Source organism: Erithacus rubecula, assembly GCF_903797595.1.
Source record: "Erithacus rubecula genome assembly, chromosome: 6".
In the NCBI taxonomy this organism is placed as follows: domain Eukaryota; kingdom Metazoa; phylum Chordata; class Aves; order Passeriformes; family Muscicapidae; genus Erithacus; species Erithacus rubecula.
Window position 1 is genome coordinate 37,546,147 of NC_136688.1, and position 144,179 is coordinate 37,690,325.

The following is a 144,179-nucleotide window of genomic DNA, read 5'->3' on the forward strand; positions in this document are numbered from 1 at the left end:
TCATAATTGATGCACAGAAAAGGAGAGAGCACAATGCCCAAGGGTTAGCATAAATATGATCTGTATGCGTTGACTCTCTGGACACAGTGATGGTTTAGAATGCCCAGAAATTTATAACAAAAACCAGCAACATTCAGTCATGGGGAAGATACTTTGCATTCAAAAAAAGCTTGAGGTAGCACATAACATGGCTTCATTTACCCAATACTGTATTACTGAGCTTCTTGACCTTTTCTCCTTCATGTTTTAACCTTGTCTCCATCTGCAATTTCAGCAAGAGGGAGAGCCCATGTTTCATGGCAGAATAGAAAATAAGATGAAATGTAGATAATCATAAAGCTATTTCTCTTTGTCCCTTTTCACCCCCTGTGGTTTTAAACCAGACATATTCCACAAATGCTTTAAATATGTTTAAGTAAAATTGTCTGTATCAGACTGCTTACCAACTGAGTGTGCACTTACCTTATGCATTCATCAAACATAGTTTAGCAGCTACTCTTTAATAACACTTACTTGCCAGACATAAGGTACTAAATGGAGGAAAAAGATTTCTCTGAGGACAGAGTCCGATTTGCAATTATTAAAACTAAACTCAGGTTAAACCTGTTAAACACACAACTATTACAACAGAGATCACTGAAACTTTCTAACAATGCTGTGTGTTTATGTTGTGGAGCTACCTGAATCCTTTGCTTGTACTTTTCTATATGCTGAGCTCACACAGCACTCATCCTTCCCATTGTCAGTGCTTTATTTCATAACCCAGCACCCTGTATTCTACCTGTTTTCCTCTGTATCATCTCCTCTACAGCCTTTATCACCACACTATTTGAGTACCATTCACCAGTGCATTAAGCATTGTACCTGCCATCTGTCATGTGTTTGTCCTCTGATCCTCTCTGTAGGGAGTGTAATGTGCTCAGTAAGGTGCCCTGTTTTGATAGGATTTTTGTCAGAATAGATTTTTTACAAGTGTGTAAAAATAGATGAAAGCCTGCCTTCACCTTGGAGTAGATAAGGAAGTCAGTGATGTACTCAGTTCCCAGTTCATGGGGAAAACTATGCCACAGAATGGACCAGCTACTGAGACAGCAGTGTTTTCCTGAGAGGCAAAACCTTGCACATGTGGAAGGTGCTGTTGGACTTTTCCACATTTCAGTAGCTATTTTATATAACCCGGGTTCAAACAAAAAGGCATTTCAAATAAAAGATTCAAGATCTTGAATTTCTTTTGGATGGTTTTGAAATCCTCCAGCAGAGCTTTGCAGTGCTCCTGGTAACTTTTGTTCCTGAAGAGACAGTTCTTATTCTTGGCCCTTTCATCAGTTCCAGATTGGTGCTACAGCTGGGTTTGCCAATCTGTCAGGACACATTTTAAGGCTGCCTCAACAGCAAAAGCATTGCTTTTGTCTGCAGGCTATCAGCCAGGCCTTCTGGGGAAAACATCACATACTGCTTTCATTCCTTTTTGGAAACCTCCTCCAACTTTTTAAAAACTTGTCTCAGGTCTTGCCCATCTTCCTCTTGGCCATCTTTGTTTCCTGAAAATGTTTTTGTTACTCATTTCATTTTGGTTTGAGAGGAGAAATTAAGAGAGTCTTGAAATTCAGAAGAAGCTGCATTGAGAGGCTCTGTGGTACAATTCCATTTGTGAAATCTTTGTGTTTCTGTGTGTGCTGGGTTTTCTTTCATAGTATTTTTGTTGCTTTTTGTAGCCTAGACAGATATGCAGAGAGTTCAAATCCTACATTTATCATAGAAAAACTCTGTGACCCAGAAAGACTAGCTAGTGCATGAACTTACACAAGTTAGTAATTTAACAGTGTTTCTTCATGTTTTTGTCACTAAACCAAGGATTTTACTCTCTCCTTCAGCAGACTGACACTAAAGCACCTTCCACAGCAAATACCCTTAAAGTGGCACAATTGATTTTAGTCTGCAGAAGTACTGGGTGAATGAATCTGGTAATAAAATAAAAGCATATGTCCAGAGGTGAAGTGTGGATTTAAAAACCTTCAAGTTGCAAGGCTTGCTGAAAGATTCATGATGCTAGATGGAAGACAAGTGCAACATATTTTGTTATTGTTCAAAAGTGCAGAAGAATCTTGAAGAATTCATACCAGGGCTTCTTGTTACACCTAGAAGTAATTTGCACTCTCTGTTGGATTACCACTAATGGTAGCAATTACTGCTGTCCTTATCTCTCCTCAGTTACACAAACTCTTAATATTCTCCAATAAAACCATGGTGATTTTGGCCAAGGTTTTTAATTAAACTTTAAAATCTTGGAGTATAACTAAAGACTATTATTATTTGATTAGTATGTGAAAAATAATTTTACAAAATAATAAAAAGTATAAAACAGAGATCAATAGTACATAATTTCTATATCCAAGCTGATACTCACTCCACAACAGGACCATTGCTAAGGTCAGTTGTTCTGGTCATTGTTCTCCTTACCTAAGCTAGGAGAGCAAGGCTGTAAAGCCATGTCAGAGCTGTAATGCACAGCAATCTAACATGAAGCTTTTTGGGTTTTATCTCATACTGATTTTTTTTACACTTTAGTTTTATTCTAGCTTATGCACCAATGTATTACTATGTGAAAATCATATTTTTTTAGCAAAAGAGGTCTAAAATGAAATCCTTACAGGTAAAGAAGATTTTTCCAAACTCCTATCAAGAGGTCATATTAATGTCCTCAGGGCACAAGGGCTAATAGGAAGAGCTGTTGATCTTCAAACCTGCTTCTGTAAACTGCCTCTGGTCAGTGGCCTGCAGGAATCATGCAAAGCAGCAGGAGGTATAAAAGCTTTTTTCTGAGTGTTGTTTGTCTGGGCGGCTTCAACAGCACCACACATCACTTAGAGTTGTTTAGTTTCACAGTGTTCTGCAGGATAGGATAAAGATTGACAAGGCCCATTGATCCAAATGTTTTGGAGAAGTGCTTTAAAACATTATTGTGAATAATGTTTGTCTGACACTGCTTTGCAGGTCTCAATCAATCAGGTTCTGGATCCATACTAATTTCTCATAAATGTTCATCATTAGTATTTACATTACACAGGGCCTGTGCTGATAGGGAAAAGGTGCTGAGGAGCTGTTTGCTTAATATGATTGATAAAGAAACCCTTACTGTGACTTGTCTTTGCAGTTTTATACCACTCTGTTGAAAGGCTGGGGAAATTTATGATGCACAAAGTGCAAATTGATGGCTGTTCTGGAGGATAGGATATGTGACCTGGAAATGCCAAGCTCAGCATAGTGCAGAGTTTAAGAGCTGCTTTTCTGGCCAGCAGATTTGGAGCTCACTGCCACAGTGGCAAGGGAACTGATGAGGCTACAAACTGATGGACCACTGATCTGCAGATAAGAGATGCTTAATCTGTCTAATAGCATTGTCTTAATACGAGACACTTATTGAGTTACCTGCTGAGAAAAAAGAGGGGTTTCTCCAACGAATATTGTCACTATTGAAAACAGGAAGACAGAACTTTTTAAGGTGTCTTAAAAGGAAAGACATGCAGACCATAATCTAAATAAAAATAAATGCATAAATATTCAAGAAGAAAGAAGAGACAACAAATTTCCTTTTTTCCAAGTGCAAAAATGTAGAAATGTAACAGTAACATTGGATGGAATGATCAGCTAGGCAGGTCTTGCTCTGCTGAAAATACACACAGAAACAAAAAAATATTATAGAACAGCATAAATAATAAAGGTGTGGGTGGTGCAGGAGACTAGAAAAGCAGACACAAGTTCAAGTTTGGGTTTTATGAAAAGCAGAAAAGATAACATCTTGGAGGAGAGGGATTGGACAGCTGACTGGTGAAAACAGAAGGTTTTGGCTTTGTGGACCACTGAAATTTGTCACAGGTCCTCTTCTCCTCTTCTCTTCTCTCTTCTCTTCTCTTCTCTTCTCTTCTCTTCTCTTCTCTTCTCTTCTCTTCTCTTCTCTTCTCTTCTCTTCTCTTCTCTTCTCTCTCTTCTCTTCTCTTCTCTCTCCTTCTCTCTCTCTTTCTCTCTCTCTTCTCTTCTCTTCTCTTCTCTTCTCTTCTCTTCTCTTGACATATGTTAGCAGAGGGGAAAGCATTAATGACTTGATAGCTTTTTGAGAGCAGAACCTTTTTATTTTCAGAAAAACACAACATCCCCATTAAAAAATTCTACCATCTTTCTTCCTTTTGTCTATGGAGTCATGGCCAGAATTTAAGGCGGGTGCCTTTTAATGCTTGTAGGAAGGAAGCACAGTGGAACCTGTAAATCTCCTGTCCCCCATCAGAGGTCACTATCAACCCAGGGCATTTGGCCTCCTCCAGGATCAGGCCCCCTATGAATTGCATCAGTTTTTCTGAAGCAGTGTTAATTTCTTCTCTCAGACCTGAACAAACAACTTCCTGTTGTTTGGTCACAGAATGATCAAAGTGACAGGAATAGATGATTTATGTCAGCAGTAGTACTGGCTGGATTTTTGCACATTATCCCAAACACAGTAGGGCTAAGCAAATTAAAGAACCAATAACTGCAGGCAAAATCTTTGCTTTCAGCAACTGCTGACAAAGCTACACAATTTTAGTGCTACTGGCACCTTATTCTCAAGCTTGAAAATAAACCTAGGATTAAAGAGTTCTTGTATAAAAAATTTGTCTGTCCAGTGGGCCTCATCAAAATGTTTTCATCTGAATTGTTTCCCATCAGAAAATAGTGACTGGGTGAAATCCAAGTACTCCACAAATCTGGTGTTGGTGGTGCTAGGGAACACAGGGACACTGCCAGGCTCCTGTCTGTCTCTCAAATCCAATTCCCCAGGGAGATATGCAGCCTGTTTCAGTGCCAGGGAGGCCATCTCCCCAGAGAAGAATTTGAAAAAATCCATATTATTTATTACAAAATATGGCTCTTTTAATATGTCTACCCCTAATGCTGCAGAGTAAAAGAGCTGTTTTGTCTCTGTCATCCTGTAAGTACTATACAAAATGATGGAATCATCTGGGTTAGTCAATTTGTGTTCCCATCAAAGGTGGCCTTTAAAGAAGGAAGGCAGAACATGCTGCCCTTTCTTTCATGAGCACATCACTTGTGCTCATTCTTGGGTGTGCTTTTCTCTGGGAGCACAATAAGTTTAATGATGGAGAGACTGCAGTAAAAGCACAGTTCTGGCATTTCAGTCCCCACATCTGCAAGAGTAGGAGTTAGGCTACTTTGGTTCACTAAGCTGACATAAGTAATATTATTTTTTCCTTCTATATTTCATTGTTAATAATAGTAATAATTCTCTGTCCCACAACCTTTACATGCTGGCTGTAACAGATCTCTTGAGGAAAATAAAACACAAATGAAAGCAGAAAGACCATCAGTACCAATCTGATGGGAAGCATGCCATAAGCATGAGGTGAATTACAGGTGTGCTTAGAAAATTGTATATTGCTACTTCATCTCAACTGCAATACTGCTCACTGGCTTCTTCAGGGTTACATCCAGGATAACATTCTTTTTAATGTTTCTATTTATTGCAAGTTAGACTTAGACATCATCTATAATGCTCAGAAGATAATTTATAATGCTGAGAAGCCACTGAAGCACTGAGGATGTTCTGACACTCCCATGACTTACAAATACCCTTCTTCCATCTGCAGTTCCCCAAAATCTGTTTAACTGGGTGAAAGAATGTGGTTTGGGAGAGAAGAATTCTAAAGATTTTTTAATTCTCATTTAAGACTGAAGCAGAGGTAAAAAATATTATCATGTATTTAAGGTTCCATTGCTAGAAGAACCAGTTGTTTGGTTTTAAAACATTTGGTTTAGCTTTGCTCCAAATAACATAAGGTTTTCATGTTTTCCTACCGAGCTCAAGAGTGCATCTTGAATGTTCTGTCAAATACATAATTTTTCTTAACTTTTACATCTTACTGAAACAGCAGACTTAAAACTAACCTGCTCAGGTTTCACTGTTTTATGACATTTCATGTCTATTTCTCTCCCTTTACTTGATCATGGAATGAGGATTCCTTCCAGTCCTAGCTTCACAGGAGCTTCACCTTTCAAAAGTACCTGATTCCCATCATCATGGATGCAAATGAAAGAGAAGAGTGGGGAGCTACATTGGGAAAGATGACAAGAGTATCCTGAAAGAAAGAGAGAGAGATGCAGGAAAAGCAAACATGGTAAGGGCAATTGTGCAGTGTAGCTGCCACCACTTTGCTGATGCATTTCAGGAGTGAAGAACAGTCCACAAAAGGAACAGAAAACACCCCAGAGAGAATAACTCATGAAGATGATGTCTCTTAGGCTTTGAAGTATGTGTAGGTTATGGAGGTCTGCTGCATCAAATCCATACAGATCTTGAACATTTGTAACTCCCTTTGCTATTTAGATATTTGAAAACTGAAAATTGATGAGTATTTTAAACACATCTAACCCTGAAAATACTGAAATTTTTTCAGACACTGCTCACTGGTTTCCTAGAATTAAAAAAACAAAAAAGATTGTTTGAATCTAACTCTTCCCCTTAGTGCTGTTCTAATTCCATCTTTTGAATTTTTTCTCCATGAAACTGACTGCAAGAGCCTTCTAAAAAATTATTTTTAAAAGACTGGTAATTCTGAGTTACTTTATCTGTTTTACTTTAACAGAAATAATCTTGAATAAAATTGTTCTATGAATACCATGGTGCTCACATGCACAGACACACAGCACATATTACAGTGGGTACAGTTTAATCCAAACTGACTATGGAAATAGTTCCTCAGTTACAGGACTAGTCCTTATTTTCCTGTGGTGTATCTCCTATCTCAGTGTTAACACATTGCACATGTTACCAAATCACTTTCTCATAATTATTTTTATAATAAAAAAGATTGTATTGTCCTCATGGGTTACCAGAAACTTTGCCTTTCATGTAGCATTTCATGTTCTTGGATACATTGTGTCCAAGCACTAATTTTACTGAGTTATTGAAGACAGTGAAAAAACATGGAAGCTATTAACAGCAGCCTTCATCAATAACCTGTCTGAACACAAAACATACAGAAATGATGCTCCAGAATTTGTGTCTGTAAGACAGTGCTTAAGCTCATAGCATACAAGTTTAATGAACGTGAAGAATGTGAGCTGAGATTTCTTTGCAGTTATTTCACCTCCATGATTGTAGTGTGGTCAATCAAAAAACAGAGATAATAGAGAGAGTAGAATAAAATAAGATTATATTAATTAATAAAATTTAGTCTCATGCTTATTAAAACTAATAAAGTTAACTCTAAATAAAAAGTTCTTGATGTCCAGCTTCATTTGTTTTATGTATTTTCTTTGGTTCCCTTATTTCTCTGGTGCTTTTGCAGAGCAGCTAGTGAGGACTGAGAAGCATTAAAAGGCTTTGCTCTTTAGGATGAGAAAGGCATGGGGTTAGGTCAATGTACACAATAATTTACTGGCAACCTGAGTGATCCTTAGTACTATATGGAGACAAGCTTTTTTTTTTTTTTTTATCCACTATATATTTAATTGTTTCATAGAAGTCAATAAGACCTTTCCAAACCTTTCTCCTGGAGGTTCTTGTAAAAATGCCATGTGATCTCCAATGTGTGCAAAATGGAAATGGATCAAGCCTGAGGAAATGATCCTTTCCCTCCAGAATGCTCCTTCATCCCTAGGGAAAACACCTAAAGCAAGAAGTTTTTGTTGGGACAAACTACTCAAAGATGACCCCAAATCCAAAGGGAGAAAAGTTAAGTGTGTTTAAATTGTGGCTGTCTCAAGTGTGTTTCTGACTCACACTGTTTGTCCTGTTCTCCCCTCCTGCCTCCCAGACACAGTAGTTATTTGGAATGCAGACCAATAACACATCCAGCCACAATGCCTACAGCCACTTCTGGGTAGCTGTCTGGAAAGCAACGTTAATTTTTTTCTGTTCAAGACAAATTGGCAATTTAAGGCCCTCTTTGAAAGCAGAAACAGTGTTAGGCAGGGTTTGTATGTTTCCACCTGGATATTTTTCAAAATTGATGCTGGGCTGCTTGTGTCATTAAGGATGATTTATTTTTTATTTAGTTACTGAGGCTGCAATTAAATTCTGTGCATAGTGCTTTCCAGGACAAAGACAAGAATAAAAGCTTTGATCCCCAGACCATCTAAATCACAGATCTCAGATACATTCTTTCTCAAACAGGAGTTTGTGCATCAGTCCTGTGACAGGAGGAGGCTGCATCTGGGAGTGACTCTTTTAAATGTGGAGATGTGCTAAGATCATTCCTCAACACTCTCTGGTAGGTTGCAAATCAGACCAGCCAAGTGCAATTGGGACATGGGACCCTAGGGAAAATGACACTGTACTGTAATGAGTGATGGATGGAACCAGCTTCAGGGATAGTCAAAAGATTGAAAGCAATTCACACAATCACAGAATGGGCAAAGTCATCCAGCCTCCCTGCTCAACAGGGTCATCCTGAGAGCATGCTGTACAAGACTGCATCTACATGGTTCTTGAATATCTTCAGTGAGGGAGGCCCTGCAAATGCTTTTGCCAACCTGTTCCAGAGTGGGTCACCACAGTAAAGCTCTTTCTCACATTCTGCTGGAATTTCCTGTGCATCAGTTTCTGCCCATTGCCTCTTGTCCCATTGCTTGGCACCATCAAGAGAATCTGGATTCTTCCTCTATCACCCTCCCTTCAGATACTTGTGTACATTGATGAGGTCTCCTCTCAGCTGTCTCTTCTCAAGGCTGAACAGGCTCAGCTCCTTCAGCCTTTCTTTGTGAGAGAGATGCTCCACTCCCTTGGCATCTTCATTGCCCTCCACTGGACTTGTTCCAGGAGTTCAAGTCTCTCTTGTCCTGAGGAGCCCACAACTGGACACAGCACCCCAGCTGTGACCTCACCAGGGCTGAGTACAGGGGCAGGATCACCTCCCTCAACCTGCTGGCAATGCTCTTCCTAATGCACCCCAGCATCCCACTGCCCTTCTTGGCCCCCAGGGCATTGCTGGCTCATGGACAGCTTATTGTCCACGAGGATCCCAAGTCCTTCCTCTCAGAGCTGCTTTCCAGCAAGCTGGTTCCTATCCTGTGCAAAGGGTTACTCTTTCCTAGAACCCTGCATTTGGCTTTGCTGAATTTCAGAAGGTTCCTCTCTGCCCATCCTGTCGAGGTCCTTCTGCAGGGCTGCACAGCACTGGGGGATACTGGCCACTTCTTCCAGCTCCCTGACATCAGTGAAGTGGCTGAGGAGCCATCTCCTCTTCATCCAAGTCATTCCTGGATAACTTAAACAATAGTGGGACTAGTATAGAAACTCAGGAGACACCAGTAGACACAGGCCTGCGACTGGACTCCATTGCAAGGGTCTAAACCACTGTGTTCAGACTCATCAGACCTGAGTGAACAGCATTAGGACACCACATGGTTCCAGGGACCTGTTCATTCACCTCTTTCTTGAACTGATTCTTCTATTTTTATATAAAGAAGGATTGTTCTGAGGGACAGCAGGAGTGGGATGGGATGTAAGGACTAAAGGTCAGGGGTAGAAAAATAACAGTGCTAACTTGCTTTGCAGATGTCTTGTGATCTGGCACTTCAAAACAGGTTTGGGTTTTTTTGGTTTTTTGGTTTTTTTTCTGCACAGCAGGGGGAAGAGCAGTAGGGAAAAGGAAAGAGAGGTACAGATAGCCTTATTAGATTTATTACCTGGAAAAGAGTAAACAGGATAAAGAATCCATTTTAGCACTAGCAAGACAGAAAAGAGCCTTCAAAGGGTTACACTGAAAGACCCATAATTATTCTGCTTACTGTCTTGTGTAGCACTGCTGTAACTAATGCTTTGGGAACTATTTTCAGAGTGGATGGAGGAGGAGCAAGGACATAAAGACATACATGCTTTGAACATCCTTTGGTATCATGGCTGTTTGGGATGAAGCAAGCCTTGAACGTTTGGTCATTTCTGGTCATCTCTGTGCTCTATGGCCTACATTCACTAGGGAATGGAATTCATAGGAGCCACCAAACTGAGCAGGATACTGTCCAGCCTGCACAATACCAAGTGCTGCAGGGAAGAGCACAGAATTCATGAGATATCTCTGTGCTCAATTTAAACACCTGCTTTACCTGAAACTCAGGTCTCCCCCTCAGACTGGGTAAGGTTGGCAGCTTTGTACTTGTCAGATAACATTAATGTGCAAATAAAAGATAGATTCAAGGACTTCCTTTCTATGAATTATAAACAATCTCCTGACAATCTTCACTGGAAGAAATGCTGCAATCCATGACAATTGTGTAGCAGGTAATTCTCAGCCAAGCTGCTGAATTGTCATCAAATATTACATAAACTATTCAGTCCCTCAGTATTCATTAAGCTGTAGAAAGAATAGACATGACCTTGTAAATGAGAAACGACTCATCTGTCTGATAATAGAGGACTAGAGTTACTGTTCTTTCATTCAGCATGAACCTGTTTCACAGAAGACAAAATAGCTTCAACAAGAGATCCTGATAACTGTGTCACAAACAGCTTGGAGTGCCAATCTTCTTTGTCAGAAGGAAGGTCTGTCCCTGGGTGCCCACTCTGGCCCAGGCTTCTGAGGACAGGCTGCTAGCTGGACATGCTGTCTGCTGCTGAGGTGCATGGCTGTGCTCTGACTGTGCCTTCCACAGCCTCTCCAGCTGGGAACAACATGGAGGCAGAATAGTTACAGCCTCTGACACCTGAAATCCTGATAAACAACCATTTAGTATGTGATATTGTGTTTCATACACCTAACTTTAATTTAGTTCCTAATATTTTAATCTTCAAAATTAGTTATAGTTTTTGATATATAGCCCTTCTGTCTGTTGAGTCGATTTTGTAGCAACCAAGAAACTTTATATATTCAGTGTTTTATATCAGTGTCTTTACAGAAAGTGTTAAAGAAACTCAGTGCCTCCATCTACCCTTGAGGAACATCAAAATTAACCCCACTTTAGCCCATGTGCTCTCTCTGTGATGCTTTGCTCATTTTGCCAGGAGTAGAGTCAATTTTCTTCCCAGCAGCTAGCACAGGACTGTGGTTTTGATTTGTGCTGAAAACAGTGTTGATGATACAGAAATATTTTTGCTACTGCTGAGCAGTGCCTGCATAGAGTCAGGCAGCTCCTTGTGCCTCCCCACCAGTGAGGGGCTGGGATGGACATGGGGTTCAGAGGAGACACAGCTGGGACTGACTGATCAGAAAGATGACCCACACCATAGGGTGTCATGCTCACATATAGAGCTGGGCTTTTTAGGAGAAAAGAGGAGAAAATGGAGATGTTTGGAGAGAGCATTTGTGTCCTCAAGCTATAGTTACATGTGCTGGAGCCCTGCTTTCCTGGAGGAAAGGAACACCTGCCTGCCCATGGGATGTGGTATGTGAATCCTCTGTTTTGCTTCACTCATGTGTGTGGATTTTGTTTTTCCTAATAAATTATCTTTATCTCAGCCTGCAAGTTTACTCATTTCTACTCTTCAGATTTTCTCCCCCATCCCACCTGGAGTAAGTGGTTTTGGGGCTAAGCTCCTGGCTGGGCTTGAGCCAGAACAGATCCCTCTCATTATTTCCAAGTAAGGTCTTGCCTTGCTTTACAGACTTTGCACTAATCTTTCCAGCCCAAGTTTTGCTAAATTAATAACCAGCTTTGCTTTACTTAGCTTAAGGCTACTATACATCCCCAATCCAGAAGATCATGTGTTAGCAAAAAAAGCTAAAGGTAGTCTGCTTCCTTAGTATCCTTTTGAATCACTTTTCCATGATTGATGAGCTGAGATGATGGTGTAAAGATTATTTATAGCATGGCTCTTAATTTGTTCACTGATCAATGTACTCTGTAGTAGTGACACTAAGTATATACTGCCTGCTAGCTTTACTGGCCTCAGACTTAATACTACACATTTATTTTCATTAAATTGTGTTTTTCATTTCTATGCCAAATGATATAGAAGATCAAAATCTAGCCACAATATTCCTTAACAGTAGTTGCACCTTCAAATTATTTTTGCTGAATTTGATATATGCTTTAGATAGCTGCATTAAAATAGTTAAACATTTTTCATATAAGACAGGTTCTCAAAATGACCTCAAAAAGCTACAGTTAATAACAATGAAAAACTCCCACACCTTTCCAGCACAGTAAGTTAGTCACTGTTATTATACAAGTCCTTTCTTTCAGGTATTTTAACCCTCAGGCAATTTTACAGTGTTATCATTAGAGCTGAGCAGTTTTTCTTTCAGCTAAAACTAAACTTGTGGCAAAATTTAAGCTTTGATATTTAGTTACCATAATATCATGATCCAAAGTGGCATTTGCTATGTGACTTGGAATATATTTTCTGGGTTAGAATTACAAAAATGGTGGAGAAGTTATCATCTTCCTTTTGTCCAGCAGAAAATGCAATTCATGATTCAGGGCAAGATTGAAACCTTACCTGTCCTTCAGCTAACAACAGCTGAGCCACAAGTATTCTGATGTTATTACCAGATGAAATATGTGGTTTCACACTTTTGCTTATTTGAGCTGTTTTATTTAGTAAATACAATTGAACGTTCTCTAGATTATTTGATTTTCCTCCTTGTTGAGTGGCTGATCTTTCAGACTTTTGATGTATCTTAGAGACCAAGTCAGTATTTTGTACCAATCAGAAAATATGTAGCAGTTGAGGTTGTCTGGCTGCTATCCTTCTGCCCAGATGCCCAGCAGTTAGGGCAATCATTTAGGCAGTAAGAATTGCATCTGGCTCTCCTCAGCTCAAAATTTCTCCTCTCTGGTTAACCTTGCTTGATCCTGAATGATTGTTAACTGCAAAATATTGTGTTTCCTTCAACAGGTTTGTGAATGTTATGCATAATTTAATTGGCTTATTTTTCTCTGAGCATACACCTGAAGTGATTCTTGGACAAAGTGTCTATGAAATGAAATATCTTTGGCTTGTTTTTCTCAAGAAGCAAAATAAGGTTTGGAATGAACCTTTCCAGTTTTTTTGTTCATTTGAAGAATTGTGAAATTATGTATGAGTACACTGTTTATTATTTTTTGATATAGTTCTCTGCAGTGGTGATGCTCATACCATTTACCATGTGACTAGTGGAATACTTCCCCGTCCTTTTACAGGTTAGGTATATTTCTCTTTGCATAACATAATTGAATTTCCAGAACTAGATGCCACAGCAGAATGAAGACAAAGCCAAGTCTTTCCACTGCTTCCATGAATTCAAGGAGGCTCTCAGAAAAGGAACTCACCCTCATGGATCTATTTGACCCCCTCTCTAGGATGACTAAAGGCTGGGTGGAAGTGGGCTATGGAAAAGCAGAGTGAAAATTACAGCAGAGCCAGTGTTTTACCCACTCTGTAGCTTCCCTAGAGAAATTGAAAATGCAAGGCCATACTGGAATAAAGACATTTTCTGTTTGCACACCACTGTCCCTGAGCTCTTGAATTTGATCATGGGGCTGGCACTAAACAGTTAGAATATATTTTTTTCCATCAATGAATTATCATCTTGCAACACCCTAAATTTTGCATTTATCTAACCAAGGACAAAACTGTTTAACTGTTCCACAGAATCATCAGAGGTTTGTGATTTTGTCATGTTGTATGTGTTGAAATGTCATATTGTTGTGTAAAATAGGTGTCAGAGAAAAAAGGAAATCGTTTTAGAAGCACAATGCTTTCCATTTTAACAGCCAACCATAACCTCAACAGAATATGCTAGAAAACAGGGAAAAAAGCATTGTAGATGATCTTAGTTTCAGAAGACTAAATCACCATTCATCATGAATAAAGGAGGAACAATGCACTAGACAATGAGTTTTTCTAATTTTGTGATGCTTTAGAGACTCTTTGGGGGGACTTATAGATAGTAAAGTATATTAACTGCAATAAGCCTTTCAGTGGCTGAGCTCTTACATACTAAATCGAAAGCTGAAATTTTCTTCACAAAGGGTTTGGCTAATGGCCCATTGTACTACAGATGCTTCCAAAAGGTGAGCAGGTAGCTGTCCACTTTTACTCTCAGCCAGGGAGTGGAAAATCCTCCTTGGCTACTCTTTCTTGTCTGCTCTTTGAAAAGATAAGCAGTTTTAAAAAATGTTTCACATAAAATTGCTCTTTGAATGCCACACAACCCAGGGAATCCACACCATGCAGGTCTGAAAAAAAGTCCAAGTGAAATCTTTTACCACCAACGAGCAAGAAAATTGCTTACAATCTCAGCCAGGCTCTCTGAGACTTTTTTCATTCATTCATTTTCCTGCTGTAGTCCAGTGTCTAGTAAGGCATAGGAAGTGATTTTTCTTTGGCTCCTACAGGAATGCTTTCCTCAGGAAAGTGCAAAGTAAAAAAGGGGGTAACAGATTTGCTGCCTTCCCCTGCTTGATGAATCCTGGCCTCTCTTCTCCTTTGGGGTCTTTTTCCATCCCTTTCTCTTATGCAGACTGAGTTGAGGGGTAGCTGCCCCTCTCCTATCCACCCTCCCCTGTGCTCAGGTCTCAGAGAAGGGAATGGAAGGGAAAAGGGCTGTGACAGAGGTCTGAGGGGGAGCCAAGAGTGGCACAGCCAGATGTGATATGAGATGTGATATGACATTAGCAAGAGTGATCAGCCAAGGTTGGAGCAGGACGAGCACTTTGGTGGCAGACACAGATAAAACTGAGACATTCTTCTCTCTTGTACGTGACCCACATACTTCCTCCTACATTGTTGGGTCTCCTCAGTGTTGGGGTAGAATGCTCACAAATCAAAGTTCACCCAAATCTCCAGCTGCAGCTCAAAGGGTGTGGTTCTATGACCCATCCTCACCTGGAATTCTGGTTCACAGAGTTCCCTCCCCTCTCTTCCCTGTCTGCCAGCTGGAACTTTTTTGTTCTCTTTTCCTAGACTGCTTTTCACTACTGCATTATTTGGATCAATACAGCTATAAACTAGCCTGGGAAAATAAACCAAGACAAAAAAAGATAAAACTCACTGTTTGAGCAAGCAATAAAAAAGGCTTTGCTTCCTTCATGCTGGCCGAGGCCTGTGACCATGCAGCTGAAAAATGTTACACTTGTTTTAAGAGTTATTAAAGGTTTCTCTCCCTTTCCATGCAACTGTTTCATTGGCTTGCTGTAATCATTCAAAGACTTATTAAAGTAACTAACAGCTAGTTCACAGTTAACCAGAAAAGCTATTTTAAATTACTTTCCTTTTGGAGTCTCAGCCTGCCATTGTATCAAGTGGCTGATGGGTAACATGTAAATTATATAGATGATTCTGAAATACAATGTGTGACCATACCCAACATTTTAAAGAGGTAGATGGTAAGGAAATGGAGATCCTTGATTTATCTGTTCTGAATGTAATAGGAAATTCACTTGCTCCCATCCATACTGCCATTTCACAAAGCTTTGACAAAGATTACCAGGCAAACCTATAAAGAAATACATCAAAACACGGAAAGCAGTGGTTTTTTGAGCATTGTGAATTTTTAGTCCAAGAAGCATAAGCTTCTCTAAATTCAAAGGTCAACCAACCTAAGCACATATGCCAGAGTCTTTTGAAATAATTAGCTGAAGTTGGATGTTGCTTCTCTGAGTTATGACTGCAACCCAGGCAAACAAAGGCTTTTATTTTAATTGCAGTCCATTGTATTTTCAAGATTCTTAGTTTTTATTAATGATTATACCCAGATGGTATTTGCACATTATACAGGCTCCAATATTAACATTTATTTCATTATTCAGGTTTGGAATATACGCATCATAACTTTGGTTTCATACATTTCAGTGGCATGATTAGAGAAAATACTTTTAGTATTACCATGAAAATAAATTATAAATCAAAACTCATTATGGTTTCCAAAGGGAAACCCTTCTTAAAGAACTTGATTTGACACTACCTCCCAATGCAGGAGCAACATGGTCATTCCCATCCTCTTAACCATGTGCATATATTTAACCTAATGAACACGAATTGGTCCATTGGGACTACTCTATTACTTGAAAATGTTTGCAGTGCAAGTACTTTTATTGAGGTTAATACATCATGTAAAGAAAAATGAAAAACCTGTGACTAATCCACTGAACTAGGAGACAGGCTTTCCTCCTGCTCTTTGATTAGGGTATAGAACTAATTCATGCTAGTTTTATTTTTGGAGCATTCAGCGAGGCTACATTACTGCAGCAGTAATTCTCATCTGTGCAGAGTACATGCTAAATAAGATTGTTCTGTGCAGGTAGAGCCTTTATATACTTTGCATCTAGTGTAGATAATGATCCAAAGAGAGCACGGAGTCACAGCTTCTGAGTAGAGCTGACCTTGGCAGTGTTTTGGAGCATGCAAAATCGATATTGTTGAAGTCCTCCAAGAGCCTTGGTACAAAACCCTGGCACTCTGAATGATGATCATACTGATTATTTCTCTTAATGCCTATTTTCTTGACACCTCACCTAGAAGTACTCTCTGATGTGTTTGCAACCCAAATAAAATCCAATTTCTTTATTCAACAGAACTTATTCAACTGAGCATAATTATGCATTTTATCCTTACCATTACCTGTCCAAAAGAATTCTATTCTTTCAGTAGTTGGAAGAGATGGACAGTCAGCTTGTTATAATCTTCAATGGTACTATATTCTTTGATGCTAATGAAAGTGCAGCCAAGCACTCAGCATATTCTAAAGGACCATTTGAAGTCTATGTGTTCTTTCTTAGCTAGTGGGTTTGTGTTTTTTGTTTGGTTTGGGTGGGCTTTTTTTTTCTGGGTTTTGTTACCACTGAATATATCTGGATAGATTGCTAATGCACAGAAACCTGCATGGAGATGGAGGCTAGAGTAGCTTTTAAAGAAAGTTGTGTTTCTCAGCACTCCAGAAGCTCTTCTTTGAGATAAATGGGGAATTGAAGCCCCAAATTAAATTTCCACACAAATTGATTAAATTTGCATGGGAATGCATTAAATATGTGATCACAGTCTGAACTGTTACCACATATTTAATACATTCCCATACAAACCACTTTATTGAGAACTCCTAATATCCTCCTTGATTCGTCTATCACTTTGAAGTCTCTTCTGTTACGTTCACGTAATATCTTCTGCATAATTCCAGCATCAGTCACATCAATGTTTTCTTAGCACTAGTTAGCTGGTTTTCTTCCCTTTTTAGTCAAATAGAATCCATATCACCTACCTATGGATATCTGCTATGAAGGCATGTACTTCTAGGCTAATCCTCTCAACCTCTTTTACACTCACTGAAACGAGATACAGAGAAGCTCAATTGCTGGAGTTTTCTTTTAGCATCACATTTAATCTAAATCTGAGTCACATGAATTTTCATCCCTTCTGGACTTGCACAAAATTGGAAATGTCCTACTCTTCCCAGGTCAGAGAAAAGCACATTGTCTGAAGCCTAGGAAATGTGTGGAAAAACCACAAAGATGTTTTTGCCATATGAATAGCACACGGTTCACTAAATGATTGGAGAATTGACTGCATGACTGCCAGACTTATAGGATAGTAATTGCAGGCTGAATTGTCAAGTTTTGCCTGGCTTGATTGAAAGCACTCATCTCCAAGTACAGATTCTGTATACCTAATTGACTCATCATGAACTTTAAGTAAAAGCCTGAAAATTCAGTGAAAACTTTATTGGTATCTCCTTTGTATTTAGTGCTTTGAGAGCTCATTATGGTTGAAAAAAACCCCAAATCTATGATTAAAAAACTTAAAGCATCATCCTTTCAGATCCAAAATGCTTACCATACTTATGGAAAATTATCTCAGGTACTTACTTAATAAAAGAAACTTGCAAATGGTAGCAATACCCTGGAATTAAGTTTCAGTCTTTAAAGTTCATTTTCAGGCAAGATGCAATTACAAGAAATGATGCAACTTGAAATGTGTGTTTCAAAGCACAGGATTGTTAAAACAGAAAGCTGTCAGGCAATCACATCTTTTGAGTCACAACAAGAATAAAAGAATAGTTATCATGAAGAACTCTCACAGTTATTTGAATGCATTAAATGGTTCAGAATAAATGAGAATATTTCATATTGCATGCTGGAACACCACAGTATGCTTTATCAATCTGTCTTTTCACACACAAGGGGTTAAACCCTGGTGTACCAGAAGAGCTTCCTGCTGTGAATGTGTTTGCTGTGATATAATGCAGGAGATATAAAGCTGCTCAAGTGCCAGCAGCTAGTCTAGGTAAGATGTTATGATCAAAGGTGCTTCACAAAGCTGAGGTGTCATTCAGGCTTTTAAAGACACTGTTAGCAGCTGGAGGATTACACTAGAAGAATACTCTGAAAAAAATATGCTGCACTGAGTACTGCTACAATTCACCTAGATTTCTTTACCTGTAGCCAAAGGCAGGGAAAAAAAATCAAACCATGCTTTATGTATATTTTTCACTTTAAGGCAGAAATTACGTGCACATTCTGTATTTAGAAAATTGCACAAGTTAAAAACCCATGTAGTTTCATGGCTTCAATGTGGCTTTGATATTTGTAGCAAAAATTCCAAGAGGGTTTTAAATATTGCCAGTAGGATATATATTTTAATATGTAGTATTTGACATTGCTGCATGCTCTGTGCTAAATTCAGTAAGGTCTACACTATGAATAAGATATAAATAAAAATAAATAAATTTGCTGCATCATTATTCCTGATTCTGTGTAGATAGTGCTACTATCTACATCTACTAGAGAATTTCAGTCTTCCATTTTCATCTGAAATTAAGTGGGGATTTTTTGTTGTTTTGATTTTTTTAATCCATTAGAAAACCCTGATTAAGTAATGGGTCTGCAGTTCAGGAAGACTTCTCGGTATTCAGTTGCTCTGCTCATATTGTGATTAAATAATATACAGACAGATGGAATCTGTGCCATTTTATTATTTTTCAGATTAGTGGAGTCCAAGCATGGGTATCACAAAAACCAGATCTTACTTGCTTCTCTTAATTTAATGTAAATGTGAAGAAGTTTGAAGATTTTAATTAAAATGAGATGATAAATTTTCAGCTGTAATTCCTGGTTTAATTTTTTGCTGGTTTTTTTTGTTCTTCTACACTGTCTATTAATAGCCACTCTATGATTAACTTGCAGTAGGACCTAGAGCATGATATACAAAACCAGGGCAGTAAGGAAATTAAAGTTATGTGAACTGTAGAACCAGAATTTCTGCTCTCTGTAGTCATATTGTTATTTTCCTTTGATCTGAGGACTTCTGGCTATGTTGAATATTTATGCACTAGTGTTTCCTAGCAAAACTATCAGAGGTGATGTGAGGTCATTTTACAGAATTGTTCTCAAGATCAACATTTGGAGCAGAGAATGGGACTGCACCAGTTGTCAGTGTGGTAATATGCTGGGAGCAACCAGATTCCTCTGAAATTAGAGTGACTGTCAGAGCTAATTAGCAGAGGTGTGAAATAATGATGTCTTTTTAATCAAGAGGCCTCTCTAGGAGCCAAGCTTATGCACATCTTTTATAGTATTTACATTGTGTTTAATTGGGACACCTCTAAGGCTTCTCACTGGGTAACTGGGACGGTTGGAGTTGGCTCTGGTGGGTGATTAATTCCCAGTTAGAGGTAATTATGAGAGTAAAGCCCAAGTGTTCAGATGAGCAGTGCACCACACTGTGATGCACTTTGCCACCTCTCACTGTGCCCTTGTAACACATTGCATGCTCCTCAACAGAGTTGAACTGAAAGCTGAGGGATCTTCACTGCCCTGCCTGCAGCTGCCAGCACTCATGATGCCTCAAGGGGAGTGGAAAAGGGTGAAAGTATTTCACTTTCTTAACACATCATACCCCTTCAGAAAGATATTTTGTTTGTGTTAAGCCTTTATTTTGCCCTCGGAGTCTTAACTGGTGCTGTGTTAAAAGCTGGTCATGGGCTTTTAGCTATCTAGGGGAAGCTTTGCTGATCAAGGAAAACCAGGACCAGAGGAGGCAGGCTGGCAACTGGCAGTGAGAGATGGCAGAAGATACAAGCAGTAACAGAAAATGTGAGTCTGTTTGTAAAATCTGAAATCTGCAACCACATATAGGCAAAGCAGCAGGTGGAGAGGGAGCAGTACAGCAGATGTGTTCACACTAAGCTGGGAGATGGCCACAAAATGTACCTGGGAGTGGTGGCCAGTGGAGAAAATCAGTGGTCAAGAGACCCAGGGCAGGTTGTTCTAAAGACTGGGGCTATTCCATCATAAAAGTCTGAAATAAGAAAGGACTTGGGGAATAGATGAAAGAGGTCTTAGTGAGAAGGGTGGACTGCTCCTGGTAGACCCAGAAATTGGATTTGGGAGGGTTGAGGTGCTTTTGGGAAGTCTGAGGAGCAGCTTTGGGGAGTCTGGGTGAGCTGGGAGGCACTGAAGATATTTGTAGCTGTAAAATAACTTGGTAAGAAGGTAAGAGAGAGATATTTGTGGCTGTGGGATAGCTTGGTAAGAAGGCAAAAGAGTCCAGAGATAAATCAGTGGGAAAAGGGAAACTCAAACATCTGGAGTTAGGAGTCACACAGGTACCTGAAGAATCACCATAGGACACCCACCCAGCAAGGTATCTGTGAGTGAAATCCCTCTCCTCATAAAGAGCTGGAACTTGTCTCTTTACTGCTTTCATTTAATACACCCCTGAGTTTCTATGAACACATGGTAGGGAGAAAGAAGATTAAGGTGGGCAGAAGATGAAGGTTATAACTGTGCCATGCCAACAAGAAAATAGTCACTTAGAAGAGTTTTTAACAGGAGATTTAAAAGTGTTTTTAATTGGCTAAAATAATTCAGAGAAGTAGAGTTTGAGCAGCCAAACAATGCAGGAAAAACAAGGAATGTGAGTGATAGAAAGTCCCTGTCTCTATTTCAGTGGCAAAAATACTCCTACACAGTTCACTGGCATATCTGGTAGAAATGGAAAATATTAGACAAAGTATGTGTGCCAAAAATGCAGGAGGCAAGATGAACATCTGCAATTAGCAGAACAGAGGACTGCTCTTACTACCCCAAAACCTGGTACTTACCCCAAAATAGAAAGTCTCCCTGGAACCTGACATGAAGAAGTCCTGTTATACCACTGCACTGCTGTCTTAATAAAAAGCAACAAGAATGGTAACATTTTACCTCACAAAAATGGGATGAGAAGGAGATTTCCTGCTGGGTAAGGCTTTTTATTTGTGCTATGTACAGAGTAAATGTAAGAAATGACAGCGAATTACCTTTGGCATCATCTATAGATGATACATAAAACCCATGCTTTTCATTTATGTATATAAATTTCTATCTTTGCAAAATATGGGTGTCTCAATTCCTCAAAGTTTTGGTTTATAGATGAGTCAGTTCTCAACTTGTAACCAGTCTTTTTTTGTTGTTGTTGTTTCCTTTGTCTATTTTTCAAGGTTTACTGTGTTTTGTATATTTTGATGCTAATTAGATGTTGATATTCCAAAGAAATGTGTAACCATTGACTCTGGAGAGTAGTGATAATGTTAGTTACTGCCAGTCTTGTAAGTCAGATTCCTCTGCCATGGATCTAGCCATGATCCCTATTCTTTCATAAAATTTGAAATATTTTATATTGAAATAACACTGAATTCCTTGAGACTTAATCTGTTTCTGTATATCTCTTCATTCTTACAATTGTGTAGAGTGTTGTGCAGAGAATATTTCTGAACAGTTTTTAAAGGATGTGCTCTCCTGACCCCCAGTCATCTCAGATGACAGGAAGGTTAACTGCTGAGCTGCTGGCCTGACAGGGAGGCTGAAACACAAACCCTCACTTAGGTATTACAGATATGGACTAAGTATATAAACAGTACAAATGGCCAGGAACACAATGTTTTTGCTTTGTTGGTTTTTTTTGGTTTTTTTTGGTTTTTTTTTATTTCTTGAAAGACTGTTGAAAAGCTGATCTACTTATCCCCAGTCTGTTGTTGATCGTCATTGTATGTGGTTTAATGTTCTGTACCCTGTTTAACTGACAAGTGAACAATAGATGATGCAGAAACCAAAGCAGTAAATACACATCTAAATTTCTGAGGCTTTAGCAAGGTGTCCCAGACTGCAACAGTAGCCCTAAATAAAGAAGGACAGTGGAATAGTGATGCTGGAAAAGATAAAAAGGAAAATGGAACCAAACCTCAGTTCAGTTTTGTATTCTGCTATTCAGCCAGTGCTGTTTGCAGTTAAAACATAACAACAGAAAACTGTTACTGGAACCTGCTAAATAACCCATCTTAGGTCTGTTTCCAAAGAACAAGATGGAGAGGCCTGTCATGCTGTTCACATCTCCATTGTTCCACAAAATGGCTCTTGAGGACTGCCCTGGAATAGGCATTCCAACCCAAAGCTCTCTGCAGGCATGCTATAGACCCATAGAACACCTCTGGAGAGCAGGTCCATCAGACTGTGCACAGCAGACAAATCTCTCTTTCCTCTCCTCCCTGACTCAGTCCTGTTGAAACCGTGACCCCACCTCACTGCTCTGTACCAGGGATTCTACTGAATGCTTGGTGCTGTACGGCAGTGTTTTCAAAACAGATCAGTGGGGGCTGGAGCCAGATCTCTCAGGCTTTCATGACTCCTCTGAAAATTCTCTGTATGAGCCTTACAACCCATATACAAGGGACAAAGTGCATCTATTCCTAAAACACAAAGCTAATACTCAAAGAACTTTCTCTCAATCACTCTTCACCATGTTTTCCACAGAAAGGGAGCTGATATACTATAGCTGGACATCAAGGGGATAGCAGTGCTATTTCCTCTCCTCTCCTCTCCTCTCCTCTCCTCTCCTCTCCTCTCCTCTCCTCTCCTCTCCTCTCCTCTCCTCTCCTCTCCTCTCCTCTCCTCTCCTCTCCTCTCCTCTCCTCTCCTATCCTCTCCTCTCCTCTCCTCTCCTCTCCTCTCCTCTCCTCCCTCTCCTCTCCCTCTCCTCTCCTCTCTCCTCTCCTCTCCTCTCCTCTCCTCTCCTCTCCTCTCCTCCTCTCCTCTCCTCTCCTCTCCTCTCCTCTCCTCTCCTCTCCTCTCCTCTCCTCTCCTCTCTCAGGTTTGCCTTGGCTGTTCACTCTGTTTTTAAACAGGTCCCACTTCAGCCCATTGTTGATCTGCAAACAAATGTTTGTTGGGGTAAAAATAAGAAAGGGACTTGTTACTGTGTTATGTGTCTCCCTTTCTTTTTCAATCCTGTTTTTGGTCAAACTGAGCACTAAACAAAAGCCTGTTTTGAATTCTCTGGCTGTATTTTAGCCTGTATCTGTAGCATGGTGAAGCATTGCTGACCCAGATTTTCATAAGTATTTAGCCAACTTGGAGTTTGTGATGGCACCACTGCCTTGCCTGTGGGTAATAAACAAATTCAGACACCCTGAGTTACACAGAGCTGTTTGACAGACTCACCTTTGCTTTCTGAAAAGCACTTCTCAGAGGGAATAACTGACTTTAAAAACATATTTTAGGTTTAATTTTAAAGACCTGCTGTCTTTATGCATTTAATATTTAATATTGCTAAGCAGAATTTTAGCCTTCTTTTTACTGTATTTATTTAGTAATGCCTATGAGATTAGTATCTCAACAGAAAAAATCAATAGCACTTCACTATAGACATGTAAAGACAATATAATGCCTCACAGCCTTTTCACACTAAAGCAAAACATCTCTGAAATACATCTTTGCTTTTTTTTAATAACCATACTTTCTATACTGGGAATATTGTGGCAAACATTTTTGGATCAATTTAGTAGATGAAAAAATAATAACAACAATTTTTCTATGTCAAAACATTTTGAAAAATGTGAAGAACTCAGAGTAAGTGCTGTTTTATGTCTAACCAAGCCCAAGTTTTACCCCCCCCAGGCCTTTCTGTTGTATTGACATTTAAAATGGGCTAGAAATAGAACTGAGGGGAGAAAAAAAAACAAAGCACACAGCAAAAACCACTTCCATAATGCAAGCCCAATCAAAAGGATACTGCACTGCAATTTGTGATGAAGGCTGTTTGGTTTAAGGATTCATTGAGGTACTTGAACCAGTTGGAAAAGTTTTTCTTTATTTTGAGCATTCTGAACATTTTTTAAAGTCTGGCCTGAAGTTAGTATTTCATGCCAAAAACTCTCAAGTGATTATTTAGAAGGCAAAACTTCCCAAAGCAGAAAAAAAAATACACCTTAAGGACAATATATCAAATGAAAGAAATACATTAAAATCTTCACAAAACAAAACAACACTTAGTACAGTGACCCCCTGCAGAGGCTTTAATGATCATTTGCACAATTAAATGTGATCTTTATCTCTCTTGCAGTCTCCTTTCATTACTGTCTTTGCTCATAGAACTATGCTGTCTGAAAATTTTTCAGATTTCTGACAAAGTGGTCACTGCAGTTTTATTTCCAGTGCCGTTTCCTTTCTGCTGTGCCTTGTGGTAGGTGCAACAATAGGACAGTGCAGCCTGCAATGGCTTGGATCTGAGAGCCAGCCACCCATGCAGTCTCTGTAGCTGTGCACAGCCCCATTGCTCAGTACTCTTCACTTCCACAATCTGATTTAATTTGTAAATTTGAACACAGCAAAAACTTGTTCATTTATTGTACTTGAAATTGTACATATCAATTATCTGAAGGGATGTATTGCTTGAATTACCATCATCTTGAGCTATTGAGAAGGTCCAAGATACAGACAGATTTTCCTGAGAGAGATGAAAAACACATATCTGATATAAAAGCAACCCACTGCTAAATTGCACATCTCTGCTTCAACATGCAGGATAAGCAGAGTGCTTCAAAGGAAAAAGTAGACAGAATTTGGAGTGTTGAGCACTTTATTTTCATTATCCTTAGGCCCAAAAATAGTATAATAAGGGAAAGATTCTAACACCTCATTTTCCTTTTCCAGTCCCTGGTATGTAATTTTCTTGTTGGTAATTTTTTCTTTCCGAGAATAATTAGAAAGAAAATTAGCTCTGGTCTATAAAAATGCATTTTTCTTTGCATTGAGAGACTCTTCCAAGACTATGAAGAGCCAGAAAGCCTTTTTTTTTTTTTAAGTATGGGAGACAAGGAAACACTGAAGTCTGAGAGCTGCTCCTTCCTGCAAGCCCTTTCTTTGACTTTGCTGTTTTGTGCAATTTGAGATCTGGGCTAGCACCTTCCTTTCAACTCTCCCTTTAGATCCCTACATCTCTTCTCTGAATACAAAAAAATACATTATTATCATTACCTTACACATCTCAAGTATTCAAGATGAGATAGCTCCCAGCTTAGCACCACATCTGCAAACTCTTAAAAGACGATCTGTGCTCAGATACAAGATCGTGAGTTAGCCTCAGTTCTAGTAATTATTGACCTGGCCTAATGCTATTAAGTCAATGGGAACTTCTAATGAGTTTCAAAGGACTTTGGGTCAGGATTTTTGTGCACAGTAAGTCAAATGATGCATTAAGACATCCCTTAAATTTTGCTTTAAAACACTGACATTTGGAAAGGTCAGTCTGAAATAACCTTTGAACTCATGATTAAGAGTAAGCAGAGCTAAAATAATAAATTATTATCTCACAAGGATCTTGCTTTAACATATTCAAAGTGAGACATTTACATTCTTCAAAGATGGCAAATGGAGAAATAAAATACTTCATACTGCTTGTGCTATACCTCTGTGAATGTTTCCAGAGTGTTATTACAGCTGTTGAGTTTTCAAAGTACAATGCCTTAATAGCTTTTAACCTCAGTGATTGTTGGAAAAGAATGGTTTAGTCCTTCAGCTGGTACTTTTCTCTGACACATTTAAGGAGTTAGCACAGCCAAGAAAATTATAAAACAAAATAGCTCAACTAGGGCACTTGCTAGTCATTGGTCAATGGGAGCAGCAGGCAAAGACAGAGCAGCTCTTACTACCTGTGATAAGATTTTCTAACATTTGCAATTCACTTCTGCAGTTGCTGTTCTGTCAAAACCTCCCATTTTAAGTTTCAGCACTTAGTACACAAATGTATCATTTTTAATTCTGTAAATTCCAGAAATAAGCTGATTTTGTTGCTGTTATTGTGATACTGGGACGTGCAGCTACTGTGCCCTGAGCATGTGAAAACATGCTCAGATGGGTGAAAAAAGTTTGTCTTAGGTCAGTAAAAAGCACAAAAAAAGTGATAAAATTCAGTTCCTGGAAGAATGCAAAATCTCCTGCAGTGTTTGTGCTGAATAAAGTTGGTTTTCTGGTATAGATAAGCAATCAAAGGTGATAGACTTCACATTTGTGAACATCACTGTCAAGCCAGATAAAGCAAAACCCATGTTTTAGTTGATGTTACCGTACAAAGGAGAGTAAAATGACAAGGTTTTACAACTTGCACATGGTGTGACTCTTGAGCTGTCCCATGCAGGGACAAGACCTGGGGTCATTGATACTTTTGCACCCCTTCCAACTCAGGATTCTGTGATTCTGCTTATACTCATTACTTAGTCCTCCAATTTCATCTATAACCAGAGTGAGTTTGCTGTTAGGGAGATCACTGAGTCTCATCTTCAGCCTCGTGGCTGTTGGATGCATAGAAGTGAAGGTATAATAAAGGCATGAAAGTGGACTTAAACTTTTTGGGTAGCTACTAAAATCAAATTTAATTAACTTTTAACTTTCTGTAACTTAGTGTCCTGGTTTCAGCTGGGATAAAACTTGTTTTCTTTTTAGTAGCTGGTAAGTACAGTGCTGTGGTTTGGATTCAGTATGAGAACAATGTTGGTGACACACTGGTTTGGTCATTGCTAAGCAGCCCTCACCCTCTGTCAAGGATTTGACAGTGTCTCATGCTCTGCCAGTGATGAGGTACACGAAAAGCTGGGAGGCAGCCTGGGTAGCACAGGTGACTGAACTGGCCAAAATGATGTTCCATTCCACAGAACATCATGCTCAGAGTATAAACTGGGGGAAGCTAGCCAGGAGCAGGATGGTAATTGTAGTTCAGGGACAGGCTGGTCATCAGTCAGCGGGGGGTGAACATTGTGTATCAGTCGTTCTTTGGTTTTATCTGCCTCTCTCCCTTTTATTTTTATTACAATTATTGCTACATATGCTTTAGTTATAAAACTGTTCTTATCTCACTCCATTAACTCAATTTTCTTTCCTGATTCTCCTCCCCATCTCCTTGGTGGGGTAGGCAGGGAAAGGGAAGTGGGCAGCTGCAAGGTACTTAGGGTATTTTTTTGCCAGCTGAAATTGAACCATGATACTTAATTGCCTCTATCACTGTAGAAAGGGTGACCTTCTTGAGCAATAAAGTGGATGCATTCCTACAAGTAAGCTCTGCCTGGTAGCAAGCATGGCCTCTCAGTCAGGCTGAAGATGCTGTGTTGCTGTGGGAACAGTGGATTACCACTGCTGGCTCGGGGAGGAGCGATTACCCAAAATATGTGACAGGGCTGTAAACACCTGAGATGGATATTTTTCATAGAGCTGCAAGAACCAGTTCAACGACTGATGATGCCAAGTGCTGCATATGTGGAATAAAATTTCCTTAGCCAGATGCAATTCAGTGACTTTTGACAAGTGGAAACAAGGGTGTCAGATAAAACTCAGAGATAAAACACGAGCTCCAATGAGTTCAGGACAGATCATGGATGTCTCATGGAAGTGCTCAAAAACACAGGCTGAGGCTTTGTCTTGTCAAATGATCACCTCTCCTGCCAGCAACCTCACATGGACCTTGGGCAGGTCCCTGGATGCTTGCATGTGTCACATCTCACCAACAGACCCCACCATGTGTCACACCATGTGTCACACCTTATGGAGATGATGTGTCAATGGTCCTGTATGATCAGCGAGCAAATAAGCATCTGGTCAAATGAGTTGTCTTCCAGTGGCAGAATAAATCAGTATTTTGGTGTAATACAGGAAAGGAGATATACAAGAAATACAAGACAAAGGAGAAAATAGGCATGTACCATCCTTCTATTTACATTACTGATCCTATTTCATACAACCAGTGAGTAGGATCATGGTCTTTGAGAGCCTAAACCAATGAAGATTCCCCCCTTCCCCACTTCCAACTGCAGTTCACATCTAATCTCTCCACTAATCAGTTCAGGCTGGTGTGGGTTGAGCTGTATTCATGAAGTTTAATAGCAAAGAACCTTGCTTTTGACATATAGCTGTGATGTTAGAATCAGTCAGGCAAATGGAATTCATTGGCTCCTGCTGAAGCTAACACAGCTGCACAGCAAGACCTGGAACCATGATTGAGACCATTCTTTCTTGCTCTGCTGAACAAAAAAGAAATGTTCTCCAACCTAAAGCATGTCTGTTCTGCTATCTTAGAGCCAGCATTGTTACTCAAATATCCACCTGTCCAGCTGGGCACAGCACCTAGTTCCAGAGTGTTGTGACTACTTTAACTCAGTCATATAGAAACTGGGCATAGGTGACCTCACCATTTATGTTTACATAAATCTGTGGGCCTTTCTAACGAGTTTATGCTCCAGCTGGTCTGTAAACTAAGTCACACAAGGCCAAGCAAGTTGTCATGACATCAGGCTATATTTGATCACACAGCATACAAGGGGATTAGACAGACTTTAATTTTAAATGTCTTGGCACAGAGTCCAGTAAAACATCTAAATGGTTATAATGTGTTCATTGTTTAATTCCTTTGAAATGGAGCCTTTACAGCCTGTACAAAGAGCCAATTAAAGGATAAAACAAACCCAAAAGTCAGAATTATGATGATGCTGAAATTAACATTCTAGTTCAGAAAAACAGCTCAATGTTTTGAGGACTGTCACAGAGCCATTGTGAGGGGCCATGGAATCATGCTTGCATGTTCTTTTGACAGCCCACAAACACCAAGGGAGTGATGTATTTTCTCTAGCAGGAAAAAACAGAAAAATTTTAACTTAATCCTTCTTGGTTTTGTCCTTCAGATAGAAATAATAAAGTAGACAGTATTCTGCAGTTACAAGACGCACTGAGGCTGAAATTCATTCTATTAAAAAATATTTTTAAGGAAGCAGGAGCTAATCTAAGACAGTCACTTTAAAAACAAGACTTCACAACTCTGAATAAAATTTATTAAACAAATATAATTTTCTACACACAAGCTTGTCATACCTGGAAACTTTATTTTGCAGGCAGGCTGAACAATCAAACATGCATCTGTTTACTTTGAGCTCAGATGTCTCTTTGCACATGTAAATGATCATAAAATATGTGTCTTAGGAGATAACTAGTGAACAGAGAAACTCTTTATGTCAAGATGCCAAAAATGAATACTGCAATCCTTGTTGAGTAAAATCAGTGGTGATTCCCCCACTGGCTTCCATCCTGACAGAATTTTATCTTTAGATCTTCTTTCTCATCTCGTAATATCTGAAAGGATGCTTTGAGTGTTCTCCTGGAAGAATCTGTACCATGCCACTCTCAACTGGGTTGCTAAGAATCAGCTCAGTTTTTGTTTTTTTTCAAATGGCTGCTCAGAGCATTTGTACCTGAAGGGGAGACTGATGATTGTGGTCTGAAGAGGAGTAGGATATTGTTTTTCACAGGCAACAAGCTCTGCACCATATGTTTTAAAAGACCAATATGTACATTTCCCTGCACAACTTTGCACAACGAACTAAATATAAAATGCCTCTTTTCTTTGTTTGTTATTCTGATTTCTGCCTTCTAACAGCTCTTTTCCTTCCTACTGTGTGAGCAAACCATCATTTACAGGTGACCTCTAACAAACAAAACCTAATACACTATTGAGTCTCAGATACCTGAAACCATTAAAGATATACTCACAAGAGCTTATTTCTAAAGAATTTGTAGCTATATCCACACAAGATTTTAGCAGTGATAACACATCAGCTTTTACATGCCTGGAAGCCTAGTACAGTCCATAGCCTTATGGGCAGTGGAGCTCACTATACAGAACATTAAAGTACCTGAATAGAGGGATCAGCAAAGTCAGTGTCCTGGAGGGGTGACCACTGACAGGAAATACTGAAGAGATAAATAAGCTTGTCTTTTCACACCATTTTGAGTGGCAGAAGTTCCTTAGGCAGTGAGAAGGCATTCTTTCTGACATTAAACAGCTATATTAATCATGTTTTACTTCTTCCAATATTTATTATTGCTGATAAGGTGCTCATCACTGTCCCTACAGACAGGTTGCAAACAAATCACTCATCTCCTTTGAGAAAACAGCTGAGTTCATTTAGATCATCTTCCTTGACTTATAAGAATTTTCCTGACTGCATGAAGCAAATATAAGAGGCTTCACACAGCTGCTTCTGGTGGCAGAGCTCTGAAGACTAGTTTATCCCCTGGAGAGGGAATAGTGGGGTGCTCCTACTTCCACTGGCAGAGCTATTGAAGGAGCTGTTGATTGTACAGCATGCATCAAATATTCTGTCCACTCAGGAAATTATCTCCTGCTCCTGTCTCAGAATTTGTTGCTTCACACTCCCCTTTTGATGTGGGTTTGGGATTCTGTATAGGCAGACACAGCATGGTTCTCTGTACCTGCTGTGTAGAAGTGCCCCTAAACATAAGAGGTGATGGATTGCCTGAAAATTAAGAGTCATCAAATCAGCAATTTTGGCATTCACTTCAGATAAGCCTGCATAATTGGATTTGTCCCAAAAAGGATGGTTGGATTGTATGTGGAGTCCTGACTTAACAGGCAAGTCCTTGGTGTCTGTTGAACACTTTTGTACATGGCTTGAGAGGAAAAAAATCACATTATCCTAAATTTTCCTGCAGGTTTTTAAAATAGTGGATTATCTTAATTATATTATTTTGGGATTCATATTTTGATTAGAGTGAATTCTTTCATAAAATATTATTTGTTAGGAATCTTAGGAGGATATGTTGTTGACATAGAGTGCAAGCTGATTTTAAAAAAATACCCAGAATGATATTTGTGTGGGATAGAATGAAATGCTCTTTGCCTCTCAGCCTACTATTTCAGATCTCTACCTCCTTCAGAAGCAGGTATGAGATGAAAGAATGTTTTCTTCATTTTGGAAAGTAAAAGAACAAAGTTATAGTGTACCATCTACCTAAATGTTATTACTAATGGTATTTACAAATTTATGTTGTGCCAATGTCACAATTTTTTATCATGAAGATAATTGTTCTGAGACAGTCTTTTAGTCATGAATAATTTTATATTTGGCTGACTCATTTTGTCTTCCAATTAAATGTGTGTATGTTTTGATCTTTAAAGATGAATACTGGATATCTTGCCAATAAGTAATTTAATTATTTTGCATGTATTATGTTTTTGCAATTCAGACGTGTTTAGCTAAATAGACTTAGTCTTGTTCTCTAATGGATTCAATTTTATTTGGTTTTTAATGACTGCGCCATCTCCTTGATAGTGTGAGATATCTCCTATTAGGAAGCTAATCACTGAGATAAAAATATCATATTCTGGTTCTCAGGAAATAATCACCTATTGGATTGAGAAACATGTAGCTGACCTCTGTTTTGAAGGTTGTTTTTAACATTTTTAATCACTTGTCACTACTACTTAAAGGTTCAACCAGCGTCTGGTCAAAGCACTCACAGTCAGGTCATCTGCTTCAGTAACTTGGCATGGCTGCATCAGACCAATATTTATGCTCTTTTCCACCAACCTCAGATCTGCATAAAATCTTGTTGTTTTGTCATATTAAATTTTTGTTGCAGCTCATGCATTATTTCTATTGAAGTCAACTACTTAACATTGACGTTTATTTTCTAGACATCCTTCATCTGGTTCCATTATCTCAGCTTTTGGGTGTATTGTGTAGCTGTAGCATCTCTTGATCACTTCCTCTTTTTAAAAGTATAACATCCCACAGTGCAGCTCAGTCCAAGTCATGACTCATGTGTCTATATTTTGTATAAAAGCAAACATCATATTAGAGAGATCTTTTTCATATTCTTTTTCATTTGTTTCCCATTACTTCCTTTCCTTTACACTTCCCACTCATTAATGGGCACAAATGTATAAAAGTAAACATGGTATTTATGGTTTCATGGGGAAATCCTGCTAGACCTTATTGGTTTCTGAAATAAGGTGACCTTGAGCTATCACCAAATCAGAACCTCAGAAAGGTTAGCAAATGTTTTAAACCCTCCAGATACTTTACACATAGAAAAAAGAAGTGAAGTGTTCCTAAGGACATTGGGAAGAAATCCTAAATATTTAGGAACCTTAAATGAAAGGAAACCTGCTGAAGGTCCAGTGAAAACTTAAAATCCAGAGTTTCTAAGGTTTGTTTTTGTTTTTGTTTTTGTTTTTTTTAACAGAAGGTATTTTACCTGCTGCAAGTTCTTTTATGGTTATAACTGCATCAGTTCATGCACTGTTGCATGAGACTTACCTGAAATGCCTTCCTTCTATGTTATTGCAGAGGAACTCTGGAGGAAGGTGTTACAGAGCTTAAAACTTTTTTATTTTGCTTCAACTTCTGCCTGGTCATCCGTGAATAAAGAACTCGCTGCACTTCACCCTTAGCTAACTCTTACACCCTTCCTCTGTTCTTCCATCTAGCTCTACCTTTTACAGATTTCAGTGGCTGGGAGCCCATCTGGGCCATGGAAACATGAATATCTTGCTGTCCATGAATGCCCAAACCACTGAGGTTGTTTTAGCCCGAGCATGTTTCCAATCTATCTGTAACATCATGAAATGGTCTTCATTAAAAGACAAAGTTGACTGTTAACTGTTTAAAAAACACTGCTTCATGCTGTCATGTGGATCTCAACAATGCTATAAAACAGAGTGAATAAATAAATGGAAGCAAGAAACTAAAAAAATGCATAGTTTATAAACTCTGCATTTACAAAAATCCTTTGTGTTTATGGTGATCCCCCTGGATCACTGATGAACTTTTCACAGCCTTTGAAAGTCATCAATTAATGCATGGCACATCAGTATGAGAGGAAAAAAAGACCAGAATGCCTGTGGCTATTGTGGGTACAGAATGTTATGTGTCAGGTTTTCATCAGTGATAAAGAATTCTGTCAGGTGAAGAAATGAAATGGTTGAGGCAGTTCCTCAGAAGTGTGCATGCACACACACACACACACACACACACACACACAGGCTGCTCTTTTATCTTTTTTGGCTTGCTATGGATTCTGTGCTACTCCAGACTTCTGAGGAAATACTTCTAAGGGAGTTGCACTCTTTTGTTCTTTCTCTTTCATTACTGATGTCAGCAGCTTTTTAAATCCCACATTATCAAAATTATATTAGAGAGAAGGTCTGGCATAATTAAATACTTTGTAACAAGTTTTCTCATTCTTATTTTATTGATAATGCTGCTTTTGAGAGCTATTTACTGTAACAGAGAAAAACCAAACTGGAGAAAAAACCAAACCAGATACATTCTCTTTCCTCAGAGATGAACAGAATAACAATCCACTTTGAAGCAATGTAGGTGGAAAAACAAAACAAAAACTTGCTTAAATATACTTATCAGCTTTGATTAGTTAATGACTTCTTTCTTTGGACAATATATATTATCCTAAATATATATCATATCAGTGCTGTAAGTCTGAGGGGAACAAAATACTAATTAAATCTAGATCTTGAAAGCAGCAGCAGTCTTTTGAATTTGCTGATGAAATATTTTAGAAGATATCAGGGAAAAGTCTTGACATTTTTCCCTGTTATTTTGTACTTACACATTTGGAAACCAATTAGAATCCAAGATCTCACAGTGTCCCACACCCAGGGGAGCTTGAATTCAGCGTCTGATACACTAGCACTGTTAGCAAAGGCTCAGCAAGGACAAGTGTTTTAAATATCCTGACTTTTTTTTTGGGAAAAGGATTCACTGTGTGGTCTGGAATGTAGTCTGTGCTGTGTCTTTTGCTAAGTTTCTTGATTCCTGTATAGTGGGCTCTAAAACTCAAAGCATTGAGTTTCAATTTAATGCAAGCTGAATTTCTTAAAGGCTTTGTAATGTTAATTCAGCATTTTATAAAGTATATTTGTGTTATCCAGTGCTACACAAAATCACTGATATTTGTGTGGTGCAAGGATGATATCTACTCTACACTTATGTTTAAGGTAGAGAATGGATCCTCCTCAGGCCAAGACCTTTCTGTCTGTTTTTTAATCTTCAACCTTGTGACAAATCTAGCAAAGCAGTAGTGTGTAGCCTCTGAATTTGTCAAGTTGAGAAACTGAGTTAATTCACAAGATAAATGTTTGTTTGGTGACCTCATTCTCCTCTCCAGGGTATCATACTGCAAATAGAGGTGACCTACTAGCTCAATGGAACAACAGAAAAGGTGTGGGTTGAAATCTCAAGAAAATGTTCTTTTGACACAGATATTTCCTCATTAATGACAACAGAAAGAGCATCAACTACAAAGGTCTTAGTTGCCAAAATAAAAAGGTACAGGCTTTTCCAGGATGAGGTTTAAACTCCTGGACTGTTTCCCTCTCTGTAGCCTTTGGCTGCCAACATGAAAATTTGTACTTGCAATTCCAAGGAATGCTGGCAAATGGATTGGACTGATTGCAGTCAAGGTGTTTAGGGTAACCAATTTAACCTTCTATCAAACTGCTCAGCAGGAAATCTGAAGCTAAACCAAACTTAATCTTGTTTTGCAGATATACCTTTCTTTCATATTCCTAGGAAATCAGAGAGTCCCTTTTTTGATTGGTATTACCTACTAATAACTGTCAGCTGGAGATTAAATGCAAATATACAGAATTGTCCATGTATCTAAGTAACTGCCACACACATTCTGGGAATTATGAATTTCAGGAAAGTCTTTTCCCTGCCTGAAATTCCAGATATCCTCACCACTTACACCTACATTACCATCCCCAAATCACACAGCCATGCTGGAAGTGTGAGCCCTCTTGTCCTTACCACTTCCACACTATTGAAGAGGGAACTGCAGCATCTTCCTGGAAACTGTGCTAGTGCCCTTTTCTGTTTACCAGCTGTCTTAGAAACTCCCTGAATGAGACACATATCAAAATGAAGGTTATATTTTTCCAAGCTTAAGTAAGAAAAAGATCCAGCATGTTTAGAAAAAAAGTAAACCAAGATAATAACAAAACCACAGTCCTTGACTAGCTTTTATCTGCATTTTTATTCAGTCCAATTTATTTTTCCTTCTAAGCAATATCATTCTGCATTCATAAGTCATTTATTTTTATTTTTTTTAATTAAAGCTTTTGTGGACTCTTGTAGACAAGATTTTGCTTTCCTTTTAGAAAGCACAGAAACATAATGTAAAGTATTTCAGGCTTTTAATTAGATGAAGCTTAAACATAAAATGTATATAAGAAAACCACCAATAAATACACTTTATAAAAATTTTTACACAAAGGGTTATTAATTTCAGTTTGTGAATGGATGAATTATACCTGACAACTGATGGAAGACAGGGTATTTAAAACAAGTATATATTGGAAAAAACACTTGTCCTTGCTGAGCTAACAGTTCTAGTGTATCAGACACTGAATTGCAAGCTCCCCTGCACGTGGGACACTGTGAGATCTTGGATTCTAGTTGGTTTCCAAATGTGTAAGTACAAAATAACAAGGAAAATTGTCAAGACTTTTCCCTGGTATCTTCTAAAATATTTCATCAGGAAAATCAAAAGACTGCTGCTTCTTTCAAGATCTAGACTTCATTAGTATTTTGTTCCCCTCAAACTTATAGCACTGATATGATATGATATTGTCCAAAGAAAGAAGTCATTAACTAATCAAAGCTGATAAGCATATTTAAGCAAGTTTTTGTTTTGTTTTATTTTTCCACCTACATTACTTCAGAGTGGATGATTACTCTGTTCATCTCTGAAGAAAATGTTTCTGTACAATTCCTAATTTGAGTACAATTAAATAAGTTTACACAAAATAGCTATTTTTTAGCTGACATTGTTTTTATTCACTTTACCCTGCATTTGAGAGCTGTGATACTCTGGTCTGACTGTGGTATTCCAGCACTGGGGCATATTTTAAATATGCCTTGCTGAAATTTTGGTTATCAAAGAAATGTATCAATAGTAAAACTTTCATTGTGACAATATGAAAGTGAAATTAGCATGTGAAACTTAGAGAAAGAAAGTCAGTGATAGGACAGATGTTATAAGCAAAACTAGGAGTAGAATCTAATGTGTGGATTTGGGTCTCTACTGGATTTAATAGAACACTAATGAAAGAACCTTGAGAGCACCAGTGACCCTAATGATGCTGACCAGACTCTCCTGGGGCTCCCACCCACATCTTTGCCCCATGGGCCTTGAAACCCCATTTTAACTCAGGCTGAGCCCCCAGTCCCTACACAAGCTGCCCCATAGGAATGTCTACTCCCTCTCCATTTCACACTTGAGCCCTTTGCATGTGGATTGCAGTCCTGGACCTGTGCCCAGTCCTGTCTGCAGCCCAGTCTGCTGCTGCCTCTGCTGGAACCCTCTGCCTGGGGCTGAGGATTCACCTGTTCCCAGCACCTGTGGCTGCCTTGCTGTGCTCAGGTGCTGCAGGACTGCTCCTGCTCAGCCCAGACAGTGCTGGAATCCCTCAGCTCCTGACTCACTCTTCCTCAGGATCCTGTCCTTGCTGCTCCATGACAATCCAAGACAGGACAAATTCTTTTTGCTTTCCTAAATTGCTGTATGATCTCTACATAATACTCAGGAAAGGATAAAAAGCTGAGTGTAAGTACTTCAAGGATGCCTGGTACTCAAGGGAAAGGCAGTCCACTCACTGCTTGGAGACTTGGAGCCTGCAAACCGTAATACTGACAAAAGAGAGGCAGATGAAAGAGAGAATCAGGATAATCCTCTCAACTGCTGAGAGACCTTTATAGTGTAACATGAGTGCTTCAAACAGCAGGAAATGTTCTTTATTCTTGGTTAATGTTTAAAGGCTTCAAAGTGCGATACAGTTATGGCTATGATTGAAAAGGACAAATTTTGCTCACAAACTTAGCTCCAGGTTTTCTCTCTTATTTTTCATTCAACTATTTTATTTTCTCTAAATACTGACAGAATTGTTACTTTGAGAGACAATGGCAGCAGTTGAAAATAGTTTGATTGACTCCATGAACTCAGGTCATAGCACAAAATAACTTGCCTTGTGTGGGTTGTAACACTCGTGTTTGCCACTTTATCTCTTGAAAAAAATTGACTGGTAGTGTAAAGGTGGGAACACTACAGCCTGCACAGCTGTTTGGAATTCCCAGTTTCCATTTCCAGGAAACCTTGATATTAGCAAAACTATAGCTTAGCTGGGAACCAAATGCATCAGTTAAAAAAAAACTTGCCACAGAAACAAATTTCTGTAAGTGCTCTCTTTCAGAAAGAATTTTTTTGATTAGCTGGGGTATTTCCCTAAGAGAGCAGAAATAGCTATACTGATTTTTGGATGCTGTCAGTCAAGAAGATACTTTAGATTCCTTATGATGTTCCTCACTCCTGGGAGCAGCCCCAGATCTGGTTCTCTACAGAGGAAGCAGGAATCTGAGACTTGCTGTGACATCACAGGAGCAAGTAAGTTCAGAAACTCCCTGAGATCACCTTGCATTTCAGCAATGATTAAAGAAGATAAAGATTAATTGTGAAGCAGCATTTCCTTAAAGAAAAAAACCCAACACTGACACTCTCACTGCACTGTGCTTTCCTCGGTGCTGGCACAATAACTGCTAATTACTCAGCTGTTAATGAGTAATAATGTTAATTATTTATATTAAGTAGGATGGCTTCAGCAAGAGAAACTGTGGTGTCAGAATACAAAGTGGGACTCAGTCTGTAATTTAACATAATGTTTGGAAGGTTTGAATATGGGTCTCCTGATTTCCTGTGATATACTAAAATCCCTCTGGAACAGGATATTCTGGGGAGATTCAAGTTTTTTTTTTAAAGGGAGCTTCTCTCCTTCCAAGAAATACATTTAGTAGGTGGTACTTCAGCAGCAACAGGCATATCCTACAGCTAGAAGTCAATGTGTACCTTCATTCCAGGGACAAAATTTGATGACATAACTTTTGAGCATCCCTGGCTCGCAATGCCAGAGTTCCTTTCTCAGCTCCCTGGCTTCTGGAAATCCTCTTCTTTGATGGCATGTGTTTCATTTTCTGTTGTCCAAAGCACATGAGCACCTATTCTGAATTCCACTAAACACCATGACAGCAGCTCTATTGGTGCCAAGCATCTCTTTGTGCTATTCTGAGAAACTAAGCCCAGGTAACTTGTGGAACAGTCTAGTACCAGACCTGCAAAGGAACACAGAAAATCCCCAAAGGAGCCAGTTTACTCAGCTGAGTCTGGGAGAGTAGTAACTAAATCATTGGACATCCTCCTCTCTCAGGTACACTGCATAAATGGATAATGTGCAATAGGTAGTTGTAGATTAATGAGATTCATCTGGAGCATCAAAGAGAGGACTTTCCCTTGAGCATTGTGATTGGAACTTGCATGCTTTCAGCATAGCAAATCTGTAGCACTTTACTCTCTTAGTGTTGGCAAAGTCTAATTTTGGCAATATTGGGCTGTGGTAGCTAATTAGGTAAAAATTAGAATAATATATCTATCTGTACAGTTCCTTTATTCAGAAAACAAAAAACACCTTTCTCATCCCATTCCATTTGGTTGTCCTTTAACAGAATCTTACTATTATTTGCACTTTTCTTACAAATGCAATGAATGCCACCTTCACAGCAAACTGCTACTGTCATTGTTCACACTATTTCTTGAGAAAAAAAAAATCCATTATTAAGGTAATAAAATCACAGCATAGTCATAGGATTTATATCATTGGGTGATATTTCAAGCTTCAGAACATTTTATGTTTCTTCAGTGGTCTACTTTCTGAGGTGCTTTAGCTCATTTTTGCTCTTGTATTCCAATGGCAACTGTAGCAGAAAAGCCTGTTACTATCTGGACAGGCTGAAAGGCTCAGATTTCTTCTTAGAATGCAAATTTACATACATGGATGGATGGTGACATCTTTGTCACAGGAGGTAGAGATGCCTGCTAGGACCAAGCTCACAGGATTCCTGCAAGATGGTTCAAAATGGTCTGCCAGAAAAGATAGATGAAAAAGCATTATACTAATCTCTAAATTGTCCATTGGCTACCCATTGGAGCCTGGTTTTAATTCAGTGCACTGGTCCTTATCTCTAAAGCCTTAACATTTGGTTGACTCTGACTATTTTCTGCCTGCTTGCATGAAAGCTGTAGCTGATGAATTTTTTAGACTTTTCAGCTGAAGACTGAAAGATGAAGGGGCAGGAGCACAATTCATCAGCTACTTCTTTCCATTTCCCAAGTTTATAATTTTTTCCCTTTCAGACTGCAATATATCAATTCAGATTTCCCCACCACAGAACGTGATAGCAAAATCCTCCTCCATATGAAGTTATGACAGTTTTTTTCCATTACTTTCCTATCAAAGAAAACCCCATGTTAGCACTGCTAAATGTATTATTAGCTCTTTTCATGAAGAATTCTGCCAGATATGATGCTGGGAAATATTTTTTAAAATATCTCTAATAATAAAGAAACAGAGATAAAAAAGAAGCGTTTTCATGTGTTTTAGCTGAATTCACAATAAAGCCCAGTGTTGACATGTCTGATATACTTATGTTAGCTTTTATTTAATAAAAATAGTTAACAGCTGGATGCAGAAAAAGGGTAACTGTACCTCAAGATTTTTTTGGCAGGAAATGCACCTTGAATGCCTTACAAGTACCATACCCTTTTTCTGCAAGCAATAATAGACACTAATTCAGTTGTGTTATTTCTGGATTTCAGCCTGAAATTATTATATACATGATTAAATTTGTTAACACTTACAATCATAGTGAAAACAACGGACTTATTAAAATAAATTATGTGTTTAAATGGTTGCAACAACAAAGTCTTAAATAACAAGAAGCTGTTTATTATATCTGTTTCTTCAGGGTTTTGTCATAAGGTGTCTTCAGACACAGTTTATATGAATAAATCTGTTTAGCATGGTTGTTGCTGCATACAAATGCAAAGGTATGCTAAAAATATAAACTACAGCAACTGAAGAAACCAAGAGTCTACATAAGATGGATAAGGAAATACACTGGGATATCAGCTCCCATTTGTGTTGAACACCCATCTACCTTATGAGTTGAGGCACATTCATACGCAGAAGAGAGAAGGCTTTGTGTTAGAAATAAAGCAAACTCCCCATCACAGATTCTTTTCTATAGATTGTGATGAAATGCAGATTACAGCAGTGATTAATTCTTTCCTTCCAAGCATCTTAAAATGGAGTGAACAACCTGAGGTGGAACTTGCCCTATCCACAGCAGCAGGTGTCCTACACAAGGTGTCTTATGAGAAGACAAGGGCTCATATGAATCTAGGCTCAAGACAGAGGATTTCCACTTCTTGTTCAACAATTTTGGTCTATATGGTCGTGTTTTAGAGCAGGCTGGCCTCTCTGAAGAAACTCAGTCTTAGCACATACTAGATTTTTCTCTCACAATATAGAGATGATATCTGTGTCCTTGCCCAGACATCTCAGGAGGCTTAGGTAGGAGAACTGCTGAGCTGTGGCACCCTGCCAGCTTGGACACCAGGCTGGGCAATAGACTGAAGAGATGGAAATTCTGTACATTTGCATGGAAAAGATTCTGAGAATATGGAGAATTTCAATGACTATTTCTATAACATCTACAAATTTTTGATTCCCCTGCATAGTTACAGAACTGCTGGAACTCGATTCATAAATCTGGTCTTGCTGGTATATTTTCTGCTTCTACATTTTGTTTCAGCTTTTGAACCCTTTCCTTTGTCAAGTCATTAAATTCAGACAACCAAAACCCTGCTCAGTTAGTGCCTAACTGTGAAGAAGCCTAAAATTTATGGACAGGTGAGTTTCATTATTAAATGTCTTCACTGTGTCCCATGAAGCTAAGCATGCTCACTCTGTGCTTCCTTTAACTGATGACATCTGGTGCTAGTCAGGTTCAATTGTAACTGCTTTGGAAAGCTGCAATCTTTCTTATTTCACTTAGCCTGAATTAATCTCCCTTAACAAGTGCTCAGAACAGCCCTTTTCCCTCTAAGTAGGTTGGCCACAGAGCCATTGTTGTAACTTATTATCGAGAATCCTTTTTCTACTAGCAAAACAGACAAAGGAATACCTCATCAAGTTTTTATTGTTCTGCTGCCTTGCACTTATAAAGCTCATATGAATGGGCTACATGCAAATGTCCTTCCTGTAGAAGGTCACCCAATTAAGAGCTAATGCACAGAACCATTCAGTTTTATTAATATAATCCTTTGGCTTAAACTGTTTTCATCTAAAAGCTTTTTTAAATTGCTAGTAATATTTTTGAGCATAATTGCAATTAATTTACAGTTATTAGAGAAATTATGGGTCTGAGTCTTATATTCCTGTGTATATTTAGCTCACCAGTATTTCAATGTATAAACATCAAAACATCTTTAAAATCCAGTGCTCATTCACTCATTTTTCCAGCTTCTTGAGAAATTTGTAATGCTCTTTTCCCCTCTGCTTTCTGTCATTTTGGATTGTCAATTTTTGAGAATTCTATTTTATTGTGTCTCTATGCAGGATAACAGGACTGATTTTTTTCTCAGGCTCACTGGATATTAGTACAGTCATTGCTAAATTAATTGAGATAAGACCCCAAAAAGAGCTGTAATGAATGGCTGCTCTCTTTCCTGTCTGGATCATGTGTTACCATGAAAGGGCCAAGGGGAAGAGGCTCACCCACCTCCTCCCCTCCCTTTTCATCTCCATTGTGGTGGGAGCTTGGCATCCATGGAGAGTTGACATTTTTAGGGACGACAAAGTAAGATATTTTCATAGATTTATAGAGATTACACTTCATAGGGATCATGCAGTCAAACACCCTGTTGAATAAATAAGGTCTATATTATTCAAACTACAAAGCATAATTAAACTGAAGTCTTTCTCTGCTCAGAAGAGTTAGTTGTTGTATGCTATGGGCAGAGAACAGGAGACCATTAAGCACTGCCAGTTCTGGAGTTTGCAACACTTTTTTATCAGAGAGGCATTGATGTGATTGAAGAAGGTGAACAACACAAAAACAAAACTAATATTCTCATGTCTTGGGAAAGTTGTGCTCTTCTATTCCATGTTCTGTGACTTTCTGTAGGTGGCATAATGTTTTAAGGAACATGGGGAAAAAATTGTGAAATGCATGTGGACTGTAAAGGGAGAAAAATATTTCTGATCTTCACCTAAGGGATTTGGTAAGACCTAAGCTTTTCAGGTAATTAAAAATATATTTAACTTCTTATTTAATTGGCAAGTCATAAAGATCACTTGAATGATCATGCAGTGCTTAACTATCTCAACTGCCCTCATATTGATAACACAATATTAGAATATAGTCATCTTTGTCAGCACTGAAACATGCTGTGTTTCATAATTATTATTTATAATTAAGGAATTGGTAAAAGAGTCATAAGGGCATGCTGACAGCAGTTAACTTAGTAGCAAACCTGAAATTGGCCACAATTACTGTAATAAATCAATTTGACCAGGATTATTGCTAGTGTAAAACTAATAGTCTGTGAGAGCAATATGTGATTAAAGACAGCTCCCTCTCAGATCTTAGTGACTAGAAATTCAGAATGTGAAACTAAATTCCTAATATAGAATATAAAACTAACAGAGCTGCTGATAAAAAGTAAGGTTAAATCTTTCCCAAAGCTTCAACAATCAAGGAACAAATGAAGATGAGTAACAGGAAAGCTTGGTCAAATTTTGAGGCTGACAAGAAAACCCAAGCCAGCATGCTACCCCCAAAACTGGCAGCCTGAATGCCTAAAGCAATCCCATTGTCATTAAGCTCCCTGCCCTGACAGTGCTGGGGGAGCTGTGTTTTTACATCATTAAGGGAAGAACAAGGGACACTGCTGGAATGATCCCACAATGAAACAATAAGCATTGCCCTTTCAGCTGTTCTACCCACAACACTTGATTAAAACCAACATTAGGATCAATCAGCACAGTAGTCAAACTGGATCTTCAAATTTCTGTTTGGTCCAAACAAATCTTTCCAGCACAATATCTGTGTTTAATGCCAGTCTTGGCTTCTTCTCTCTAAAATATCTGTAGGACTTTTGGCCAATTTTTCATGAGAGAACCCACACCACTCTTGCCTTCAAGTAACCTTATTCAAAAGCAAAGGATGGCTCTTCTCAGGCCATTCTTGTCATAGTCCTGGCATGTAACCAGACTCCAAATTGTGAAAATACAAATTACTAATTTCCCTTAGAGACTGTGTTCTCTTTCATATTGCCCGAGAAACACTGGATACTATCCTGCAGTGTAAAGATTTCCAGATTCCAAATATGTCAGAAGATGAGTGGTGAACCAGTGACAGATCCATGAAAGGTTACACTACATGTTTCACAGGCCTATTCTTCCCTTATCCCTTAGAAGAGTATACTTCAAAGTATTATCAGTTTATAAAGAGAAGAAAGGAAACTTTTTGATGTGTACTTATCAGTCTCTGAAAACCAGTAAATCTTCCTACATTCATATACAAGCCAAATAGATCTAGAAGTTCACCAGAGTAAAAGTTGAAAATGTTAGGGAAAAATTTGAAATGTTTTTAAAAAGTTAAAAGGTTAAATATACAACTTCCTATTTCTATCTTAAATGCTTTAAAAGTACTGACACATTGGTTGTGTATGTTGTAATGTTGTGTATATTAATTTAAAATAAACTAACACATAGTAAAGATTAAATTCTCTTGAGTAAGACATACAACAGGAAACAAGTTTGTACGTATATGTGAATTCAAACTGCACTTAGGAGGATTATTTACTGCCTTTCTTATGAGAAAGAATGATGCAGACTATAAAATCATAAGAGCAAAATCAATGCTAAAATTAGGTACTGAATATATAAGAAATACGCATAGAACAAAAATTACAGTGAAGCAAGAAGCCACTACTACAGTGTTCAGCTGATCCATAACCAACTTCATTAAACTGCTAAAAGGAGAAAGAAGGCCAATGTTGTTGTCGTTGCAGAACCCATCTCCCTTTTACTTTATTCATAACTTTTTAAGAACAACTCTTCACATTATCAGCTGTTACAGGAGCACATGCTCTTCTCTCCCACCAGCTCACTCGTGCACATCTTAAAATTCTGACACTGAGAACTTACCATCCATTCCAGCTCAGAACAGAGGTCCACAAATAACAAGACTGCAGGACTAATACCACACAAGTGCAAGGAATTTATTGAGTTTAATTAAAAATTTGCAGGTGATGAAATAATCTTTTCATTCCTGAGACAGGATAACAAGTAATGCTGTTGAAGCACCTCCACCTTGTTTTCTTGGAGTGGCCATGTATGGGAAGGGTGGAAATCTTGCAGTCCACAGGGAACTTATGTAAATTATGACTGGTGAAACATGCTGAGCAGGAAATTTGGACTCTGGCAGAGGAGAGCCTGGGTATATTCACTGTGTATCTGCACAGCTGCAGAAAGAAACAGCATTGCTTTATGATAACTTTTAATTAAACAGACCTGAAACAAAGTGCAATGTGTATTTTAGTGACTCTCCAGCCTACTCCCTCAGTAGAGTAGACAAAAATTAGGATCAAATTGGGAAATTTAGATAGGCCTGTGAAGTTAAAGATGTCCAATGATAATTTTATCCATTAGGATGTCAGGTACTGGTGTCACTCACTATTCAGCAGAAATCTGATTCATTAATCAATACATAGCTCACTTTGATGTTATAGAAGGTGGATATTCCTCCACAGAGCTATATGCCTTAAAATAATGACATTGCAACTTCTTGACTGGTGTTTTATTTCTAAAAATGCTATCCAAATAACAAAGGTTTCAGGCCAAAATTTTGGCAAGTTGAGTGTTAGCAGCTTATGAGAAGTTAAAAATGAGGTGGTCTTCTGTACCAGCCTCCTGCATCTCTTGTATCTCTTTTATGGAAGAGATTTTATTTAGACATGATAAGACAACAGCTTTAAAATTATCTCATCATATAAATGTTAGAAGCCTCCAAAGTTTTTTTATTTTTCTCTCCACATCAGAAAATGAGTTTGGTAATGGTTTGACTAGAGTCAATAGAACTGTCTCTATTCAATTACACACTAAACCTGCAATGGGATTTGCTAATGCATAAAAAGTCAGAGCCAATGCAATTGATATGTATAGGGTTTTCATGATGCATGGTCAATTATGAACATTTTCCTTTCTTTTTTTCTGGAATGCCTAATTTCAGAATCAGAGGAATATTCAATACCAAATACCAATTTGAAAAGGTACAATTCTGCAATGAGTACTCACAAAAAACATTCAAAGTCTGTTTCAGACCAGCTTCTGTGGCATTAAATGATGCCTGAAGTGGATGAAGATTGCAGCATCAGGGCTGATATGAGTAAGGGCCAACAATGTCAGAAGGAAACAAATAAAGGCCATTCAGAAGAAATGCCTTCAGAAAATTCTCTCCTCTTGCTCTTCTGTAGTAGTATTAAATAAAATCCTATCTTTCTGATCAACTCAAATTCCTAAGTAAGTCTGAAAATAATTCTGCCTATCCCACACCATGATAGAGGTCATGACTACTGAGAACTGAAAACTTTGCTATCCAACAGGCTACCAGAGTACTGCCCACTGTTCTCTTAAATTGTTCCAGAAATATATGCTGAAATAGAAATGGGTAGGAACTGGTTGGTTTTTCACCACTGCTAATGGCATACTTCAGTTCAGACTTTTCTCCACACATTCTCCCATATTTACAGATGGCTGCCTAGTCTAGAGAAGCTAGAAAAGCTGCAATGTGGTATACTATATCTATATTCTCTGTAGTCTAGTTACAACCCCCCATCTTTATAGTCATGGTTTTATTACCTGATAATCATGTACTAGCACAATGTGATGTGCTTATTTCCATCACTGGAGGGAATGTAGAGTTCTTTGGTCATCCTCCATGGTCTGCCTCAGACAAAATATTGGCTTCAGTTAATTCAGTGAAAATTTTACTGCAACTGGATCAGCATATTCTACATTCTATTTTGAGAACTTTAAAGTGATAAGCATCTTTCAGTCATTAGAAGTTTTATAAGAGAAAAAAGTAACCACGTCCAGGTTCATTTCCCTTCTCTTGCATGGGAGTTTTCTTATCTGGATATGACTGGCATTCCTGTTTGCATTTTAAAAAGCAGAGCTGTCTTCCAGTTCTCATCTCCTGTGTACATCTGCTAGTGTCTGAGCTGTAAGATAAAATTTAAGAGTCTTGGCCATGCCTAGAGAGTACATAAAGACCTCTGCTCCCTGTGGCTTCCCCTAGAGATTGGAGACTGGCAGCCAGATTACCCAGCAGCTAAAAGCAGGAGCTGCTGGCTACTGAAATGCATACTGACAAACCAGGCACGGCCACTGCCCCCAGGGCTCAACTCACAGAGCCTGCAGTAGTGATTGCCATTATTCATTCAGACAGCAAAATATTAGATTACATAGACTGTTCCTGAGGCAGCTTGCAATGCACAGCTCTTAATTTTCTGTTATTGGTCTGTTTGATCTCAGAAGCACCAGTAGAAAAGTCATCTTTTGGAGGAAAAGAGGGCCTAGCATCCTGTGGACAATCAGGTTTCACAGAATGAGCAGTATGTTAAATATATGCTTTGACCTATTACCCACCAAACCCAACAGTACAAACCCCATAGACTGTTTGGCATGAAAAAGAGAAATATGCAAACTACTGGGGAATAAATGTACACCATGCTAGTGGAACAAGAAAAGAGTAAAATGAAAGAAGTTCCATCTGAATGGTAGTCTAAAAATTTTGTTTCTCAGCACTCACTATTCAAAAGATTGAGGGGAGCAGAGTGTCTCCTGTCCCTTGTCCCATGCTAGCAAACGTCCTGCTCAAAAAAGTGTTCTGTATATATAAAATCCAGGGCTTGCCTTTAATATTCAATGGAGCATGAGATACCATTCCAAACCCCTCTGGGCATGTCTAAACCAGTGGTTTAACTTGGATCATTTTTCAAGTGCATTTCCTAATATCACTGTTCAGTTCTCTTTATTCACACTGCAGAGTGGTGCCTGAGTACAAAAACTGAATATGTGCCCCAAGAACACCCTTCATGCACTGTCTCCACAAAGAGGCATCAGGGGACTGTATTGGTGCTATTCCAGGCTCTATCCCCCTACTACAGGATTAGCTCTAAATAGAGCCAAAAAGTATTAGAGCCATTATTAACACAGGAAGGTAAACATGGATGCTATCTATAATATTTTATACTTTTCAGATCCTCTCACTAATCCAAGAGCTCAAGACTGAACATCTTCTTACAAATGCATGTGCTTAAAAACTGCCTTCTTTTCTGCTTTTCATTCACATATTATCACACTCAGCTTGCACTCCAAGGTGATGTAAGGTACATTATTGATTGTGACACAGAGATGAAACAGTCATTTACCATCCCTGCCTGCTTCGTGACCTTGACCTACTCCTCTTCTTCTCAGATAGTTTTGGAAATTGCAAAATGCATTTCCTGTCTGAAAATTACAGCAACTGGACAAATAAGATGGTAGCTAGCAAGAAAGAAGTGAAAACAAATTGTGTTTTGTGTGTCAAAAGAAGACAATACGCATAGGTAAGAAATGAAAAACAAAAACTTTGAGTTTTAAATTGAGCTGAAAATAAAATTATGGAAAAATAGGGACAGTTGTGTGCAACTGCCTGTGAAAATGACTAACAGTACCTTTACTCAAGACATAGAAATATCTCCATTCCCTTTTACCCCTGTCCACACTGTGAGGCAGCAATGTGAATATATGTGTTTAATACCATGATACAAGTAATTGTTTCACACTTTCCTAATTTAACCCCAGTCAGCAACTAAGCATCATAGAGCTGCTCACTGATTCCCCAGCCCTCCAGTGGGTAGAAGACTCAAGGAAAAAAAAAAAATTAATTTTGATGGTTGAGATAAAACCAGTTCAATAATTAAAACAAAATGTAACACTAATAGTAGCAATAATGACAATGATTGCAACAATAATTTTAATGAACAGGAGAGGGAGAGAAAGGAATAAAACCCAAGAACAAGAGATTCATGATATAATTGCTCACCACCCAGTGACTAATGTCCAGTGGCAGATTTCAGCAGCTCCTGCATTACTCCCCCCAGTTTATCTCCTGAGCATGGAATTCTACAGTATGGAATGTCCCTTTGGCCAGTTTGGTCACCTGTCCTGGCCAGGCTCCCTCCCAGCTTTTTGTGCAGCTCCTCACTGGCAGAGCATGAGACACTGAAAAATCCTTCACACAGGGAAGCAACACTTAGCAATGGCTAAAAGATCAGTGTGATATCAACATTATTCTCCTGCTGAGTCCAGAACACAGCAATGTCCCCTTCTGCAGCAGCACTGGTGGCTACTTAAAGCACAGGGCATGAAAATACCAGAAAACAAATTTTAAAAGAATAAAATCTGAAATATTTTCAGGATTGTTAGGTGTATAAAATAATGTTCCCCAAAAGCTGAACCGTTTCCAGAGGTGTACAAGTAATAGAGATAACCAAGGTTAACTATAGGATTAGGCTTTTCTCTAGTCAGGCTTGTGCAGCTGGACTTAAACTTCAGGCAGCACAAGCTAGACCAGTGCTGTCACTGTGTGACATGTACTGCTACTTCAGTTGTTAGCAGCAATATTTCCCTTTAATTGTGTGTTATCATTTCTATTATAAAAATAGCTTCCTATTACACTCAAGTGAAAAGAAACAATTACACATCAGAATATGATGAAAATCGAATTTTAACGAGATTTGTGTGTTTAATGATTGTTTGCTGCACAAATATGTTTCAGAAGGCTGAGAAGTTATTCATCAGGAAGATCTGTATCATTTATTCATATGACCTTTAAATGAAAACACACTCTGAGGACTCTTTCCACAACCTATATGAAACAAGTGATAAAATCTAATTGTATGCCATACAACATCTTTGGTTATCCTACAAATTTACTTTGCTCTCTTCAATCATAGAAATATTTATTGATTTGTTTAAAGTTATTTGCTTGCAAACAGCATCACCCCTTCCCTCCAGCCCACCTCATTCATAATTGATCACTCCTCATTTTCCTCTTATATTTAGTGCAATATTTATACTGCCAAAATAAATACTTAGTACTAGAAAATATTATCCAACCAGCATATATTTAAATGTAATAATTACTGTAAAGACACTGGTGAAGACTAATAACTGAGCCTTTCCAAAATCAGGCTGGATGAAGCAAAAGAGAACAGTATCTGCTTAGGGAAACATCTCACCAAAAGCCAAGAAAACCTAATGGCTTTTTCTTCAACAAACTTTTGCCCTGGTCCAGGCACATTTTTGCTGGGCATGATGAAAATCGGCTAAATACAATCTGTCCTTGGCTGGGTTTACAGCCAAACCTTGCCCAGCAGCATTTTGGTTGAGCCTGACACTTGTCACTGAGTAACTTTCTGATGGGACACAAGAGATGAAACCCAAGATCCAACCACTTACACATTTGTACTGACCTGTAACTACCATAAACAGAATTACTCAGATTTGAAAAAGTGTGTCTGAGGTCAGATATGGGCACTATATTGCATTTTGTTTGCTGTGGCAGCTACCTTGCTCCTGAGAACCTGGGAGTGTGCTGTCAGCACATGGATACAGCCCTTCATGAAAAAAATAATGACAGAAAGCAGTTTGTTGTGTGACTTCTGGATAATTGACTAAAGTGATGGTTCTTTGTGCCAGTTACTAACTCCTACAGTAGAAAAAGTGATGAAGTGGGGAGAATTGCAATGAAACACAGCTTCTGTCTGATTTGAACTTTTTCAGCAACTAGGTCTGAAATAAATGCAACTGGATTGAGACACGAAGATTCATTTATGAATTCTCTAAGCAGCAGCTTGACTCTCTCTGATGAATCTTGTTTGACACATCTGTTTTTACAGAATAGTTGTTAATTTCTCAATTAATTGTAATGTATAAATGACAAAATTTTTCTTTTAGAAGAAAATGCTTTCTGACATACTACTATAATGAACCACTTCCATCTATCTATTTGAACTTCATTTTTTCAGTCATAACTGAAATTCAAGTAAAGTTTAGGCACTGTGCTAAAAGTAAAATTATAACCAGCATCATGACATCTAAGATACAATGTCTGTATTAAAAGGAAAGCTTTTAAAAATACGTTTACATTCTAATGAAAAGTTAAAATCTCTGCTGACTCATAGCACATACAATGATATCAGTTATAAAGATGGAATAGAATTTACATCTGAGTGGTTCAAGCAGCACAAAATTTTCCGTCTTAATCAAAAGTTCAGGAAAAATGTATGACATCCAAACAAATGCAATTGAAATGGGTACTGATGGATTTTTAACAAAAAACTATAACAAGCTATAATTCAATTGATTACCCAAACTATGTGATATTTTGCTCTTTCCTAGAAATAAGTGGTTTTAAAAGAGGGATCACTCATTAATTTCTCAGCAAATTTCCCACACTGGTTTGAGTGGTACACAGGGTGTCTACAGTTTGAAGAAGAGACACTTTACTGAATTAGTCAGTGGGACCTCATTGAAATGACTCAGCCCACAAACACTCTTTAGAATTTACTTAGTGTTCATGGCAGATATAATTTAGAGCAGTCTCATGCATTGCCACATCACTCCTGCACTCAAAAGTTGAAGGATACTGAAGAAAACTATTTATATACTGTCCCAGGTTTAAATATTTAACCAATTACCACAGACCTCATTTTAAATGTCATGACTGTTTCCTTTTTCTTGCCACAATACTCGAGACACTGTGACACTAGGTGAAATGTTTCTTGACAGAGAGAAGAGGTGTCATCTGCCTTGTGAGGTGTTTGTAGGCTTTTTTAAGTTGGAGATTTTGGGTGTCAGCCTTATGTTGTCATCAGAAGAAATGCTGGCCAGAAAGCTGCTCTAATTGCCACTGCTACTCTAATTGCCACTGGCACTCTTGCCTCAAATACCTCAGATGGAGCTGAAGGGGTTGAGCTCTGATTATCACTGGGAAGGGCTTCATCCATCATGTGGAGCTCCAGGCTCTGCCTCACCTGAGTCTAAGGCTACAATGTGCTTGGAATGGAGCTTAACCTGACAGTCTAGCCATTTCCTGTAGGTGAATGTGAATGGGGGAAAATAACCTGTAGTCTTCTCCTCACCCTTTGGCAGCCCCTCTCAAAGTTCAGCACTCTTGGACCTCTTGGCTTTGTCTCTTTTCTAGCCCCAGTCCAAGGGTCAGATACAAGTAGTCAAAAGATTTACCCTACCAGAGTCCCCATCCTGTGGTACAGAGGAGAAAATTGTTAGGAGATACCATCTGTGGAGTCTTCTCCTACCTTATTCAGCTTTCAAATCCTTTTTAACCCCTTTCAGCTGGAGCCCTTGGCTTTGTCTCTCTCCTGACCTTAACATACGCCTAGGAATGGGATGAACTGTAGCCTGAGATGCCCAGTGCTATCCCAGTGGGGCAAATAAATGTTCTGCTATGAGCCCTTTGCACACACTATCCCACCACTGATGCTCCCCCTTGCACCCCCACTGCAGCTGGAGCTATGGCCTTCTTCACTCTATCCTAACTCTAACCTCAGGCACTGCCTAAGCCTTAGACCTACTTCCCAGCATGGCCCAGAAGTTTGAGAGAGAATTTTTCCTCCCTTCAATGAGAGGCAGGTGCTGCTACAAAAATGGGTAATTGGAAAGTATCTGTGTATATCCTATGCCAACCTGTAAACTGTGTTGAGAAGGTCAAGCTGCCCTTCCCCACTTTGTGGCAGGCAGATTTTAAACACAAGTTTAGAGCTCTGTCTTGGTCTATTTCTTACAGATGAAGTCCTTAGGCAAAAGAAAGAGCTCTAAAAAATTCAAATTTCTAAGCATGTTCCCAAATTAGGATTGGTTTATGTCAGAATTTCTGCTTTAAAGGAATCTTTGATTGTTAAAACTATGCCAATGTTGGGATTTATAGTGGCAGTGTATCATTACTGAGATAATAAAATGCATTATTTCCAATCAAACATTTCTACTATAGCAAATAGAGGTTAGAAATCTTGAGCAACATTGGACATCTGCAAAGATCAGTAGCTATAAATTCTCAGTAAATTAATATCTATAACCTTTGTTAGAGGAATCGATTTAAATGACTAAGCAGGCACTCAAACAATTCCTTTCTGGAAAGTGATATCGTTCTCTATTGTGCAGTTTTCCATATCCAAAGGAAACTTCAGTAAATGGAGATATCAAACTTTCAGAGTGTATGCTATAGCACAGGGTACATTATTATAATTATGCCTATTTATTTTTCCTCCCACTTATGTCAAGCAGGTATAGGTAAGCCACCTATTGGGGCTACTATTTTTGCAGGAATTACTATTTGTGAGTGATTTATTTTGAATACATGCAGTAAGAAAGAACACCATTCCCACATCTACTTCAACAGAAGAGTTTTTATTGACCCTTTTAGGTGCAGGGAATGGCCAAATCCAAGCATGGCAAAGGAATGTGAAATTGGCAACAGCATGAATAAAATGCCCATTTATGACAATATAAAAGAAGGAAACCCTTTGATTTGGGCTTCATAAGTAAATTACCCTTAAAACAAATGCTCATACAAACAAAAATTTGATTATGTTTGAACTACAGGTTTTCAAACAGACTAAAGTGCAGAAATCAACCAGACATTCTTGTTGATAGGTTTGAGCTATTGACTTCTGCTCCTTCTCATCTCAGTGACTGAAAGCTGATTCATATTTTCCCAATATACAAACTTTAAAGAAGGTAATTCTTCAGCTGAATTTATGTAATTGCAGAAATTTGAGCAGTCAGATAGCACTTTGCCAGAAAATATTTTTCGTGGTGTTAAGTATATTTTTTTTTCTCTCTGGATGCTGGAAGCTCTGATGCTAACATATCAGAATATAGAACCTCTAAAACCCCAAATGTAAGTATGAATTTTAATTTGTATTACATCCCCAAGTGCTTAAACATCTAGCTAAAACCCTCATATAAAGGAACAGTTGCAGGAATGGTAAAATCGTTTGCAAAGGCTGTTCAATAAATGCATTTCTATACAAGAATATAAACACAAAAAGTCCTCAAAAGTCACAAAGAGTATAATCCAAATAGAACTTGTGTGCAATTACTAAAAACTGAATAAGGTTATTTTTATAATGTGTAGGGGTGTATATATACATCTATATGTATTCACAATCTGCTCTTTAAGCACAGAAGAAAAAGAAACAGCTTGGTACAGGTCACACAAAAGTTGCATGTGCTAAATGTAGTACCCTTGACAAGGTGTCAGGGAGCACATGCCCACCATATGGGAGTGCCTAGGTGAGTATGACTGGAGGTGATGACTGGTATGAGGAAAGTCATACAGCCAGAGAGATTACATGCATGTGTTTGGATAGATGCTGGTATTGAGGAGGGGTGCAAGGATATATATGGCTCTAGAGAGAACAAATTCCCGGTGATGGGTTGTAATCAATCGATGGTAGTGCTGCATGTATCTGCATATTAAAGTGGTGGGTAGTGATAATATGCATAATTGTGATGGTGGGCAGAGGGTGATAACAAGATGTGTGAACAGTAGGAGGTGATGGGTATGCATGGTGAAACGCGTGGGCTGCAAGGATACGGGTGTGATGCCGAGTATGGTGCTGTGGGGAGCATATAGCAGCATATGCACCCTGCTGGGATTTGTGTGATGCGGTCCTGCTGTTCTTGACACAAGTAGGTGGTGCTCTTAGGCAGGAGCTTATGTGAAGAGACAGGCCATTACTCATACAGGTGTGCTTTGCTCACACAGATGGGGGCTACAGCCAACAGAATAAATAAGCATTTACTGAGTATTTTGTGCGTATGCTTGTGCTGAGGGAGTGTTGATGCAGTGAGCAAGTGTGAGGATCTATGTGAGCTAGTAAGTAACCACGTCTGGTTAATACAGATTATTATTAATAATAATGGTCAGGCGGTATATACAGAATGGTGGTGGTGATATAGGAAAATTGTTTCAGTGGTTATGTACAAGCATGTAAGGACAGATTGTATACTCAAAACAATAATACACAGGGAGAAGAGACATATTGCCCAGGAGAAAAGGCATATGGGAAGATCATGCTCTTCTTTTTTGTAAGAAAAGTTTGCTTCCAGAGAACAGAAATGCAGTATTAGGACTATCTGAAGATGATAATGTTTATTTAGAATTGCTGGTGTGGATGAGGGGTTCAAGGTGTCAGTGTCTGCCTAGAGATGACAATGTGAGGTTCTATTGGTGTATGTGTGTTCATCTAGAATCAGGGTGTATGTAAAAAAATAGCAAAATACAGGTCAATGTGTAGAAGTGGTCAGTGGGTACAGTGTGGAAGTAGTTGTGTAGTGTTGGATACATGTATGCAGAGCATGAATGGAGGTGGTGCCAATGGTTTGTGTCACTGTACAGGCTCAGGAGCGTTTATAGCCTCCCCTGGAGTGGATACAATCCAATCAGGGCTATGCATATGTTTTAGGTACAATCTTAAGAGAGGGGGTTGTAACACTGGTGAGGCAGCACGTGGTGACTGAGCTTGAAGTGATCCTATGATTGGGAGCAGATGTGTAGGGACAGACAAGTGGACAGAATGGGATGATCTTGGCACCACTGTGGTGTAAATAGTTGTGTCAAGCTGTAGTGTGCAGATTGGTCACTCACTCTTGGATGTGATGGACAGAGGCAAAACGCGCTGAGATGTTAGAATATGATGGGGGAAGGCTTCTTTCAGGAAAGAGTGTGGAGAGGAAGAGGGCTGCTCATGAGTGATATCTAGTGGTGGTGGTGGTGGGACAGGAGGGGTATAGTAGGAGGCACGGGCAGCGCTGTGTGCATAGGGTTGAACGCTTTGTGCTTTGTCGGTCCATGCCATGCCTGGTGCCAGCGCCATGAGGTGGGCAATGCACATGGTGCAGTGACAGGAGAGGGTTACAGCAGCTGCGTAGAAATGAGGTGTGCTTGCCCAGGTAACACTGCCCAGGCTTTTTCCTTAAAGGAGAAAGTATAGCCCCTTTGCCAGGGGTGCCGCTGGTCCGGACCTAGGTACCGTGGAGGGAGAGGACCGGAGAACGGAAAGGGAGGAGAAGATGCGGAGGGGATCAGTGGGAGGTGGGGAAAACAATACTGGGTGGGGAGAGAAGTGCGGGATTGGGGGGCGCTGGGTAGCGTGGGGCAGCGGGAACAGGGAACAGGCTGCCCCGGAGCTGCCGGATTTGCGGACAGCCGGAGGGCGGGATGGGAGGCGGGCAAGGGGAGTGGGGGGTGGGAAGGGACACCCACTTACGTCTCCAGGATTTTTTTTCTTTCCCTCCTTCTTTGCCTAGCTGGTGACGCGCGCTGCTATTAATCATTCACCAGCCGGGGAGCAGCAGTCGCCGCGGCTCGGAGCGAGCGGCGCTGGCAGCCGCGTCTCCCCGATGCCCGCGTCCCGCAGCCGCCGCGCCGCGCCCCCGGGCGGGATGGTGCCCAGCGCAGCCGGCGGCGGGCGCCTGCTGCTCTGAGCCGGGGCGGAGGGGTCCGGGCGGAGGATGCTCCCCAATGGCACCTGCCCCAGCCTTCCGGGCGGTGCAGGCAGCGACAGCGGCCACAGCGACAGCGGCGGCAGCGACAGCGGTGGCGGAGGAGCCGGGAGCGCCTCGGAGGAGGCGGAGGCGGAGGGCATGGACTCGGGCGGCAGGAATTCCTCTGGCGCTCCGAACAGCACCCTGAGTGAGTCTCAGGGCAGCGCCATCCTCATCTCATTCATCTACTCCGTGGTGTGCCTGGTGGGGCTGTGCGGCAACTCCATGGTCATCTACGTGATCCTACGTTATGCCAAGATGAAGACAGCCACCAACATCTACATCCTCAACCTGGCCATCGCGGACGAGCTGCTGATGCTTAGCGTCCCCTTTCTGGTCACCTCCACGCTGCTGCACCACTGGCCCTTTGGCTCCCTGCTCTGCCGCCTGGTGCTCAGTGTGGATGCCATCAACATGTTCACCAGCATCTACTGCCTGACCGTGCTCAGTGTGGACCGCTACATCGCTGTGGTGCACCCCATCAAGGCGGCCAGGTACCGCCGGCCCACCGTGGCTAAGATGGTCAACCTGGGTGTCTGGGTGCTTTCCATCCTCATCATCCTGCCCATCATCATCTTCTCCAACACAGCAGCCAACAGTGATGGAACAGTGGCTTGCAACATGCTCATGCCAGAGCCCACCCAGAGGTGGCTGGTGGTCTTTGTGGTCTACACCTTTCTGATGGGCTTCTTGCTGCCTGTGGTGGCCATCTGCCTCTGCTACATCCTCATCATTGCTAAGATGCGCATGGTGGCCCTGAAGGCCGGCTGGCAGCAACGCAAACGCTCGGAGCGCAAGATCACCCTCATGGTCATGATGGTGGTGATGGTCTTTGTCATCTGCTGGATGCCCTTCTACATTGTGCAGCTGGTCAATGTCTTTGTAGAGCAGGATGATGCCACCATCAGCCAGCTCTCTGTCATCCTGGGCTATGCCAACAGCTGTGCCAACCCTATCCTCTATGGTTTTCTCTCAGACAATTTCAAGCGGTCCTTCCAGCGGCTGCTCTGCCTCAGCTGGATGGACAATGCTGCAGAGGAACCCATCGACTACTATGCCACTGCCCTCAAGAGCAGGGCATACAGCGTGGAGGACTTTCCCCCAGACAACTTGGAGTCAGGGAGCATGTACAGGAATGGCACTTGCACCTCCAGGATTACCACCCTCTGAGGAAGCATTCCTGCCCCCCAGCTCCCTTACTGCCCCCCAGCTGCAGGGTGAGCGAAGCCAGGGCTGTGGCATGGGGAGGCTGGGAGGGAGGGGATTTTGGTCCTGCCCACCACCAGCAGTGTTTGGCACAAGAAAGAGCGAAGAAAACCCCACATCCTTTATTTGCTGCCCCTTGCACCCTGGTTGCCCCTCTTGAGAGTGGGTGCATTCTCTGGCATCACTTAGTGAATTGAAGCTCTCATGGGTTAGCTTAGGGTCTGGTAGCCTGGCTCTGCCACACTTCTCTGTGTCTGACAAGTGGCTGTAAAGGTCCTGCAGTGACTCTCCCTCCATCTTTTGTACAGTTTGCCCTTCCCCTTGGCTGGTGGGACACTCCAGGCCACTGAGTCGAGCCTGCCTCAATCAAGCCCCAGCATTCAGGCTCAGACTCCCCCCAGCTGAAAATGACCCTGCTCAACATCTCTCAGTACACACCTCCCCTTCAGAGTTTAAAAATGCTGGAAAAACCCCCCCAACATGCACCTTGCCCTCCTCCAGGAAGAAGTGAGTAGCCTCTCTCTGTGCCTACCCTTCCTTCCCACTGGAATAAAAAAAAAACCAGCAGGGAGCAAAAAGTCTCCAAGAAAGAAGCAGCATAGTTAAGAGATATTTTTTTGCTTTGCAGACAGATTCCAACTCACTGTTGGCTCTCTGTGCTACCTGGCAGAAGCAGAGTAGAAAAGGTCTTAGGAAAAAAATCTGATTATTGCTGTGCTTTGGAGCTGTGTGGCAGGTTGCTGATAATGGGAGATAAGCAGTTCTGTGATACACAGGGAGCAGAAAGCTGGGACTCACTGAGATGGGAGCTGGGGGGACCACTGAGCTGGGAAATGCTTAAATCTGTCCACACATACAATAAAGTGTGCTGATAATAAAGTTTAAAGGAAGCACTAGACTGTGAATCTGCTGTCTTGAGCCTGCTCCATCAGCTGTGAAACAGTGATGAAGGGAGCTGAGACAGTTTTTGAATGACCTGAGTGATGGCAAAGTCACTTTAGCCTACATGGGAAAAGGGGGAGCCATTTAAAAATCCCCACCAGTCTCTGAAATAAATACTTGACAGAAAAAGCAGCTGTATGGTAATACCTATTACCCTAGCTCTAGTTTCTTCTGTTGCACTAAAAAAACCCCAACAAAATGGGTTTCATATGTTGCCAATGTAATATACTGACCCAGAGCTTCTTAATGTTTCGTTTCTGAGAATTCTTGTTTTTAATGTGTGCCAGATGTCTTCTTGTTTGATTTTTTAATTTGATTCTAGTCACTGTGTTGTGAACGTGTTTTTCTGAAGCGATTTATACTGTGTACTTATGTCTGTGGTGGCTACTTGCAAGGTTGCATTTAAAATGGGTGATGCTCAAGAAAGCTCCTTTCCAGGTGAAAACATCGTCAGTTTTTCTAACTCTTTCATTTACATTGTCTCCCCCACAGAAATACTCTCTTGAATTTTCTCTCTTCTCCTCTTACGACATAACAAATTTCATATGGACAAATGAAGCTTTCCTTGATAAATGACAGCTGATTAAATGAACCTTTCTATCCCTGCTCCCTCTTATCCCACACAGAAGAGTGGGTACAGACTGTGTTGAAATAAGCAGCTATGTTTTTTGCTTTCTACCACCTATGCTAACAGTGTCACTCAGTGGCAAGTGTCCCAGTAGCTGTGAAAAATCACATCTCTAGCACAATACTGTGGTTGTATTAATTATAACTACTGGAAATTTGAAGCAAGAGACTGGAAAAAAATCTCTAGTAGCAGCATACCCATAGCATTGTACTCGTAGCTGCAGTGCTTAAGTACAGTGTTAAGTGTAAGGTTGGCAGTTAAGGCATCTAGTATTTGTGGTGGTGGAGTTACTACAGGTTTTTGTTAAACTATACCCTTTAACTTTTCTCAGCAGCAAAAAGCAGGATGCTACTTTGTACATTTCTTTCACCAAAACTTAGGTACTGTTAAATGAATGTATAAATTTAGTATTTCAAAGTTGTCTGATTCAAAGTCCATCAAAATGAGAGAAAAAAAATCTTAATTCACTTCAATGGACTGTGAGTCAGCTCCTTTTAGTCTAAAAATTGCTAATGTGGAAACTGTTACATCCTTATTAAAATATTTCATGAAAAGCTTTAACAATGGTATGGTTTATTTTCTTTTACTTCCTAGTGGACGAGATTTAAAGAAAACTTGCAAAAATTAAATTTTGTGATATTTTACATGTACATATGGGGGGAAAGGGATGGAATCACTTTATAAACTCGATTAACTTTTCACAGAAATCAAACACCTGTCAAAACTTTAAAATGCCCCATGATATCCATGATGCTATTTCCAGGGCTTCACTTGATTTCTCACTCACAGTATCTTCAAGATGGCATAAGTCTCATAATCTTATGTGGTCCTTTTCACTCAGGCATATTCTTATGTATGGTCAGATTAAACAGAGAGTCAGTCTACTTTTTACTGTTGAATTTGTTTAGTATCAGACAAGATGAAGCAAGAGTGAAAAAGCTTAAATATTCATATTGCACACTCAGCTTTGATGTAGAACTAGATTTTATTCTTTCACCTTTTTTTTTCCTCTTTGCCTTGTAAAGGTTGCAACAGAAGCCTACACACCTACCAGCACAAGCATTTTAGTTTCAGTTCTCCCAGGCACATTGCAGAGTTTGGGCTGGGGCTTCAGTAGATGGCAGGCTTGCCTTCAGATGGATGGGCTGATTCACTCTCAGCCAGCACTGTCCCTATGATTCCTGGCTAAAACACACTCTGTGATTTCAGCTGGAAACAAAATCTGTTTATCCCAAACTAACAGTTGTTCCTGCTATTTTTCACTCTGGGAGAGGTGATCAACAGCAGTAAATCACTCACTTTAGCTAGAAAGAAAGTTAGTTAGTCCATTCTGTGTTACTGCTCTAAATAGTAGAATATAATTACCAGGAAGAAAAAAAGTTGTTCTCATGAAATAATATGTATCAGAAAATAAACAGAACTCTTTTTAATGCTTTCCAAAGGGTGAATAAGAGTATTCAGATTTCATATGGAAATTATTTTAACTAATGCTTCATTCACTGAAAAAAAGAGTACAGTGGTTTATTTCTTGGTGACATTTTGACTTTTTATACAGCTGCAAGTGGATGAATTGCAATTTGTAACCGGTAGTAATTTTTTCTTGCTTTTTCCCCATGAGTTTTGGTTTGTATTTTAACAATACTGCATTCACCTTGTCATGGAAATTGACCTTGTGGCCACTGAAATGCAGGCAACTTTTGCACTTTGTTTAGCCTGAGACCTATAGCCAGCAGTGGGCCAGTGCCAAGCATTATCCAGTCAATGGCCTGGACTGTTTCCTGTATTCCAGAGAACAGTTTTCACACGGAGCACACAGCAGCTGGGCAGCACACATCAGCTGCAGCATTTTCCCACTCAAAGAAAGGTGCACAGGAAATCATTTTCCTTTCTCACCAGGCTTCCGAGTGCAGTAGCAAAACAGCACATGTCAAAATCCTGAGGCTGGCTGCCACCTGCAGTCAGTGGACTCGACAAGACTGGTCACAGAGGCACTTTATAACTGGGCAGTGGATGGAAATGGTGATGGCTGCATGCAGATATTCTGCCTCTCCAGAGGGTCTCTGCAGCAGAGAGCATTACACATACACAGAGTATGGTTTCTTTGCATTTGACACTTAAAGAGCCCATTTGATTTCTTCACAGAGAACGAAAATCAGTTTTCTGAATGTGATGTAAGAATTTCTGAAATGCCAGCTTTCCAGTGAATCAGAATTTTAAGAAAAGATTTTCTGGTTGTTTCTGGAAATCTAAAAATCTGCATTTTTAATGTATGTGGCATGCTCTATTAACACTGTGACTATTCACTTTATTTTAACCGGTTTCCAAAATCAGTATCCTAATTCTAAATCTTAAACTAAGTTTTACTGAAATAAAATAACCCAGTGATGTCATACATTCATGTTATATAAGATTTGACTTTAGTCTGCCATATTTCTAGAACAGTGACAATTTAATGTCTTGTAATCCTGATTAAAAAAAAAAAAGATCCAAGAAAAATAATAATTTCAAAATAACAGAAGAAATTAGCCAAGAAAAAATATAAATCCAGGGTTCTAAACTCTGTGATTTCAGTCCCTAGGAACCTTACTTGACACCAAGGCTCTGCAGACCAGAATATGAATTATGAATATCTAGAGGAGAATAAAATATTTCTATTGAATTGTGTATTCAGCACTTCTGACCCCTTCAGCATAGCCTTATTTGGCTGATAACTTCAGGCTGAGCCACGGGAAGAGAGGATGGTTTACTAATTAGATTTCTCTTTAAGAAAAAATTATTTTAGATATTACATTTTGTGAAGAGAAATGACCAAGGAAAAGAGGTGAACCTGAGAGTATTTCAAAGTATATCATTAGACAGCTACACAACCAAGCACAATTTTGACAAGACAGATGGTTTTCAATAAAAGCTAACTATGCTCACTCCCTTCCAACTTTGTTCCTCCAAAAGCCTAAAATCTGGGTTTGGCAGAGCAATAAGCAGCTATGAAGCAGAGATATCAAGGTGCTGTATCCTGCCTGAGGTATATAGGTTTTTGTGTCCAGTCTGGATGGAATACATTTGTCATTATATGATTATCATGTCTATGATGGGTAGAGTCACCTTGAAAACTATATAAATGTACAGAAAATGCCTTCTGCTCTCCATTCCCTCCCCCCCCCAATGTCTTTTGTATTCAGGTTCTTACACTGTGTAATATACCTAAGGGCTGCTCCGTGGGTTCTGGAGCTTCCTAATTAGGAAGGCTCTGATAAAAGTGCCCAAATTCACAGCAGGGGGAGGTTGTAGGACAGATAACAATTACCAGATTTCTGACTTGGGAGCTGAATTTTGTTGCATTTATGACTTGGAACCAGACTGTACTGTCTCCCCTAACCTTGGTGAGGGTGCTGTTGCCAGTGCATGTGTGGGCCCACCAGCCCAGGGGAAGCTTTGGCAGAGTGCTGGGCTGCACTGCACTTCATAAAGCTGAGCAATGCTGGGTGACACCAGTGCCACTGCCACCAGCTGGGTATGGCACGAGCTCCGTCAGTCACACAGCACCTGCCCGTGCTCAGATGCACAGTGGGAAGATTGCTGGGCAGCTGGACTGGTCCAAAACGTGGCAAAGCTGGATATTTGGGGCAGAATGGATATAAAAGAAGGCAAAACTGGTGGATATTTGATACTGAGCAGACTGAGAGAGAAGCAATCTGAAATGGAGAAAAGTAATGGCCAGGAGAGGCCATTTTGTTAAGGACAGAGGAAAATAAGTAGAGCCCAGTGCAGGTATTGTAAAGCAGGACTTGGCTCTTTCACATAATTAACTTTCACTGTTTAAAGTACAAATACATAAATTCCCAACTCAGCAAAAAATATGAAGTTGTGATTTTTATGTCAGCTGCTCTTTTCTAAGCTGGCTGTTATTTTTGAAGGTTAGAAAATATCTAGACATTTTTTCTAAGAACTAAATTACAATTTAGGTACTTTATGGAATTACTAGAAACTCAGGAAAACAAATCAGAAACAGATAGACAGTAGATTTTTCTGAATGCTAATTTATTTTGGATATTTCTGATTTTTTTTTTTAATTTCATAGATTTTTTTCTTTTTTCATTAAAATAGAGAAAAAGACCTAACAAGTTTTTTCTCAACACAAACCCAGAAGAACCCCATATTAACAACACAAAAATTGAATACAGAAGAACTTTCACGGCTCTTTCACTGTCATAAAATAAAATTTACAGAATTTCTTACTTGAAAGGAATGTTCAGTATAATGACTGGGAAAAATCCTTTCCCTTAGAGAAAGATATAAGAATGAAAAGTAATGTAACACATTCCTCTGCACATACAGTACAGACTTAGATCACTTATAATCTCTCTCAAACTATCTGTACTTATGACCTTATGTTATGTTCCAGAGAACAGTGTAAATCATTCTTATCAGTCAGAAACACAAGGCTTGCTGGTTACATTCCAAAAACAAAACCATGCTTTTCTGACAGATTATAGCCTGTGTGTTGTTCCTGGCTTAATGAGTTAAAATGTTTATTTATTTGCAAACCACCACATTTTGAGTAACACCTGAGAACATATGCAGCAAAAAGATGGTTAGGACAGATACATCCTGATAAAGATGGATGCTTGCCTGTCTTTCTCATCTTTCCCTCCTCAGCTCATCCTCTCTGTGGACCTGCAGTCTTCTTTCTCTTATATTACCCATAAAATAATAGTAGTTGTTTTCCCATTTTTGTGACTCAGAATGCAAAAGGACTGGCAAGTGGAAGGAGGGGAAGAACATAAATGCAGGACCACCACCACACCTCTGCATTCCCCAGCTCCACTGCTGCTTCCACTCCACCTGGAGTACTGTGTTCTCTTCTGGGGCTCCCAAAATAAGAAGGATGTGGACATGCTGGAGTCCAGAGGAGGTCACCAAGATGATCAGAGGGTTAGAACACCTCTCCCATGAAGACAGGCTGAAAGAGTTGGGGTTGTGCAGCCTGGAAAAGAGAAGGCCTCCAGTACTTACTAACAATCTTCCAGTACCTACAAAAAAAATTGAAGAACATTTTCCTAGGGCTTGTGGTGACAGGACAAAGGGGAGTGGCTTCAAACAAAGAGGGTAGGCATGGATTAGATATGAGGAAGAAATTCTTTGCTGTGAGAGTGGTGAGACACTGGACCAGTTTTCTCAGCAAAGTTGTGAGTGTCCCATCCCTTGAAGTGTTCAAGGCCAGGCTGGACAGGGCTCTGAGCAGCCTGGTCTGGTGGAAGGTGTCCTAGTGCACAGCAGGGGGGTGGAATGAAATGATCTTTAAGGTCCCTTCCATCCCAAACCATTCTATGATTCTGTGATTCTTGTCATCAATACAGAAAAGGGAAAAGTCTCACTTGCTAACTTGCCTTTACACATCCACTTTCAAGTAATCCAGTCCCAGACTACAAGCCCATAAGAGAAAGACAAGGCTGCATGTTGGGGGAAGAAGAAAAGGCATTAAGTTTAATGTTTTGAAGCCCTGGGAATGTGGTTACTGCTGCTGCTTCCCTGCTGTGCTTACCTTTAGAGTTAATTATACCTCTTTGGTGAAATATATGAATCACCACACTATGGCCTTGGTAAGTGTCTACATACTGAAGAAATAAAAAAATATTATTTCTAGAAGGAATCTATCAGTGATTGACCAGTGATGAAAAAATTAAGTGATAGGAAATTTCTATGGGAAGCACAGAAACCACTGTATTTTTAATATTCTTTAAGCTATATGGTACACTTAAACAAGGAGAAATGTCAGAAGTACTCAAAATTTTCCTATGTTCACTTGTATATTTCATTTCAATCCCATTTCAATCCCATATATTTCATTTCAATTCCACAGAACACCTAATTAAGCCCTTAATAGCATAAACCATTATTTATTTTTTAAATGTGGAAATTAAAATTTTATTTCTGATTACTTGATGAAACAAACCATTAAAAACCCATCACTTGTTCATAAATAAAACATGCAGCTGACAAATGATATGCCTACTAGTCAAAATATCTTTGTAGAAATTAAGAAAATCCAAAATTGGCAACACGGGACCCTTTTTGGATAACTGTGATAGACCAAAGATCTGAACAATCTTCTTCTTTAGAGGAATCACCATTTTCAAATGTTGACTAACAGTTTCTTGTTATCACCATTTCATTACAAATGTAAGCATTGTAAAACTCACAAATTTATATGTGATTTATATGGTTTTATTATGGGATGAAATAGTATTTTTTCCTGTGCTGGAAAAACAGTTGGAATATAATATGCTTATATAATGTTTAGTCAACAGATTGTATGCAACATGAGAGAAAAGTCAAGATTTGTCTCTATCCTTGCCATGTTTTGGAAAACTACTTGCATTTGACTGTGGGATTTTTTACATGGTGTTACATAATAATTTTTTTTAAATTCACCTTCTATCCAGACACTTTTATTATCTCAGTACTTGTTTTGATTATCTTTACTCATTATGATCTTACTTATTCTCCTTCTATGGATGTAAACAGGAAACTTTGCTCTTGCAGACCAGCGAATCATGGTTGTGATATGAACCAATGGTTGCACGACAGATATGTGTTGGCTTCTTATTCACTAAAGACCCAATTTGATCAAGAGTGGAAAAGAAAAATGATCAATCTTTTCTCCCAAACCATCTTCTTTTGGTCTGAACCATTAGACAAAGAGAAATTCATGCATTTCAAGCCTGTTCGGGTTCTAAACAAATCCAAATGCTATTTGCTTAATTTTCTACTGACTGCAAAAATAAGGTAAAGAGCCCCAGATGTACCAAACAAGTAAGGACAATAAAAGGAATAATAAAATTATGACCATACATCCATGCCTTGAAGAGACGGAACCATGAGCTTGCTTTTAGAAAAATGACTTGCACAGCTGGAGACTTAAGTGAGATGATTTTTCAGATTTATTTTTAAATGTGTATTTTACAGCCATTTAAGAAGGCCATATCCCTTCTTTACAGCCAATGCAGAAAAAGGGCACTTTCAGGAAATAATTCATCGGTCCTGTTTTCAGCATCTAGTCTAAAATGAGATTAATTGCAAGCACTTACTAAGGGAGTCTGGATGAGTAAAAAAGTCTAGATTAGCTGTTGGAGATGTCTACACATGGAAAGATGGATCCCATCCTTAGATGCAAAATAGTCTGGCTTCAGATGAGTGAAATTATGAGCCAGGGGGTACATACTTGAACCCTTGTGTAGTCCTCTAGAAAAATGTCTGATGATTCTGATTGTGTGAGGAAAAGAACTCTCAAATCAAAATATGATTTCACAGGAAGAGCAAAATGGGAATTATGAGACAGATTAATGGCTTGCAAGGGCAAGAACTCGTATATTTTCACTAAAATGTCTGTCACATACTGAGATGCCAAAATAAGTAGTCAGGTGCTTAACTCAGCACTTAGTTGTGTGCTTGGTAAGACTCAGAGAATGAGATAGTTTCTAGAGCTTAGAAAAACACACCCAGACAGCCCCATCAAGAGTTCAGTTATCAGTTCAGATATGTGAGAAAGACTAAAACATAGAAAAAATAGTTTAGACAGGCCCTCATTCATTTTAGTTGCTATTTGCCTATACATCCTTTGATAGCAGAGCTCCACATACTCTACCTCATAAAAGAAACTACTTACAGTGACAGCAACAGGAGTGTTATTAAGAAATAAGGAATTAATGGCTAAGTCATTTTCCAAATCTGTGCACATCTGAACGTAGAATCAAGCCTCCTGCCCAAGATGAAAAATGCCTGCCTTCTGAAATACAAATGTCAGATAAACAGATTAGAAAAATATGCAGATTATGAGTCACCTTGCAATGAGTAGCATTCTCATGCAGCTGGATTTAATTCCTGTCATGATACAAGGGAATTTGTGGCTACAGTCAGTCTGGTGGCTCACAAATATCAGTAACCTCTTCATCAAAAGCAAAAGACTGTTCCCAGGTAGTAACTGCCTATCACCATTAAAGGTAGAGAGGAGGAAAGAAAAAAACTTATACTATGTAATTCTTTATCCTTAGCAGATGTTTACACCATATTTATCACCAAATCTTTGCTTGCAAGAAAAATAGGTAATAATAATACACGTCATTTTTTAAACAGAGTTCTTCAAACTCAACAGGAAAGTGTCAAAATTAAGGAATGTCAGCTGCCAAGAGAGGAAAACAAACAAACAAGCAAGTGTATTTAGAGAGACATTTCAGAGCTTAAAGTTCTCTTAAGGGAAGAGAATATTTCCATATTCTCCCTCCACCCCAAAAAGCCTGGATGAGACCAGTTACCTGTGTATAACTGCACTCAGAAAACCTTGAATCAATATTTAATATCACAACTTTAATTGAAAACCAAAACCATAATAATAATAAGTGAGCATAAGCACTCAGAACTGCACAGAAAGCGAGTTCTGCAGCCAGGACGAAAGCTCCTCTACAGGAATTCCCAAGGGAAATCACAGAGGAAGTGTTTACCTCATTTAGAAAAGGGCACAAACGGTGAATCTTTCCTTACTCTCAAGGGACTCCATGGAAAACAATATATCTGACTAAAGAGAATGAGATTTGCATGATGCATTTGGAGTCACGCTAACTCCTCTCGCAAGGTGTGTCAGCACCTTGTCCGATTCGAAGGGAGTCACATATTGCATACAGAAAGCAAGTTTTGTAACAACACAACTTGGGAGAAAAATTGTAACTGAGAAATTTATTCCCTGCTACAATGAGTGTGAAATAACAACGGAGCAGCGATTTACATCATCCTTTATTCATCAGCTGAAGTATAAAATTGACTCCCCATTAACCTCTCAGTTCCTCAGCAGTTTAATGACTTTCTAAGTATAGAAATGCTCTTCCATTTTTAAGAATATCAGTATGAAAGTATATGAGTTGCAGTTTCATCCAAAATTATGGCAGTTCACCTCTTCAAAAGTTCCAGCAATTAGATTGAAAACGAAAGCCTCCAAGTACCACTCAGGTACTTTAGAGTGACTTCTAAATGACAAGTGCTCAAAGTGGTCCACTTTATGCTTGCTCCAAGTAAGGCACCAGACGAACAGTTTGAACAGAGAGAATAAAAATGCACAATTGTTGCAGCTGCAATCGCTCTGTCGGCCAGGCTGATCTATTTATATTTTAGTGAAATCAGCACCGAAATAACTGCTTTTCAGACCGACAAAAACTCCTAACTGTCCAAAGACTTCAATCCCCTCAAAAGCACGTCGTCCTGCGTGTGATGATGTGCAAGCCTGCCCAGCTAAATCCCGCGGCGCTCTCCCTCGGCAGCAGGGCTGGGGCAGGCGGGACGAGGCGAGCCGAGCGCTGGCCCGGCTGGGAGAGCTGCTCAGGGCAGCCCGAGGGACGCGGCCCCGGCGGCCCGGGGCTATTCCCCGCCCGCTGCTCCGCCGGGCTCCGCGGAGCCTCTCTCCGCCTTGCTGCCCGCCTCCGGCGGCTCCTTGCCGCCGCGGCCCTCGGATTTGTTGTTAAAGCAGATTTTGAACACCCCCAGCACGGTCATGACCAGGATGATCAGCACCACCACCGCGACCGTCACCAGGATGAAAACGTAGTTGGAAGAGGAGGAGGAGGGCGGCGGACCAGCCGTCTTCTCTCCGCCGGCGGCGGCCCCGGTGGTGGCGGGCGGCTCCGGAGAACCGCCGGGTGTCGGGATGGAAGGACGGCGCTCCTCCGCCCCGGCACCCGGCGGCTCCTCCGTGCCCGGGCAGGCAGCGCCGTCCGGGCCGCCCGGGGTGCAGGCACAGGCGAAGTCGCCGGCGGCATCGCGGCACCCGGCGGACTCGGCGCACAGCGCGCGGTCCGGGCTCCTGGGGCCGAGGGGGCAGGGGCAGAGCGGCTTCGCTGCCGCCTTCCAGGCGAAGCCGCCCGGCTCGGGCTGGCAGGTGAGCCGCACCTCCCCGCCGGGACACGCCACCGACAGCACGGTGCCCGGCGGGCTGAAGCCGGGGCCGCCGCTGCGCTCCTCGAAGGGGAGCCGGTAGTCGAGGTCGAGGGCGCCCGCGGGACTGAGGTCGGGGCAGGCACCCTCGTACGGGTACTTGCAGAGGTAGCCCGAGCTCTTCAGCTGGCAGGCCCGCTCCTTCCAGCCCCAGCTGCGGCCGCCCCCGGGCTCGGCCGCCAGGTGCAGCCCGGCGCAGCGGGAGGTGAGGCAGGACCGCAGGGGCTCCTGCTGCCACCGGCCGAGCTCCGCCGGCACCTCCTGCGGGGCCGTCCCGCCCCCGACGCCCTCCCAGGAGAAGCCGCGGAGCGGCTGCTCCTCGCGGGTGCAGGCGGAGGCGTTCCTCTTCAGCCCGACCCAGAGCAGCGCGGGCGCGGGCACCGCCGCCTCTGCCAGCAGCCCCAGCAGCAGGCGCAGCTCCGGCTCGCCGCTGACCCAGGCGAGGCTGCCCCCGCGCCGGTCGCAGTCTCCGCGGGCCTCGGCGTACGAGACGTCGGCGAGGTGGACGCTGAAGCAGGCGGCGGCGGGCGGGCAGCGCAGGGCGGCCCGCGGGGGCGGCGGGGCCCGGCCCAGGGCGCAGACCGCGGCCAGGAGCAGGCAGCAGGGCCCGGCCCGCCTCATGCCGGCCGCACGCTGAGCCCGGCCGAGGCCGCGGGCTGCCCTGCGGATGTGCTGCCGTCCGGCCCCGGCCTGGGCCGCCTCCGCCGCCCGCGCCGTCCCTCTCCAGCGCCGGCCCCGCGCCCACGGCCCTCCCCCTGCTATAAATACATGTTGTGGTGTTGGCTTTTCGCAAGTATTAGGGTGGACACTGTATGTGTTAAGATACAGTTTACTTTAGGATTAACATAGTCTGATAAAGTGTCTTTCTACTAAGTAAACTGCCTGCTTGGTTGGATAACACCCAGTGAAGACACTTGCGACTGGTATGCCAGTTACCAGCACCGACCATCTGTAGAAATGGAAGACCACAGCACAAATTAAGACCGATAAGAAAAAGAAATTAAAACCACAGTCAAGAAACACGCATGCTCTAAAAAGGCAGACTCAATGAGTAGCCATGTAAAACGGTTCTTGGAATATGGAAAATAGTTCGTAGAAAAGTTTGAAAATGAGTGATGGGTCTATGAATATGCCACGGGCTGATGAATTTAAGGGGTGTCTCCAAAACAGCAGGTGTGCTCCTGGCTGAATACCAAGCCCAGCTGTTATAACCTTTAGCTTTGTTGTTTGTCTCTTCTTGTCTTTTATTAAAACTTTTAAAATCTACCAGGAAATGAACCTCGTTTTTCACACCCAGGACCGGAGGAAACGTGTCGGGAGCCGTGGCTGTCTCGGCGTGCTCGGTGTGTTGAGTGCCCGGGACAAGCGGCTCCCGGTGCCGCTGGAAGCGCTCGCCCAGCCCGGCGGGCGGTGTCCAGCCCCGGTGGGACGGTGCCGGGGGGACCGGAGCGTGCCGAACCCAGAGCCGCAGCTCTCGGGCCGGGATCGGGGCACCGTGTCCACCCGAGATGCCCAAGCCCGTCTCGCTAGCTTGTTGCACAGAGATTTATGGAGAAAAGCTGTCCAGCTTCAGTTATCTCTTCCTTGAAGGATGGAGGTTGCTTGGTTAGCAATCAACCCCGTAGCTCCCAACACGGGCGATTTAACAGTCACAAAAACTGATTCAGCTCACGGTTTTCTAGCAGGCTGGCCTAAATGCATCATACATCAGGTGCCTGTGTTGACTTCAGTAGTTATTCTTGAATTGAGTTTCACTAATCAACTGCAACTGCTTCTCTGAATGTAGTCCCCATGTTGCTTCATTTTCATACTCCTTGCTGTTTTTTCTGTGTGCTGTTGCCTGATGTGTACATTCAGATACAGCACACATCTGAGTCTCTTCCCAGGTATTATATGTGGCATGAAACTGCAGGCATATATCTACATTTTGTTTTACAGGTTTTACTTTGGAAAAACCCGTGTCAGTGTTTCTGTGTTTGTGAATAAAACAATACAAATTTCTACTATTTGAATACCTTGTGGATGGGGGGACAAAAGGAGAACAAAAAGCAAAAAGTTGATCTGGAGCTCTTAAAACATAAGGTTTCTCAGTAATTGCAGTCCATTTCGGTGCCAGTAGGCTTGGAAAATAGGTTTTCATAACACAAGAACTTATTGGTTTAATTCTGGGTGAAATTGGCTTTTTGGTTAATCAAGGTGTGGAGATGCTAACAGCCACCTAAGTCAAAGTATTCAGTGTTGTAGCAGCTGTGCATTCTGAGCTCTGCTGCCTACTGGAACTGTAACTCCTGCATTCATTCTTCTCCATGGTGCACCAGGGCAGAGGCATCGAGCCATCTCTCTGTGTGCATTTTAAGCTGGAAAGATGCAGTTCATTTTGCATCACCTGCTATTCACATCCCTAGTTCTTCAGTGGATCTAGCTTTAAATGTACACAAATGAAATTAATTGTTCCGTGAGCCCCCTGTTTTTCTTTATGATGAACAAAAGCTGTGCTTCTGCACAGACCTGTCAAGTTAGTATCTTGAGCCATTTTCCCCAAATCTGGTTGATAGTTTTGAGACAGGGAGAGTTTTGCTACAGTTTTGCTATTGTCATCTCACCGGGGAATGCTTACAAGGTTTTGCTTAATATTCCACTGCAATCCTATGCCTTCTTTGTTTTCTCTTTCAAAATTGAGTTCATTTATTATAGCAGAATAAATGCTAAACTTTATAAATAGAAAAAATAATGTAGAAGCCCCAAAATTTTCGTGTTATTCTTCAAACCTAGGGCTCTATCCCTGAGGAGGATAATGCAGCTCAGTCCATGAAAACATTTGCTCCCTTGTGTCTCTTCTCAGCTGTCAGCCAAGGGCATGATTTGAGCTGTCTGGGCTGACCTCTCTACCAGGTAATTGATGGCTATTATGGCTCATTTCACACAGGCCATGACTTTAATTTCCAAGGCTGTATATGAACCAGCAAACTGGCAAACCAGTTTAGAAACAATAGGTTAGCCACCAGTGTCCTGGGCAGTCCAGTCTCATCAGAACTTGTACTGCACAGAAAGATGAAAATACTGTGTTGCCAAAGCTGAAGGCATTTGCCAGCTGAAAATAGAGACATGGCTCTACATCTACTTGATCTGTGTGTGTATCTGCTCTCCTCTCCTATTGCTGCCCCAGAATATCCTAAAAAATATTTTAAAAATAACAAGTCTGCTGGATCTCCAGAAAACAGCTCTTGGTCTGTTGTTTTTTTTTTTAATGTTCTTTCTAGTTCTTGCTTTTAGGTAAAGTAAAAATAACTCTTCATGGGGCCTTTTCTGGAGAAGTCCTTTTCTGAAAGAGGTGATTAACTACTCCCACACAAATGCTGGTACCAGTCCAGATGTGAGGCAACTAAACTTTATATATAAAAAGGCTTTATTACACAAATGTGAATGTAACAACTGGTGGATGTATAAGCTCTAATGTAGCTGTTGCTTTCAATAGTTTAAGCCTTATTTAGGTGTAGCCATTCCTTAGTCCTTTTCCTGTGAGATCTTAGCCCTTGAAAAAAGAATGGTTTGCTTTAATTGTATTTTAATAAGAGCCATTGGGTGGGAGAGGGGGGGTTATTTCATTATAAAACTCTATCCTTCTTATAATAACACATATATTTGCTAAGAGCCATATTTTACTTCTTGGGGGTAGATGGATGGTGCAGTAAAAGAGATCTGCCTTGCTTTGAAAGGGACCAGTAAAATGATCATGTCACACTGAACTGTGTAGGGCATAAGGACAATAAATTTCTCTTCCCCAAAGGGGATACAGGAAAATGTCTGGAAATAGATCTGTCTACCTGTTATGTGACAAAACCTGGAGACAGTCTAATATCAGATGCAGCTATCTTTTCTGCTGGTGTAAAGGAGGGCTGCTGATGTGCACCTCCATTTATCACCTGCTTTGTTGCATGATACAGGTTTGCTTGGGGCTGAAAACTGTGGATGGGGAGCAAGAAATGAAGATCAGTGTTCTGCCTGTTTGCACTGCTCCAGCCTTTTAGCTTGCTGCAGTCTTGCAGGGTCTACACCAGTTGGCTGTGATCAGGCTGTACAACCCTTATGAGCTCTCTCCTTTCCTCTGATCCCAGCTAGTGCCTCTACTGGATCCAGACATCCTTCTGCTGAATTTTTGTGAATAAAGTCAAGACTTACTTCCCATCTTTCAGTGTTCTGCTAAGATATAGGTAATATTTTAAATGACCTAATGTAAAAAGGTATTTTGCACAAGTGAAGATTGCTTGTTACTTGGCAGTGTGCCTCAAAAATTATACATTAAATCCTCCTTTGGTCACTAAGTGCTCCATGAAACAATATCTGCATGATATAAAAATATGGTATATTATGGTATAATATGTAAATATATATATTTGGATTATCAAGTAAGGCAGCCCTACATTTCACATATAACTCGTGTTTAGACAAAGTATTTTCTCACTAAAAAGTTATATTATTCTGTAAGAAAATACCTTACTTTTAAAAACAAGGCTGTCTTGAAGTCAATGAGAACGGTCTCATTTCAACAGTGTGACAAGATTTCTCATATATTTCTCTGCACTCAGTCAAACAACTTGCAACGAGGAGTAAAAAATACCAGGTGGAATCCAGCATGCTGTTGTTACCTTTCCAGAGAACAGGATAGGAAATGAAAATAAGAATTTCTGCCTTAATGTAAGAAATTGCATTATTGTAAGAATTTAATCATTGATCTCTCAAAAGGATTTTGTAGATTACAAGGTTCTCTTACAGAGTTTGGAAAAGACAACCCAGCAGGGGTCATGCAAGTCCCTGTCTACTGTAATAATAATTTCCAGTGACATTGTCGTGTCGCTATGGGACTTAATAATGAGGAGTGATATTTGACTGCTGGTATGAACACAGTGGTGTACCTGTTTTGTGTATGACATAGGCATAAAATATAACTAATCCTAACCTGCTAAGGGGAGGTTTAGTAGATGAACTGCATTGATGTGGCTGTAGCACACCCCATATGCATATGTTCCTCTTAAAGCCTCTCAAATTAAGTACACTAAATATTTTCCAAAAATACTATAGAGTATAAATATTTTTTGTTCTCACTCTAGCTCACTCCCTTGCTTTTGTTTACTGAATAATTCATACTAGTTCCATCCCAGCCTCCAAATTCTTCATGTCTCCTGTATTATGTAGCACTGTCTGGTCCCACATGAGCTTTATGTTGAGTATACATTGGCATGAGGGAGTTCACAGGAACTGGAGGTGGGTATGGCCATATGGTCTGTTTTGCAGTAAACAATGTCAGAAAAAAAAAAAGCACTGAAATGCATCATGATATCAAACCTTCCTGTATCATCTTCTCTTTTCTCCATGCACTGAAAAACAGACACCCAGCAGTGGTCAGAGTTTTGAGTGGTTTGACATATCCTATAGGTCCACATAGGTGAGGTGTCTGCATGCTCCAAAATCTGAGCTTTCAGTTGTGTTTTTGTGCACGCCTGTATTTCAGTGTTTGATTGTGCTTGATCCTATATGGAGAGAGGAGAGGAGAGGAGAGGAGAGGAGAGGAGAGGAGAGGAGAGGAGAGGAGAGGAGGGAGAGGAGAGGAGAGGAGGAGAGGAGAGGAGAGGAGAGGAGAGGAGAGGAGAGGAGAGGAGAGGAGAGGAGAGGAGAGGAGAGGAGGAGAGGAGAGGAGAGGAGAGGAGAGGAGAGGAGAGGAGAGGAGAGGAGAGGAGAGGAGAGGAGAGGAGAGGAGAGGAGAGGAGAGGAGAGGAGAGGAGAGGAGAGGAGAGGAGAGGAGAGGAGAGGAGAGGAGAGGAGAGGAGAGGAGAGGAGAGGAGAGGAGAGGAGAGGAGAGGAGAGGAGAGGAGAGATGTCCTCTCATCCCAGAAAAAAAGCAAACAAGAGGAGAATTAGAGTCTAATTCATATTACCCCAATATTATTACATGTTTTTAGTATTTTACCAGATTCTCACCTGAAAAAAAGTATATTTGGAAATCAGTGAATTTCCATTTGAAGTGAGAAACACCTACATTTTTAGTAACTTCCTATAGTATTGTAACTCTGAAACAAACTTGGACTGGCAGGCTTTTTGGGATGAGACAAAATTTCCTCGGGAAATAAAGTAAAATAGAAGGAAATCTATTGGTAAGGAGCTGATTTCACTTCCTGGCCTTTTGCCCAGACTGACCATTTTAGAGAGTGTCTCTCTTTGCTTGAAAATGAGTAAGGGATACAGTCTAGTAAGAATAAAAGCAAGAAGGAGCAGCTGTGAGATGGAGAGGCAGCAGATGCTTGTCTACACAAGCAGCTAATTCAAAATGAAAAAAATAAAAGGAAGGAAGAAAATTCTGAGCCTAGTGAAATAAATGTTGTCATGGAGATTATGGGAGGTAAACATACCTTTTATGGAAATATTTATTGCTATTTTTTTGTGACACTAGACAGACTAAAAAGGCTTTAGTTCACTTTATTGATGCATTTCCCTCCTTTCCCTTTTTACATAATGGCAATTCTTAAAGCATTTCCTTCTCAAGAAAGTCTGTTTTAAATGTTCCTCATTGTTTGCTTGCAAGACATAGAAGCAGAGTATCTGGATACTGTTGAAGGGGGAGAAGAGAATCTGCTGCATGGTACATGGCTTTTTTTCCTTTCCTGTTTATCATGGTAAAAAGGCCAACAGTGCCATCCTTTGCACTTGTATGTTAAATGTGTGTTCAGCAGTACTTAGTCTTGCTATCATAAGTGGTTCTATATTAATCAGGTGATACCTAGGATCCTGAAATTTTGCAGAAAATAAAGACAAGGGAGTTCTTTATATGCTCTGTAAGAAGTCCCTTTTAAATGCAGATAGGCTCCAGAAAAACAGTTAATGTCTGACTTTGGACTTCCCATACAACAGGATGTGGAATATTCAGAACCGGGGTGTTATTCTGCATCTAATTAAAATACGAAAATTAAATTAATATCTTAAATTTATTTTCCAGAAATGGTTCATGGTCTAAGTAGTGGATGTGTTTTACCTGCATTTCTTTCATGTGCCTAGCAGGTCTGACAGTTTTTTCTCAGTTTAAATGAAATAACTATTTCTGTTGTGACATATGAAGATGTTGTTTTTCAAAAATTGAGGTTTATCAACATTAAAGGCATCAAAGAAAAATAATTTCAGAACACAGTCACATATTCCATGCATTAGCAATTATGCATTCACAAGGTAGACTTGATCTAAGTTTTCATCCATGAGCAGATTCTGTTTTTTTAATATAGTTTTAAAATTTTTGTATTATGGTTGTGTCCCAGGCTAGGTTTGATTGATTTATTATTTCCATTGAATTATAACATAAGAGCATCAAAGATACAGTCCTTGTATCTTTGCTAATATGAATATTCAGGTCTGCAGAAAACACATGAATGTCCCGTGTCTCCTGTAGATCTGTGCAAACCGAGTTCCACCAGAGCCTGTCGTTAATCTGTTCTGTGGTGGGTGTGTAGGTGAAAGGAAAAGTGCTCATCTGCAAATTGTGTACCCAGTGGGTGTGTGTATGCCCATCCTGCCTGTATCTGGACACTTGTGGTTATTCTTCCCCTAATATTCTGGGAATGCTTGATAAAGTTATGCAACTATTCATACGTTAAAATAAATCCCTAGCTACTGTCTAGCTGAAGACAAAAAACAACCTTAGTATCCACATAATCGTATTTCAAACAAGCCATGAATAACAGGATATGAAAACAAAAAGTGGCCTCATTTCCTGGCGTCATTTAGAGTGATGCCAGCCAGAGGCTGCCCTTGAAGATCACCAGGGTTCAGGGATTGCCCATGAAGGGAGGGACTGTCATCACTGCTCTGCTGTTTCAGATTTCAGCCATTGTATCTTCGTCTTCTGTGTGGTGTGAAAACAGGGTGACAGTAATTTGTGCTTGGTGCTCATCAGACACACTGTAATTGGGGGGAGAGGTTAGGGTCTGCAGGAATCTAATTTAGGCACTGATGAGCTCCTCCAACAGGCCCAGCTCCCCGGGAGGTCGGTGTACATTCAGCAGTGTTTTCCCAGGTAAGGCACGAACAGTGGTGAATGTTGCTTGTTGCTTTAGCTGCCCATTACTCAGAACAATAGACAGCCTGCAATCCAGCTGTGCCACTTGGCACTTGGGTTCAAAGGGCTTTGGTTTCATATTAGCTGAATAGAAAAGGTCAATAAGAGGTGAGAGACAATTGAATGTGGATAAATAATACAGGAATGAGAGCTGCAAGTGTTTGACTCATCTCTGCTGATGTGATATTGATCTGAACTAGAAATGTCAAACCCTTCTCCACCCAGAGTTTAGAAATGCTTCTGATATGTGTCAGTAAGAGATAAGAATCAGACCAAGAATATATTAGCAGATGCCACAGGGAATAAAGCATAAACAACCCAAGAACAATAGTTCGTTTGTGTCAGCTACAAATAAGGTGTTCTTACTTGGCAGAGCACGTTCTGCTTATGCCTGATCCTTCAGGGCAGTCTGGGCGTGCCAAAGACACTTCTCCTGGGAGCAGAGGTCAGGTACAAGGAGACTGCAGAAGGATGAGGTGGCAGATCCATGGGACTGCATCTGTGCCCTCACATGGAGAGGTGGAGGAGAGGATTGAAATCAATGGATTTGCTCTACATTGAATTTCACCCCACATATTTTATGACTGGCCTTCATATTTAACCTTAGAGCACCCAACTGGATTCATAAAGGATTTTAGGCATCATGCAACAACTTCCAATTAAAGAATAGATCTTCAAAGCCTCTGGCTATGCCATGATTTAATCTCTAGAGGCACCTCCCCAACACACTAATTTTCCTTCCTGTAAATTACTTTGCATTCTTCCCATTAGACACATGTGTGCAGCTTGATTTCACACTTGACAAGAATTGTCCCTCCTGTATTATGCCTATTCTTTGATCTCAGATGAATAAAATCAGCTTAATTTGCCTAATGCATAAAGCCTTGCACAAAATGCAGTCAGATCACAAAAGGACAGGGTAAGGAAATCCTGTAGCCTGGAGGTTAAGGCATTTTTCATGACAAAGCAGAGTTACTTCTGCTGCAGTGATTATTTCTGTATTTTATATCCACTGAAAAAAAACCAAAACTGTCAGGAGAGACAGATGCAGAAACCCAACTAAGATTGACTGATCTTTTTCTCAAGCACAGGGTTTTGCTTCACATCCTTGTTCCAGTCTGACAGAAGAAGGATTTGAACATACATCTCTGACGTGCAAGTAAGCATATTAATCACAGAACTGTCTGACTTTTTTCCTTTTTCTTATTTAGAGAGACTGACTACATACCAGTTTTCTGATGTATTGGAAAGCAACCAGTGGGGATTTGGACTAAACAAACCTCTTTTCTTTCTTTCTTCCCTGACAGGAAGGGCGTCAGTACGTCTCCATCTTCAAACAAACTAGAAACGTTTGGGACATTTGACAGAGATTGTCCCTTCAAAGTTAGTGGAGGCCTGTCTGCAATATTGAATTTTTATTCCAAAAGAAAGAACTCTTACAGAAATATCTAGAGAAACTGCTTTTGCTGAAATATTCTGTGTTAGTCTCTTGCTACATCAGGACCAAGGTAACGATGTTGCTGCTATAAAACTATTGAGAATAATCTACTTTTAAATGTACTGGTTTTATTCCTAGCCATGCTTTGCACCAGTGTACAAAAAAAAAAAAAAAAAAAAAAAAAAAAAAAAAAAAAAAAAAAAAAAAAAAACCGGGGGGGGGGTGGTATTTTTATCCTTCAGCATAAAAGGAAAATAAAAAGTGAAAAAACTACGTAATTCAGTAATTCCCAAAGAGTTTCTATGCCAGCAGAAGAAAACTTGGGGGAATAAAGGTACTTAAAATCTCAACACTATGTTTTAACAAAGATTCCCAAGTAATTGAGACTTCAAGTCACTGCTCACAATGGATAAAATTTCCAGGGAAACAGGAATGGGGCTGGGTTGATGTTTTTGATTTTCAGACTCCTCTGGTGGGAGAGAAGCGAAGGAGAAAGAAGATGATAAATTTTCAGGCTTCTCTTGCTAGACTAGTGGTATTAGTCACTACAGAGAGAATTTGTCCTGTTCTTCTGACACTGTAAAGATTAGCTTACTGGTTAATTATAATTGGTCATGCAACATATACTGGGCTTTTTCTCTTTTTTTTTTCTTTTTATTTTTAATGTGAAGGGACTATGCCATAAGCACAAGTTATGTAACAGCCACTAGATTTTCAATTTCTCTCAGGAAAATAAGTTAAACAGGATTAAGGAATCTTAAAATAATTTAAATTGCTTCCTTCTAAGTCAAGCAAATATTATATGAAACACCCTTCCTTGAAAAGTAGGTTTTATGTAGACCTCTAACTTTAGACTTGTAAAGTTACACACATTAATACATGAATCCATGCAATGGCAGTTCAGAGGTGTGCTTGAATGCATTCATTGCTGATATCCTGGATTTATGGCAACTGGACCAGAGGTCTGTGAAACTTTGCTCATCTCATTCCCAAGAGGATTGAAATGCTTCTGCTGTTCTGTAGTCTTGTATGCTTGTCACTATTAATGTTCCCTCTAATTTATTTCTCTGTGTGTGACAAATGACCTCCTGAATACCAATGTGAAACTTGTAGCCCTAACTCACACAGTGCTGGAAATGGGACAGCAAAATGAACGAGTGTGGAATCCTCTTTCTCCTTTTGATATTCTGGGACTCAGTTCATGGTGTAAGTTTCTACAGACTTATGGCTTCTTCATCATGTTAGAAAGTAAAAATAAGTTGTTTTGCAGTGCATTGTGTGCAGACCTTCAAATTACACAGTGTTCAAGGAAACACACCTCTTGTGCAAAAACCTCGGACAGACTGAAAATGCAGCAGCCAAGTCTTCACTTTGAGTTCTGTCATTCTAGTAATAGGTAAAGAGAGAGAGGGAGAGAGGGAGAGAGAGAGAAGAGAGAGGCATGCAGAATATTTAGAATTGTGCTTTACATGATTGGGGACCAGTAGTGCACTGCCTGCTTGGGAGGAGAATCCCCAAGAAAAGCAGTTTGCTATTCTGGATCTATTTCTATTCTCCAGAGTTCTGGACAAAATATATGAAGGAGGCTGATGGAAGTCCCTATCTTTGCAAGCTAAGGTTTTGCAGATGGACTTACAGGAATCCTGAACTTTTGTTGATTTAAGGTGTTACAACCTCCATGCACATACTCCCTTTTGCTCACTGCCTGGGGGCAATAAGCTCAGGGTTCTGGTAACACCCCTGTCACATCCAGATGTCCTGGCCATTTCAGTGGTCACTAGTAAACCTCTTTGTGGCTACAGCTGTGCCTGGCACAGACTGCTCACTTTCATGGCTCCTGTGCTGGACTCAGCTCAGACGGTGGAAATCACTGCAGTGTCACGTGGCTACATGCAATGTGTAATACATCTCAAATAGTCAAGCACACAAGCACAAAATTAGCCAGGAGTAAAACCTTATTGCTCCAATGATGACGTTAATTGAATTCAAAGAGTGAGCAGGCTTGGGTGAAATTACTTAATTTTGAAACCTGGATGGAGAAAAACACATATTTCAGAGCCATGTACTGTACTTTCACTGTAATGACATGTTTTCTAAGGTGAATTATTTGACCTCGGTTTGTACTCCAGGGTGTGGTTTTTAGAATATTGTGATGACCCACCCTTTAGGGAAAGGAACTTCTCTGGGCCTCTACAGTTATGCTTAGTGTGCATAAGCAATACATCCTCTGTCTGAACTTGCAGGGTCTCTTTGCATGTAGGTTGTGCCACTTAAAAAAAGCAACCCTCTGTGTCTGAAAGGCAGAGTAAGGGGTTGAGTGGGCAGGGATTCTGGAAAAACAATACTTGAACACTGAGCTAAAATTGTCTACCTAAGTGTGTGGCCTTAAGAACACCTGTGTAAATATGCATACATGGAAAAGAAAATCCTTACCCCCATTAAAAGCAGTGGGAATTTTACCACTAGATTCAGAAAGGCTCAATTGCCATCCAGGTTGTGTTGGAAAGTATAATTAATAGTTTCTGGAAAAGACATTGAAATGGAAATGTCAAAATTTCCTTGAAAAGAAGAAAACAGCCTTTTTATTTTAGAAGAATGCATTTGAAAGTAGAATCTCTGAAACTGACATTTTCTTGTTCCTACCCACATCAGGAATGAAAAGTGGCTATTATCCAGTGACATGGAAGTAGGTTACTGAAATTACTGGAGCTTTAGTGTTCCAGCTTGCCTGACACTAAGTGTGATGTCTGTTTTTAAATAAAAAGATTTTATATAGCTGTATAGAGTAACAGATAACTTTTTTACTATCTTCAGATTATGGGCATGTGCAAATTATAAGCATTTAAAAAACCCTATCTATACATTCTGGAGAGATACTTCTACACAGTATTAGTGATAACCTAAGACTCTCCTGCTTTATTGCCCTAATATCATAATTCTTAAATTGGATAGTTTCAGGATGTCCCACCTATGTCTAGGCAGGAAATTGAGCCTAATTCTCATTGCTGCAGTTATCTGCCTGATGATGGCTGGATGAGTGTGGAGCACTCTGCACTACAGTTACCTGTGATAAGTTCAGCTAAAAAAAGCACACAGTTATTTTTCCAGCACTATCTGCTTGGCACATACCTTCAAAAAGAGAGGAGACAGACAAAGGTTGCATTTAGTGTCTTGATTTTATGTGTATCAGCCCTTAGCAGGACTAAATGACAATGAAATCAACAGTCATAAATAGAGCAAGAACAAAGGTTTGTGGTATAAGCTGTTTCTTTTGTTCTTTGTTTGCAATTCTAGTGAATACAAAATTAAAACACTAAGCAGCTGTTATCTCCTGTTAGTGGCTTAGAGCAAAAGCCCAGCAAACCCCGGAATTTTACATAGCTCCACATCAAAATTATGATTCAAACCTGTCCTGATCCAAACAAAACTCATTTCCTCCTCAAAATACTGAAGCAAATGGGGCAAATTTTACTTCTGGGTTTTTCTGTTGACTTTATAGATCGAGTGTACTGATAGCACCATAAACATTTTTTGTTATCTTCTCTTTCCTTAGCAGAATCTGAAACCCTTAGCAGAATCTTCATGGGCAAGTAATAGCATTCCCCTTGAAGAATACATTCTATTGCAACCATGTTGTCATTCTATTTGTCTTTTAAGTTGAAACAACAGAATTGCTGCCTAGCTTTCTTCATAGCCTTGGAAAGGACTGTGAATAATTCACAAACCCATTGAGACCTAAGGCAGCTGTACTGATGGTCTGTGAGGGATCAGAGAGAAACCATACCTTGCTTTCTGTGCTTAGGAAGCAAACTAGCACGTGTCTGTGTTTACATCCGACCACAACGTGTGCAAAGTGTTCCTCTTGAAGATGCTTGTGAAAGCTTTAACCAGTAGATCTGAATTCCTTATTCAGCTGGTCCTAGTAATCTGCAATCTTTGAAGCCAAGGTTCTGCAGGTACCTAAAAGTTTATTGCTGGGTGATGGTTCAAATTTGGATTCCTAAACTGGTTCAAATTCTGTTAAAAATAGAGTGAAGAAAAATATGCTTTTCAATGACTTCTGTTGACTTAGTAGGAATGCATTTTAATAAAACAGAATTCTGAATACTAAGTTTAAGTGTCTCAAATACCAGTATCAACAGATTTCTCCAGAGATCATAGGCAAATATATTAGCTAAAAGACTAGATCACTGTTTCTGGAAAATGCTGTATTTCCCTCTACTCCCTTTGAACTCAGTGGGAAAGATAAGGGTGTTCAGAGAAGGAGAAATTATAAAGGTATTGGATAATGGCATTCATCATCTTGCTTCCTAAAATGCACTTTGGGTTTCTTTTTGTCTCTCATCACTTCTAGATTAAAGCTCAGGGACAGGGTAGAATATTAAAATATCATCCAATTTATAATTGCTTACTAAAGTCAATTCACAGATGACCTTGAAAAAGAATTAATCCAGCAAGTTTATAAAAGAGGATGACCCAGTCATTCTGATTAAGATCAGAGCAGGTGATAGAACAGCAATGTGGTGGGAGTGAAAGATGGTAGAGAAGATTAAATTACCCACAATATGAAATAATTTCTTCAGGAATTACCTCTTCCCCTCCTTCCCCTGTCAATCAACAGATTGACAGTATAAATATATTATAAATTCAGTATCTCGTCAACAGTTCTTGCTAATGCAAAACAGGCAATTTAAAATTCTGTCAAAGTATTTCAGCTCAGATTTTTCCATATTAGAAGAAGAGCCTTTCTATAAAACTTTTAAAATTCATAAACATTCAAGAATCTAGAATTTATTTCTAGATTCATTTTCCTTGTGTCTTAAAGCAAACTTTAATTGTCACTTTACCTTTGGCAAAGACTGTGAGGAATAACAGACAGGTGGTGGGTGGTGAGAGAAAGGGGTTTCCTCAACAGAGTTAAAACCAGGATAGAACTGCATGTCCTTAAATGATTAATACTGTTTTTTAAATATGGAACTTTGGGGTTTTTCTTCAGATCAGACAGTTAAGCATCTTCAAATGTCTCTTTGCAGCATGGGTTTGTACAGTCTAGAAGTTTAGACATTTAAATGGATGGAAAGGAGAGAGAAAAATCTGAAACCAGCTTCATAGTCTGAAATGGAGTCTTGAGGGAAATGGAGACCAAGGGGAGCTGTGGTGGCTGGTACAGAACAGCTGTCGTGGAGATGCCCCAGCAATCTTAGACACTTTTAAACTTTCTTACAAAGAATGACTTCTTGACAAAACGTTGAAAATAAGCAGAGAAAACTTCAGCTGACATGAAATGGTTGTGTTCTGATTTCCTGTATTTGCCAGGTGACTGCAGACAACAAGTATTTCCAGTTCTGAGTCCTACATCCCTTTACTAGTGATCCACAAGGGCAAGAAGGCAACTGTTTTCAAACCCTTAGAAGCTACATACTGAGATTTATCTTCAGGGCAAAACCTTCAAAGTTACGTGCTGACTTCCATAACCTAGATGTCAGATGCAAAAATGCAGTGCTGTGTAACAATAAAATCAAAGAACAGGAGCAGTAGGCATGCATCTTTTAAAAATAAACAAAGCACTGCACCAAATATACAATTTCTTCCTCTAGGTTTGATAAGTGACAACTGATTTTTATGTTTCTTGATGTAGTCCTGAAGGGTTTCCTATTAAATATGTAAACTCCAAACAGAACTGATAATAATCTTGCAGAAGTGCAAACTTTGTTTCAAATCAGAAACAGTATACCTGCTCCGGTGAGTTTTAACCTAGTTTTAATCCTCTGTGGTCAGAAAAAAGCCTCTATCCAGATACTAGGGCAGGAGATGATGAGAAAATAATCTGTAGATGATGGCATGTCCAACACTCAAGGCAAAGTTCTTGTCAGATAGAGCTGTGAATGAATGAATATGGATGACTGATTAAAATATTTTGGTCCTGGAATAGTGCCACTTTCACTTAAAATTTTTATGTCAATGTTGCTCCTAATTAACAGGAATCATTATCAAAACAAAAGTAAAAGAGCTAAACTTCAGACTGTTGTAATTCTCTGTGGTTTTCTCAACTGTTATTATTAATGTTAATTTTATTGCAGCAGTGCATACAGTTGTTATTAAGCTTAGCTTGGTTTGCACTTTACAAGTGCAACAATCCTTCTCACATTATTAGACTGAATATGAAAATACAGTTTTTAATATTAGATTTGATGTTGTTTTAAGGTTTTTGTAGTTGATGACCGCAAAGAGTTCTGCATTTGGATTTTGCAGAAATTGTTTGTTATTCCATATTTTATCTAACATAATTAAGTTTATTATTTGATAGTGAGCCATTTTATTTTTCTCTGTGTCAGTTAATGATGTGGTTTCATGTGGTTTTAATTTTAGAAAAGATACACAACCAGACAATCTTGTCAAATGTATTACTTAAGTAGACAGATAATGAAAATTAACTTTATGGTTAGTGTCTCATTACTCTTCTGATATCCTTCAAAATCAAATCAAATCAAATTGTTTACCTTCATTGGATACAATCATTGCATTTAACTACACAGACCTAAACATTCAGAAGAGCCCAAGCAAATTTTCTATGTTACTTTAATTACACAGTACATAGTAAAATCAATTTATTATTGGGGTAGATCCATCACACTCATTTGAATATTAGTCACACCCACTCCCTTAAACTCTTTTTTTTTTTTTTTTTCTTTTTGAAAATGGGAGCACAGAAACATGTATTATCTGGTTCAGTATCTTATTTCCAACAGCAGCCAACACAAAATGCTTCCAAGGGGCAAAAAAGACCCTTCAATTAAAGACTAGTGAATCTCCTGCAGAGATTTGTGCAAAGCCTACCTTCTTGGACTAGATGATGTGAAGTTCAACCCAATTATCTTTCAGATGATGTCTCATTTTTATGTTTCTATGAATACAAGGGAAGATAATATCTTCAGACACTGTTTCGTTGAACTCTGGAGAGCTTATTTCTTCTTAGACTTTTGGACTGTTCCAGAACAATCCAATACATAATATTTTATGCTTACTCATACCTCACTAAGGCTCTATCCACTGGGGATTTTGAATATTGTAACAGTTACAGGTCTTTCTAAGTTTCATACTTGTACAGTACAAAGAAAAAGGGAAAGAAAAACTAAGATTTAATTGTGCCATTGCCTGAGTCATTAAGGAATTCATCATGCTCTAGTGGTACAGCTGGGGATAAGGCTCTTCTTCATGCCAGTGATAAGTCTGTCTGTCTTTTTTCTCATGCTTGACGAGTTTAAACACAAGTACTAATGCAAAATTTCAGAAGTCTCAGTTCAATTGCTTTGAGATAACAAATGTGAGAAGTACAGTTTGAGAAACTTACAGAAAGATCAGCTGAAGTTTCAGACTAGCTGCTGTGAGGAGAGCTTAAACTCACAGGAAGGTTTGAGATGGTCTGGCCAGATGAGGGAAACACAGAAGCTTCTCTTCAGTGTTATATTACTTTGTGTAAAAATTTGTCAATTTGAATGTCTAACCCATAGTTACCCTGTGTCTGTACTTTCAGCTGATAGTCTCAGGGAAACTGTTACAGTTCACATTTACACACATTTTCACTCAGAGTCCTTGATAGTTCCCTCCACACAACAGGGGTGCTTAGGAGCAGATATACATGCAGTGCTTTAGGAAGTATATTTTTAAATTAATAATAATTATTATTTAATATTATTTTATTAATATCTAATTATTAAGTTACCACAGGTACATTATCAAAATTGCTTTATAACAGTCCAGACACACTAAAACAAGAGTTGCTCTGGAGGTTGGGTGATGGGCCAGGTAGGCTCCAGGCTCTACTCTCTGGCACACCTTCCTCCCCAGTGGATTGTGCCACCCGTGCTTGGCTTCACAGGCAGCTTTCCCTTCCTCCCACATCTCCCAGTGCCCCAGCACAGCCTGCCCAAGTTGGTTGCTATGAGTCCATATCTTCTTCTGGAATCCTGAGTGAGCATGTGAAAGAAAGGGGACCTGCTAGACCTCACCTAGCCTGACATTCTATTGCTATTACATAGCCTGTAATTTTATCGCTGCTTTTGTTATTGCTTTTCCTTTCCTAATGCCATGTGATAGGGTTGGGAAACTGCAGGAAGGACACATTACTGGTTCCATTAATCCTTTCCCTTTGGAAAGCTGGATATCAACTCTTGCTTGCATCCCAGGCTCCATTTCCATTCAGGTACAGCAGGATCCCAATGGGTTTAGGCAGAGGTGAGCACTTTCAGCAGTTTCTGGGCCCCAGTCTCAGACTATTGCAATGTTGCTCCCTTTTATCTGAGAACAAACACTTTGTCTTTGCCTCTGAAATATGGCTGGGCTCTGTTACAAGCTCAGTGTGCTGCTTAGAGATGCCCTGCAAGGTTTACACACAAATCTTCTGTTGTTTCTGTACTGCTGAACAATTCTCCCTGTTTCTCTAGTTACTTGCCTATGGATGAGTTTCTTGGTGAACAAGAAAATGTGTTGCTGTCTAAAACCCTGATCCTGCCAGGTGAGAAATGCCCTCAATTCTTAATAAATCATCTCTCCCACAAATGCTGAGATTGCATATGCACAGTAGGACCAGAGATTAGCACATAGCTCCATGTTACTCACTAGGCACTATTAGACATGCTGCTGTTCTAAACCCAAATGCCTTCTGGAGCTGCATCAGCAGCTTCCACAGCCCTGGCAGGAGGCATTCATTTCCCTGGTGGAGGTCACTGTCTTGACCTTATCCTGAAATCAGGCATCTGGGAGAGAAGTGATTATTTTTCCAGTCCTTGCCTAAAATGAATATTTCAAAGTTTTACCAAATGGCTGTTTAATGTAAAACTCAAACACATTTAGTAATAAGTTCCCAATGCTATTCCTTCTCTAATAAACATCTGAACTCCCAGCGTGGGGCCTTGTGTTCAGCTCTTGAATGTTGTCTTTGTCCGTAGCCCTTTGAGTTCTGCAGGGAGGGTATATCAGCTTCAACTGAAAGCAGGAAAAGCACTTTTGTATGTTTTGCTTAATTGGAAGCCAGATGGTTGTGAATTCTCTGCTGGGAGAGACACAATAATGAATGCTCTCCTGAGGGGGAACGGAGCTGATTCCTTTTCCCTGGATGACACAGTGAGTTGGTTGCACAGAGCCTCCTGTGGCACCATTTGTGGCACAAGCAGAATCAGCATGTTTTTGATTCTTGTCTCCAGATCAAATATTTAAGTGATACAAGCAAAGTGATATATAAGTGATAGGCTCTATGGTATTTTATAACACACTGCAACAAATCTCTTTATTATCATAATTTTGATTTAAAATTGAGTGAAATCAGAACTGGTCATGCAATTTTTTCAAGTTTCAAGTTTTAAGTGTCTTCAAATAGCATCAGAATACTTCATGCAGATTATCTGGTCTCAAATCTGTTTGTGGTGATTAATAAAATGTGAGCACAGGCAAGAAATGTTTTCAAACTGCTATTTACACTTGCTCATCTGACAGATTTTCTGAGCAAGAGGGTATGAGAACACTGCTGCTTTTTTGTGATAAAAAATGTCAGCTTACGTTATGTTAAACATTCATTTTATAGTACAAACAATTTATAATATTATGTCCTTTTTACTCGGTAAATGCAATCTACTAATATTGTTTTGCAGTAAGTATTTCTAATTCCTTTGCTGTACTAATAACTGCATGAATACTCAGAAAAGGAATAATCATCATAACACATTTAATTTAAGGAAAACTAGAAGTTTTTAACAGCTGCTCTTTTACTCTGTGATTAGGCTACATATAAGTCTTAGGTAAAATTAATAAGGGAGAACTGCAATGTTTAGGAATTCAAACTATTCAAGGCTCAGCACATCCTCTGCTGGTTTTAGGGGCAAGATATGTTGGGAAAAATGAGGAAGGAAGTCATCCTCCTTTTTTCTGCTTCTCACAAAATGTCTTTGAACTCTTGGTCAGACAACCTGGATCCCAGCCCAGAGACCCCAGTTTTGGGGTTAAATTAAGGGTACTTAACTGTTAAGTAAAGGGTACTTCTGTGGGATTAAGAACTGAAAACAGGTTTCTTAATTGTTCTGTGCTGGTTAGCAGCTGATGAAAATCCACTTTGCACAGGACTGGCAGGATGACAATTCCAGCTCAGAGAGTCCTGGAGCCAGAGTATAACCTTTCAGTAAACTCCTTTCCCCTGAAGTGACTTGAATCTCAACATTTGCAAGGGGAAAAGGAGAAAAGCAAAGAAGAAAATAGTAACGTCTTTGAATATATTTGATTTAAAACCCAGAAGTGCATTTGCTTAGAAATAGCAATAACAACAATGACAATGGGACTTGAAGCAGGATTGCATAGAGATGAACAGTATGGCTGTGGTATCAAGGGTACCAGCCACCAGTAACACTCATCACTCCCATGCTCTGAATACAAATGAGTATTTCCTGTACTGTTGTCATTACAAATCTCTTTTTTTGTTTCAGGTATTACTTTCCCAAGCTCAGATATAGTCTTAATTAAAATCAGATAGAGAAAGCTCCAAGGGCAACCTATAACAAAGACCCAGAACAAATAATAAAGGCTTCAAAAGCCTAGCACTGAAGATTTTTCCAGTAGGTTTAGTTCAAGGCACTAATCAGCTGTTAAAGACAGAAGAGTGTAGCTTAAGTCTTTTAGTCTCATAAAATGAATATCTTCAGAGCTTTGCCATGGAATTAATTTGGCTTTACTGGTGTTTCTTCAGCCAAATTACCAGTGAAATGAACCTCCCTTATAGATGAATCCCCACTCACTACAGAATTTTGCTAGACGTCTGTCAGCTACAAGACACCACAGGTCAATAAATAGTCAGTATTACAAAATAACTTTTAGCTGGTTTTATCACTTTAATCTGTCAGACCAATCCTCACTGCATCACTTTGTGAAAAGTCAACTGAGGAGTCTTTCATTTTTATTTGTTTTTAGAGTTTGACCCTGCAGAGTGCCAAATACCACCAGCTCCCAGGGAAGTCCTGGTAAATTGAGTCACTTTGTGCCCTTCAAGAACAGCTCCTAAATTGAGTTATTAGTTGTACAGTCATGGTGTACCTTACTTTGCTACCTGAAACAAGCTGGAAGAATGAGATACTTGGCTTGAATCAGTATTTCAGCCCAGACACTTTAAGAAATCATCAGTCAGGGGACAAAACTCTTGGGGCACTGAGCCCTGCTGCTGCTGACGTGGCTGGCTCTAGAGCTGCTCAGCCCTTCACTCTCTGGCTCAGCACTGACTGCCTCACCTTTGAGGGTCAGCAGCTGGCATTGCCTTCAAGGTTAACAGCCCTAAATTGCTGCTGGAATGTAAAAAGACTGTCAGCCTTTGTCTTCCCATGCACTAGTAATGCAGCAGTTCTTGCCATAGAAGTCATGAGTAGATCAGTCATGATTTTTCTTAGCATTGTCTTCAAATGCCCTTGAAAACTTGCCAGTAAAGAGTAGAAAGCAGGGGGGAGGGGGAAAGCTTGGCAAGAATTCAATGATGAACAGAAGGAAAATATGAGAATGGTGTTTATTTATGGTTAAGGGGAGAGTAAGTGGCAATAATTTTGCTAAACTGGGAAACTATTATGAAATTAATTCAGTCATAGTATCCTGGTGGAGGGGAAGCCTCCAACACTGAGTTGACAGCTTATCAGTAAGAAGATGTGAGCCAGTGAAATATACAATAACATAATTTTTTCTTGATGGATTCCCCTTTCACATTCATAGGTGAATTATGAATGGGCCAGACCTCAATCACATAGAAAAGAGGGAATGAGCCTCCTCCCAAGAGTCCTACTTGGGCTGTGTGGGGTTTACTGCTGTTGTCTAAATGTAAGTACCATTCAAGACATCCCAGGGGTATCTGAGACATCCACATGCAGATATTACAGAGGAGCTAAGAAATATTTGAAGAGGCAATTTACTGCCAGACATCTGTCTGAAATTTTACCTTTCACTATAAGACTGCAGCCAGAATCAATGGGCTATGGTGGAGCTGAACTCAGCCAAAAGCACATAATTTGGGATTAAAAATATGACACAGGTATGCAGCAACTGTCAACTCCTGGACCTTCTTATTTCTTCCAGAATTTATTCAAAATGCTACTTTTATTGCCCCAATAAACTTAAATATGTGTGTGACAGAAGATATAACCAATGGCAAAGGAAGATTTTTGTTACTGTAGTGTGATTTCCCCTGTGCTAGATGTTTTGATGTCCCTTGATTCCAGCTGTGGTGGGCTGAGAGTGACTGGCTGCCAAAACACCTTACAGCCACTATCTCACTTTTCCTCCTCACCAGGACAAAAGGAAAGAGTGTGATGAAAGAGCTTGTGAACTAAGGTAAAAACGGGGAGATCACTCACCAATTACCATCACAAGAAAAAGAGGCTCAACTTGGAGAAGATTAATTTACTGCCAATTAGAGTAGAATAATGAGACACAAAGACAAAACTAAAAGACAAAACTAAACTCACCTTTCCCCGCCACTCCTTTTTCTCAGCTCCTTTGTTTGTGACTCTTCTTCCTTCTCCTCCCTCCTGCAAGTGGAATGGCTTTCGAGGACTGGGGGCTGCAGGCATCTTAAAGCACTTTGTTGCCCTTCCTCCTCTTAATTTTCCCCAGCTCCAACCTGGGGCATGCAGTCCTTCATAAACTGCTTCAGCGTGGAAGCAGGAATAACCTTTGTGCCTAGAAGGTTGTTTCCCTCAGGTTTTTATCATTCCATTCTCACAGCTGCTATGAAGTGGTTTTTACCGTTTTAAAAATGTTTCCACAGAGGTGCCAGCAGCCTGACTGAGCTTTGTGGAGCCAAGGGTCTGTTTTGAAGTCAGCAGGAGCTGGTTCTGCCTGGGATGGGGCAGCTCCTGGTCCATTCTCACAGAGGCCACCCCTGCAGTCCCTCCTACCCCCTCTCCCCCAGTATAACCTTGCCATGGAACCTGCTTCATCAGCATCTCCCTTAAGGAGTTCCAGTGCTGTGTAAAACTCAGAGATAAGGATATCATTGAGCCATCAAGTCAGGATTATTGTGGCAGTATCTGCTTTGCTCAAAGTTCCACTGAAAAACCCAAATGCACCCAAACCACTCAACATACAACACAAAAAGACCATGATTCATTTCAGGTCCCCAAATAACTTAATTCCTTTCCAAACTTTCAGGTCACCCTGGAAAGAACACTTTCAGAAAAATGCGTCAAGCTGAAAACGCTTCCCTAAAATGATAATAAGGTTTGGAACTTTGTGTAATGTGTAATGAAAAGTTAAACAATTATTCAATTAATGAAATAATTTGTTACTCTGTTAGTCTTCCCTTTTACCTCTAAAATGTTAAGCAACAACTTACATGTTATGTCAGTTACATATCTGCCTTTATCTCCTCACATCCACCTTCACTACGACTTGTGAAGGTGTCAAAAGAAAACTCTTGTCCAAATGAAACTGCTGAAATAATTCAAAAGTTAAGTATTTCATAGTGTTTCTCATATATTTAGATCCTTACCAAGGATCTATTAATAGGAGCTTAATCTGAATAATTGGAGTCTAGATGACAATTTTTATCTGGCTGAAGGAGTCACTTTACAATTAAACTCACAGCTGGTTGCTCCAGTAGGTCCTTGCAATCTTGTGGCTGAGCACTGGCTCCTCTCCAAAGTCTTGTCTCTGTGATGCAGAAGGCTGCTGAGTGGTGCTAAGGAGAGACAATATTCCCTGCCTTGTTTCCTTGTATTGAGCTTTTCCAGAAAGGACAAAACCTAAAAAACTCATTTATGCCAGTAGGAACGTATTGAGAAGGAGTCTCAAGATGTAAAATCAGGTTTGAACTTTTCCTTAATTCAGGGCAATTACAAGTATTTCTCATCATTAGCATAATGATAATAGAAGCTTAATTATCTCAACACTTCTGCCAAATGTGAAGGGAATTAGGTGCTGGGTTCAGAAGTTGCTGGCAGAGATGTTCACTTAGGCTGCTAATGGAAAATGGCACTCTTGGTGATTTCAATTACATTGCTAAGTATGACTTTTATATAAAATAATTTGCTATATATTTAGCAGTGTGACCCAAAGGCAGAGCTTTGGACTGGAGTTAGAACTGGAGTCTGTTTCCAGACCTATTACAGATCTACATAGTGACTATAGAAAAAACTTTTGGTGCCTCAGTTTCTGCTTCTGTTAAACATCTTCAGAGAAGATCACTTTCAAGTCATACTTTGAAATCTGACTTTCAATTGTATAGCTATTGGGGAGCTTAGATTTGTTACTATAGGGAGTATAGAGGGTAAACCAATCTACTTGCTTCTGAGTTTGACAAGATCTGAGTTACAGCAGACCTCGTTTATGTAGTAATAGAAGCTGGTGACTAGAAAAGAACTGCAGCATTTTTACTCTTTACTAATGTCAAGCTAGGATAAAGGCATTTGCTACACTGTTGTCACAAGTACTGCATTGCTGCAGAAATATGTAGAATTTATTTCACAGCCATGGCACCGTTCTTCTGAAGTATGGTTTCTGTAGCCCAGATCAAGGGGATTGTAATTTAAGTAGCAAATAACAAGTTTTGTCTAAATGGGAGATTTTACTTTCTGTAAAAAATTTATAATATAGGGCAAAGCTACACATATAAAACTATTTATTGTTTCAAAGTTAATAGCATATCAGACGTGTTTTTCTTTCAGGTTCTCCCTATTTGTGCTGAATTGTTTATTTGCCTAATGCCTTCAATACAGTACTAAAAACAACCTTGCACTGTCAAAATGGCAGATGGCCAGAAACTAGACAGCTTTCAAATGAATACATGTAATTCTGGGCCATATGCACTCTAGAAAAGCAAGGTAAGTTTTTCATATGAGTGCTGAAAAATAAAATATTTGTACTGATGTCTAAACTGCCCTAAGGACAGGAATACAACTAGTATCATGTTCTTTTGGCTAAGCTCCTATGGGAAGGTTTTTAGAAACCATTTGTTTAAACCTGTATTTTTAAAGATCATTGTCTTGGTTTAGGTCTGACTTTTTCACACGGAGAATCCTGATCTCTTAGCACATCCTGCCTAGCTGTTGAAAATTTCTATAAACAACTGTCTTTTGATATTAAAAATAAATGTCTAGGTAGACCTACCTGGGCTCCAGTATATAAAAATTAAACAAAACCCAAGAAGAAAAAGTCTGTGTTTCAATCTCCTGATGCCATGACTATTGGCATATATTATTGCTACATAAAAGCATCCTACTGGGTATGAAACCTAACATTTTCCAAGGACTTATTTTGTTGTGCTGTTTGCTTTGTGCACAATAAGATGGCTCTCAAAAATTCCCACATTTTCAGATTTTCTTCCCAGTAGCAAGAGAGGGACATTTGTGTAATTTCTCTTATTTGAAATTGTCTGTCCAAGTTAGGTGAAACAAAATAATTTTTGATGGTTGCATGGATGTATTTTAGCAGCATTTAATCTTAAAATGGGAATTTTTGTTGGTGACACAAGCTTCTCTGTTCTAGATATTCTTCAAATTGACTTGATCATGGAGAATTTCTGCTGAGTCTAAGTGACATTTCTGATCATGCAGACATATTTTAAACTTCTAGATGTACATTAATATATGGATAAATTACCTGGTTCTTGTACACATGTGGTTTTGGTCACCTTTGTTAGGACACACTGAGTCCAATAGCCTGAGAGAAACAGAGCTGGAACAGCTCCATGGTCAAACTTCCTTGATCATGCCAGCAGCATGTATTCCTTCTGGGAAAATGTGTATATGCCTGATACACATAAGTATGGATAAGCACACAAATTGACACAGACAGAAACACTCATACAAACACAAAAATCAAAGATGTTCTGTACGGGAAGAGATAAACAACATTCTAAGTGCTCAAGACAACAAAGAATTCACTGTGCTTTTAAAATGAACCAATTTGCAGTAATTTAGATGTGAACTTTTAGAAAATAATTTAATACTCTCCACTTTTACAAGGTTAATTTTTTCATGGCTTCTTGATCATACAGATACCTAATCAACATCCAGATTTAGCTTTTGAAAGCATTTGCTTGCCCTCTGGTTTCCTTCAATGCTATTAAAGTGTGTAGCTTAAATCTTCTTTAATCTGCTTCAATTCTGGCAGACTGATTAATAAACATTAATTATAAAGATGCTGAGTAGGCTTTATGAAAGAAGAGGATGAAGAGGAGGTAATGGCTGGGGAAGGGAGGATAAAATGTAGTGATCTTTCTAGTCTGATATGTCATTCTCTCTGAGGATGTCTTTATGTTCCCTGCTATATCAAGGCCAGCAAGCAATCAGAAGTAACTAACCCCTGACTTCTGCTGCCACACAGCTGAGGTTCCTCTCATGCATTTGCATCCCTGTCTCAGTCTCTGCTCTCCCGTGGTGGAGTGTTACAGACCTTGTCCATCACGTGTTTGCCATCTGGTTACACCTCAGCCAAGCCCTGCTCCTGGGCACACTCCCCTGCTGCACCCCTGAGCTTGGATTTTTCTCATTTCCCAATACTCTGGTGGCATCCCTGAGGCAGCACAGCATTGCTTTGTGCAATCATGAGCAGCCTTTGTGCCAGACCCAGGCAGAGAGAATGGGCCTTGGTGGCAACAAACTGCTCTGTCCATTTTGGTTTTCTTCTCTGTCTTTTTTGTCTCTTGGTTGAATAAAGTTAAAAACAAAATAGTTTGTTTAACTAAACATAAAACCACCAAAACCCATCAGTTTGTGTCCCTGAGAGCTCAAGGGGGAGTGTCAGCAGTGGAGAGTGATGAGATAGAGCAGTCTGCTGTTTTGGCAGGAAAAGCCAAAGAGAGCATAGAAATTTGTGGAAGAGAAGTAACTTATTTTCCAAGTCAGAAAAGTGAAATAAGGATAATGTACTCTAGGAATAGAAGTAGAGAATAAAATTCCTACTAATGGATCATATTAATTCAGGAAGATATGTTTAGACCTGCTGAAAAGTGGTAACAAATATTTATGGATACAAATTATGATTAGAAAAAGCATGTCCCTAATTTCTCTTACTTGATAAATCGAAACACAGCATACAATTTCCATATTTATTCATTTGACAATATTATTGTGTGGATGAACTGGTGGATTAACTTAGTGTTGGCCTGAAAAACCCATTAAAATAGTGTACTGTGAGAGATGAATAACTTCAGCTTTGGAAACAAAATCCTGTGCTTTTTGTTTCTGCTATGATGCCTGCCAGCTGGTTTCCATGTCCTTTCTGTGGCCACTGTTCCTTTGTGACACCAAACAAACCCTTCTCTTTGCTATGTGAAACCATTAAGTTGTTTTTCTGAGTTCTCACTAAGCAGAGTGACATACACTGAGAAAGGCAGATCTTTCACCAGCCACTGTTTTTACCATAAAGGCTTAAAATCCTGCAAATGATTACAGAGTCATGCCTTTGCTCAGATACTGGAGCAGGCTTAGGAAATCCAGGTTCTTCTCTTTCTCTGGTCAGGGATTTCTCCTGTTGTGTTGGGTAAGTGGCTTAGGTCAAGAGTAATAACATAGCTTCCATTTAGCTGTCTTAACTTGAAAAATTTTCTACTGGTTTTCCAATGAAATGAGCTAAGGATATGTAGACATTTTCCTTCATACGTTTTCCTTCCCATCCTTTTTTTTTTTTTTTTTTGTTAATTTCAATGTCATGGTTTTTAGCATTTGTAATGAAAGGAGTAGCTACAAGAGCTGAGAATTCAAAGGTCCAAAACAAATCTCTTCCAGAAAGCCCTGGTTTAAACCCTTAAGCTTTGTGTTCTCAGTGTTCATTAGTCACTTTTGGACCTCCTAACATCTTGCTGGGTCTCAGCAAAACAGGCATAGGACAAATAAATTTGCATCTGACAGAGGTGTACCATAGAAAGACTTGGAATAAAACATACCTCTGAACTTCAGAGATGACTAAGTGGCAAAAGTTGCTGTCATTTTTCCATGGAGACTTGACTGCAGGGTCATTAACTTTCCCTTTTATATTATGTGCCCTGCATATTTTAGAAATAATCTTCACTGTATTTAAGTGTCTTCTAGTTTGTTTATTATGTAATGAAAGAACATAAATTTAGAGAGCTGCAAAGACTGATTGCTTTTTTCTGTGTTTTTGCACCATTGGGTTTTACTTCTGTGTCTTCAATTTTGAGGTGGATTAGAATATATTTCTAGTTCACTAGCAAAAATTGTCACCTGTTCAATAAACCATCCCAGAGATCTATTCCTTCTTATGGAGGTGATGTTCTAATGCTTCCTTCCATTTTCAAAGCTATTTCGAGGCATTCAAAGCCTGATAGGTCAAGAGTGGGAATTTAGGCACTGAAAAGTTCAACATTGCTGAACCTAACATGTGTTTATCCCTCACAGTGTCATTTACTCTGCTGAATTATGTGTCTAGGCATAGGATTTCACAAGGCTCTTAGGTCCTCCTGGCTCCATCCCAAAAGCCAGAACTGGAAGACAGTTTTTCCTCTCCCTAAACCCCATTCTATTGTACTCATGGATGCAACTCTGTGAAAAAGCTTCTAGTCTTCATGAAATATTACTTTCACATCCTGGCTAAATCTAGATTAATCCTAGAGGCACTGTCAAAAATCCACTCCTGTAATTTACCTGGCAGAAAATGACTAATGATTATTTGGCAGTTACGACATTTAAATATTGACAGTCTTCCTTTAAAGCTCTTATATTTCATTATTTAATATTTGATTGTTTTTACTTTGTATAAATATGCTGTCGATTTGCACCTAGTTATTCACTTGTAACTTAACTCCCACTTACAGCTTTCCATGCTGCTATTCTGGATCAGCATGAATTTAAGTTATTTAGCCATGTTGGATCAATTATTTTTGCTTGAAAATTCTTCATATCTAGAACCATTGATGTGATAATAATAATAATGATAATGATGATGGTAATAATAATAACAATAGCAAAAATAAAATAAAAAAATAAAATAATAACAAAAATAAAACAATAACAAGGAACAAGAAGAAGATGATGAAGAAGAAGAAATAATATTCTAACGAATTAAGAGTAAATTAATAATGTAAACTACTGATTTGGCTATTACATCCAGATATCCACTGTTTTGGAAGGAAGATGTGATGGCAGGGTTTCATATGAACCTTTAAAATATTGGCATTGAAAATGGAAATGAAAAAAGCACCACTGACCAGACCTCTGATAGAAAGTTGGAAAAGGATTTTCCAAAGGCAGGAGCTGTGAGAAAGCACAAAAAGCTTTTGAAAGAATAAGCAGGATAATATCATGATAATTACTCCATAGTAATTCTAGTACAATAAATAGTAATAATACTAATGTATTTTTATAAGGAGTAGGCAAGAATAGTAACAACACCCTCAGCACAGGAAGGACACTGATTAAGTGGATTGAGTCCAGAGGAGGGCCACCAAGATGGTTGGAGGAATGGAGCAACTCTCCCATGAGGAAAGGCTGAGGGAATTGGGATTGTTCAGCATGGACAAGAGAAGGATTCCAGGTGATTGTATTGCAGCCTTTCAGGAGGACTACAAGAAATCTGGAGAGGAACTGTTTACAAAGGCTTGTGAAGACACAACAGGATGCTGAACTCTTCATGATGTGATGAAGTTGATGATGTAAGACTGTAATGTCTTCACACTGAGAGTTAGAATTAGATTAGCCATTAGGAAGAAATTCTCTGCTGTGAGGGTGGCAAGGCACTGGAACAGGCTGCTCAGGGAAGCTGGGGGATGTTCCTTCCCTGGAAGTGTTCAAGGCTGGGTTGGATGGGGCTCTGAGAAACCTGGTTGAGCAGAAGGTGTCCCTGCACACAGCAGGGGAGCTGGAAGTGGGTGATCTTTAAGGTCCCTTCCATCTTCTAAGGTCACAACCCTTCTATGATTCTATGATAATGGAGAATGCAATTCCAATTAACCTGAAAAGCATATGAAAGTGAGAGATTTTGTCTGAATTTATTCTTCAATGAATTTTCATTGCATATGGAAATATGTGAAGACACAAAGGGTACTCAGAGTCACAAGGAATCCTCAAAAGACACTGCAGTAAAGAAAACTATGAACAGCTAACACGTCATGTGAAGAAATAAATTCAAAGATGATTTAACTTGTGTTCCAAAAGCCATTGTGGTCTTTAAAGAGAAAGAATTGCAGGACTCAAGGGACTGTGAATAAGCTGAGACTTGCTGGAATACAAAAATGTTTCTACTGCTGCCTAGTCCTGCTCACTGTACAGCAGCAGGAGAGCCAACATCCCATGCTGAGCACTTGAAGCTGAGTGCCCTGAAGGGGAAAGGGAATCTCCTGAAATGGGAATGATGTTTTATACACTCTATCTGTGAAGAAACTATATATCCATTAATAACTCAAAACTCTCTACAAATCTTTCAATATTTATTTTGGGAATTTTCACTAGGATTTCTGCCAGATGCAACTTTTTGGCTAAGGTGTTTTTTTACAAGTTTGTGAATGGTCTGATATCCCTCTGTGAGTTCTGTATGTCAGAGCCATGGGAAACCTGTATATGTGGTTGTGTATGGCATGGGAGTTATTGCTTCTCTCTCATTTTGTATTTCTCAGCACAAGAGTATAAGATCCATAGGGGCCTTGCATTTTATTTAAGCTGTGTTTCCCACAAAAACAACAACTAGCAGTTTGTACTGAAATGCTTCACTTTAGTAGATCATTAGAAATGTGGATGGCTCCTTTGGTTTTTCAGCCTTTTTAGAGCAAAGAGGTAGAAACACTCTTGAGAATATTTTCAGAAGCCTAACCTTTGTTTCTGACTTTGGTCTGCAAAGTGCAGGACAACGACTACTCCTATGTCATTTCCTGATTTCTCTTTTTGGTTGGCACAGGCAAGTTCAGAAATATAAACAGTGCACTTTTGCATGTTCTTGATGATGAGACTCGGCACAGCATCTCATGGGAGATGGTTCCCCACGTTCTGAGGTCAGTCAATACCTGTTGAATCATTCTGCAGGTTTGATCTCAGCTCTGCACCTGAGCTTTCCTCCCACAGAAAGTGGGGAGGAGGGGGAGTTGTGTGTGGCTGTGCCTTGTCCTGAGCTGGAGGTGGGAGCCATCTGACCTACAAACAAACCCACCCAGAAACTCCAGGCTCCATGGGCTGATGTTGTTCCTGTTAACTGGAGTAAAGAGGTGATAATAAAATCATGTAAGCACAGAAATCATAAAGCACTGAGGGGTAAAGAAGAAATAAATTCAGAGGCATCTAGGAGAAAGAATTATCAAAATGCAAAATGAGCTTCATTCAGTATGTAAATCAATCTGAATGTGCATTTGGTTTCTGTCTTACAGCAGTCTGTAATTAGAAGGGTGCTGACTACTGTTTGCTGCTGGCACAGGAGTCAAGAGAAAATCTAGTTAATTGCCTAACATTGCAAAAGCCTTACAGCTCAGAGAAAAGCTTCTTTTAATGAATCAAATTCTGAACTTGGCCCACTGATGCTCCAGTAGCTTTTATATATTCTGTTTTTCATGTTAGAACATTTCTGGCTGTCCCAAAATCCAGCAGAAGGTTTGAGAAGAGATATTACTAATTTAAAGGTTTGATCCTGTCTGTCTCAAATTAGAGAAAAAAGGTACTTACTAATGTAGAGAATGTATTCTGTATGTATCAGTACAGCTACTTATAAATCTCCATGATTGCACAATAATATATTTTTGGGCCATGGATGCCATTACTGGTTAACATTTAAAAACACCTTCAAAAATATAATTACAAGGTATGTGGCCTTTAAAGACATTTTCAGCTGAAGGTCTTCTCTGATAACTGCTGGTCACATGCATGTCCTTGGCTGATAATATGTCTGGCAGGTTACAATGGAATACCTCATGATAACTCAGCACATGTCTTTAAAGAAGCTGCTTAGATTTGCTTTGTCTTTTGAATTAACCCAGTCTAATAAAGATTGCTACCTTTAGGAACAGGAGAGGTCTGAATTACCTAAAAAAAAAATAAGTATTCAGATCACACTAAGAGATAAATGAAGTATAAATGACATGAAAAATGATGATGTCACACAGCTGGACTGTCACATAAATAGCTGTAGGGAAAGATCTTGGGTCTTTAGTAAGATGTTCAATATTTATAACACAGAAGACTGAAATGAAGATATCAGGTAGGCCAGATTTTATCAGAATGTGAATTAAATATTTATGAACCAGACTGTAACCATTCTTTAACACTCAAAGCCACATAATGGCCAGTGCACAAACATGTTGCCCAGTTTAGATAGTTAATGAATTAAATCTATTAATGTATTTCTGGATGTATTTTATTTGCTAAATAGGCTTACAATAATTTCTTGATTCCATTCTCTTCAATATTTCTTAATGAGTTTTAACTTTCCTAAATGACCTTCAGGAAAATCAGACATAGAGTTAATTATTGTGGTGAGACTGTTATTCAATTTGCAAAAAAATTTACCAAAGGATTTCTTACCTACTGTAACAGGTCTGAGACATGGATTTAGACCCTGGATTTTAAAATAAAAATAAACAAAACATTTTAAAAAAATTAAAATACAAATATAAAAATTTACATGAAAACAAGATTTCGTATGACATGAAAAACAGTTATACATTCCAATCTAACATTAAATCTGTTAAGGACAAATTCATATGATCTAAATTCTACCAAAACCCATCTAATGTGCCATCTGCTTTTGACTGGCTCTTCTTTTGAGAAGCCTACCATGAAAAATTGTGGCTAATCTCAACAAAATCTTCCCAGTAAAACAAATCTAAATAAGCCAATGCTTTGGCAACTGGTTTTCAATCTTTTATTTCTTAAAGAATTTCCATCGCTCTTAATGAATACGCTTTTTGACTCCTCTGTTTGGCGACTTTTTCAACCAGAACTGCCAGAAGTGCAGGGTTCTGTGAGGAGACAAAATGCAGAAAGTAATCCCTCTCTCTTGCTGGTGCTCTTCCTGTGAGAATCAAGTGGCACTGGGGAGGTCCCTGAAGCCTCACTGTGAATCATTCTATTTTAATAACATTTAGAAAAGCAGCATATAACCTGGTGTGTCTGCGTGCCAATAATGATTCCTTTCTTCTCTTAAGATAATGAAACATTTTAATTATCATGTATTATCCCCTAGGTTATAACAGAGATGTAGTATTCACTGCACAACTGTCTATAGATTTCTTCCCCAAACATTTACAGTGGTGAAGGTGAATGCCACAGTGTTTAACAGCACCTTTTCAGATAGAAATCAATTCTGTGAGAGGCAAAATTCACAGCTTCCATTGATTTCCATACATATTAAATATTCATTTTTTCACAGAATTACATGTAATAAGTGGGTATGTGGCATCTCACAGATGCTCTGTTATTAGTCTATGAATAGCTTCAGTTGAAAAATTATCTTTGCTAACACTGAATTGCTCTAAAATAATTTTAGGTATTGACAGTATGAATTGAAAGTTTTCTCTGCAAAAATCCAATGCCTTTAAACATTCCCCTACTCTGCAGTCCCAGAAGCTCATGGTGTAATTACATCCAGGCTTATTGATGCACCTCTAATCATAGTGATTTTCCTCAATTTTACTGACCTCAGTGGTATGATATCCTTTGTGCACAGCTCTCTGTCTTTTGATAATTTTTCTTCCTTTTCTCTTAAAGATGTGATTGTTAGCATCACTTTGCTTGCCCTTTCCCATTTGCCCATAGAGTGAGTCATACTTACAGAGGATTTTTCCAACATTCCTCTAGATTCTTATGCTAAAACTGCAAGTATAGAGGATTCACAAAGTAATTTTACTTTCTTCCCTTGAGACAGATGCATGATATACTCTAATCTTCACTTCTTCTGCATATAATATAGTAATTTATGGCTAATATATGACTTAAGGTTATATTATTATGCACTTTTCCTATAACTATAGCATTAATTACTAAGCCAAATATAGCATAAATTGCTCAGCTAAATGAGATGCCTGTACCTCTTATGGGCACACCTTGATTGTCATTTGCAAAGAACTTTGTATATGTTTTTTTAAATCAATGAGAACTTCACCCACCTTAATTTTGCACAATATGCAAACCTGTAGCCATCCCTGACTCACATTGTCTTGATACTGCAGCTACAGATCCTGAAAATGAGCCATTAACATAAGAAGTCTGAAAATATCCACAGTTTTCATCATTTGGCATCAGTTGCCAAAGAAGCTAATAAAGTATTTGAATTCCATTATGCCAGAATACTAATAGCAATTACTGTATCTATTAAGAATTAGTTTAGTTTTCATGCATTGAGTCCTCCTTGTGTACACAAATATGAATAGATGGCACAGAAACTTCAAAAAAACCAAACCAGGTTTTTTAGATCACCTCAGACAAATTTGTTGAGACAAAACAATGCTTGGGATTATATTTGGAAACAGTTGGGCATTACTTATTCATATCTAGAGAATTCAAGGGTAAGTCTCCTCTTTTATTCCAGCAAAATTATCAGCTATATTTACCTACCCAGTGAAACTCTTGCTTCCTGTTACCATGCCATGTATAAATCAAGCTATAAATAGCCAGTACCATTCTTATGATGTCCTGCAGCAGAACCTTCTTACATAAGACAATAAAAAGCTCTTGCACCAATTAAAAATAAAGAAAAATAAAAAAGGAAAGCTTGTAATTTTAAGCTGATAATAATTTGACATCCAGTGAGAAGTATATTGGACTAAATAGTAAAAACAAGCTCTAATAGCAGATCAACCTTCATGACACTGTGTTTTATTGAAAGCATTTTTTGTTTTATATATTCTGCTTCATTTTTAAAAGTGGCTGATTTCTATAGAGGAGACATACAGGTTCAGAAACACTAATGATTCATGCAACGTTCAGCCCATCAGTAGCTATCTTGCTCTATAATGGGCCTTTAAAAAACTTCATTTCATTTCATGTAGAAATGGTGAATACTTTCCTGCAGAACACATACTGAGCTAGTATGTCCCATGTGGTAATCTGCAGCATGGTAGGAAAGAAATTACTCATTTTAATAATTGTTAAACACAGAATCGTAGAACCATGAAATCATAGAATAGTTTGGGTTGGAAGGGACCTTAAAGATCATCCATTTCCAGGTCCTCCTGGGCAGGGCTGCTCTGATCTGTCCATCCCCAGCCTGTGTTCTTACCAGAGTTGCCCCTGTCCAGGTGCAGCACCAGCACTGGGAAACCTCGTGAGGTTTGCATGTGTTCATTTCTCAAATCCCTCTGGATGCCTTCCTTCTGACAAAGTTATAGTGGGGTTTGAGCAGAGTTGTGTGGTACCCGCTGATGTGGCAGAGCACTCAGTCATACAAAGAGCATTACTGGAGCCAAGGAAACTCCTCCTAGGATCAGCCTTCACACAGCTGAGTGAAGACTCTTTATCCGGCTCAGGGGTGTTAGAATTGTTTCTATTTGCTCTTTTGTTTAAGATTGAAATAAGATGTCTCTTGTTTATTCTGAATCTGTTCCCTGTCTGAGGAGAAATGTCCTTCCAAGAAGATGATGCCATAGGAGGGTTTACTATTTGCATGTGATTTATTGCTTTTATGTCAGGTTATTATATGATTATCTTGGGAACACTTTAAAATTTCCACAGTTATAATTCAGTAGGGTACTGCATCAATAATTAATTAGTTAAATGAGAACAAGGCATATATATTTTCTCTCAAAATATGTCTCTATTGTACCATCTGTAAGCCCTTCCATTTTCTTTGAGAAAAAGCAGACAGGCTGGGGGGAGGATGACAAAACAATGCATTCAATGACTGATCCTAGAGCAGACTTGTAATCCTGCTTGTCTTCCTGCCTCAAGTCCATCAATCTGGAAGCCCTTTGGAGCTAACACTTCTTTTTCTACAATATAATTGATTATTGGTGAAAAAGCAGAGCTGGGATTTGAGTTAGAGAATCTAGAAGCCCTTTTTCCTCTGGCTGCAGTGGGAAAGTTGGGATTCTCTAAACCAAACTTGAAGTCAGAAAGATTCATCACTCACTTGTGAAATAGCTTTTATGTTCAAGAGGAAATGTAAAAAAAGTAGATACTGTAATACTTCTTAAATTAACTCTTTAAAATTTGAAAACATACAGTAAGAAGAAGGTACACTATGACTTCTCTGTAACATTAGATATTTTATTCTTCTTCAAATTAAGAGGCTAAATAATAAGTTATATAAGCTTATAAGGGTAAATAATAAATTTAGATATAAAAATAAGAAAGTTAGACACGGATTACCCTTGTTTTATTGTTTATTGCCAAGAAAAAGCAAATTCCAAGCATAATTTAAATGCAGTTTTCAGCCCATGGAGTCCAAATATATTCAAGTATTAAAGATAATTAATAAAAATGCAAGCCAAAATTAGGGTAAATTAAACTGTAAATCATTAAATAGTAATGAAAAACAATAATGAAATAAAATCATGCCTATTTACTTAAGTCAGTGCTAGCTAAAAGTGTATCTAAGTGTGCTCTGCCAAATACTAATTAAATCAAATTGTGTGCTACTCTCTACATTTGTCTTCTCTGTTTACAATTTATCAAGCTATATGGTTAAAAAGGAAAAAAAAAAGCTTCAACTAATAATTTATTAGCCTTCAGTTAGCACTGGAAATGCAAGGGGGGATCTCTGAATGTTCAGTTAATGCTGCAAAGGGATTAGCAGCAATGAGGATTGATGACTGACAATGGGATTGTACAAAGAACAAAAATTACTGCCAGCATTTCATAAACTCAGCAATTTCTCTGTACTAGACAAGTTTACCAGAAGTGTTTTCTTGCATAATAATTTATTTACTTTGCATACATAAAGCATTATAATTTTACAAGGCTCTCCATCATACCTTTGGACTTCAACTGAGCACTTGGCATAAACAAATGAATATTTTTTCGCAAGTTACAGGAAAAGGGGTGCCTTCTAGTTGCTTAAATGGTTTTTTCTAGTAGTGTCAGACATATACCTACATAATCCCTCAATTTGGCAGAACTCCTGGATCCATTCTGTTTACAAGTGTCATTCCTGTTTTGCTGAAATTAATTTGTGCTAAGTATGGCTTTAACAAGATAAAGTCACGAAAATTATTTCAGTCATCCTTTTCCTAACTTCCCCCCTCCCTACACATTCAATAGCTTTTACTATTAAACACTTGATTTTGTATCAAAACTGTGTTAAGAAGTTTACATATTTTCTGCCTTCACCATTGTCCTGTCATGGACTTTTTTACCAAGATCTTCTATTACTAGTTTCTAGATATACACTACTAGACTTGGAAGATGCAACTTGAGTCAATATTATGCTAATTTAAAGTTTCTTGTAATCTACCCTAAGCAGAGTTGTCAATTGGCATTTCAGAGTAACATGACCAAACTGTTCTCCTCTCACATCTTACTATTTGAGAACAATGAATTAACACCTGACATTGGGTATGACTCCTTCCCTGTCCTCTGTGCTCCCCTGACTCCCTGGAGCTGGTTCACTTTGTATAAATGTTGGGTAGCTCATGGAGCTGAGCCTCCTAAGACTCATTCCACAGTCAAAGAACTCCTGCACAGTGTGGGATGGCAGGTTATAGGTACAGCTGTCAATTCCACAAGGTCTTTCAGAGCCCTGGAGCCCTGCTTAAAAACCTGCTAGTTACTCACTGGTCATTGCTCCTCCCACTGCTGCCAGAAAATGTTCTGGGGGTTTTGTTTTGTTGGGGTTTTTTTGGTGTTTTGTTTTGGTTTTGTTTGTTTGTTTGTTTTTTTATTTCAAGGCTGCTATATTTCCAAATAAAGTTTCTGTTTATATGAAGCATCTCTTTTCAGGAAGGAAAGGGAAAAAAAATCTGGATCATCTCTCATAAACATCTTCCTAAAACTCATTCATTTTGCAACAGTTCTGTCTTTGCTGTCTTCTTGTTTGTGCTCCATTCTGAAGCCCCCTATATCTAAGTGGCTCCATAGAAAACAAGTTTCTCCTCTCAAATTGCTGTAACAACATCTCCTTTCTCTCAGGCTGGCTCTGGGCCAGTTGGGCTCCTTATTCCAGCAATTCCTGTTCCAGTATAATAGGTGAGATAAGCCACTATCAGTCCCCTTACAGCAAAGTCTTCACAAATTCCCTTACTTTGGAAGGACTCCATCTCCTTGGTGTCTCACATAAAGTTATGGAGACTGGTTTGGCTAAAGGATATTCCCCAAGCACACATTGCATGGCACATTACACAAGAACCCTGCCTGTTTACAAACATTTTAATTAAGATAATGACAAGAAAAGCCATGTTCCAGAAATGCGCTTATGCAAGTGTAAATTTAACAGAGCTCATTGTATATGAATTAATTCTTTCTAAGCTTGGTGCAAGGCATCTTAAATTCTCTATCTTTGTATAGACAGAAATATTGCAGCTCTTTCCTGTTTAAAGGAGGTCAGTCAGATCTGCTGTTATCCTCACCATGCTGCAATAATTCCTTATGTCTCAAAGATATATTGAGCAAAATCTACCAAGGCAAAGCAATGGGAAGATTTTTTATACAAGTTCCAATGCACTCTCTGTCTGTCAGGAAATAGTATCTGATGATGAATATATGTTCAGGGAAATATATTAACTCTTATTCAACTGACAGTTATAGTCAGATGCAGTCCAATGAAAATTGTGGTTTTGGCATAGAGGACATTGCAATGGTCTGAAACAGAAGCAGCAAACTCTACAGGATGGAAAAATGGTTGTTGTGGAGCAGAAGGTGAGAAGGTAGCTAACCCCTGTGTTTAGAAGAAATAGAGACATGTATTTATCACATCTAGGTCACTGAAAGAGTGATTTTGGGAAAAATACAATAGGAAGTAAAATCAGTGTCTTGGTGGACTCCTTGATTTTAATACCTTCTAGACATATTTTAAAAGTAAGCCTGGATTGCAACAAGACTGCCTCCACTTGAAACTGATTTGCTATGATGACAATTTTTTGCTTCAGTGCATAACAAAATCAGGTTTGCCTCCACAAGTTCCATGAAGGTATACAATGTACTGAATATGGAGAACATATTTTCACTGACATGGGAAATTAATTATGGGAGGAAAAAAGCATGCAAATGAGCCTGGGAACACCATATATCTCCTTCAGCCGCCTTCTGGTGAACTCCACAGAAGGAGGTGCTGGTGGGAGATTGTGTTCTGCCTCTTTTTATGTATTTCTTTACTTAGCATTCTCTTGCTTGAGTTTGTAGAAACAAACTTATTAAACAAAACTCTTTTTTGGTTAAATTAATTTTTAAAAAAGACAAGTCTTATTTCCAATTAAAACTTCTTTTTTTTCAAAGTAAAGAAATTCTTCTCAAATACAGGTATGTTATATCTATAAAGTGAATGCCTCAGAAACACTATGTCTCACAATAAATACACTTCACTGGAATGATTATTCCAAAGTCCTTGGGGTTAGAACTAAACTTAAAATAAAAATTCTAATAGGAAAGAAGCATGTATTATGATTTGTTGGATTCCAGCTGTGCTAGTGACAATTCTACATTCATTTGAAACAATTTTGCCTGACAGGATTCTAATTTCTTCAATTGTAAGGTGTGTTAGGGATGAACTCTGCAGGTCTTGTGCTCCTCCCTGCTGAACAGAGCAGGAGGAGCAGTGCACATTATTTTCTTCCTTCTGCAAGTCCACCTTCATGGTCTAGTTTGTCATAGTCAAGGTCTTGAAGAAAAATATAGTGGGAATTAAAATGATTGGAGTGGGACAAGAGAGCAGTAGCTATACAAGACTGTGTGCTATGCTTTATAGATTGTGAAGAGTAAAAAAAACCTGAAAAGGCAAGACATAATTGTTGTATAAGCCAATATCCAAGTGACATTGAGCAAACAGGAAAAACTAGACAGATGTGTAAGAAAGTAATACTGATGTTCTCCCATAAATCCTTATAATACTGCATTGAATTTTTTAAATTTATCTTTCCTCACATGCTTTTACCTCTGCCAAATGCTTCCTTTGATTGCACATTTTTGCTATAAATGTTCCATGGTAAAAGTCAGTTACTTTCTATTTTCACAACTGAGCTTTACCCTGTGATACAGAAAATGGCTAGTTATTTTTGGAACAGACCTGTCTGCTACTGCAAGGGGGAACAGATTAACTGTTGTGATTTTACCCAGTGGAAATCTTTCCACAGGAACTGCTCCAACTAAAGCAAAGGTGTGTCAGTCACTGACTGTCTCCAATCCTAATCCAAAACTGAGAGGCTGATAGTGGTTCACTGATCTACAGTATCCAAACCAACAGAGAGGCAGGAAAAATGCTGCAACTACACTACACACTGTATCCATAAAAGGTAAACATAATTTGCTATTTAAAGTATGCTTGAATGTTTTTGTCAGAAGACCATTTTACCAAGAAGCTCCTGGTATATTAAGTAACACTACAGTGCAATAAATTATGCTTTTTTTGTTCTACAAAATGCATAATAAATGTGATCTCTTCAAACCTCTTTTTACAAAGACTCACTGATGTAACACAGCTTGGATGGCTGATCTGACAGCACAAAGATGCAGAGTTAATGTCTGTGGAGCCATGGCCTCTGCATCCTATGCTTGTCTGGTGTTAGCAACAATCATGAAAACCAAATGAATGTCACAAGGGCACTCAAAACCCCCATTAATTTAGTAGAAACTTTCCTGAGGCATAAAGATTAACACAAGTTATTTAGCTGCCTATCAGACTGTAGAATGACTGATTTTCTTTGTACACTTGAAAATCTCTTGTCAGTGTGAACAAGGGTTCCCCACGAGGATCATGGTTATCAAATGCTCTTTTCCACAGTCTTGAACAGCAAGTTTGCATTTTAAATTCAAATTTTAGAGTGCTGTGAATCTATGTGCTTATAGCTATATACATATGGGGCAAATAAAAAGCTTGCCACAGAAGCATATTAAATGTTAATTTTGTTTGCTAAATCCTCAAGGAAGGCTATTTCAAAACAGTGCAGTTTTCAATAAAACATCAAATCCTTTTCATTCCATCAAAATCACTCTCCTATTGAAAAGCTGTAATGGCTTGGTTAAAGTTTATGTGAAAGTGTGTATTGACCTTGCAGCACACAAATAACTGACAAGTATCTGTAGACCCAGATGTTATATACTGCATTACCAAACCCCAATGAGAATCACCTTTTTTATTCTATTGGCTTGTTCTTCATCCATAAATGTTGCAAACTACACAAGTTGTCCCATTTTTTGGAATCTAATCAGGTCTAAATTATTTGACTGGGGTTTTTTTATTCAGTTTTATGATCTAATCTATAGCATTGTATGCTGAGACAAATTATTTTTTGACAACAGAAAAAGAAACTAGTGTAGTATCTGTCTTCTAAGATGAATTTTTTTTCCAAATAAATGCCAATGACATAGAGTTAAATATGAACAGCTGGGGGGGGGGGAGTGTGCAGTTTCTGAAAATGTTTCCATAGGACATTTTTCTAAGTACATAACCTACAAAACATAGACACCAAAAAACTCCACTAATTCAGATACTTCTTACTCAGGATGATAAGTGCTGGTTGAGGTGAACATCTATACCTGGTCTAAGTATTACATTTATAGATGTTAAACTAAATATGTTAAACAAAATATGATTATCATATTCCCATAGCTACACATCGTCAAGAGATAAAGACTATACTAATATGTTTCATTATATTTTTCAAATTAACATATTAATCAGAAGATTTCTCATTTAGTAGAAAATTCATCCACAGCCCACAAGAAGACTCCAGCTGGTGTCCAACTCAATGGGATTAACAGATGACCATTTCATTTTGCTTAAAGGTGAAGTTAATCTGCTTTTTTTCTCTTGTGGAGGGGAATGTGTTATAATCTTACTAGCACTGTGTCAGTGCATTTATGTTATTAAATAGTCAGTTTTTAGGATGCATTTTCAAAATGCTTTTGTGAGAGGATTTGATATAGCCTTGTAAAGCAGTCTTGAATTGAAGGTATTATCAAGGTAGTAAATATATTTATTTATATGGAAAATTTAATTCTGGCAAGCAGCTGCTTGTGCTAGAAATGTCACCTTTGACTTTCTTTCTTCCATCCTGATATGACTGCACTGCTGATCTTTGTTTGATAACTAATATGTACAGAGTCACCTTTTTGTCAAAGACCTGGATATACTCAGCAGGGAAATCTCCCCAGAACTTTTAACTGATTGCTGCAAAAACAAGAGACTTTTAATCCTGCAATCTCCATCCTGCAAAATTCAGAATAGCTGATCTGTGTACCAGCTGTCTCTTCTCAACAAGACAACTATTTGGGATACAATTTTCTGTAGTTCTACACAACTACCAATTATTCACTGCAACAATGGGCCATTAGAGACACATCAGCCAGTGATTCATGCCTGCTAGTTATTTAAAAAATCTAAAATTTATAAAAAGTAGGATTTAAAAAATAAATTTAAAATTTCCTAATCAGCTTCCAGAAGAAAGAAGTAACTTTGGTAAAAAGATGCACTGAAATTTCCTAGAAGTCTCATAAAGATGGAGCAAAGGACTGCAGCATGACTAAAACCAGTATTGCAGTATAGGGAAAGAAAACTTTTTTTACTCAGGAGTGAGATACTTTAGTAGTGAGGGGAGTTGAAGAAAAAGTTTATAAATTTTATAAATTGTCACTAAACATTTCAGTTGTGGCAGTACATGTGGCTGTAATGTATGTATGTATGTATGTAAACATACAAAGAGTTGGTTTCCCCTGTCCCCAGCAGGTCTAAACCAAACCATTGCATAATTGTGTCTGATAACATGCTCCCAGTTCTGTCTACAGAGCCATCAGAGAACATTAGGAAATCTGGTATTTTACATGAGCATTTCTCAAGCTATTTTTGTCTCATTTTCTGCCATCTCATAGAAATTCAGCTGTTCACATCTCCTGCTTATTAGCTTCAGCACAAAGCTGTAATGACACAAAAATATGGGTAATGTACCTAAAAAAAGTAGCTCAAGTATTGCCTTTTGCAATTCTCATCTCTTCCATGCAGCTCAAGGGAAACACTTGGAAACACTGATATCCCAAGCTTTGGAAAGATCATTTGAATAAAGTTGGTATCGTGCAACCCTGACACACACTGTAAAGCAGATTACCTCTCCAAACAGCTACCCATTATTTATTTTTAATCATTAGCAAATAAGAGTTCAAAGTAAGCTCCTCAGTAGGCATGAACTAGTTATGGACATTTTTCTTCTTGTTCTTAAAGGAGTAGGTGATTATCATGCTGATCACCTTAGAAATATAAACAAACAAACAAATAAAGTAGAACCCCAAATCTCAGAATCAGAATAAATATATTTAATCAATCTTTCTACTGGAATAAATCCAATACTTTATAAGCATTTTTTGTACTCAGTAAATTGATTTTAAAACTCTACTCTAGAGTGATAGAAAATAAATCTTTTAAGAATAGATTTTTATTGCATTTGAACCACATCAAGGTAAAAATAGATATTAGTTATAATGAAAGCTCTAGTGCTTTCTGAATGGGCTAATCTGAGTGACTGGCTAATAAAAAATGATATGCCAGTTTGCAGTAGATTCCATATGTAAATTTTTGTCTTATATAACATGCCCAAACTAAGGAGAAAAAAGATCACACTTAAATCTCAAGACAATCTTGTGTGGTATCTTTGTATGTGAGGGAACATTTCTCCTTCATTTCTTTACAGGGCTATGCAAACCTATCCACAAAGTGAAATGATTTCACAGAGATCTAAAGTAGATAGTTTTTTTGTTGTGGTTAAAATTCTTGTGGAATATAAAGAGTACCTCTGCCATGTATGATCTCTCCAGGAGCTAAGATGTGTTTAAATAGCTGTGTTTTGCAAAATGCCATATATTATTTATATAATATATAATCACCATATTTTTATCTTTATATATATGAAAAATAGCAACGTCCTTTGTTCATTTGATGGGATTATTTAATATTCAGAATAAAAAGTCATCAACTAATATGCAGTTCTTAGTTTTTTGAAACAGACTATACTAAACTCTCAGGTAAATTTGTTTAGCAAAGTAGTTTAGGGAATATAAAATCTTCATGCAGCTCAGAAGGGATCCAAAAATCTTTATAAAATCATTTTTACTTGTTCTGTTATCTGAAAAGTCACTTTTCCTTCTGATAGCATTAATTGCTTGAGGGCTGTGATAGATAGGGAAAAGTCTGATTGTTAAAATTTAACTGCAAGAGAGCAAGAACATTACATCTGCTAAGGAGCTAATGAGTAGCTGAATGATCAGAAAATGCAGCACTGACATTCATGCAATAAAACCAAAAGAGATGAAGTCAAATTATGAATCCTTCAGAATAAATATCTTATTTTCCCCAGTGTATTAGAGCTAGCAATTAAACAACTGGTATTTCCAATATTAGATTTTATCTTTGACCATATGGTACAGCTTACAGAAGCAATTTGGGCAGAACCTGATGTGGGTTTTTATGTGCTTGCTAAGTTTTTTCTTGGTACAAGCAGATGCCAACATTAGAAACTTATCACTGGGTACTATTAGAGTAGGTACATTAGCTGGATATTTAAAAAATGAAGCTGTGTATATTTTCCTCAATGAATAAATATGCAATTCAAACTACTTTAAATTCATAGATCTAAGCCACTGGCCTTTATATATGATACTGATAAAGGACACAAATCTGAGCCTGTAGCTTTACCTAAAAGTTCTCATATGATCTGAACAGTGGAAACCTGCTGATTTGTGGGTGGATGAATAAGCTCAGGTGGGAAAGCAAGAGGCTGTTTTCAGAGAGAAGGAATTTCAGCACTGCCTGGGGCACACTGCTGTGTAATGCTGGCAGAAGTATGAATGTGCTGTTGCATAGGGTGATGCCAAAAGAGGATCTATAGTTGGATCAGAAAAAAATGTATTGAAATTTGTTTCAAGATAACATGACTTTCACTATATTATAACTAGCAATTACCAGATCCTCCAAAAAAGCAAGGCAAATCAGATGTTGGATTTCATAGGTTGGAGATGTTTGCAGCACTTTCTTTGCTTCATATGAATAGGATACATGGTATTAGAGGGTTATACACTAAATTCAGTGTCATTTTGTTATGGTACTTCTAATAGGTAAATTTAGGATGTGAAAGGATAATTGTCAGAGGGAATTTTAACATGCACTGCTCATTTAAAATCTAAATGAAAGACACAATTTTCCATCAAACAAAAAACCTCAATCATAAAGAAAATAGAAAATAGTAAAAAACATTTCCCTTTTATTACAAGTTAAATGATCTAATCTCTGTGTAAGCCAAGAAATTTTATAGCTGTTTCTCTTCGTGCAGGTCATAAATATCCTGTTCATATGAGCAGATTATGGAGGTATTTAGGTAAAAATGGCATCAAAAGCTTTTAAAAAAGACACTGAAAATCTGAAATGTTATATTACAAATCTGTCTTGATTCCCACTAAAAATAAAAAAAATTTGTTTTGGGAAAACCAGAGAAAATTAGTAAACTCTGACTCAAAGTATTAGCCGTGCAAACTAACACAAAGCAAAAAAAGTTATCCTGTATCAGCCAGTATGCAAGGATATTAATCTGTATGCCATTAGCAAATTTAGCAAGTTCTTTGTAACTGAAAGCCAAGGTAACTGAAATTACCTGACAATTTCTGTAGGCTAAACAACGCAGTCCTGCTGAGGCTGAGTTAAGAGCAATGATTCCTTGGGAGATACTGGTAATTCTACAACCTAATTTCTATTTCTAAAATTAGATTCCCTCAATACTTCTTTCTGGAGTGCACAGATAATGTGTGTATGCATTTGCAGGTGGATTTTTTGTTACCTTTTTTGTTTCTGATATTTAAATCTGCATTCTTTACTGAGAATACTCAGCCCTAAGAGTTGAAACACCTTTATTTTTCCAGTTTGCTTTCTCTATCCAGCTACATTTATTACTATTTCCTATGCCAAAAATGTTTGTGGCTCCATTGCATCCTCAAACAAAGGTCTTAAGATTTTTTCAGCATCTTGCATGGTTGGTTTGTTTCTCATGAGAACCAGGATACACATACAAGTTACCAATGACAGGAGCTCTGCAAATGCACAGAATTTCCTGGGATAATTGGGCACAGAAGCTCTTTTCACAAATGAGAGCTAGAATTTGCTGCATTCAGCCTAGCAGCACAGAAATGGTCATTCAGACATGCTGTGTTCTTTGTTAATTTCCATGAAGGCAACACTTGCCAAACAAATTCTTTCACACCAACAATTTTAAAAATTATCACATACCTATGTTAATTGAAAAACTTGTCTAGTCTGCAATTCACAAGTTTGTATTAGAATAACTAGTTCAGGTGAATTGAGCTAAAGGAAGAGTGCAATTGGCTCTAGCTGGCCCTAATTTGAGCAATGGGGTTAATCTAGGTCATCTCCCTTCTGACATCAGCAAATTTGTGATTCTCTTAATCTGATAGTGAAATATCTGCCCTGCTATTTAAGTTCTGAAATGCTTCTGAAAGGTGCCAGTTGACAGCAGTTCTTAGGCAGAGATCTACAGTTAGGTTTATTAGCACTTAATATTTTCTTGTAGCCATGGTCATCCTAACTAATAAAGCAGCCTGGGCTCTCCAAAACAGCACAGCACTTTTCAGCAGTGATAGTGAACAAATCCTAGAAAGAACTGCATTGCAGAAAACATTTGTTTTGCCACTGGGGACAAGCTAGCAAAAGAAATGCTAAGTTGACAGGTTGATCCTGTCTGGACTCCAGGTGCTCTCCAAAGCTCTTTATCACTCCCCTCCTCAGCTGGGCAGGGGAGAGGAAATACAATGAAAGGCTCAGAGGTTCTCTCCCTCAAGAGTGTAGGGAGAGAACACTCATCAGTTGCTTTCAGAGGCAGAAAAGACTCAGCTTGGGGAAATTAAATTAAGAGGGAGGACTCCTCACAGCCTTCTCCAGCATGGGGTCCCTCCCACAGGAGACAGTTCTCCATGCACTACTCCAATGTGAATTCTTCCCATGGACTACAGTTCACAAACTGCCCCAGCTGGGAGCCTTTGATGTGGTTCAATCCTTCAGGAACAGACTGTGTAATGTGGGTCCCCCAGAGGGACACAAGTCCCACCAGCAAACCTGATCCAGTGTGGGGTCACAGGAACCTGCCCCATTGTGGGGTCACAGGAACCTGCCCCATTGTGGGGTCCTCCATGGGCTGCAGGTGGATCTCTGCTCCATCGTGGATGTCCATGGGCTGCAGGGGCTACTGCAGGTTCTCTGTTCTCTGCTGTCTCAGCATATGCAGGCAATCTTGAAAATAGACTCAAACTGAAACAAAAATAAAGCCATAATTTTCCTGATTAAGTTCATTTTACAGGGGTTATGCATCCTCCTCCCTCTTTGTTTTTCTGAGTTCCTTTACAACCTTTACAAGTTTGGGCTGGAGGAAATAGGAGAAGAATGGTTTCTAGTGTTATTTCCTGGAGATAAAGCTCATATCTAAAATGTGAGACAGATGAAAATGGTGAACTTTAAAACATAGATTGATGGCCTTAAGCATGGAACAGGTTAGGTGTTTTGAATGGGGCCTGAATTTCATACTAAATAGTGTTTGAGGCATATTATTTAGTGCTGTATCAAAGCACAACACACCGTTCTAACCATGCCATCACTTGGGAGACGACTGAGCTGAAAGCCCTTTAAGACAGTACAGCTGAGGCTGGATTTCACAATACAGTTCTGAGGAGTTTGCAAGGCAGGAGCCACACAGCCTTACTTGCTGAGCCAAACAGGATCTCACCCTGACCACCATGGAGATTCTCCCCAGCCATTTCTACACCACCTTCTCAAAGCTGGTTCCCACAAAATCTTCACTGAATGGCTGATTTTCTTATACGGAAGTCAGTATAAACTTCATATATGGGGTTTAGATAATCAGTCCAAGGCACTCACAAACCCCAAACCTGATCTGAGGTGCAGCTCCTTTCAGTCAGTAGATGACCCTAGCTACTGACATCTTGAGCAGTGTATAAAATGAAATATGTTTTCCACCGAAAATAACTGAAATACTCAAAAATCCCTGCCAGGTCTTTTCAAGCTTAATGGGCCTTCACTATGCACTTTATTTTAACATTTCTTTCCCTTGAAGGACAAAGCTATAAGATAATGGTATAATGCACTGTACATATTTACATGCAATACCCCTCTAGTAATGTAAGCTATCTTGCTCTGCTTTATCTGGATTTTTTCCACAACTCAACAACATTCAGAGCCCCTAAATATTTCCATTGGTCCATTGTTCATTAAGTAAGTCACAAACACGTAAAATTTTGACCAGTTTTGAAACAAAACCAAATATATTTTTAGCTAATTTTCCTGCAAGATTTCCACAACTTTATTGACAAACATGGTAACTGCACAAACAAGTGAGAAACTCACTTTTCCTATAACAGTCAATGATATCTGGCCCTGCTCTCATTTTTTATTAACTCTAATGCTGACAAAGACGTAGTATTACTGAATTAAAACACAGGTGAACAATTTAAACATGATGATAAGTATATCTGTACTGGAATAGGTCTTATTTTGTACACTTAGGAAGAGAATCAAGCTGGTCATAATCATTCCCATGCTTACAGCTAAGGGTTTAGGACAGAGTGATTGCAGCAGCATAGACTAGAAAAGCCAGCCACATTTGAAACAGTTATTCAAAGAATAGAGGTAGCTCAGTGAAAATTTGGCTATCCTGTTTCCCCAACACATTTTTCAGGTTATATTTATCTATATTCTACTATGTCTGTATGAATACAAATGCTGGTGTTAAAATGTTTAAGGTTAGTGATAGGTATATGCTCAATTGTGTGTCATAGAACAAATAGTAGGGATAAGAATTTTCTAGTTTAAGTGAAATAGGACTGACTGTAGTACAGATATGGAGACATCACCATTGTACCCTTCATCTATAACCACACAGGATTGCTGGGGCAGAGGTTTTAACTTACACAAAGAATGAAAGATTAATTGATGTGCTTTGCATTCAGGATAACTCAGTATTTAAACCCATGTTCTGAGATAATTTTATGCTTCAATTTCCAAGATGGAACAAAGGCCATACAATTGAAATATATGCTAACACATAGCTAGGACAAAACATCTGTGGCCAAATGTGGGGCAGGGAAAATTAAATAAGTCCATTTGTATTACGCCACAGGGAATAAACATTGACACAAGATTGCAGAAAGAGAAAAGGATGTTTGTAACACTGAAATATAATAGCTTCCCTAAGATGAAATCCTGCTTTTGTTTGCAAAAGTCAGGTGGGATTCTCTCTTACATAAATGAGAACCAACGATTTGATAATGAGCATTTTGTCTTCATTCCTGATGCATCTCAGGTGAGCCCTGCTCTTGCCAAGTACATAATTTGTCACCACAAATCTGTGGATATTCTGATTTCCTTGGGTGATGAGCAGAGTTCTGGATGAATGTACTCATGTGAATGTGCTAGTGCAATACATCATAAGAATACCATTGGCACTGGTAAGATTTATTATTCAGAGAGCAACACTGGCCAGCAGATCAGCGGGGAATGTTGTATATTTTATTTGTGTTAACTTTAAAACTTAACAGAATATTTTTCATTAGGAATGAAAATTAAAGATGTGTAAAACAAGCTGCAAATTCTGCTAAGTTTTGTCAACCTCTGGGAAAAGTTTTGCATTATTTCTGATTGTTAGGAAAGTATATGAGAAGAGGTAAACTATAAAGTGTTGCTACAGTAGTCCAAACCTAATAAAATGGATATCAGTTCATAAAGTAGATGAACGTAGCAATCCATTTTATTTCAGCAATGACAGAGTGAGATAAATGTGAAAAAGGAATAATACTATGATTTGAAAATGATAGAACCCTTTTGTGTTTTGGCAGGTTAATTTAAATGTCTTACACTGGGACTATATGTCAGATTTGATAGAATGGATATATTGCTATGAACAAAGACAATACACACATGAGTTAAATTTCCTTCAATATAGATGGGCACAAGTGCCCTATTATTGAGAGAATATTTGCTGACCTCACTTTACACTTAATGTGATGTTCCAGAAAACTTGGTTAGGTAAAGCCATTCTAATTTTAGACTGAGGACATTTGTAGTAAGTAACTAAATAGTAGTTAAATAATGATTAAAATAAAGCAGTTGCAAAAGTAAGGCAAAGAATCAAAAATGGGAGTGAAAACCTGAAAAAAATATTACAAAGTCATTTTCCTCGTGTGCAGATACCTGAGTACAGCACCTTCACCACACAGTGCTATTCAGAAAACAGGGACCACATAAAGCAATCTAGTTTTATGTCTAGAGTGCCCTCTATCTCTGACTCTGCTGACTCCTGCTACTTATTTGAGCTAAAGGTTCTTCTCTATAACCAAATGAACAGCAATGAGAAAGTGACAAGAAGCACTGTTTGTAAACAGGTGTCATGATTGGAGAGAAACAAGTACAGGAACTGAAATACTGCCACAGTCTGAGCTGTTAAAAGCTGAGTGTTTCACCAGAGACACCGGTCAAGTGTGTTCTGATTTACAGCCAGAATATAAAACTTCTGAGTTTCCCCCAAATACTATATTACAGTCACTGCTATGTTTCACTTCTTAATTAGAGGTGAGGAGGATATAACTGATGAGGAAAGTATCACCAACTGCAAGAAGCCCCAAACCTGTCCTCAGCTTTCACAGATCTCTTCAGCTAACTCATAATCTTATTCCACTTCACAGAGGTTTGCCTTTGGATTTGTGTCAGATGTTTCAAAGTTCTGCTTTCTACTGGGAGCACTTACATTGTGTGATTTCCTGGCCAACAATTATCTTCTACTTGTTTTAGCAAAGCTGTGATATCCATAACATGTCAAAAGAAATGAGCAATGCATAGGAGGACATAAAAGTATTTCTTTAGCAGGGGATTATTTCCTTTGAGTTCTGAAAATAATAGAGGGAATTGAAATATTTTTCTTTTGAAATTTAGAGAATTCACCTTTTAGTACTGCATTAATGCTCTGCTATTTGTTAATTATAAGCTTATAAAAGTGAAGGGAAAATCTCATTTATAGACTTGCAGCATAAAATGGGAAGATAGAAGGGTGGAGGAGAAAATAAAGATCTGTCATTACTTGTATATCTTGTACTAGCATACTAACTATAAATATGCATATATAGAATAGTCTTTGTAAATATTCTCTCACAACTTTCATATTCTGAGAGACAAGCATGTATTTGTAAAGCATATGTTTGTAAAGCATGTACTTCAATTTAAAAGAAATATTTAAGATCTATCAAAATGCAAACTTAAAGCCCACATACCACTGTGTGGTATAATGCACAAAGGAGAGCTGGGCCACACAAAAACCCATCAAAGGTGCTACCACAATAAGAAACATGAAAACTTCATACTTACCTCAAAATGGACCAGCAGTTTTGTCATTGTATCTTTTCATCTTGACATTTTTTGCAGTGAGTTTGCCTATGAAATAGATGCAGATGGCTATACTAACTTCTTGGGAAAATTTATGAAATCAGGTAAATTTATCAACATCAGGAATGGCTTCACTTCATTTGCTTAAATGTCCTGCCACAAATTTATCCCAGAAACCCTCACCCTTCTGGAAAAAGGCTGGCTTGAAATTTTTCACTGAAATGTTTTTTAGTAAACGTTGCTTTCATTTAGGCCAGAAGTTACAAGAACCTATGTTTTTTATGAAAAGTCACATGGAAGATTTAGAATTCTATTTCAAATTTAATTTTGAGGGTATTCTTTTCAGTCTATGCTATATATTTATTTCTCACATGAACATAATGATTTTTCTGCTGGATTCTTGCAAATATTTTGAAGGTGACTTCTGATCAGTTCTGCTTGCAAAACCTTTTCTGTAGCTCAGTATATATTTCCTGTTGTTTACAGAGAAACAGTCTGCCTATACAAAAGAAAAAAAAGCCATTTAAATATGAGGATGGAAGCCAATCCCACCACACTGAGAAAAACATTCCTAACACTTTCCTTCCACTGCATGTGGTGAATAAAATAGGAATATACCATGGGATAAACAGCCCCCTCTCATTGATCTGTGTTAGAGTCACAGCTCAATGCCTAAACAAATCATTCTAGAAGTAGAAATTCTTTTATAAGAGTATTGCTCGGATTAATTAATGTCTGATAAAAGGCAAGTTCTTATTGAAGTTTTCCTGTGACTGGAGTGTCCATAGTGTCTCTCTCCAGAGGAATCTTTTGTTTCTAGGAACATAATTGATCTCACTCTGAGGGGCTCCCAATAGTACAATGCCAATTTGTCTCTTCCTCCTCCTCTCAGCAGCCTATTTTCCTGCAGCTTGGAGGATTTTGATATTACTGAGCCCTCTACACCTTTGCCCAGAAGTTTGTTTTAAAGCACCTGGTAGGCTCAAGGAGGTACAGAATGACAGATTGGCAGTTCCAAGGCAGATACAATGACAGCCCACAGACTTAATTTCCCTTGGAAGTCAAGCCAATGTGGAAAAAATTCAGCAGCACATTCACAGTGACATTTCATACTAAGCTATTCTAGCCCCTGCTATTGTGACTTTACTTTTCAGACCTATTTCATAGGAGCCATATCTGAAAGGAATGTTTTATATCCTTATTGCTGTAGACAAAGCAATAGATTTTATCAAAGACTGGAAGTTCTCACATGTAAAATGCCTTTTTTTTATTCATAATATCTAAATCACAAATAAATAGGAGCTAATATTTTAAGTTCTCTTTTTTATTAACTTTTACCTGCTATGTGATACACATATATTGTATAAAGACAGTCTGTTACTTTACACTACACACTGTAGATTTATATCCCAGCTATGGATGTGAGGACTCTGCAGTACCTAAATCATATCTAATAGACAAAGGCAGCAGAGACCTGTTTAGCAGCCCATTTTTCAAATGATCTTTTTCTTGTGACAAGTTGCAGTCATTACTGCAAACAGAGATCAGGTTTAACATATTGGTTGTTACCAATTCAATTCTATTTTGGTATAGTAGAAACATATTTTAACAGTGTGTTACTTTGATTGAGTGGATAGGATTCACAGCCACTAGAGAAAGCATCTACATCATAATGATGAAGCCACACCCCATAAAATACTCAGGCACCCCACTAACAGGGCAGAGGTTCACACTTCCCTCTGGAAAGGAAGGATGAGTTAGGGAAGGATCAGTTCCTGATAACCTGTAAATTCATTTCTGCTGGGGCTGCAGTACTCAGATTTTCAGTGCTTCAGGGAGAAGCAAAATCCCAGTGTCCAAGCACCCTAACCAATGCCCCATAGGGACAAGGCAAACAAGCAGCATACTGATCATGGAGAAGAGAAAGCACTAGGAAACAGGGAATGCAAAGAGCAAGCACGAAAATGTCATCAACCTAACCCTTTCCAGAGATACTAAATCAGGACTGTGAGCAAACACCTCTGTTTAGCATCCCAAACTTGTGCAGACTAAAATCGTCTTTGAAAGAATTCTGCAATTAAATCTCTCTCACGCTTTTCTGTAAAACATCTGGACTGAATAGGAGAGGGTGGGTAAGAGTAGATGGATAGTCAGTACTCCTCCTGAATATAATTCCTGTTGAATTCTATGTTTTTCACTAACTAGCAAAATTAAACACATATATTAGATACCTTGAAAACACATCTAGACAAGGATTAAGATGTGGAAAAAGGCACAGATATTACTGACAATTTGCATACTTGATTATGTTGTTTTCATGTTAGATTACTGGCTTCCAAAATACCATATATTCCAAGGTAAGTCATCCTTAGAATGCTGAAAGTACTTTGATGGTTAATTTGTGCTCACTCAACACTTAGTGATCTGTAATTGATGGCATATTAACTTTGTAGGTAGAAAATCCTCTGAATTATAACAATCGAGTATTATATCTAGAATCAGAAAACATTAGTATATCATCTGCAGTCAAGAACTAATGTTGCAAGTTAAATAATTAAAAGTATTTTCCCCTTTTTTAAAGAATTGATGAGCAGTCTTTGGTCTACATTAATTCTTTTCTCCTTCCTCCTCCATGCTTATGAATTGTTTTCTTCCCTGAGGCTTCATACGTATTCTGGAGAAACAAAGATTAATGTAACTGTTCACATTTATCACTTGGTCTGGCAGAATTCCAAATGGTGGATTTGATTTCTTGAACCAAAGTAATTCAAGGTTGTTTAGATGCAAGGTTTTGAATCCATCTTTATTAGAAATGAGATTGGATAACAAGATAATTTTCTGTTTTGTACAAGCTCTCTTCAGAGTAGTTTTTCCCTGCTGAAATTCAGCATGAATTGACTTTGGGTCTGATTTGAAACCTTCCTTCTCTGCAGCTGCTTTGTTGGAGCACTTGTACTATTTGAAAGGAGAGTATTCTGCTTTCCTGTGCCTTTTTGTGAGCTGTTGGTCTGATGCTCACAAAGCTCAATTTGACAATATTGAACATCCTGGAGGACTCAGTGCATGAGGATCTGAGCATCATTTTTCTTTTCTTCATTTCATTAAACAAGCAAAGCCTTTTGGATTCAAATTATTAGCTATAAATTACATTATTTGGTGATACACATTGATACTGTTATTGAATAAAACAGCACTGAAATAATTTTTTCAAAAATTAAAGTTACTAAAACTGAATTAAAGCAAAAATCATAAAGATTGATGTCTAAGACTGGGTAGATAAAAACATTTATGGTTCTGTTGTCTTTCAGCTATTGTTTCTATTTACTGCCTTCCAGCAATGCCCTTTCCAAGGGCTTTTCTCACCTAAGTTAAAAGCTGTTGTAGATACTGTATTTGGGTAAAATAAAGCAAATAGAATTGCATGATTTTGTCTGTTTGCTTTGTAAATATAATAATATGTAAGTATATGTTTCATCTTGATTTGCATTTTTTTTTAAGATTTATGTTGCTGAGAAAGATAATTATTGTATAGTTTTTTGTGACAGTGAAACAACATTTAAACAACCAGTGAATTTTTCCTTTATCCTTAAAAACTATTACAGATTCCCAAGCCTCTTTGACAGTGTCCACAAAATGCCAAACTTCCATGAAGTTTCCCTACCTATGGCGATTAATAGGGTTAAAACCATTTTGACAGTATATCAAAAAGAAGGTCCTGAAGAGTAGCAATATCTTCTCCCAATGAAATCTCATGTCTCCTCTATATTTAATTTTTACCGTCATAAATTCTTCTAGTCATTGATTTTCCACCAATTATTTATTTCCCATCATCCCTCTATTTACATCATCATTTTCCCCCCTCTCAATACTAAACATTAATGATCTTATATATTCCCAGATTCTTGTCCTTCTGAATTAGTCTGGCACACTTCACTCTTCACAAATTGTTCTGTGAGAAGAAAGAGCCCCTGTGGATGGGTCTTTACCTTCAGTGTTAAACAAACAAAGAGGCACCTCAACCTGCAACAAACCTCCTGCCTGTACTGAGGAAATATCTTTTAGTTAGCCCCAGTGGCTAATGGATACTTGGTTTCTTATTCATTTCTCTCTTTCCCAGTTTTTTGAAAGATCAGGCAGGATATAAAAGACTGCAAGGTTCTACAAGCTCATCTGTATTATCTGTATTTATTTACACCAGGGACAGATAGCATGATGTTTGGAGACTGTCTAATTCACAAATGTGCAGGAAGAGTGTGTTGATGTGACTTCTGTAGAATTTCAGTCAAGAATGGGGGAAATTCTTCCTGTCTTATCTCCATGGTACTTATCAGTGCATCCACTAACTCAGCATAAAAGGCAGTAGGGAAGGAGCTGAAGATGGCAGCACTTGAGACAATTATGGTAACATTAGAAAATCAAGCTTTTCAAGAGCAGCTTCAAGTATTATTGAAAAAAAAAAAAAAAAAAAAAGATCGTTCTAGCTTTCTGAATGTCCCACTTCTGAGTTTGTACCAAGTGTATAAGAAGAATTATTTGTATATAGCTGCAAAAAGATTATTCTACAAAACTCTTTCTCACCCCTGAAGTTTCAAACTGAACAGCCTGTCCCTTGGGTTTCACAACTCTCTTTCTGAGTCTAGTGAAAAAGCAATTTATGACAAAACAGTGCCTTTATGTCTGAATTATTTCCTTGGTTTTGTCTCTTACTGCCTGAGATTTGCTTTTTTTGTTCTTATCTTTTATTTTCATCCTTTTGTAGTGTCACACAAATGTAGTGTCAATTTATACAGTAAGGGTTCATTGCAGGTTTGACTGTTTTAATTATATTGAACTTTAATTTTAAAACTAATTGTTTTAATAATATTTAGTAATTATGTAGAACCACTGACAGAATCTATCAATCTATTGTCTTTGTTTAAAAGAAATTGGCAACAGTACTAATTATCAAACAGAAGAGCTGTTATGATCTTGCAATGTCCCTTTTGCTAGTAGGGATTTAAATTAATGAATAAGGTGCCAAACTATATTAATATATCAAATTAAAACACACAGGGCAAGAAGGAAATGATGTGAATATAAATTGAAATCTCCTAAGACTTAGGAGAATTTAAGCCATAGACAGAATCAGAACAAATCCCACAACATCATGAGAAAACAAAAATCCAGTAAGTGAAAAATCACTTTTGACACTCAATGGATGTGATGTTGCCACCTGTAAAAATAAATATTCCAACATAAGGACTGCTTATCTCCAGCAGCATCTGCAAATCACAGACACATTTTGTAACTGCTGGACATGTGGCAAGCTGTAATGTTCATTAAGAAACTTCTTCAAAGCACTTTATTTGTCCTAGGAGTAAATTAGATGTAAAGAAACAAGATGAATTTATAACTGCCATGAAAATCCAGAAAAGAGATGTAATTAAAAATAAGGAAAAGCATTAAAACAAGTGCAAGAGTTCCTCAGGAAACACAGCCATGTGTTTTCCATTTAACTACTCTACATAAATAATTAAGCTCACAAACTAAATAATTATCCTATAACACGTTGTTGAAATGCCATCACTGCTTTCAACAATGAAAGGCACCATATGCTTATGGTACCCTGTGACACAGTCTCCCCTGCCTCATCTCATTAATTATACCTGTAGCTACCCAGCTCTAAACATGCCCTATGACCTCCTCTCACTCATAATCCTCCTTATTCCCCAATCCTGACTGGTCTCAGGCTTGTCATATCTCAAATTCCTTTTCCTGTGCTGGAAAAATCACATTTCTGTCATTCCCTTTGCTCCCTTTATCAATTTGGACAGTAGCAAAAGGCAGGAGGGACAGTCCATTACCCAGCTCCATCCCACTGCTGTTTTCAGCACAGGTCTCCATCCCTTCCTGTTCTGGTTTTGGCCAGGACAGGGTTAATTTTTACAGGTCATGAGGTGAGCCTGCCAGACCATGGTGTTTTCTGGTACCATCTCATGTCACTTGCCAGGGACAGGAGTTAGGGGCTCTCATTTCTCACGGAGGGGGACAAATGGTCTGGTGTTTTACTTTCTATGTAAATTGTTTCTCCTTCTTATACATTTGTATTATTGCTGCTACCGCTCATTTTTTTTGTTTCATTGCTGTTTCCAGTAAATCGTGCTTATCTCAGCTCACGATTCTCATCTCCATGTGCCTCCAGCTCTCAACTCCATCCCCGGAGCAGGAATGGGGAGCAGGGGGGGTGAGCAAGGAGCGTCTGGCTTGGGAGAGTCTGGCAGGGAGAATTAAAGAGCAGAGTGCCATTCCTAAACCACAGCACTGCTTTGATCTCTCCTTAGCTGGGAACTGATGCTAACCCCTCTTTTGAATGCAAATAGATGCTATCGGGTGTGTTAAGTAGGTGTTGTTTATTGCTTATGGAAAGCTTTTCTATTTTTAGTCCTTTGGCAATTGTGTAGGAAGCCGTAGCTCCGGAGCTGCAGATCTTCTTATTTGGCACACGATCTTGTGTTCTGCACAGCCTGAGCTGCACTTTGCTCGGAGATGAGTAGAAGACACATCCCAGATGACCAGAGACCCCAAAGATGCCCACGCTGGCACAGTAGCAAGTTTTGAATAAGGCTGTGCAAGCAAATGGCTGAGCATCAGCTGGATGGAAACTCTGAACCTCTTCTGTGGCTTTGTGCAAATTTCAACCTACACATTCTTTTGCTTTTTACCTCCTAGTGTGTTTAATTTGTTGAAAATTTCCACCTTGCTCCCTGTGCAGAATAAACAATGTTTTCTCTCTAAACCTGATTCTTTGTCTGTGTTTACAGTGTTCCTAAAATCTGGCAACACCACTTGCAAAGAAGCATCCCCATGTCATGCATCTCCTGAAACCCCTGGCAGCTCCATCCTTCATCCCATGTCAACACACATGAGCAGGGTCATTCAGAGCTGGCAAAGGTTTGACAGCTTCCAATGAGGATGCTGTCTTCAGAAAATATAGCTGTTAAAGTAAAAAAATGTGTTGAACATACTGAAAAAATAATTTTTTAAATGCACATAATGGACATGAGATGGTTACTCCCCAAATATGCATGACAACTTTTCAGAATATCCCATGTTCTGTGGACTCCAAAGAGGCAGGAAGGCATTCTGGAAAGTTCAGGGACCTGATGTAACTCAGAGTTGCTTGGATTTCCTCTTCTCACTTAGAAGTGGTATTCAGCTTCAAACAGGAAAAAAAAAAAAATCACAACAATTATCTTTATGTGGTAATGAAAATGCGGTTTTGTTATAATTTAGAAATATTTCTCACTTCAGTTGTTCAAATTGAAGACCGGATTGGAACTTGGTTTCTCCAAGTTTGTAGAGGTTTTTGTGACAAATGTATTTGTCCTGCAGACAATGCCATAATAATAAAAAAAAGGTGCCATGTTCTAACAGCACTTTTATCTGGTGTGTCTCAGATTTAGTATTAACAGACTAGGAACACTGTCAGCACATTACCTTCTGTAGACATTCTGATTTTCTCATTCTGAGAAACAGGTAGCAAAATATCTGTCTTCCAGAGGATGGTTCTGAATCTGAGAACTGATTTTTAAAAGACTGCACCATTTTTCTGTGGCAAAATCTGTGAAGAAATCCATGTTCCCTCATACAAGTTCAGTACTATAGCATTGGTCTATTTTTTTCTGGATGAATTCACTGGAAGAATTGTCTAAATAGTACAGTTACATTTCCTGCACATTTTGCACACAATGCCACAGGTTATTACAGCAGCTTCTTTCTACTGTCATTTACAAAAAATAGAAATCAAGAACTTGAATTCTAATAATTAAAGCAGTCAAATAAATCAAGAAAGGTGAAATATAGCCTTAGTAGATTAGATCTTTTTTGATGTCGAGGTGTGCTTATCCCTTCTTTCTCTGTCATTCCAATTTAGTACACCAGAATGCAGACAGCTCAATGTAGTTAAGCCAATAGTTAAATAAAATAGTTTTAAAAAATTAAATAAAACATATCAAAGGGAAATAAAAAACTGAATCCAAAAGATTAAACCTCTCCTTAATTTAGCTGTTTTCAGGGGTTTTTTTCCACAGAGCTGTTCATTTGCCAAAAGGGAAAGAAAATCTGAAAAACAGTGGCAAATACATTCAGCAAATTCTTCATTCAAATTACAGAGGAAATGAGCACTTTCTGGAATAACAATGGGTTGAATGTAAAGACCAGCAATATAGGAGGCAATCACAACTGCCTTCTCCAGGGAGAGGAAACCAGATCAAGTGTTTCCAGAAAGCTCAGGACATTGTTGGCTGAATTCTAGTATTGGAGAAAGGAATTCTCTTAGGATGCAGAATTGTGAGCCTGGGCAGACCTTCCTCACCAGGCATGTACCCTGGAGCAGGCAGTGGTGCTCCATGGTACTGACCATGTACTTGCTCTGTATTTTCTTCTCCTTTTCTGACATTTAGGAAGGATGAGAATAGGTTACATTTTAAAAAAGCTAAGTGGCTAAGGCTGCTGAGGGAGGGAACATCTACTCTTCTATAGGACCATGCTGCTCTACCATGGCCACAGTAACAATAAATCCTCAGGCATTATTCTGAAAACTTGCTTTAGATTTAGCTCTTTCACACACTTTCTGCACTACTAGCTTTCAAGACACAAGTCAAACCAAGGGCTAAAACATAATCAAACTAGCTTGTCAAATTTCCACTTTCTTTTTTAAAGCAGAAACTCCTTTGAAACACAAGATTTTGTATGCCCTGAATAATCCTCAGATCATTGCAGTCTTCTAAGTTCTTCTCTGAGAATACAGCATAATGCTACCAGCATAATAATCAGTCAAAAGCCTTGTTATACACAGATATGACACCTGAGTTAAATACAACAAACAACCTTGTCAATCAAAATTCACGTTAAAATGGGAGCTCATGTCAGTTCTATCTTTCTGACAGATGAATGCAGACAGAAAATTTTACAAACCTTCAGCACATGTAAGAGATGGACTGCTCTTGCTATCTCTTTCAATTTTCTACATCTGCTAAACCCCCTCAAAAGCCATCAGCCTAAAAGGCTGTCTGGCTTCTTTTTCCTCCTGTGAGCTAAAACTTTACATGTCTGAAATACATCTGTGCTCTAGTTCTTTCAAGGGATGTGGAGTTTGATTTAAGAATTACTGCATTGAAGTGAAAAAAAAAGGATGGCAATATTCTTTTTTGACCTTAAATACTCCAAAATTTTTCCTTCACTTTCTCATAAAAAGAGATTTCATTTCACATGGGAACTCTTCCACTGTTTAATAACAAATCATCACTCAAGAGTCAGTTTGAGTTATGTATGTTCACATTAAATCCACACAAGTTGGTCTAAATGAAGTTAGAACAAGAAATTATGCTAAGCTACCTGTGCTTGTGGTGATGGGTGGGCAGTTTTGTGTAAATTTCCCAGAGACAGATCAACCACTGTGTAGGCATTGCTACACTTTAATTAGGCATTTTGAATTGCAGGGAGGGCAGGATTTAGTTGCAACACACATATACCTGCTAGGCAACAAAGTAGATTTATTCATTTAACCTCTGCAGTGCAGATAAATCCTAAATACACCACAGCATGCACAGAGCTGCACCACTGAAAGAACCTTTGACAGAAAGGCAGAGAAATTAACTTCAGGAGTAATGGGAAATGCTGGAATGACTAAGCCCCATCATTTCCCTTGCTCCCAGTAGAAAATATGCTGGCAGGTGGAGTTAGCAAGCAGATCTCTTCTTCCACTAGAAATGTATGGCTCTGTGGTTGTTGCTTTTTGACATCACCCAGACATCCATGCTGACTGGCTCTGGCAAGATGTTATCGGGTGGGAGACCCACACGTCAAAGTTGCTCAAAGCCTTTAAGTGAAGCTGCATTAAAGTCATTGTGTGCTTTGAAGGGATGTCACATGTGAGCATGAGTTACTGGGGCTGTGTCCCCTTCACCCACGGGCCCCAAAGCAGAGTGCTGGCATCCACTGAGCAGTGGCACACATCTGGAGGAGGCTCCATGGAGGGATAAGCCCTGAGGGTGGTTATTGGCCAGTATGGCTTTGTCTCCAGATGACACTTTGGGGCAGCTCCTGGTGAAGGATGAATTTCATTAGGGGAACCTTGTGTCAAGGTAAGTGTCATTTTACCAAAAGACAAAATGAAGCTTTATATACTCTCACACTGGAGAAGGAGATTAAAATTTGGGGAGTAATTTTGTTCTATTTATTCTGTTTTTTGTTCTGCCTTTTTTTGATGTGCTACAAAGTGTGTGCACCTGTCTGCAAATAAATACTAAACTAATCTGGACAGAGCTGATATTCTTCAGAACCTCTTCCTTCTCATTTTTGATCTTGTCTCTAAGGGCTCTTCTGAAACAAGAATTTATGTCCTGTAGCTCAGCATATCACATCCATAATTGCCAACAACAGAAACGAAAATTGCATTTACATCCAACACATGCCTGGATCATTTTCTACACAAGAAATAATTAATTTTCCAAGGAGCTTTTCCATCAAATGAATGGTTGCTTTGAGAATTAAATACCCCTTAGTTTCTTCTAGAAAATCATTAGAGATTAGAGAGAGATGAGAGAATAAAGTGGACAAGAATCTTGCCTTTCACTTCAGCTAACAGTATATTAGAGCTGTACTTGATCATCAAAGCCCCCTAAAAGAATTTAGAGACAAAAAGCTGGGTTTCACATGAAACCTGAAGCTTTTGTGATTTGAAGAACTTGAGTGCTTTTTGATTGTGTTTTGAATCAACTTTTCTTGTATTGGTTCAGAAGTTATTGTTATGATCATCTGCAGAAAAATAATGCTAAATTAATTCCATAAAATTTTATGAGTGAAATTATACAACCCACTAATGAAATGCAAATGTCCTTGTTCATTAGGCTCATCCATTTCAATTGTACCTACAGTACATTTCTCAGTGGGAACTGTTAATCATACAGCAGCATGCAGAAAAGAATATATTATATTAATTAAATAGCCACATTATGCGGCTGTGTGCTGAATTATGCCCAGGAAATCCAATGTAACATAAATTACTATTTTTATTATATCAAGAGAATTTTCTGTTTATGGAATTTGGGATGAATACTGTGTAACTTTGGTGTGCACTGAAAGCAGCAAATGAAGAACAGTCCAGTATTTCGATGATAACAACAGTCTCCAAAAGAAAACCTATGCATGAAATTTCACAAAACCATGATCCTTCAAAGAGCTATTTGCAGGCACGTGGAACAGTCCATAAGGACCACACTGAAAGAGTGAAGCATGTAGGATGATTAGAAGGCTGGACAGAGAAAAAAGCATTGGCAGAACTGAGCCATCAAATTTTCAGCCAACCCCTACTCAAGTTGATCCAATACTGTTATCCAACACAGTTTATTTGCAAAGGTCACTTGGCCAACTTACCCAATACTCAGAGCCTTCAAAGACTTTGAGTGCTTTAAAGATTAAGCAGCATGTATTAGGTGTTTTGTATCTTGTGCCTTTTTATACTCTTACATTGAAAATGGTTACTTTAAACATGAATGGTTGTTGATATACCATAAATACAGTGCATTGCAAAATACTGAAGTCAGAGACATGCATTTAAAAAATAATCTCTTTTATAAGTCAGAAATGTTGCTTTCATCCAAGCTGAAAATTCAGGATTGAATGGCATTCTGTACTCAAAGTAGGATTTTTCAAACATACAGTTTTCCGTACTGTACAAAACTCTTTCCCTCCATAAACATTTTCCAAAGGTCAAAATCAGAGTCACCTGATAGAATTGTTGTTAAGTACAGTGCAATTATCACAGAAAAGTTTGGGATGTCTAGGAAAGTAAAATATATTACTTGGGATGTTAAATACTGAAGAAAAATAAAACATATATAAAAGAATTCAAGGAAACAATTTGTATTCAGTAGTACTTCTACTGAGTTATACATTTATTGTATAAATGAATACAATATTTAAATGTCTATTCATACTCCAACAATTTACATTTCAATATACTACTTTAATGCTATTTTTAGTTGTTTAGTGATGGACAATGGCCATTAAAATAGCAACTGAAAACTGCAAAATCAGGTTCCATACCAATTTGCATTGCCAAATAGATCCTTGGAGATCTCCCCCTTGAAAAGCCACAAGAGATGGATAAATTGACAGTGAAAACCTGTAACAAACTTTAGGTCTGTATCTAATTTTCCCATGCCAGACTCAATCCTGAATAATGCAGCCAAGAACCATGTTTACTGTTAGAACCATGTAAATGTGTAACAGCTCTTGTTCATGTTAGGGCAACAGGATATTCTATTAAAAGTGCTTTGTTTCTACTCAAAATGCAGTGTGAGCTCCCCTTGGGACTAGAAATCAAAATACAAACAGAATAAATAGGCAGGTTTCCAACCAATCAACCAACCACATTAAATTATGGGGTGAATTCTAAGTCATGTTTTTGAAACACTGATCAGAATTAGTCCTAAATAAATACTACATAACATACAGAACACAGGAGATTTTAAACTAGCTCATTCTGTGCTTGCTCCATTCTGAATTGCTTTTTCATAAATATTGTAATGAATGCTTCACACAGATGAGCATTCAGTCTTGGGCTGTTGTAGGAAAATTCACCCATTTGAAGACCTTGAACAAGAAAGCTGGCAGGACCACAACAGAAAGATATAAACATAAACATTCCCCTCAGAACTCAAACATTGAGCACCTCTAAATCTTTGCTGTGTAACCATTAATTTCTCATGGAAAATAGAAAGTATCATTTTATAGCAACTCTTCTCAACAGCCGTGTGTGTTTGCAATTCAAACAAATGTTAAATTGCTCATATTTGGTGGTAATAAGCCTGACAGTAATCAGACTGCATTTGGAAATGTCATCGTGCCTGTTAAAGTCCAGAAGACACCAAAAGTGGTGCATTACTCTGCTAAAACCTACTACTAACCCAATAAAATCTTTAGTTCAAAAAACAAGAGTTAATGGAATTAATGATCAAGGTCCAAAGTCACTATCAGTGATTTGCTCGTTCATCTGGTGCTTGGCTAGGCCAACAAAAACACACAACAATTAAAATGTGGCACCATTTTAAATATCTGGAGAGCTTTGCTGCTGGGATGGAGATCCCTTAAACATCCAAAAGAGATATAAAACATAAGATTCTATGAAATTACCTAGCTCTTTGCCAGAAGGTAAATCTACAGAGTGCTTGGTGGCCTTTGCAGATCCAGCTTCTCAGACTGCCAAGGATGGTTCATTCTGTTTTGTTTTTTGAGGGCAAAGCTAATCCTTATTTGGAGACTCAAAAAATTTGAAAATGCATTTGTAAAGAACAGAGAAGAAAATAGGAAGACTAACACATCACAATTACACATATATTTATAGTTTATGTCATCAATTTTATATTTAATGCTTTTTAAAATACCTGTTTGCAGTGTAGTTCGCCATCCCTACAGAAAAACAATCCAAAATTTCAAAGTGCAGTACCAGCTGCAGCTAAAGTTTTGTTAGGTCCCTGATTTGAACAAGAGACTTGTTCACCTCAGCTGGTAAATTTGGTGTCTGAGACAATTCCCCATAACCCAGGAGACCCAGACTCTCATCTGCTTTCTCATTAAAACATTTTATCTCAGTGTGAGAAAATTAATGGTTAGTTCGTACAAAGTGGACAACATTTGACTACAATTAAGAGACACTTCCCACCATAACTCTCCAAGTAATTATTCCCTAGCATAAACTACAAGCAAATTTTCACACAGTCCCTCAGACATTTAGTGCCCACATTTTGAAGGTATTGTTTCATTTCACTGCACCAAAGAAGTTTAAAAACCTCACCATATTTTTTAAAGAACAGTCTTATTTTCTGGTCAATCCTACTCCAGGGCTGCCATCTGCTAGTTCTTTACCATTGACATGTCAAGTACTTTCATAGAAGGCAGCCACTAATGCTAAACTGCCCTATTAATGAATCATTCATCCAGCAACTTGCATATTGTATCAGCTAGGAGTTTCTTTGGTTTATAAGGTATGGATCTCAAGCCCTTGTCCCTCAGTGAGCTATCTCCTTTTTGTATCATTTGTGTTAAATGCAACTTTATGACCAAGAAGTCTTCTCAACAGATTTAGAAGAGAAAGTTTTGTCAAGAACTCTCAGCTATGACAACATGAGAAAAAAGCCAGGCACAAGAATGGGTGTAGGGCTGGTAATGAACAGAAGCACACTTTCCCCATCACTGGATCTGATGTTGCCTATTTATAAACATGTAGAAGTTTCAATTTATTTTCCCTATCCTACACACTTCTGATGTTTCACCAGCATAACGCAGAAAAAAATTATTAGCAACAGAAAAAGAATTCTCAAAAAAACAGTCTGACACTGTTCACAGAAAGAAAAGAGGCAGCTCTGGTAGTGTGTTGACTTCTATGTAACCAGGCTTTTGTCCTCAGTTGTCAGTTGACAACTGTGCTAACACTTCAGATTACAACAGATCTGCTCTAAAACATGCTTCTGGTTCAATTCCTTTACTTTCACATTGTCTGTAGCAGTAAAAAATAGAGTATTTTCAAGGGTAGTGTGTAGAAGGTAACTTGAAGAAGATGACAAACAGATCAGAGGTGTTTTAATAGCCTGTGATGTGAGCCAGTGTGGAAAACAAAACAGTTCTGCAGGAGAGGCATGTTCTGACTGTGGTGCTCTGAAAGAACCATTAGCCTTTTAACAGGGCATTGGTTTCTGTATCTCTCCTCTTCAGTGCCATCTGAAGCATTAAGATGTGGTTAGCTAGGTGATTAAAAATAGGAAGCACTCCATCACCTTCAAGAAATAGGAAACTTCTGGACTTATTGGAGAGGTAGGTAATGGAGTCACCACTATCAGATCTACCCTAGAAACTTAACGAGAGTCCTTGATCTACTGACAATGTCACCAGACTGTAACATGACCTGGGAGTGGCCAGGAAAAGAGAAGATTAATATTGCTGCTTCTTATTATTCAAAGAACAAAGACTGAAACATGCGTCTTAAAGCTTTTATTAAATGAAGCATAATAAAAAGGACCAGCACAAGGATTTCTGCATATGTAAGTATGCATTCATTCAAATACTTGTCCCCAGCTTCCCAGAAAGTTCATAAATCCCTCAAATATTTCTGCATTAAATCACATGCCAGCAATGTTTCCATGCTCAGTGAAGAACAGTCTGTTCATCAACGTTTAGAGGTAAAGGCAAGAGAAGAAAAGTAGTTGTGCTCTTGGCACACAAATATAGTTTGATGCGAAAGACACAAGGACATTACAAAAAAATTCTCTCAATCAACCTCAGGGCTTTACTCCAGGGTCAAATGAAATTTTTCTAAGACCAGATTACATGTTATTTTTTAATTTTTCCCAGGTCATTACTCTTTATGGCCAAATTACATCCCTTGACAAACTTAAACTTCGCAGCTATAGACCAACATTTATTTCTTCCATAATTAGTTACAGACTTTTTGCCGCCCATTCCTGTGCAAACACAAATTTAAATGGCTTCCTTCTTTTGTTTCCTATTTCTAATTAGCCAAAGCAATAATGCCTTCCCTTTAGAAAATGAGCTCTGAGCAGTGTTGCTGGAAAAGGTTGGTCCTCCTTCCTATTCCCAGTGCAGCTAATTAACCTCTTCTTGTTTTGGCCAAGGGTAAAACAGTTCACACTCATACTCTGTTGTCCAGAATCCTGTTAGGTAAGTTTGCTTGATACCATAAAGTATCAAGTATTTAGTGCATCAAACCATTGTGTAAATGACTCTAAATGCCTTTCCATCTCTACTGATAATGAGGTCATCTGCATCTGAGGCAAACAGAAGCAAGACAGAGAATAATAGCAAGAAAGATGGTGTTTCTTTTGAAAGATAATCATCCTGACAATGTTACATGTGGTTGTTTGTTATACTTGTGTTAGTCCCTTGATATAGCATATTTTTCATAACTGTTTAAACCCTTGCAGTATAATCTTAAAAGAACTGTGCAAGCATTCTCCATTTCCCATTCACAACAGTGAAGGAGATAATTTTGGCCATGACTTGCCTGCACACTTAGCTTCACACATATACCTAAAAAGACAGTAGAACCACTCCCAAAGCCCAGCTCAATCCTCATTGAAAAAAATGAGCAAATTCCTTCACCCCTATTGACATTGTGCTCCATATGTGAAAAAGTAAACTTATGTTTAGCATTTCTGCAAATTTCAACAGCCAAAAAAAAGGAGAAAACCCCTTAACCTAAATTAATAATGTAAGAGTAACATTATAAATTTCTTTGCAAATATCAGGAATTCTTGTCAGTAGTTGCAAACCAGCTACCCAATATTTTTTTTACAGTTCTTTGGTCGTTAATACTTAAGCACTATCTGACAATGCCAGAAGAGAACCTTTCATTCTGATAATAAGAACAGAAAGAATTTGTAGTTTAAGGGCTTTTCTGAGTTAGAATACCAGAATTTAGAGCTAAGCTCTGCTAATGGCTTTTCTTTCAAGCCAGCTCTTCTGACTCCATTGAAACTATTTGTGTGTTTAATTGGAGCTATTCTTGTAGCACAACCACCTGTTTTCTTGTCCATACAGACACACCAGGCAATGGCAATCAGCACCCACAGGTGCAACAACAATGGGGCAAAGCATCTAGAGGCATTATGAGCCAGTTTTATCTTTCCCGGTTTTTCATCTCTGTATGAAGAAATTTCTGATATATCTGAAATGTCAAATCCAAGTATTTTATCAGTTATCTTTGAAATTACGACAAAATATTTTTTTCCAGATATGTTGCCTTATATACTGATGTATAATCTGACATATTTTTCTTTATATACAGTCCAGGAGAACATATGTTTAACATATGAACAACATTTAAAAATAAATAGCACCTTGACTGAGAGCCACTGGAAATTTGAATGGTTGATGAGCATTTAAACTAATGCTGTATTTTATTTGTCACTGTACACCAAAAAATCTACAGTGACAATCTTCCTGTTTGGGAACTGGACTATCCTTAATGTTTCTAAAACCACTTTCTACAGCACAGCAAGAACTTTACCCAGTTCAGTTTAAACCTTTTATGTTTTATCACAATGTGGGGCATCAAGCCACTGTTGCTTAGCTGTTGATCTAAAAGTTGCAGATGCTCTTTTTTAGAACTTCAACTTTTCTAATATTTCCCATTTGCATATACAGAGCTTTTTATAGTCATATGTGGGAATTTTCCCCTTCTCTGACTGATTTACATTGTGTTTGATTCATCCTATTGCTCCAATCAATCAACATTTCACATTCTAATCTTCCCAAGTGCTTGTAGTTTTCCTGCCCTTGGTTTTAGGGGCACTTCTTGTCTGACAATTTAATAACGGCATTCTCTATTCTGCTGCCCAAACCTTTAATGAAAACAACAAACATCCTTGAGAAACTTTGCTTTGCTTCTCTTTTCAGTTTGTGGGCAACAGAGAGCTACTCTCAGTATGAATTTTCAGCCACTTGCTTACACATTTTACAGCAGGTCCCTAATGTCTCTGTACCTCAGTTATGAAAATGTCATGCAGAAGAAACCAATTCCATTGAAAGTCAAGTTATGTGTGCAATTTGCTTCCTTCTCCACAAAGCCTGTCCCTCATATTTTAAAAAGAAGTTAGGTGGTTTGAAGTTCATGAATTCTAAAGAGCATAGATACTTTAAAAACTGCAATTAAGTTTTTCTAAGGCCTTTGAAATGGCCACTTATTATGACTGAGTGAAAAGTGGTCTTGAAAATACTACCAGATATGTAAACCAAAAGAATTATGTGTTTTCCTTACCTTATCGGAGTTAGATGAAGTCATGCTATCTAGGTACTTAAAAGAGAATTTAAGCATCTAGACAAACTTTGATAGTTAATCTCAGCAGTTGCCATGATTGCAGCATTGATTTGTGGTTATGGAACAAAGTATTATCAATAGACAAATGCTGTAAGTGTCTTTGTAATTTAAAAAGTGTAGGTATAGATAGTAACAATTCTACAGTCTTTTCATCACACATTTGATTATGTCCCTTTCCTAATAACTATTGAACTTTAAAATACAGAGGCATGTTGATATATCTAGAGCCATATTTTGCAATAAGCTTAGAAGAAACCACCAAGTACAATCACACACTTTAGGATTCACTATTAAAAATATCCTACCCATGGACCATTTGTTTTAATAGCAACAATACTTGGAATTGCTAAAGTTAGTTTGAGTTGTCTTTTTTTGTCCATTGCAATGTGAAACTTTTGATTGCCCCTTTCATTGTCCACAATGTTTTCACAGTTTATTTCTGAAACAGTCATCACTCAAAGCCAGGAGTCAGAGAGCTGGCTTCACTTTCTGTCGCTTAACTGCTCAGTTTTGTACATCACCCTAAATGACTTCTGCCAGAGCTTCTTACACATCCATTTGTCCATGAGAGTGTGCAACTGCTCCCTCTTGGTGCACGATTCAAGCAATCTCTGAGGCTGTTAGTGCCCATTTTTCTTTAACTCAAATTGTGTAAACTCAAGTTTTATTTCTTTAGAGGTCATGGAACTGCTCGTCACCTACATCAATCAGGATTATAGGCAGAGGAATGAAGTCTGCATTGTACTGTGGATACAATTTTTTGTCATAACCTGTCCCTACTTATGAAAAGATGAATGTGGAAGTATGGGTGAAGCTTTGAAACTTTTCTTATTAGCCTTGAATAAAAAGGATGAAATTTTAAATTATTCGGTTTCATGTTTCTAAGATGTACAAGGTTAAAAACTTGTTTTAAAAGAGTAGCAAACATGAGAAAAGTTGTTCAACGGAAAGACTCCTCAAATCAAATTTCTAACAAAGAAATTGTTAGATTTTCTGCCTAGTACCTGTTACTCTTCTGCCTGGTAACTGTGTGCTGCTCACACAGAGAGCACTTCATGTGTCCTATCATCTTCACTGTGAGGTGCAAACACTTTGTGACATGCTGCATTTGGATGACCACTTTAATTACTCATTTTAATAACAAACTGGTCACTACAGTGAATAATAATAAACACCTTCCCATCTGCTGGATTTTAAAGTCAAGAAGGCATGTTGTTCTCTCCCAATCTCAACTCTACACACCTGCTAATCTATGCATTTTCTTCTTGTTTTCCACCAAGCTAAAGAACACAATAATTGGTGTCACTAAATAAGCAAGATAGGAGCAATAAGGACAGAACAGCAAAGCTGACAGTGGTGGTGAGAGAGATCCTGTCAGTCCATCAGCAAGGGATGGGAGGTAAAAGAAGGCTCCAGAAACTCCCACCTGGCTCAAAGCCAACATATACATTCTGATTCTTTCTTTTGTCTGGTTTAATATTCAGTTTCACTTCAGCTGGATGTGAGTGATAACCCATGTTATACCAAACTTTCCAGATATATGCAAAATCACTTTGTCTCCAAAGCAGGTAGTTCCCTGAAGTTGCTGTCTATGTTTTTGGCAGGAATTCACCTTGACTGTGACCACCTAGTAATGCATTTTTCACTGCTATAGAATTATTAATTTTTTTAATTCATGTATTGTGGAAGTCTTATGAACTGCCAGGAAAGGGTCGAAATAAATTAATCAAGTTAAATTAACAATGTTTACTTTGTCTCTACTACTATACTATAAAAATTAAGAGGCCTACATATATAAGAAAAATGGTCTTGAAAGGTCTGAAGTCCAATAATGCATGCATTACTCAGACTAGGCAAAAGAAAGCCCATTGAAATTTTCATGTATTAAAATAGAATGCAAACTTATAATAAGAAAGAAGTGATACTAATTGCTTCAGTCCTTAATCTAAGTCCAAAAAGACGCACAAAAAAGTAAGTGAAAAAATACTGAAGATTCAGCTTGAAGTACAATTGTTAATAGTCCTAGAATTGTTATGAAGTTATGGTCTAAAGTTAGGCACTTGTAGAAGGATGCTTTTCTCAAAAGATATGAGACTTAACACAATATTGATTTTTTGGAAGTGCAACCACTCTCTCTTTCTGAGAAGATTTGTGAGTTCAATTCTAGTGTTGTATAGCAAGAATTTTGTCTATTCAAGCCCTTAGCTAAAGAACTACTAAGCTATAAATCAGATGTCAATACTGATGAACAATATTGATGATTTAGATCTTGCCTCCTGAAATCCACACAGGTTGTTTTTGTTTTTTCATAGCATGTGGGTTTGGGGGTTTTTTTGTTGGTTGGTTGGTTGGTTGTTGAGGATTTTTCTTACCCTTACCCCATCTTCTTAATTAAAGTATATGACAAAAAGATTTCATACAAATCCTGCATTTAAACATTCTGTCTATGGAGTGAAGAAAAAAATCATGTGAAGTGTTAACTCTGTTTGGCAAGTGCAGTTTTCACCAGGCTCAACAGAATATTGTGACAATGAAGCAGTAGCAGCACAAAACATCAAAGATTAAAATAATGAGATAGTTTTCTATAAAAAAGATAGGACAGGGAACTTTTCACCTCAGAAAATGAGATTAAGATTTTGTCCAAACAAATCACAATCTAACAGTAAAATCTGAAAGTATTTTGACAGCATTTGGTGAAGAGTCTTGGTCACTGGAAATCACAGCCTCAAACTAGAGGAATTCAGGCAGTGAAGGAAAAACATTTTCTTATTTTTACTTTATTCTTTCTTAAGAAAAAAAACTCTTAGTTTTTACACAGGAAGACAGCTGGGGGAAGCTGGATCATCAAACACTGCAGAGCAAATGAGCAGAGCAAAAAGGAATCAGTGAGGACTGGAAATACCTGTCCATGCAGAGAGATGGAGCAGATCCCTGTGACAAAGCAAGAGAGACCAGGTGGAACATCCTCTGTACCTGTAACTTGCACAGCATGGGAGAAGCTGGATCATGAGGGGGGGAAAAGCTCTTTGCTAATATTTGTGTGAAGTTCTGCTTGTGGCTAAAAGTGCTTCCCTCCTGGCTGGCTTTGACTCTGCCTGCATCTCCAACATGGAGACATTTTCAGCCTAAGCTGCTGCTGCAGGGCAATTTTTTGAGGCAATACAATCACATCTTTGTCTGGTCTCTATATAAGGACCAAAAGAGAAGATATATATGAAGCAAAAAGAGAACAAGCAAAAAGCTGAAAACTGAGCATCCAGTATTCTAAATAACCTCCTGTGCAGTTTTATTTAAAATATTCCTCATGTTGGAAGTGCCTGTTTCTGGACACAACCTTATCAGTTTGGGTGAAGTAAGTGCTCACTTTTTCATCTAACCCTTCAGTACAATTAATATTTCACTACATGAGTTTTAAAACAGACTAAAATATCTTCTTACCTGCATAGACTTTATAGCTGCTGGCTAAGAGTCAGATTTCTCAAACTTGCATCTTTCTTCTAATTATTTTACTTATTAACACTTAATTATACTTATTATTCTTAATTAAATATTAAATATACTTATTATTCTTAATGAATTTCAGATTTCAAGATATTAGATGGATAGGGGTTGAAGTAGGCATTGACATTTGTGGGTTTTCAGGACTTTTATTACCTTACAGATGCTTACAAGTGAAGAAGACTGAAGAATTTCTTCTCTACAGTCATGGCTTCAACATAGCAAAATTAATGAAAATAATATCATTACTAATGATAGAGAAGTTAAAACAGCCTTGTATTCTTCCACATAAATATTTTTTTGGGCAGAATTATAAATGCAGTAATAAAGCTAACACAATATTTTGCATTGTTAAACAGAATTTTGGTCACAAGCAAAATGAGGAAGACTCTAGGAGTCAATACTCTTTCACCTTTCAGCTTTAATGCAAAGTATAACTGACTGCTGTGTTGTACTAAGCAGCTCAAAATAGGGGAGGGCCTATGGCCATTGCTCCTTATTAGCATTTTCTGTCAATGCCATCTGATGCATTTCAATGAACTTCTAACCTCTTGCTGTCAAGGAGTTTGGATGTATCTGTTCCTCCAACTTTTATGCAAATTCCTGATCAATTCTAGGAGTAGGTTACACAGGTAAGGGAACTGCCATTTCTAGTACTGTAGGGATGTCCTTTCAATACTGCTTTAGATAAGTAAAGGTGAACTATAAGATTGAATAACTACAAAAACAGGTAACAATCTATGTGATTATTGCTTATATTTTTTCCCAAAAATTATGCAATTAAAACCCTAAATAACATTTAGTATTTTTCATTGGCTCTACCAATCTAAATAAAATACTTGGTTTTAGCTACAGCCAAGTCAAAATTCCTCTTTCAGCTAAGTTGTAGATTTTTTTTATTAAACATCAGTGAACCTATTAATACACACAGATATCCATCCATGGGCAATGTTAATAATAATGATCTTATTCTACAACTACAGAAGAAAACCCCCACAGACAAACAGCTTTTGATTCTAGTTATAGAATCATATATTTACACACTGGAACTTCCTCTTATATGATACATGCTCATTTACTCATCCTGGTGGCCCTTCCCTGGGCTGCCTCCAGGTTTTCCATTTGTACCAGAGGGTCAGAACTTATCCCTAGCCCTCCAGGCAGGGTGCTGCAGTCTGCACAGACAGGACTAACACCTTCCTGGGCACATTGTGGTGCTATGCCATACACATCACTCAGTAACAGGGAGCTCTGCCAAACTGGGTTTTGATGCAGCAATTTTCACCTTCTCCTTGCATAAGCAATATTTATATTTCTGCACGTCTACAGATAGAAATAAAGTACGTTAGGTCATAAAAAAAACTGAGTAGCTCAGACAGATAATTTTTTTTCGTCTCCCATTTTTCTCCTTTAGTCACCAATATTTTTTTGGGCAGCTTCTCTGAGATTCCTAGTTTGTAGCTCTCTGCTGAATGTACAGTTTTAAGCACTCAGCTGTTCACAGTTTTTCAGCCCCATGATTATAAAAAGCACATTTAGCTTTGTGAGTCATGTGGAAAGACTTATCAGCCAAGATCCTTTATTCTTGGGAAGGTCTCTAAAATTAAGACTTACAAAATTTCAGGCTGGAGCTTCACTTTTATGTTGCTCTAGACATGGTAATGAAATGCTGATTAGACTTCCCTGGGATTCTGAAATTCTGGCATTTGAGATCTCTAGAAGATATCCTAGGTTGAAACATAGTGTACCCAGTCATGCAACTTCAAACTCTTCATGAGTAATTCCACAAAACACTGAAACTCTCAAATTATTGCCTTTTATCATGATTTTACTTTGACAAAGCAGATTCTACAGAGTGAGTTAGCTATGGCACAAAGTTTAATCACATCTTCCCTTCTGTTTTTTTTTCCTTATCTCTTTGTTTATTTGTTTGAGGGACCTGTTACGCATTGGTACTAATTTCCTTACAGCATGATTTAAAACAACTCTCAGAGCTTCAAAATTTAAGTTTCAAATTAAAAGGTATACTGGAGAAGCCAGGAATAAAAATGCTCAGCAATTGAGATAAAATCATTCAAATGAGTATTCTGTCACCATAGTAACCTTTCTTCCACAAATTTGCACAGGAAAAAACCTAATATGCTATACAGTCATGAAAGTGCATCTAATTATGATTTTTTGATGCCAGTGATGAGCACTTACACATAAAATGCACTGTACTAATTGTATTTGGGTTTGTTTTTTGAGTAAGAGTCTTACAGACTAATCTTAATACATTAAATATATTTTTCTCATGCAAAGTTTACAGCTGTTTTAGAATACATAAAGTAAATCCTAATATCACATTTATCACAGTGCCTATCTCTATCCTTACAATTTTTTTCTAGTGAAATGCATACATTTTTCAGCTTAATTGTTCAGTATTATCAAATATTAATTAAGATAACTTCTCCCTCTTACATAATAAATACTGCTAGTTTTCCTGAGCCTGCTTCTTTCAGAGCTATTCACTTCCAGCAAGGGTTGCAGAGATAGATTTAGCCTTGATTTGAAACATGATCTTATAAAGACTTGTGCATATTCTTAATATCATAGATGGATTTATTAAAAAGATCTGTTCCTCCTTGCCACATAGGGCATAAATTAACAAGGTACTTTTCCTCCAGGAAAAATGGCAATATGTTCAATGTGCACAGACAAGTCTTCAAATTAAATTCGACTTTTCAGAGAATTCTACATGTTCTATTAAAAAGGTCATTTGAAAAGGACATTGCATTCTGGCAAAACAGCATTGTTTAAATAGTGTGAAGAAAGATGGCACTGCTTAATATATTATGGCACTGCTTAATATATTATTCAAAGTGCACAAGTAGTATATTTCATGGCTAAAACTTTCTAATTCAACTTGTAACAAAAACATGAATTATTATCTTTTAAATTATGTTGTTTGCAGGACATCATCACAGCCTAGATAGGCACATTTTAGAACTGATCTTTTCCCATGTTAACTGAGAAGTTCAAATTAGGAAATATTACAATCTCATAAGAATCAACTATGTCTTTGTTAGCCAAAGTTTTTCTGAATTTATCAATTGCCATATTTTTACATTTGCTTTCTGTACCCATTTAAGAGAAAAGCAATAAAGTTTCCTACAACATATCCACAAACTGTATTAAAAAATTCCAAAATTGTTACAGTATCACATGGCTTTTGGAAGGAACAAAATGCTTTGAAAACATAACTCAGGTAAATCTTTTAAAATGGATCTATAATTTAAACTCTGTGGGAGTATAAAATCTCCAAGTGTCTCAGTGAGTTATCTTCTCCTAACATGCCTAACAACTCCTCAGATCCACCAGCTATATTTTGCATGTTTAAAAGTGCAACACAGAAACTGTAGCTCCATGACATTTCTCTTCCTAGAGTTTGGTTAACCAGTGCCATAT

General features: G+C 38.7%; 2 protein-coding genes and 1 long non-coding RNA gene across 5 annotated transcripts; 2 read left to right on the forward strand and 1 right to left on the reverse strand.

The window, feature by feature from the left end:
• Nucleotides 1-20,911: 20,911 nt before the first annotated feature.
• Nucleotides 20,912-64,792, forward strand: SSTR1 (somatostatin receptor 1). Of its 3 annotated transcripts, none has more exons than XM_079308858.1 (2): nt 20,912-21,142; nt 55,358-60,730. In XM_079308858.1, exon 2 carries the CDS (start codon nt 55,562-55,564, stop codon nt 56,762-56,764), a length of 1,203 nt encoding a protein of 400 aa, XP_079164984.1. In that variant the 5' UTR covers nt 20,912-21,142; nt 55,358-55,561; the 3' UTR covers nt 56,765-60,730. The 3 variants fall into 3 exon arrangements, with proteins under 3 accessions (XP_079164984.1, XP_079164986.1, XP_079164985.1); XM_079308860.1 differs by lacking the exon at nt 20,912-21,142 and adding an exon at nt 63,113-64,792 and having other exon boundaries at nt 55,361-56,811; XM_079308859.1 differs by lacking the exon at nt 20,912-21,142 and having other exon boundaries at nt 55,380-56,811; nt 58,235-60,736.
• A 2,894-nt stretch (nt 64,793-67,686) lies between these two features.
• CLEC14A (C-type lectin domain containing 14A) lies at nt 67,687-70,656 on the reverse strand (the record flags this gene model as incomplete). Its single annotated transcript, XM_079309098.1, has 3 exons — nt 67,687-69,156; nt 69,542-69,878; nt 70,623-70,656. The coding sequence occupies 3 exons, from the start codon at nt 70,654-70,656 to the stop codon at nt 67,776-67,778; spliced, it is 1,752 nt and encodes a 583-aa protein (XP_079165224.1). The 3' UTR covers nt 67,687-67,775.
• A 5,536-nt stretch (nt 70,657-76,192) lies between these two features.
• Nucleotides 76,193-86,399, forward strand: LOC306803617. The gene is made up of 4 exons (XR_013774648.1): nt 76,193-76,404; nt 77,533-77,605; nt 77,754-77,829; nt 86,329-86,399. It is a non-coding gene; the product is annotated as an uncharacterized lncRNA (long non-coding RNA).
• Nucleotides 86,400-144,179: the final 57,780 nt, after the last annotated feature.

Coding starts and splice junctions, on each gene's coding strand:
- SSTR1 (XM_079308858.1), top strand. CDS start 55,562: ATGCTCCCCAATGGCACCTGCCCCAGCCTTCCGGGCGGTGCAGGCAGC.